Source organism: Solanum dulcamara, chromosome 6 (assembly GCF_947179165.1).
Source record: "Solanum dulcamara chromosome 6, daSolDulc1.2, whole genome shotgun sequence".
NCBI lineage: Eukaryota > Viridiplantae > Streptophyta > Magnoliopsida > Solanales > Solanaceae > Solanum > Solanum dulcamara.
Window position 1 is genome coordinate 60,060,710 of NC_077242.1, and position 144,179 is coordinate 60,204,888.

Consider the following 144,179-nt stretch of genomic DNA (forward strand, 5'->3'; position numbering starts at 1 on the left):
TAATATAGTCCCTCCACCACTACTTGCCGTTCTAGTCATTTAAAATGCTATGTAGTCAACTCCATGAACTCCACTAATCCAAGGTTGTGCAACCTCTCATGACAACTGACTATAAATTCATATGCATCCTCATTCAAGTCACTATTATAGATCAAAGGATTCATCATTCTGAACCTCCTAAACATATTTTGCTCATCGGTGGTCATGGCAGGCCTATTAGCCAAATGTGATGTAACTCCTGGTAATACCATACTATCTAAATGGGGAGTTGTAGAAGCAGCTAGTTGAGTGCCTAGAGTTTGAGAACTTGGAGCAACCGTCTGATCTGGAGTCTGACCTCCAACACAAGTTTGTTAGCCATCAGAGGTGACAGACAATATTCCCGCCTGAGCCATCCCCTCTAAGAGTCCTAACATACAAACCAAGGTATCCTAAAGTACGGGAGTGACAATAAAACCAGGTGAATCCTGAGCTGATCCATACCCCTCAACATGATCTTGCACATCCTCATGAATCACATATGCATCTGGAGATACTCCTCCAGCATCTCCCTGAGTGGATGTCGGTACTTAGCCTCCCACATATGCTGCAGCACAGCCTCAACTCCGACCTCGACCTCCCTCCTGCCTCTTCCTCGTGTAGTGACCCCAAAAGCAGGTGCGGGAATAGGCTCTTGATCACCACTCACAGATGCATGAGTCCTTACCATATGTGAGAGAATAAGACGACAATATTAGAATTCCAACAAAGTCAAATGTACATGACAAGGAATAATAGAATAGAAGTTTCCTAAATATCTTATAGCCTCTCAAAGATAAGTATGGACATCATCATGCCGATCAATAAGACTCTACCAGACATTGCTCTTGTACCCATGAGATCGATGAACCTAGGGCTATGATACCAAAATTATCAGTTCAAGAAGCTCACCACAATTCCAAGAGAGCCCAAGCTCGGACTCAAAAAGCTCTACGAGATTTGTTCGTATTCGAAATTGAATCTTTACCACAAAAAAGTGCAACAAGTGTAGTATGAGTACAAAACCACGTGTATCCAGTATATATCATTGACCGACAACGAAGAAGTAGTGGCAGGAGTATATAAAAACTATTCTCAAATTCTGTAATTCTACCTTATAAATATCAGTCAAGTCTCACCAAAATTAGGATAATCAATATCACAAAATATTCAACCATCAATTTAACACATAATCATGTAAAATGAAGAAGATAATGAGATATATATAACACCATGAAATGATATGCCTCAAATACAAAGTAACCTCACAACCGTATATACATAATACTTCTCGAGAATTCTTTGAGAGTTTATGACCCATGGGGGAATCGCGAGGTCCATATAACGACACAAATGATATTCATGTGTCTGTGCGGACGATCTCAATACATTATTATAAAATCCAACCATCCCCAATACGGGCGATCTCCACGTGCCTAACATATAACCAAAAAATGATCTCTCACAAATGATCTTCACGTGTCAGATCTTTACTCATACTCAATCTCATATCAATGTATGTGCACAGTATAATATCAATAACATAAGGGATGATGATGCATCTCAATAAATCAAATATCAGTATGACATATAATCACCTGAACTATCATAATTGTAAGGGTTCAAATAAGAAGCACCCTTACACAAAAGAAACCAAATCAACAATACATCAGTTAATGCTCATATGCTTTGGCATTCTCAGATTATAATCCTTCATTCTATAGTAATAAACTTTCCCTTTATAATATTGGTATTCGTTCCAATGCCCGTCACACCATTGGTAAAAGACCTCCATCTTTCGCCCTTACCCGTTATCTATTTCAATTTTTATTCTTTAATTAGACAAACATCCTTCTACGAAGTCTGAATGTCTTAACATACCTCGAATGCCGAACATGTGTCATAAATCCTCAAGATTTTGTATTTTCTTTTCGTAGAGCTTTAGAACGTTCTTAATCTACCAGATATGCATTATTCATAAGTAAATGAATCTATAAACATCCATATTACTACTATTTAATTACATAAATCAATATGTCAAAATTTAAATCATAATATGATACTTAAAAGAATATAATTTAAGGTGGAACTAGCTGGTTACAAAACCAGTCTGCACTACGAAAACAAAATTCAGGAGTAATTTAATGCTAATACTTCCATCTTATACAAAGATCCACCCAAAGTTTGCCGTAATCATTGTCCAATGATTTTCATATTTATTCATAATATACTAGCCCCCAATTCCCAAGAATACTACATATGTAAACTTTGCAAATTTCAGATTTCCTTAATTATCCAACTTTTTGAATAAATTTTTTTAATTACCTCACATAGGCAGCAACCAGATTTCAAAGAATGCAAACAAAATTTTGAAACGAAATTGAAATATGTTTACCTGAAGGTTGTCGCCACAACTAGGTCACATTCTTCGGCAGTTATACTTTTCTTTCTTTAATGAAATAATAATTATGAATTAAAGGTGCTAAATTTCACCATTTGTCTTTATACATGGTTAAGTGACATAAGATATTAAATAAATTATCAATTTAGCCCATTAGCCATCAACTAAATTAATTCTCTGAAATTATCCATCAACTAATTAATCGTAGTTAAATTAATAGTTCACAATTTTCATTTAAAATTTTATGGGAAGCGTCATAATAATTCTAATGCTCAAAATGACCTAACGGGTCATTACACTAGGCGTGACTGACACTCAGAGACTATTGCTTGTCCCTAAGTGAGCCACTTGGCCTAATCACACATCCATTCATTCATTCAATTAGGAAAGAGTTAAAATAAAAAGATAATTTAGTGGGCAATTCCAATCAACAATCTAACTCAAGGAAGAAAGGCACAGGCCAACAAATCAAACTCCAATCTATGTCATGAGAATAGTCTGACAAAAACAATTCAAGGAACAAAAATACTCAATCAACCCATCCTTATCTAGTCTATAAAGCCTCTATCACTACTATCTAAATGATGCCAATAACAGGTTCATGGCTACCTCAAACCAGAATGAAAAGACTAAACTCAAAGTGAGAATAACATAAGTGGTATCCTTCGAATGTAGGGGAGGATGCACCAATAAGATGAGTGTGAACAGATCCTCAACAGTGCGCCTGTTGATGATCTATAAAACTTATCTCTGCATCAATGATACAGGACCAAATGGACGTTAGTACGTGGAATGTACAAGTATGTAAAATAGCAGAATGAAACATGCATAAGGTAGAATAACATCAATCCAAGTAACTCAATCAAGAGTAAGGAACTCAATCAGGATGTCCTAAGTCTAAATCAAGAGTAAGATTTAGACAGAGACCAATCATATATAATCCAATCCAATCCAAATCAGAGCACTATCAAAACCTATATGAGAGTTTCTCTTATCCGACAACAATCACTTATGAGTAGTGATAGTACAACAAGCTCGTTGTTGTTGCCACAACCATTCAATACTTTTCTAGGGTAAAGGACAAATCATCCAATCATGGATCCAGTCAATCAATCAAGTCCTATCTTTTCAAGACGGTAAAGAAAAGAGAAAATATCTGACTTTAATAGTTCAATTCTCTCCTGTGCTGGCTACGTAGTTATTGAGTTTGAGTTATTACTTACTCTTACCCAATTTGGTGCTCGATACTCCTCCCAAGACTCAATGCTCATAAGAAAATCAATTTCAATCATCCAATCATCTAATCAACAAGTCTCATATGGAGTCTTATCAATTCATTAGTTCTATCCAATCATTCCTTTCAACCAATCAATCTTCCAATCATTCCCAATCATTCATTTAAGAGTAATTGGAACAATCATTTATGACAAAATTTAGTTGATACCATTTAATTAGGTTCAATAATGAAGATACAAATACTATCAAATTTTATCAAGACCATAATTATACTCACATCTCAATCACAATCATGCATTCACAAGTTCAAGTCTCTAGACTCAATCGTTAGGCATATACATTTAATATTAGTCAAAATATTATGAGGGTTTATGAAGTAAATTGTTTAAACTCATTTGTTCAAGAAACAAGTTCATAGAAAAACATCAATTACGCAATATTATGTAAAATATGTAAATTTAAGGAAATTCTCTTGAAACACAATCATGGGGATTCAAATTATTCACAAATCAACCTATCAAAATTATGGGCACATAAAAAAATAAAGTCCATGCTTTAGTTTAGCCTTACATAACTGGGATGAAGACAAGACAATCAATCTGGCAAGAACTATCTTGAATCTTTTGAACCCTAGCCTTTTATCCACTCCTTAGCCCTAGCTCTTAAGTTAATTTAGCATAAAAAGAATTAAGAATGCATTTAGAAACTCTTTTAAGGTCGCAAATGACCTATATTAGTCGTGGGTAAAGTATAGGAGGGGTGAGGAAAAAATCAGAATGCCCCTCCTTAAGAATAACCTTGAGCAGGAAAAATTGACCAGCGGGGGAACAAGTGCGCGACTCGGACTTGTTCTCTCATAGTTCAATTTCTCTCAAAAATCTTCTGTTGTGATTTTTTAACCAAGATTGACCAGGTCCATGACGCAAACTGGTCACGTACTCTTCTGGAATCTCAATTTTCCCCTGATTGATATTCCGGCCTCATATTGGCCAAAAATGTTAAGGATGATGCATTATGGGATCGTTCTATCGTCTAGGAGTATTTTGATAATTTTATCGTGTGTAACAGGTCAATATTCACGTTTTTATTTAAAAAATTTAACTAATTATAATTTTATCTTTTGTTCATATTATTTGTCTTTGCATAAAAAAACCATAGTAACATACTCTAAATACTAATTTAACAAGACAAATTGTGGGCCTTAATAACTAAATGAAAAAGAGAAAAAATAACTTAGTATCAAACTAATACTAAATTAATAGTACTTAGTGAAAAAAATAAAAGAATTTTATGAACTTTATTTTTAGTATCAAACTTTAAAAATTTCAAAAACAACCAAAGAGGACACAATAACATATTCTAAGTTGGTGTTTGGAGATGTGATTTCATACCACGATATAAAATCATGAGATGAAATTCGAGTAAATTCACATTTGGACATGCGATTTCACGCTGATTTCATCTCATGATACTCTAAGTTGGTGTTTGGACATGCGATTTCATATCGCGATATGAAATCATTAGACAAAATTTGAGTAAATTTACTTTTGGACATGCAATTTCACGCTGATTTCATCTCATGATTTTATATCATGAGATAAAATCTCAAATTCTCCAAAAATCATGATTTGAGAATTTCAAACAAGATTTGGAATTTTTTTAAATACAAAAATTGACCCACAAGTTTATATTTTATAGAAACAATCCCAAATTTATATCTACAAATCATTTATTTCATATGTAAATAAAATTTATTATTCATATCATTACTTATTAAACTAGTTATATCTCATATAACGATTATTCATACAAACATAGAATTTATTATTACTTCAAATCAATTTTTACTTTACTATTTATATTCATCAAATTCATTTTTTTGTTCAAATTTATTTATCAACCTAATTGACCAATAAATGATTCAAAGTAACAATGTTGGCTCGTCTTCTCGATAATATAATCGAGAAATGCAAGTTCAACGTGAGAAGATTGCATGTACTATGTGAGAGGATTATATTAAAGACTAGTACACTACAACTTATGTTCAATTTTTTTGATTGAATTAAAGTTTGATCAATAAACGTTGTATATTTTTAGAATAGCTTTTTGATAGTGCATTATGTGATTTTATAAACTTTTGCTTATTTGATAAGATTATATAGAAAATTAGGACAAATTTAATAGTTTTATACTTACGGAATTTTTATGTTTATGAGAAAACATACAATATAAAAGTCCAAATTGCATTTAAAAATAAAAAACTTCAATTTTATCTCATGATTTCATATCACATGTGGGCTTTAACAACAAAATGAAAAGATGACTACAAAACTTAGTATCAAATTAAAATTAAATTAATAATACTTAGAGAAAAAATGAAAAAGAATTTTATGACCTATATTTTTAGTATCAGACTTTAAAATTTTAAAAATTTATACGGGACGGATCTATGCTGGATGGAGCATGTTGAAAATAGAAATGCTATTTTGATAAGATAACTAGAAATATTCTTGTTATTGCTTCGACTCATATTCCCCAAAAAGTTATGGGCTTTAATAGCAAAATAAAAAGGTGAAAAGAAATTAGTATCAAATTAAAACTAAATTAATAGTACTTAGCGGAAAATATGAAAAAGAATTTTATGTTTTTAGTACCAAAGTTTAAAATTTTAAAAAATTATTGTCACGACCCAAATCATCGAGTCGTACGGCACCTACTATAACACCTAGGTAGGAGAACCATTAATCCCCAATCGGTTATAACTTGCGAAAAATAAATAAATAGGAAGATAACAACCTGAAAAAGCACTGAAATTACCATATATTGATCTAAAACTCCAAGTTAATTACAAGAAAACTTACGGACATCCTAAGGAACTAGTCTAAATAGGTATAATAATTTCTAAGAATACAATTTAGACAATAAATAGAGACACAACTCCCACCATAAGAAAAGAAAGAGTGAAAGCTCTTGGTGATCGTCGTCTTCTTCACTTACGAAACTTCACTGATCCTACAATCAAACTATGCCAAGTGACATAGCAAGAGTAGTGTCATTAGAAATAACACATACCATTAGGCATCATTGGTCGATCTGAAATTTACTACATAATATAACGTAAACATTCAAAAGGAAACATGAAAGAAGACAATGCACCACCCCAACTATACTAATCACCACCAACACTATCTAAATTCAACCCTTATGTCACATAAAGGAATATTTCATATACAGGCTACCACTATCTTTGTCTAATCAGTCTACCACTCTTGTTTATATTCTCTCTCTAACAATCTATCCCTTGACTATTTAGTAAACCATAGCCAGACCTATCACTTAATATACACACAATACATTACCTTATCATGAATATAGACAACTCAAACCTCCAGTCCTGCCCTCATTTTTTATAAACACATGAGCATAATCAATCAAAATACAGTAGTATCAGTTAATAATCTTCTCATGGAACCCATAACCAAACTGTTAGTGTACCAGTGTGATACCCAATCCATAGTTAGTGTACCAACATGATATCCGATCCAATTATATGTTAGCGTGACACCCATTTCAATTGTATCGACATGGTAACTGATCCAACTATGTATCGGCGTGACACTCAATTCATAGAAATTCACACATAACAATCAAAACTCACAACGCAGTAACCACACTTTTGAGACCACAAGTAAATTAGACAAGTGCATTGCAAGAAAGTATTAGCATAAAGATATTTCCATTCATCAATCACTCCTTGAGTATATGTTCTACAAGTAATTCACATGGAAGGTCACACAAAATCACACACATATGTACATATCCTATGTCTAATATAGCCATAGGCTAGTAATTGTCGTGATCTGAGTCTAGGCCCTTGCCGTGACACGGTACTTGGAACCATGATTGGTACCAAGCTAATCCATGACATAACACATAAAAGCTATCATAAAAAAAGTAAGCGGAAGCTGGAATATATGCATAAAAGGTCTTATTAAAAAGGTAATGTATCCATGAAGACTGAAATCTAATATCTAAAATAAGCCTCTAACATCTGAATCAAATGAATTAAGTGTGCCGGGACATGTCCCCCGACTACCATTACCTAGTAAAAAAATTAACTAAAATGACTCCATGAAGTCCCTGAATAAGGAGGACTCACTAACTATTGACTGGGAAATGTTGCTACTTCACTAACCACGTGTTTGATAACGAGCGCCAAAATCTCCATCATAAAAGGATGCAGCAGGGAGAAAATATGCATCAATACGTGGAATGTACTGAGTATGGAAGGATCACCAACATACTAGTATAACATATCATAAAGAGAACAGTGAAACAAGGTTTTCAAAAATCACATACATAGTGAGGGTGCTTGAAGAGAAAATAGTTGGAGTTCATGTCTAAATGTCATTTAAAATCTTCTTTCCAAAACATATATATGGATGAGTCTATTTCATTAATCTCGTATAGGCATATACATAAAATAACATACTTAAAATGACTATAATAAGTGAAGATCATATCATAAAAAGTGGTAAAAGTGGGGAGTTTCTTATAATCGACATACACCATGTGAGCTCATGATGTCCAACAACTAATCCAGTTGGGAGGGCTATCTTATACTTTGCTAGAGTATAGAACCAACCATATCATATCTGTCTGGATCCACTAGTTTGTGTCTCTCAGGTCCATATGGAGTTGTGCGACAAAGCCATATACTCAATTTCTATGGTGGCACATAGTTATGGGGACTTAGGGATTACTACTAAAGGTCCACAGATGCTAAACAGAAACCTGCATCTCTAAAATCCACTCGGTTCTAATACTCACATGTGTACATGTGACTATTGTTACTCAAGTTAAAGTTTAACTACATGTTCTCACAATGTTCAGGCCTAACCTAAAGTCACAAGATACTACACGTAATATGAATGTTCTAATCCTATATTTCTATAGGGATTCCATCTCAAGAACACTACTTCTTAGTACACTATTCAACTAACCTCGAGTTCAAATCAAGAAACTACTTGTGCATAATTGTCATGACCCGAGTCTACACCCTAGATGAGATATGGTATTTAGAACCACGAGTGTCCCAAGATAACCCTTGGCATAATACATCAAAGCATATCATAATAAAAGTAAGTAGAAGCTAGTACATATGTATAAAAGGTCTTATTGGAAAGATAATATATCCATGAAAATTGAAAACTCATGCTTGAAACAAGCCTCTAATATCTAATTTGAAAGAAATAAGTTTGCTGGGACATGGCCTCCGGCCACCATAACTTAATTAAAGAGATAACTAAAACTACTCTATGAAGTCCCCAAATAAGGAGGACTAACTATCTGCTGACTGAAAACTGTTGCAATCTCACTAGCCATGAGTCTGAGAATGAGTGCCAGAATCTACATCATAAAAGGATACAGTGCAGAGAAAGTATGTGTCAGTATGTGGAATGTACTGAGTATGTAAGGGAACACTATCATAATTATATAAAAAACATATAGAGGAACAATGAAATAAAATATCTAAAATCATAATCATAATAAAAGAACTGGAAGAAATAGTTGGAGTCTATGCATAAATATCAGTTTAAAAAGACCTTCTTTCAAAAACATATACATCAAGGTAAGTCCAAATCAGTAGCCTTGCATAATCATATTCATAATACAACATGTTTAAAATGAACCATATAAATAATATTAAGAACATATAGTAAAAATATGCATAAACTGGGGAGTTTCTTATAACTGACATACACCATGTGAGATTATGATGTCCAACAGCTTACCCAGTTGGGAGGGTTGCCCCATACTTTGTCAGGGTATAGGACCATATCATATCTATATGGATCCATTAGTCTATATCTATCAGGGACATATGGAGTTGTCCGACAAAGAGGTATACTCAAGTCCTATGGTGGTGCGTAGTTATAAGACTTAGGGATTGCTACTAAAGGTCCATGAACACTAATGGAAAACTTTATCCCTAAAGTCCACTCGGTACTAAATAGTCCTCCCAAAATTACATAAATACATATTAATGCTCATAAGTATAAAATTGTCCATATATCTGAATCATATGTGAGACTAAGCTCAAAAGTCATGTCTTAAATTATAAGTGAGACTAAGCTCAAGAATCATATCTTGAATCATAAGTGTTGTGTGACAGTGCTAGAATATCTGTTTCATAACCATATCTTTACTTATGTGCATATGACTTTAAACATGAGACAACTTAAAATCATGCATAACCTGTAAATACTCAAAAGTAGCTTTCATGACTTCATAAATAATCTTGACATATGCCTGGAGAATCGTAATCATATAATAAAACGTATAGTTCATAGTAATTCAGTGAGATGCATGAGAAATCTTTCATATAATCTCTTATAACTTTGCATAAAAATCATAGATTGAAGAAGATTGGGTAAAACCCTAAATTTAAACATAATTTATCATATAACCAAAATATTTTAGGTATGAGAATGGAAGGAACACTCTCATTTAAGCCTTACATACCTGGAAGGAAAATACTAACTTGAAACCTTGAACTAAGGCTTGAAGGTGAAGAGCCTTCTTCTTCCTCCTTGAGAGAATTTAGAATGTGTAAATTTGATTTTTTAAGGGTTGGGCAAGAATAGGAGGTTATTAGGCTATAAGCTAGAGTTAGAGAAGTTAATTGTGGGTAAAAGGTAAAGAATGCCTTCTAGGAATGTAAGAAAACCATAAACATCAAAGAAATAGCCTTTTGATAAATCCCGTCGGCCAAATCGATGAACTGGAGGTCTCCTTGACAACCTATTTGGCGGGTCGCCTAAAGGAAGATTTAGATCACCAAAATACTAAGAGTTTGAAGGTTTTCATACCTATTTGGCAAGCTAGTTCGTATATTTGCCGAGCCATTTGGCGAGTCAGCAAATTGGCAGGTGAGCTCACCTAATAGGACTGTTTGTACATGCTTTAGTAAAATAACCCTAACTTTCTTTTTCGAACTCTAAATGAGCAAACATGGAAGCGTTGGAAAGAAGACTCGTAGATCTATAGTTGTATAGGTCATGGGCTACCTAATTCTTATATGATTAGAGATATGGTCATTTGAATTTGATCCTTATATGAACTCACCCAAAAACTTAATCGATAGAAATGTTTTTAACTTTACTTGGAGTTTGAGGTTCCTTATGGCCCAAAAACATATCAAATATAATTAAAGTACTTAAAAAGGACCTTAAATATATTTACAACTTAGAAGTCATTAGGTTTCGAACCTATATGCATACGGAGGATGGTTCAAATCTTTGCTTAGAAGTTGCAGGGCATTACAATATTCCCTCCTTGAGATCATTTTTCCTCGAATGAAGATTAAAGTTAGAATAGACATGTGAATAGAGTAAGCTGGGATTTCTTTGGGCTATTTATGCTGAATATAATAGCATAAGATGAATTCTACAAATAATAAAGGTCTAGTAATCAACAATAAGAATGTAAAAGCACGAGCTAAGAGAACGAATACTAGCCTAGGCATGAAGAACATAAATAGGGACATAAACTTGGCCTCCATTAGCCTCTGTAAGACTTGAAAATGAAACTTTTATATCATTTCAAGGGAAGGAATCATAGGCATAATTCATGCGTGGAACTGCCAAAGCATACTTTTTCGGATCCGAACTTCTTTGTCCGATATGGGTTCATGAAGTAAGAATGACATAAATTTGAATATGGTTCACACACCACTTGAAGCTACTTGATATAAAACGTAGGTACCATGGGCATGAGGTAAGAATAGTTGTAATATGCCTTAAGCAATACGACTGATGACTCTTAAGCTTAGCACCACTTTTAAATTACGCTTGTTCTTTTGAATAATACCCTTCATCTACTATAATTTATAACCCCACAAGGGTACATGTGACTACTTCTACTCAAGTCTGAGTCTAACTACATTCTCTCATTATGTTCAATCCTAACCTGAATTCATAAGGTGCTAAACATAATATGAATGTTCTAATCCTATATTTCTGGAGGGATTCTATCTTAAGATTACTACTTCTTCTTACCACTCCATTCAACTAACCTCGAATTCAAATCAAGAAGCTACTTATGCATAATGCATTCTTCCATGTTATCAATGCGATATTCAAGCCTATCACTATAACTACTTTATGGACTTCAAGATAACCAACCCATCTAACAATCTTTAGCCTTACTAATGTATTTATAAGCTAAAATTTTCAATGACTATACCAAAAGACATACCAAGACTTTTCTTTTAATTTAATACAATAGATCTTTGATCCCCCTCCACTAGGTAGAATAGACATACCTCGATATCCCCAATAAGAGACAATTATCTACTCATCTAAAACCATCATTCAGCTGCTATAACACCATTATCGTAACATAGGAATATTCACTGGAGGACTAGAATATAAGGATATGGAATAAGAGAGATAATAAAAAGTCATAGCTTATACTTATCATGACTTTGACACTCATAAATAAGGGTCTCAAGAGAAAAGTGCAATAGGCACGAGTACATCATGTACTCGAAGCATAAATCAAACATAGAGAGGTATTCTAGGCATAGAACATGTCATAATTATGCATCACCATCATGGGTGAATGAAGGTAAGGTTTAGAGCACAAAATCATAGGCACGAGTTGTTTAAGAAATCTAATCTGAAAATATACATAACATATTATGATTTCACCTATCATCAAGAAAGTATTTATGAGTACATAGGACCAAGCATGCTGAGAAATCATGGGTACATATATTGTGAGTCTTATATCATGGAGGTAGAAGTCATAGATTCATAGAGTAATATGAGGGTCGTTGTTTTGAAGTTATTGCTTTATATTCTAGAATCTGAGCATGAGCATGAATCTGTATGAGGTGCATGAGTATGGACCATGGGCACGATGCTAATGCATAAGAGATGAGTAAGGTGTCATAATAACTAAAATCTGAGAAATACTCTAGAGTAGAAATGAATTGCTATGTTATCATAACTTCTTATGAAATATATCACAATCTGATTTGCAAGACTTGATTTAATTCTACTCCCTATCATCTCCCCCTTAGATCAAGGCCGACATTTCAAGAACACGAGCCTATGTCATATACTCTAAACTCAGTGATAATATACACATAAATGCTTAACTTACCCGGAAAAACTATATTTGTAAGATACTAGACTCATTATAGTTTTTTAAGAGATACCACTCTTACTTCTTCTAGCTTTTATAATCATCATCACATAAATTAAACTCTTAGTAGAAAATATAACCATTTCTCATACCATCTCATAATCTAATATTTCTTGTTATGCTACTAACATCACACCTCTAAGTTCATATTCCTCTAAATCAATTGAGAATAAAGCTTCACTAAAAGAAATAACATCGTCTATCTATAAATCCTTAATTCAAATCTTAAGAACACCCAATAAGATATACTATACTTAACTTTGTCCACACCTAGATACTCAAATGTACTAATTAGGAACAAATAACACTTAATAATCTTAGAATATCATGCAACCACATATTACCTTGGGTTTATTTCTAACTTCCTAATGCTCAAGGATCTCCTTTATCCAATGACTTAGTCACCACTCATTGTCTCACCTACGGATCATATCTATATCATACTTGAACCATGACACTTGTTAAAAGTTAATAACTCAAATTCTTACATACGCTATTTCAATCCTACCAGATCAATTTCATAAAGCTAACATCACTAACCCAAAACTATCATTTATTTTCACCTTGGTGATCATTCACATTTCAAACTTAGAATTTAGCATCAAACATGCATAACGACCCAACTTCACATACTATTCTAGCATAGTAGCTACTAGATAAAATTTGAGGAACACTAGTTGTAAGACCCCGAAAGTCAGAAAGTTAGAACCAAGGAGAAATTTCTAAAATGTTGACTGGATCCAAGTTTATGGCCCACTCTAAAATCGTAGAGGTTTCTACGACTCATAGAAACGAGTAGTAGAAAGAGCCTTTGCACTTGTTCAGGACCAAACCTCAGGAGAGTTCTATGACTCAACAGGATGAGTTATTGTTCTATTAATGAGTTGTAAGAATGAATCATTTCAAAATTTTAGAGACCCTTACACCCGCAGGTTCTCAGACCTGCAGAACGATTGAGATTGACAATTCATAGGAATGATAATGAGTCATAAACATGACTCGTATAGAAATTTCATAGACCAAAATTCCAGGTCTTCTTTGGGACCTGCAGGATGAGTCATCCTGATGACTCATCATTATTTCTACAACTTGTAGGAGTCAATACCTAGAATTAAAATTCTGATTTAATGAGGGATAATTTTTTCTTTTTTTAATCTCAATTCAATTATAGCTAATTTCAAGCCTATAACTAACCATTCCTTTAAAATTTTCCTTATTCTAAATCATTCATCTAAATTTTCCTAAGGCCAAAACACAAATTCTCTCAAGGTTCTTCTTCAAGTTTCAAGCTAGGGTCTCAGATTTTCATTAAGGTTTCTCTTCAATTCTAAGTGATTTCAATAAAGGTATGTGGGGATTGATCCATGGGTTCCTTTCACCCATGGAGTCCCAAGGTTTCCTCAAAGTTATTATTTAAATTTAAATTGTTTATGAACCCTAGTTTTTAATGAATTGCATTGGGCTGTTTTAATTTCGTATTAAATTGTTATAAATGACTAATCTAAGCATGTTTCTATATGAAATGCATGAATTTAAGTTGAATTATGAATCCCCATGCATAAAGCCATTTCCAATTATGATTATAAAGTTAAAAATGATTTTCAGTAGTTGATTATGAGTTCAATGATTTTTTAAAAAAGTTTTCATGAATGAAGTTGAGATTATGATTTAATGATGAAAGTTATGATGATGATTAATTATGATCCAAGATAGCTATTATGGTGTGATAAGTACAATTCTAACACAATTATGTTTAAAGATGATGATAAGGATAATTCTTACCTAAGTTATGGATTCTTATGAATCACTAAAGTTAATAGTTACTCCTAATATGGTTTATATAGATGGATTGATAGGTAGCTACTATATTTACCTATAATGTTTGTGATCATGTTTTAATGAATTCCATTGGGATATTGACTAAGCACCAAGAGGACATCTAGGTAGGGGTTCGGTCCAGTAACGCAGTTAGTTACCCAAGGAAATCTTAGTAGCAACCTAAAGTCTCAAACTACGTTGCCCACGTAGGTTGCCTTTATAGCCTAGCTAGTGGATCCACATATAGCTCACAAAGTTAAAGTTTTTTTCTCATGGAGTCTACCTTGGCAAGTAGCCTCACTCTTCTCGATGTGGCCGTTAAATTAGATTTCATGTTATAGCTCGCATGGTCTTAAAATTTTAGTTAAAGGTCTTATCCCACGCAAGTTGAATGTTAACCTATGAGATATACTATGAAGTTTTATGATGCATTAATCATAAGTTTTCATATGTTTTAAAATGTTTTTAAGCTTTGCTCATGTTCATTATGGTGGTCATGCATCCTATGTCATATTGCTCACGTTCTTTTACTTTTTCATGCATGTTTCACATACTTAGTACATTTTATATACTAAAATATATTTTACCTACATTGTCTCATAATGTAGGACAGGACGTCAACCATCCTATTCGTGGCTAGAATTGCTTTAGTTATCAAAGAGTTGATGAGTCTCATTCAATCGAGGACAAGAATTTATTTTTCACATTTCTACTTTGACTTTATTCTTATGATACGGGTGAGCTAGGATCTGTTCCTAAGACCCCTCCAAGTATGGACTTAGAGGCATATTTAGACGTCACTTTGATGTAGTCTATTTTGGGCATTTCTATCTCTTAGACTTCACTTTTGAGTTGTTACTTTCACTTATCTTGTTAAGTTTTTTTACCTTATATATACGATGTATGCTAAGATGGCTTGGTTGGGATCCTTCATAATCTTGATCATTGTTTCATGTCTAGGCCCTAGGCTAGGGTCATGATAAACTTGATATCAGAGCACAAGGTTTAGGAGTGTCCTAAGGATTCTAACATGCCATGTTAAGTAGAGTCTTGTTTATTGGTGTAAAGTAAACCATATCCATGAATAAGAGGCTATGAAATATTTTATGAAAATATCACTTCTTTCATGATTCATGTCATGAGGCAGAGTAGAACATTAAGTCTTTCCCTCTAATGCTTGTTCTTTGTAATTTTTAGAAAATGCCTCCATGAAGATACCCTACTAGAAGGAATGTAGTTGAAGAGGTGAGACAAGCTCCGAATGATCCCTTGAATAACCAAGTCTCTAATGTCGAGTTTCAAGTGACCTTTCAAGTACATGCTCAAGTCATTACGATTGAACCAAATCATGATGTGGTTGATCCCGTGAACCTAAATATGGGTACAATGGCAACAAGAGTTTGAGATTTCATGAAGATGAATCCTCCAGAGTTTTTGGGTTCTAAGGTGGAAGAGGATCCACAAGAGTTTATTGATAGCATTCACAAGATAGTATCAATTGAAGGGTGTTTCTCAAATTTTGTTTGATCAATGGAAAAGCGAGAGGCCTAGAGAGGCGGATCCCTTGACTTAAGAGGAGTTTAGAGTGTTTGTTGATCACTTTTTTCCATTGGAGTTGAGGGAGGAAAAGATATAAGAATTCATCAACCTTAATCAAGGTGGTATGAGTGTAAATGAGTATCAAGTTCACCCAATTGTCAAAATATGCTCTATTTAAGGGACCCAAAAGCTCGAATAAGCAAGTTTGTGTCGGGGGTATTAGATGTGGTTTCTAATGAGTGTAAGACGACCATACTGATTTGTGAAATAGAAATCTCTAGACTCATGACTTATGCGGAGCAAATAGAGGGTAAAAATATTAAGGAGAGAAGTGCTAGGAAGTCCAAGAGGGCAAGGACCGATGGTGGTGATTCCTCTCACGCTAGGTCCAAAAGTGGTGGGCATCCTTATTTTCACCAAAGGTATTCTAGATAAGGATATTCAAATGTTACTACTCAAAGGTTTGACAAAGATAGGATGCCCAACCCTAAGCCTCAAGGAGGTGCTCCTATTGGCCAAGCTACCCCCGCATGAAAGAAATGTGGAAGGAATCACAAGAGGGAATATCTAGTGGGCTTAAATATGTGTTATAGATGTGGCAAGCCAGGTCATCATGCTAAGGATTGTAAGGTTAAAGATGTCCATCCTTAAGGACAAGTTGCTCATGGTGTCCAAGCTCAACCAAAGAACAGTTAATGCAATAATCGGTTTTATGTTCTTCATGCTAGGCAAGAGGTGAAGGAGACTCCCGATGTTGTTATTGATATGTTACGGGACATTAATTATTATGCCTTACTTGATCTTGGTGCAAATTTGTCTTTTATTACTCCCTATGTGGCCATGAGATTTAATGTAAGCTCCGAAATATTGTTAGAGCCTTTTTCTATTTATACTCCCTTAGGTGAGTCGGTAGTGGCTAAAAGAGTCTATAGAAGTTGTCCGAATTTGGTTTTCTATAAAGTTACTCTATGTGATCTAGTTGAGCTTGAGATGGCTGATTTTGATTTTATCCTTGGCATGGATTGTCTATATACATGTTATGCTTTTATTGATTATAGAATCTGAGTGGTTAAGTGTCAATTTCCAAATGAGGAGGGCCTAGAATGGAAGAGTAGTAATTTTGTATTCAAAGGTCAATTCATTTCGTGCCTTAAAGCTCAAAATATGAGTTTCAAGGGTTGCATTTACCATTTTGTGAGGGTTAGGGATACAAATTTTGAATTGTACACTAGAGTCAGTCTCTATTGTTAATAAGTTTTCGGATATGTTTCCTGAATGATCTTCCCTGTGTTCCTCACAAAAGTGGAATTGACTTTGGCATAAACCTTTTTCCCGATACTCAACCCATTTTTATTCCTCCTTACCAAATGACTCTGGTGGAACTAAAGGAGTGAAAAGATCAATTTAAAGATTTGTTGGACAAAGGATTTATTAGGTCAAGTATATCCTCATGGGGTGCTCCCATTTTGTTTGTTAGAAAGAAGGATCGTCGCTACATATGTGTATTGACTACCGGTAATTGAACAAAGTAACCATCAAGAATAAATACCCAATTCTGAGGGTAGATGATTTGTTTGACTAATTATAACGGGCAAGTTATTTCTGTAAGATTGATCTCTATTTCGGTTATCACCAACTGAGGGTGAGGGAGTGTGATGTTCCCAAAATGACATTTTGAACAAGTTGTGGCCAAAGTTCTTAGTTATGTTGTTTAATTGACTAATGCCCCCGCGACATTCATGGACTTGATGAATAGGGTGTTCAAACAAAACTTGAATATGTTTTTAATTGTGTTTATTGATGATATTTTGATTTATTCTCGGAATAAGGAGGAGCACGTTAATCACTTAAGGAATGTGTTGCAAACTCTAAGGGAAAAGCAATTATTTTCCAAATTCAATAAGTGTGAGCTTTGTTTAAGGAAAGTGGATTTTCTTGGCCATACTGTATTCGGTGAAGGGATTATGGTTGATCCTAAGATAATCGAGGCGGTTAAAATTTGTCCTAGATCATTATCCCTTTCGGATATTAGAAGTTTCTTGGGCCTATCAGGATATTATAGAATATTTGTAGAAGGATTTTCATCGATCTCATCTCCTTTGACTAAGTTGACTCAAAAGAAGGTGAAGTTTTAATAATCAGAAGCTTGTGAGAAGAGGTTCCAGTAGTTGAAAGATCGTTTCACTACTGCCCATATTTTGACCTTGTCGGAAGGGTCCAATGGTTTTGTTGTGTATGCTGATGCTTCAAGATTTGGTCTTGGTTGTATTTTGATGTAGCATGGTAAGGTGATAGCCTATGCTTCTAGGCAACTTAAGATACATGAAAGAATTATCCCACTCATGACTTGGAACTAGAAGCGATTGTGTTTGCCTTAAATATTTAGAGACACTATCCTTATGATGTCCATGTGGATGTGTTACCAACCATAAGAGTTTACAATATGTATTTAAACAAAAGGACTTGAACCTTTGGCAAAAAAGATAGATTGAATTATTGAAGAACTATAATATGAGTGTATTGTACCATCTAGACAAAGTTAATGTGGTTGCAAATGCAGTAAGTACATTGTCTATGAGTAGTGTTGCACATATTGAAGAAGATAAGAAAGAATTGGTTAAGGATGTTCATACATTGAAACATTTGGGTGTGCGTTTGGTTGATTCTAATAATGGAGGCATTCTTTTGCATAATGGTTTGGAATCATCTCTTGTGGTGGATGTTAAGTCCAAACAAGACTATGATCCGGTATTGGTTGAACTAAATAAGTCAGCTATCGAAAAAGCCATTGAGGCTTTCTTCTAAGGGGGAGATGGTGTACTCCATTATCAAGGTCGGTTATATATGCCTAATGTTAATGGTTTAAGAGAGTTGATATTTAATAAGGCTCATAGCTCTTGGTATTCAATTCATTAGGGTTCCACCAAGATGTATCTTGATTTGAGAGAAATGTATTGGTGGAATAACATGAAGAAGGACATAGCGAAATTTGTGGCTAAATGTCCTAATTGCCAACAAGTTAAAGTTGAGCATAAAAAATTTGGAGGCTTAGCTTAAGACATTGAAAATTCCTACTTGGAAGTGGAAGATGTGAATATGGACTTTGTAGCGGGTTAGCCTCGTACTAACAAGCAACATGATTCCATTTGGGTTGTTGTTGATCGGATGACTAAGTCGGCTTATTTTCTATCGGTTAAAACTTCTTACGGTGCCAAAGATTATGCTAAGTTGTATGTTCGTGAGCTGGTAAGACTTCATGGAGTTCCCTTATCCATTATGTTGGATTGAAGTACTCAATTCACTTCACACTTTTGGAAGTTGTTTCAAAAGGGTCTGGTATAAGGGTTAAGTTAAGTACCGCTTTCCATCCTTGAATCGATGGTCAAGCCGAAAGAATGATTCAAAAATTAAAGGATATGCTAAGGGCAAGTGTGATTGATTTTAAAGGGAGTTGGGCTAAGCATTTTTTATTGATTGAATTTGCCTAAAATAATAGTTATCACTCTAGCATCCTAATGACTCTTTTTGAAGCATTGTATGGGAGAAGATGTAGGTCCCCGATAGAGGGGTTTGAAGTAGGTGAGGTGGCCTTGATTGGTCCAGATTTGGTAATAGATTCTATGAAAAAGGTGAGACTTATAAGAGAAAGTTTGAAGATGGTTCAAAGTCATCAAAAGTCCTATTCGTATGTTACGAAAAAAGAGCTTGAATTTGAAGTCGGTGATTGGGTCTATTTGAAGGTTTCAACCATGAAGGGTGTAATGCATTTTGGTGAGAAAGGAAAATTGAGTCCTACATATGTTTGACCTTATAAAATCTTGAAATGTATTGGCATGGTTTCTTATGAGTTAGAGTTTCCATTTGAATTAGCTATGGTTCATCTAGTATTTCATGTGTCGATGCTGAGAAAGTATGTGGGTGATCCGAATTCAATTGTACCATTAGAAGATATGAGTGTTGAAGTGAATTTGACATATGAGGAGGTTCTTGTGGAAATATTAGATCGGCAAGTTAAGAACATAAGAAATAAAGAAGTTGCATCTGTCAAAATATTGTACAGAAATCAACAAGTAGAAAGTGCTACTTGGGAAGCGGTGGCGGATATGATAAGACGATACTCGTACCTCTTTCCCTCTACTCAAACCTAATGTAGTAATTTGTTCTTATTTAAGTCAATTGAACTCTTATGTATTCAGTTCCTGCCATTCATATGCATGCATGTTCATGAAAGATGATTTTTAAAGCCATGTTTTATGTTAAAGTTAAAATTTTCATATTCTATACATTTTAAGGTGTCATTATGTTCATGTTGGGTTGCTAGTCCTCTTTTCGTGTCCTTCTTATGTCAGCTGAATCTCATTCAAGGATGAATTTTTTAAAAGGAGAGATATTTTAAAACCCCAGAAGTCAAAAAGTTAGAACCAAGGAGAAATTTCAAATGTTGACTAGATCCAAGTTTTCGACCCACTCTATGATTCGTAGAGGTTTCTACGACTCGTAGAAACGAGTCATAGAAGGAGCCTTTGCATTTGTTTAGGACCAAACCTCAAGAGAATTCTATGACTCAATAAGATGAGTCTTCGTCCTGTTGATGAGTTCTAAGAGCGACTAGTTTCAAAACTTTAGAGACCTTTACACCTGTAGGTGAACCTGCTGAACGACTGAGATTGACGATTTATATGAATGAGAATGAGTCATAGACACGACTTATATAGAAAATTCAGAACCCAAAATTTTAGGTCTTCTCAAGGACCTGCAGGATGAGTTGTCTTGATGACTCGTCACTATTTCTACAACTCGTAGTAGTCAATATGTAGAATCAAAATCCTGATTTAATGAGGGGTAATTCCATCTTTCCCTAAGCTCAATTCAATGTACCTAGGAACAATTATGGATAATTTCAAGCCTATAACTACCCATTTCTTTAATATTTCCCTCATTCTAAATCATTCATCTAAATTCTCCTAAGGCAAGAACACAAATTATCTCAAGGTTCTTTTTTGATTTTCAAGCTAGGGTTTAAGATTTTCATCAAGGTTTCTCTTCAATTCTAAGTGATTTCAATCAAGATATGTGGGGATTCATCCATGGTTTCCTTTCACTCATGGAGTTCCAAGGTTTCCTTAAAGTTATTCTTCAAATTCAAATTGTTTATGAACCCTAGTTTTTAATGAATTGCATTAGGTTGTTTCAATTTCATTTTGAATTGTTATCAATGACTACTTTAAGCATGTTTCTACATGAATTGCATGATTTTAAGTTGAATTATGAATGACATACATAAAGCTATTTTCAATTATGATTATGAAGTTAAAGATGATTTTCAGGAGTTGATTATAAGTTCAATGATTTTCTAAGGAAGTTTTCATGAATGAAGTTGAGATTATGATTTAATGATGAAAGTTATGATGATGGCCAATTATGATCCAAGATAGCTATTATGGTGTGATAAGTACAATTCTCACACAATAATTTTTAAATTTGTGATAAGGACAATTCCCACAGAAGTTATGAATTCTTATGAATCATTAAAGTTAATGAGCAACTCATAATATGTTTTATAAAGATGGATTGATAGGTAATTACTATCTTTTTCTATAATGTTTATGATCATGTTTTAATGAATTCCATTGGGATTTAAGCACCAGAGGACTTCTAGGTGGGGTTCCATCCGGTAACGTAGTAAGTTACCCAAGGAAATCCTAGTAGCAACCTAAGGTCCCAAACTATGTTGCCCATGTAGGTTGCCTTTATGGCCTAGATAGTGGATCCACATATAGCTCACAAAGTTAAAGTTTTTCTTCACAAATTCCATGTTATAACTCATATGTTCTTAAGATTTTGGTTAAAGGTCTTATTCCGTACAAGTTGAATGTTAAGCTACGAGATTTACTACGAAGTTTTATGATGCATTGACCATAAGTTTTCATATATTTTCAAATGTTTTTAAGCTTTGCTCATGTTCATTATGTTGGTCATGCATCTTATGTCATATTTCTCACATTCCTTTGCTTGTTCATGTATGTCTCACATACTTAGTACCTTCTATATACTAACACATATTTTGCCTACATTGTCTCATAATGTAGGAGCGGATGTCAACCATCTTATTCGTGGCTAGAGTTGCTTTAGTTATCAAAGAGTTGGTGAGTCCTCATTCCGTTAAGAACATGACTTTCTTTTTCTCTTCTTATGATTGAGTAAGCTAGGAGCTTTTCCTAAGCCCCCATCAAGCATAGACTTAGAGGCTTCTTTAGACGTTACTTTGATGTAGTCCATTTTGGGCACTTATTGAGAAGGTTGCCCTTTACCTTGCAGGGGTATAGAACCATATCATATCTATATAGATCCACTAGTTTATACCTCTCAGGGACATATGGAGTTGTCCGACAAAGCGATATACTCAAGTCCTATAGTGGTGCGTAGTTATGAGACTTAGTGATTGCTACTAAAGGTCCATGAACGCTAATGGAAATCTTTATCCCTAAAGTCTACTCGGTGCTAAATAGTCCTCCCAAAATTACATAAATACATATTAATGCTCATAAGTATAAAAATTGTCCACATATCTGAATTGTATGTGAGACTAAGCTTAAAAGTCATGTCTTAAATCATAAGTGAGACTAATGTCACGGACTTAGACTTCAACTAAGACCTCCGTGAGGCACTTGACAACTTACTCACGAATCTTTCACAATCTTACAAGCTCAACTAAGCCTTTTAGACTAGATCACTAAGGGAATGCTAGATTGTAAAAAATAAAAGAGAGCTTATATGAAGAAGGCTTTGTAATGCTTTGGAAGAATGCTTGATTTCTTGATGGTTGTTACAAATGAATGCCTCCTTTATTTATACTACTCCTAAGGAACTTGAGTGTAAATAATAATTTCTATACAAGTCCTTCCATATTTATAAAGAAGCCCTTTCTCTAGAATCCTCTACACACTCTAGAGAATTCTAAGTCTTTCAAGACTTTTCTACAATATTCTACAAGAATCTAGTGTCTTCCACTAACCTCTCCATGACTCTAGATTCTTCTGCCTTCATCATGATCAAGTGGCGGGTCATAACATTCTCCCCCACCTAATATGGCGATGACCGCAGTGCACTGCTGCTACAAGAACTCTTAGACTTTGTCTTTAAACTACTATAAGTCTTTGTATCTCTCCCATGTTGCCTCCTCCGAAGATTGTCCCTTCCAATGGATAAAGAACATAGCAGTGGCCTGTTGTCCCCATTTTCGCTTGGCTTTGTATTCTACAATGACCTCATTGTCTCGATTATGAGAAGCGATAATTGTGAGTGGCGACCGACTTGATTCTCCTCTACTAGGATCATCCTTGTCCCCATGGTATGGCTTAAGGACACTAGCATGGAAAATAGGATGAACCTTAAGATGCGGTGGTTTCTCCAATCTATATGAGATCTTGCCAACCTTGGCAATGATCCTGAATGGGCCCTCATACTTTTGCATTAAGTTTTGATGCATGCCTAGTAATGCTTTGAATTTTCTTGGGTTGAACTTGACCAAGACCATGTCTCCAACTTTGTAGTTCATAGGATGACGCCTGTGTTCAGCAAACTTCTTCATCTTTTTAGCTGCCTTGTCCAAAAAAGACTTTGTAGTGTCGATCTGCTCTTCAAAGACCTTGGCCATGTGATAAGCCCCTAAACTCTTGGCCTCGAACATGGTTGGTAGTGAATATGGAGTTTTTGGATGTTGTCTTATGTCTAACTCAAATGATTTCCGCTCTGTGGCCTCACTTCACTATAAGTTGTATGAGAATTGGGCTATGTACAATAGCCTCGCCCAATCCTTGTAATAGTAGCTCACAAACTGCCTCAAGTAGCACTCCAGTAAGGCATTGACTTGCTTCATTTGGCCGTCCTTCTATAGGTGGAATCTAATGGAGATGTGCAACTTCATGCCAAGAATCTCGAACAACTCCCTTCAAAAGTTCCATGTGAAGCGTGGGTATCTATCACTAATGATGTGCCTTGGCAACCCCCAATACATCATTACGTTCTTGAAAAATAACTTGACAGACTTCTTAGTAGTGCAACCTATTGTGGCAGGCATGAAGCTAACATACTTGGAGAACCTGTACACCACGACCATAATTATCCCATACCCATCAAACTTTGGCAGAAAAGTGATGAAGTTCATGGTCAAACTTTCCCATGGACGCTCTACTACGGGGCAGGGGCTCCAAGAGTCCCCCTGGTTAACCCTGATCCACCTTGTCTTGCTGGCATATAAGACAATTTTGCACATAGCATTCAATATCCCCCTGTATGGGTGGCCAATAGTAAATCTCCTCAATAAATGCCCTTGTGTGATGCTACCCCAGATGCCCAGCCCACAATGTGTCTTGGCTCTCCTTTATGATTCACCGCCAGATGGTTCCGAATTTTAGCACAAAGATCCTTTGTTCTATGGTAAGCAGAAGTGCGTCTTCTATCTAGAAGCGCCTTGTCTTTCCTTGAGCGGCTAGCTCTATAAGCCTCTTTGCCTCTAGATCGTGCTGCAAGCCATCCTTGATTGCATCTTGAATGTAACAGCGTGCTATGGTGATGGCAACAAGCTCAAACTTTCTTCTCAAGGCATTGGCCACAACATTCCCATTGCCTGGCTTGTACGCTATCTCATAGTCGAAAACGGCCAAGAAGTCTTGCAATCTAGCTTTTGTTTAGCATGAGCTTCTTCTGTCACTGGAAGTATCTAGTTGCCACATTATCATTCTTGACCATGAACATAGATCCAAGTAGGTAATGTCTCCATGTTCATAGGCAATGAACAATGACCGTCATCTCCTTCTCTTATATGGTGTACCACCACTCTATCACGTTCAGCTAGTGGCTCTTAAAGGCAATTGGATGCCTCTCTTGCATCAATACTGCTCTAATGGCATAGTCAGAAGCATTTGTGTGCATCTCGAATGTCTTGGTGAAGTCAAGCAGCGCTAGGACTGTCTCCTTTGTCACGGCGGCCTTGAGGTCTTCAAAGGCCTTTTTGTACTCCTCACTCCAAACTCATAGCTTGTTTTTCTTTAGTATCTTGGTCAGTGGAGCAGCTTTAGTGGAGTAGCCACTTATGAACCTTCGGTAATAATTAGCAAGTCCAAGAAAAGATCTAAGTTTGGTTACTTTTGTGGTCGTCTCCCACTCTTTGATAGCCCAAACTTTAGCCTCATCCATCCGTAGCTCACCTTGGCTTATGACATGTTCCAAGAAGTGCACTTTATGCTAGGCAAAATCGCACTTCTCCCGCTTGATGTAGAGCTTATTTTATCGTAGGACTTGGAAGACTTTCTTTAAATGCTCCACATGTTCCTCTAAGGTTTTGTTGTAGATGATTATGTCATCCAAGTAGACTACCATAAACTAATCCAAGTAGGGGTGGAAGATCTTGTTCATTAGTATGCAAAAAGTAGCGGGTGCGTTGGTTAAGCTGAAGGGCATCACCAACCACTCGTAAGCCCCATATCTTGTCACACATGTTGTCTTCAGCTCATCTCCTTTTGCTATGCTAACTTAGTAGTAGCCCTTCCTTAAATCCACCTTGGTAAAGTACTTGGCCTGTCCAATCTATCAAATAAGTTGGCAATGAGCGGTATGGGATACTTTTTCATCAAGGTCACTTTGTTGAGCGCCTGGTAGTCTATGGAAAGGCACAATGAGCCATTCTTCTTCTTTTGAAATAAGACCGGCGTATCATAAGGTGCTTTGGATGGACGGATATGACCGACCTCGAGGAGCTCCTTCAGCTGCTTTCTTAGCTCCTCTAGCTTAGGTGAAGCTATGAAGCATGGTGGGTATACGGGCGGCCTGGCTCCTAGATCCAGCTCGATCCTGTAGTCTACCTTGCACTTTGAGGTAGGTGTCTCAACAACACTTCAGGCATCATGTCCTTGTTCTCCTCAAAAACCTTCTCTATGCAAGGTGACAATGCCTCTTTAACACCATTGTCTTCATCCAAGCTTGAAAAGGTAATTATAAACATCGGAGCCCCCTTCTTTAGGCCCTTCATAAGATGCATGGTCGATAGATGGGCTTGTTCTTCCATCCTTGGCACCTTGACTAGAGGTATCATGTAGGGTCCCACTCGCTCCATCACCAAGAGTTGTTAGAGGTAGGGATCAATCATCGTGTGGCATCGTTCGAAGAAATCCTGCCCAAGGATGATATCAAAGATATCTAAGGAAGCGATAGTAAAGTTTGTCTTACCTTGCAACTTGCCCAATGTGATGTCTATTCCATGAGCGACTCCGCACACAGGAGTTAGTGGGGCATTGGCTGTCTTCAAGAGAGTGTTTCTTGGCCCATAACTTAGACCCAACTTGGATGCCGCCAACTTGGTCATGATGTTGTCTTCTGCTCCGGAGTCCACCATAGCACGAGTTGTCCGACCATTGATGGATATGTTAATATATTACGTGGAGTAATCCTCTACCTTCTCAGCTTGCTTCGCAATGGCTCTGCATAGCCCAATCATGCCCAGCTATGTTGTGCCAGAACTTTCCCCTTGGTCTTACACCTCCTTGAAATTTCATTTACGCAGAATGACACCAAGCTTCTTCATATCCGAGCACCTATCATAGCCGTAAGGACCTCCACATATATAGCAGTCATTTTCCTTCGTGGTCTGCTTCTTTTTCTCAGCATAGACCTGTCATCTGAACTTCCTGCCATCAGACTTGTAGGCATCATGGCTCTTGGTAGAAGGGTATTGCTCATTTCTCTTGCTACGATCTCCCTCACCTTCGGCATGACTACTCCTTGTTTCTTTGCCTTTGCTCTTGTTATGCCTAAAGTCCATCAAGGCTTCGACTTGTGTGATGGCTTCATCGATGGTGCTAACTTGACGATGCTGTAACTCTGTCTTGGCCCAACTTTGCATCCATCCATGAAGTGGAAGAGCATGTCTTCATCCATGAGGTTAGGGATTTGAAGCTTAAGGGTAGTGAACTCCTTTACATAGGCCCGTATGCTACTCGTTTTCTTCATTTCCGTGAACTTGCATTTGGCCTCATAGATGACGTTGTTAGGGAAGAAGGCCTTCTTAAACTCATCCTGGAACTACTCCCAGGTGTTGATAGTGCATAGCACCTTCCCTATCTTGGACTCCTTGCACTTTCACCATAGCATGGCCATCTCTGAGAGGTCTACCACGGTTGTGTTGCTCATCATCTCATCATTCTTCACTTTATTACACTTGAAGTAGTTCTCCAAGTGCCTAAGGAAGTTCTCCACCTCTTGTGTATCATGGCCACCTTTAAATATAGGTGGCTTAGCAGCTTAATCCTGGCCTCCTTGTTCGCACCAGACGTCACGCATCTTCCAGCTTCCACGTCTCCCATGAGTGCTTTAATCTCGGCCTTTATGGTCTTTATCATGCTTAGCGCTTCCATGAGCGACACTCCAAGGAAGTGATAGTCTCATTTATCTCATACTCGAAAGCCTTTCGTACCTCCAACTCCTTGCGGATGTTGTAATTCTCCTCAAGGGTGAAGTCCTCCAAGGTCTTGAATTTGCCATCAAACTTGTTCAAGCGCTTGTCCAGTATATGTACGGCTTATCGAGCAGCATCCATCCTTGAAATCCACTCCATACCGGGTGTAACATCCACGGGCTCCTTACCTCATTCATTGTTACTCATCTTTGTGGCCGAGGGTGAGTAGGATGTTATGGCCTCACTTGGTGTAGGCTTGAGCAGCACTTCCTTATTCCTCTTAGAGTTCTTCTTTCCCTTAAGGGACTTTTTGACAACATCTTGCTTGATATTGCTGGCTGTAGTGGCGTTGATGTCTCCCTCACTTTCTATTTCCTTTAGTAGAAACCTTGCTCTAATACCATATTTTCATGGACTTAAACTTCAACCAAGACCTCTGTGCGGCATTTGACAACTTACTCACGAATCTTTCATGATATTGCAAGTTCAAGTAAGCCTTTTAGATTAGATCACTAAGGGAACACTAGATTGTAAGAAAGACAAGAGAGCTTTTATGAAAAAGGCTTTGTATTGCTTTGGAAGAAAGCTTGATTTTTTTATGGTTGTTACAAATGAATGCTCCATCTATTTATACTACTCCTAAGGGGCTTGAGTGTAAATAATAATTTCTATACAAGTCCTTTCATATTTACAAAGAAGCCCTTTCTCTAGAATCATCTACACACTTTAGAGAATTCTAAGTCTTTCAAGACTCTACAACATTCTACAAGGATCTAAAGTCTTCCACTAACCTCTCCAAAACTCTAGATTATTCTCCCTTCTTCATGATCAACTGGCGGGTCATAACACTAAGTCAAGAATCATATCTTAAATCATAAGTGTTGTGTGGCAGTGCTCAAATATCTCTTTCATAAACATAACTTTACTTATGTGCATATGACTTTAAACATGAGAAAACTTACTTAAAATCATGCAAAACCTGTAACTACTCAAAAGTTGCTTTCATGACTTCATAAATTATCTTGACACATGCTTGGAGATCATAATCATATAATAAAACATATAGTTTATAGTAATTCAGTGAGATGCATGAGAAACTTTTCATAAAAACTCTTACAACTTTGCATAAAAATCATAGCTTGAAGAAGATTGGGTAAAACCCTAGATTTAAACATAATTTATCATATAATCAAAATATTTTAGGCATGAGAGTGAAAGGAATACTCTCATTGAAGCCTTACATACCTGGAAGAAAAATACTAACTTGAAACCTTGAACTAAGGCTTGAAGGTGAAGAGCCCTTCTTCTTCTTCCTTGAGAGAATTTAGAACGTGCGAATTTGATTTTTTTTAAGGGTTGGCATGAATAGGGAGGTTAGTAGGATATAAGATAGAGTTAGGGAAGTTAATTGAGGGTAAAAAGTTAAGAATGCCTTCTAGGAATGTAAAAAAACCATAAACATCAAAGAAAAAAGCCTTTTGATGAATCCCCTCGGCCAAATCGACCAACTGGAACTCTCCTTGACGACCTATTTGGAAGGTCACCAAAATGGAGATTTAGATCACTAAAATACTAAGAGTTTGAAGGTTTCAGACCTATTTGGTGATCTAGATCGTCTATTCGCCGAACCATTTGGCGAGTCGCCAAATTGGTAGGTGAGCTCACCTAATAGGACTGTTCATACATGCTTTAGTAAAACAACCATAAATTTCTACTCTAAACTCCAAATGATGCAAACATGGCGGCATTGGAAAGAAGATTCATAGACCTATTGTTTTATAGGTCATGGGCCACCTAACTTCTTATATGATTAGAGATATGGTCATTTGAAGTTTATCCTAATATGAACTCACCCAAAAACTTAACCGATAAAAATATTTTGAACTTAACTTGGAGTTTGAGGCTCCTTATGACCCCAAAACACATCAAATACAATTCAAATATTTATAAAAGGACATTAACACATATGTACAACTCATAAGTCATCGGATTCAGACCTATATACATATGGAGAATAGTTCAAATCTTTTCTTATAAGTTGTGGGGTGTTACAATAATGCCTTCATCCATGTTATCAACACAATATTCAAGCCTACCACTATAACTACTTTATGGAATTCAAGGTAACCAAATCATCTAACAGTCTTTAGATTTCCTAATAAGAGATAACTATCTTCTCATCTAAACCATCATTCAGCTGCTATAAACACTACTATTGTAACATAGAGAGGGTCACAAAAGAAAACTAGAGTATGACGATCTAGAATAAGAGAGATACTGTTAAATCACAACTTATACTTATCATGACTTTGACACTCATAAATGGGGTTTGAAGAGAAAAATGTAATAGGCACGAGTACATTATGTACTTGAATCATAAAACATACATAGAGATGCATTTTAGGCATAGAACATGTCATAATCATCCATCACCACCATAGATGAATAAAAGTAGGGTTTAGAACAACGAAATCGTAGGCATAAGTTATTCAAGAAACCTGGTGTGAAAATATGAATAATGTATTATGATTTCCTTCACCGAGAATGTATTTATGAGTACATAAGACTGAGCATGCTGAGAAATCATGGGTACATACATCACGAGTCACATATCATGGAGCTAGAATTCATAAACTTGTGGAGTAATATAGGGGCCATTGTTTTGAAGCTATTACTTTTTATTCTAGAATCTGAGCATGGATGTGAATCTGTTTGAGGTGCATGAGTATGAGTCATGGGCACGATGCTAATGCGTAAGAGATGAGTAGAGTGTCTTAATGACTGAGATCTGAGGAATACTCTAGAGTAGAAATGAATTGGTATCTCATCATAACCTTTTTTGAAATGCATCACGATTTGTTTCACTATACTTGATTTGGTTCTTCTCCCTATCATCTCCCCCTTAGATTAAGTACGATATTCCAAGTCTGTGGGCCTATTTCATATTCTCTATACTCAGCGATAATATATCCATGAACTCATAACTTACTCGGACAAACTATATTTGGAAGATACTAGCCTCATTATAGGATATTCTTTTAAGATATACCATTCTTAACTTCTTCTAGCTTCTATAACCATCATCATATAACATACACTCTTACTAGCAAACATAACTATTTCTCATAACACGTAATAATCTAATCCTTCTGGTTATTCTTCAAACATCACACCTCTAAGTTCATATTCCAATAAAGCTTCGGTAAAATACACAACATCGTCTATCTCTAAATCCCCAATTCAATTATTAAGAACACCCAATAAGACATACTATACTTAACTTTCTCCACACCTAGCTACTCAAACATACTATCTAGGAGCATGTAACACTTAATAATCTTAGAATATCATGCAACCACATATTTACCTTGGGTTCATTTCTATCTTCTTAATGCTCAAGGATCTCTTTTATCCAATGACTTAGTCACCATTCATTGCCTCGCCTATGGATCACATCTATATCATACTGTCACCATCAAATTTATTGAAAATTGATAAACTTAAATCCTTACATACGCTATTTCAAGTCTACCAGACCATTCCATAAAACTAGTATCACTAACCCCAAACTATCATTTAATTTGACCTTGGGGATCATTCACATGTCAAACTTGGTGTTTAACACCAAGAATGCATAATAACCCAACTTCATATACTACTCTAGCTTAACAGCTACTAGATAAAATTTGAGGAACACTAGTCCAATTAAACCTCATACGAATGATAGTTGATCTTAATTATACCAACTATCTAATTATAATGTACAAGCATATCCTTTTTTCCCACATCAATACTACTAATCCATCCATACGTCTAAACTAAATTCATAGCTCTATAAGCATCAGTCGTTTCCTTTTCATAATCATAAAGCAAAGTGTCACGACCCAACCCCGTGGACCGCGACTGGGTGTCCGAGCTGGACACCCACCTATACTCCTGGTAACCGCAAGTAAACTTATCTCCTGTTTGAGTCACAATGTCTTAATAGGTAACATAACTTATAAGCCAGCGAGGCTATCGTAGCTTGTAGGGTCGTCCTATTATAAACACACATGCGAGCCGACAAGGCTACTTCAACAAAGGTCTCCCCAAAATATAAGTCATACAGGCACAATTGAACACACATATATATACATACACCACACACATATCTACAGACCTCTAAGAGTATTAGTGATAACATATGGCTGGATAGGGCCCTCGTCGTACCCCTGAATAAACAAAAACATACAGCAGAGGTTTAGTACCCAAAAGCTAGGCTCCGACACAATGGAGCTTTTCCTGAACTTGCTAGGTGGAACCCTAGGCTGGCGGATCCTCAAAGCGTGCGTCTGTACCTGCGGGCATGAACGCAGCCCCCCAAGAAGAGGGGGTCAGTACGATATGTGTACTGAGTATGTAAAGCATAAAATACCACAAGAAAAGTATAGTTGACACGGGGATGCAGAGAACAAGTACAACAACTAATAAATCACATTACCTGCACCTTCTAAAATGAGGTCATGTAACTCAGTATGATATTCCACACCTGGCCCGTTATGGGACTCGGTGTTACAAATTTATCTTTATGTCATCATATGCATAAATATACCATAACTGGCCCTTTAATGAGACTCGGTCTGCAATCATATTGTCTTATCATTGCATTTACATAGCATACTCGGCCCTTGGTGGGGCTCGGTCATACCCGGCCCTTTTTAGGACTCGGTGAATATTTATATCATCTTATATCGTACTCGGCCTCTTTTTGGGACTTCGGTCGTACCCGGACCTCTATGGGACTCGGTAAAGATATGTAAACCATATGCACAAGCAGAGTAGTAATAACCATATGAAAGCTAGATCATTACCTCAGAGATCGTATTATGTTTAACTTATAGCTAAGGTATGTCAAAAGAAGAAAGAGAATGAACTCTACACAGTCTATACTTTTCTTTATGTGGTCATCATAGTCACATTTCGTACTCGGACCATCATGGGGATCGGTGAACAACCATGGCATCATAACCTCATTCCCATGCCAAATACGTCTCAAGAGAAAGGAAGGATAGCTTTACCTACCCATCACTTCCTAACGTAAGGAAGCTTGAGAAGCCTTAGTTCAATTACTATAGGAGTGCTTTCATCAAGAAGTAAATAAGGGCCGTGAATTACACTTGGCATCTATGAGTGGATTTACCCTCAAGCTCATACCATTCATTACTTAACTTGAATACATGCCAAAAGAAGAGAAAGAGTAGGCTCTACATACTTATTCCAAAAATATGCCAAAAGAAAGCTTCACATACCTTGTCTGAATTATTCCTTATCCTGCTTGTCTCGCCGTCCTTTGAACCTATTCAACATGAAAGTAGTATGAATATCAACCCCTTTTACTTTCCACCCTAGGTTACATCTTAGTATTAATGGAATCTATTTCCTTAGTCATTTCCCCGACTAGTTCTGTTATTTGCTAAAGCGTCAATGAAAATTGGGCAGTACCTCCCCTATAATGTGCCCTATCCAAATTTCCAATTAGGTCCCTAAGACCTACAGCCAACCAACAACAATAACCTGCAACTCATATATACATAAAACATGGCAACATTACACAACATAGGCTCCAAACAACTTACTTAACATTATGATATCAAAATAGGGTCTTTAGCCTTTATTTCGTAAAACCTTTAATCGTGCAGAACGGAGGGTCGTGTGGCTGCAACCAGAAGCTCCCACACCTTTTTTAAAATGCCTTTAGGACCTGCAACACACCATCACACACCTGCAACATCCCTCACACGCACAACACCTCATTTCGACTACAATTTAATTATAGTGATTCCAATTTAGTTTATTTCGGATGTCAAGCATATTTATCATACTTTCACATTTCCAGCCACTTACACAACGTATAATACCCTCTATAACAACACCATAAACTACAATTTAAAAGGAAAGGCCTTACCTTATGTTAAACTTGTCAAACTCGCCAAAACTATCAAAATGTGAAATCTGGACAGCCCACTGTCTTATATTGTCGCTTAATTTCGGAGGGGAAATTGAGGGAAACAGGATTTGTGGCCTTAATGAAAGTTATAGAAATGTATATCAAGGTCGCAAACAATTTTGAATTACCCCTACAGCAATTTTGTACGAAATTATATGACCAAAATACTCACAGCTGTCCGTGTAGGATTTCCAAAACACAATCTGGGCAGCACCTCCCCCATACTTCATCACCCTTTTTCGAGCAGAGTAAAGCAAAACTGGGTTTTAGAGGCTAAATGAAAGTTGTATCCCTATGAAATAGCTTTCCAAAACATCTTGAATCACTCAAAAAGAAGCCTTACACAAGGAGTTATACTCCTATTACCAACTTAGTGTTTCTCCAAACCATGGCTGCCTTTGCTTTCTTCTCCACGTTTTTCTCTCTATTTTTGTTCAAGTTTTTGGCTAAAAATGACTTAATAGTCATCCATACATAGATATATATCTTTTTGGAGAGTGACACATGTCATCCCCTAAGGGTGACACGTATCACACCCTTAGGCAGCCACCTCAATTATGCAACCAATCCATGGTTGCCACATGGCAGGTAGGGTCCACCCCATGGTGTGTCACCTGCTGCCACGTGTCACTTTCATAAGCTGCCATGTGTACCTATCACGTGCTGCCATGTGTCAAGTAGGTGCGTCATTCCTTTATTTCTCTTACGTGGGTTCGTAATTTCGTCGCACTTTAAGAGCCTATGTATTCCTTGCTACTTAGTCTCAACACGCACTCGAGTAGCTTAAGTACGTAAGACCTCCAAGTTGGTAGCTTACGCGAGTCAATCGAGTCCTACGACTCACTTCTCGGCCTCCAACTCCTTTCGAATTTTTATAACCCGATTTCCAATCTTCCTTATTATGAAGCATTTCGTTCTCCTTTCCTTGGAGTTATCTGATAGCATTATTAACTATCTGACTCACATAACGACTTTTAAAAAACTTAAGAGCCTTCCCAGAAACTTGAGAAGCTTAAGAAGTATTCTAAGGTACCAAAGTACGGAGTGTAACACAAAGCCTAGATCTATCAATCTCTAACCACTGACTTCTTCTCTAACTTCTACCACACAAACTACATCTACTTACTACCTCTTAGTTACCACCTAAAGACATATCACCTTAATTCTAACATAATGGATATATAACCCCTTTCTCTCTCTATCTCTCTCGCTCTCTCTATATATATATATATATCATTATCCCCACCTTCTGGCTACTACAATTCTAGACTCAAACTTCTACTCTTGGATCATTCTACTACTCATAAACCATAAAATCTCAAATCACACTATTTTTCGAATGCCAATACTACCCAAGAATCTGGGCATATGCTTTCTCCTTTCATGGATGTTCTATGTAATAAAGAATTACAGAGGAAACTGAATGCATATCATATTTTGGCTAAACAACACGATTCACATAAATAAGGACATAAGATTTCAAACTAAAGGGTTAAAGCACATTAGTGGGCTCAGCTCAAGCTCTTTGTGCGATATTTGAAATGCTGATAGTTCTATTTGAGAATATCTTATTAGTACGAATTGAGCTTTACTACTTCTATCACCTCGAAGATGAGGAATAGTTAGAGGAATTAGAACAATGCGCAAATATGCATATATTTATAAAGGATGGCTCTGTTGCATGATCTTAAATATGAAAGAAGGTAAAGTATTTCCTAAACATCCTGCAGCCTCTTCCTTATAAGTGTGGTGCGATTCACACCCATAAAAGGACTCTACTAGATATAGCTTTTCAGACATCCTAGGACACTTGAACCTAGTGCTCTGATACCAAGTTTGTCATGACCCGAGTCTACATCCTAGCCGTGACACAGTACATAGAACCATGAGTGGTCTCAAGCTAAACCTTGTCATAACACATCAAAGCATATCATAAGAAAACTAAGCGGAAGCTGGAATATATACATAAAAGGTCTTATTAAAAGGGTCACATATCCATGAAGACTGAAAACTAATATCTGAAATAAGCCTCTCATATCTGAATCAAAAGAAATAAGTTTGCCAGGACATGCCCCCAACTACCATTACCTAGTAAAAGAACTAACTAAAACTACTCCATGAAATCCCTGAATAAGAAGGACTCACCAATTGCTGCCTGAGAAATGCTGCTACCTCACTAGCCACATGTATGATAATGAGCACCGAAATCTCCATCATAAAAGGATGCAGTGCAAAGAAAGTATGTGTCAGTACGTGGAATGTACTGAGTATGAAATGACCACTAACATACTAGTATAATTTATCATACAGAGAATAGTGGAACAAGGTTTTCAAAAATCATATATTTAGTGAGAGTGCTTGAAGAGAAAATAGTTGGAGTGCATGTCTAAATATCATTCAAAATCTTCTTTGAAAAGCATACACATAGATGAGTCTATTTCATTAATCTTTCACAAACATATACATAAAATAACATACTAAAAATGATCATAATAAGTGAAGATCATATCATAAAAAGTGGTAAAACTGGGGAGTTTCCTATAACTGTCATACACCATGTAAGCTCATGATGTCTAACAGCTAATCTAGTTGGGAGGGTTGTCCTATACTTTGCGAGAGTATATAACTATATCATACCTATATGGATCCACTAGTCTGGGCCTCTCAGGGACTATATAGAGTTGTCCGACAAAGAGGTATACTCAAATATTACGGTGGCACGTAGTTATGGGACTTAGGAATTACTACTAAAGGTCCACAGATGCTAAACAGAAATCTTCATCCCTAAAGTTCACTCGGTGCTAAATAGTCCTCCCAAAATAACATAAATACATATTAATGCTCATAAGAATAAAAATTGTCCATATATTTGAATTACATGTGAGACTAAGCTCAAAAGTCATATCTTAAATCATAAGAAGGACTAAGCTCAAAAATCATATCTTGAATCATAAGTGTTGTGAGGCAGTGCTTAAATATCTCTTTCATAAACATATATTTACTTCTATGCATATGACTTTAAACACGAGATAGCTTACTTGAAATCATGTACAACCTGTAAATGCTCAAAAGTAGTTTTTATAACTTCATAAATAATCTTGACACGTGCTTGGAGAATCATAATCATATAATAAAACATATAGTTCTGTAAGGACCCTCCATGTCATTATTGTCCTTTTCAATTTTTTTAGCGTTTAGAGCTTTTTTGTAGAAACTCCAAGTCATTTATGACTTGCTGGCACTGACAGTTCGATAGCCTGGTCGTTCATTTGGGTTTTATGCCCGATTCTCTATTTTGGAGCTCTTGGAGTTTGAACAGTTGACTTCGGTCAAAAATCCAACAAAATGACCCATCAGCTATGGAATGGACAAATTAGGCTAGTAGCATGTTTAGGTCGAGTCCTGAGCCTTTCGGTGCGACTTTGAGCCATTAAATGTTTTAGTCTTTAAACTTTGGCCTAAGGTTGTCTTTACTCAACATTCTTGAAAAATGTGCTCGAATTGAAATTCCATCAATTTGATTAGCTCTGGGATGTCGATTTTGGTCTAAACAACCTTTTGTGCATGTCCCAAAACTTTCGGTCTCATTCTAAGCCCTTTTGTGGATTTTGGTTTAATATGACGCTTAGGTGGGATCCACTTTTTGTCAAGATGACATCGGATGGGAACTTTAACTACGCCGTTGAGTCCAGAACGTCGAATTTAGTGGGTTAGCATATCTCGTTTGCACGCACGAGGTTTTGAATGAATCTCAAGCACCCTCTCTGAGATTTTGGACTTTTCCAAAAAGCGGTGTTACAACAGTGCTGGTGCAACCAGTATTTGGTCTTTTTCTTCAATTTCAAAACTCCATAACTTGAGTTCTGGAGCTCCATTTTTTGTGATTCGAAGCCCAACATTTTTAGAAAGTTTGTGGCTACACATTAGAGTGATTAAAGACTGCTAAGTACTCTCCATTTGAGGTAATTTTGCAACTTTAGCTTCTGCCTAGGGCCATTTTCGAAATGGAATTGTGGTGAATTTTGGAAAATTAGTTTTTGATCACTTTAGGTCCTTTTTTGAGTGATTCAAAGCTCTAAATTGTGTGGTTTTTCCATGGGAAGACAATTGTGTGATCAAAAAGTGTTGGGAAAGTTCGTTTGAGGAAAAATTCGTAAAATAGTTGCTTCTTTAGCTTAGTTTTAAGCTTTAATGGTGATTTAATTTGTTGAGCTAATTTCTCTCATGTTGAGCATTAATTTGTGCCCCATTTTATGGTACAATCTCAATAATGCATTTAAAATCTTTTTACGAAGTCGATTTTGGGATTCGAATTGTGAGTCCCAAAATCCCTTTTTGACCTAATTTTGGGTCCGTCTTCGAAAATGCAATTTTGGTGTCAAAATATTCGTATTGATGAGGTGATGAACATTTTGATAGCGTGGAGGCAGTTGGAGTTATTTTTGGAGCAAAAGCTACTAGAAAGTGGACTTGGAGTACTCATGTTCGGCTTCGATATAGGCTATAGTCTCCTTTATTTTGATTGAGATTTATAAGGTATTGTTTAGTATAAATTATTTTTAGTTTGGAGTGTATGTGATGGGTTAGGCTCGATTCATAGTTTCATTAGTTTTTTGTTTCGGTTTGAACTGTAGGCTAGGTTGCCTTTATGAGACTTTCAGCCTACTTGGTAAGATTATTGATTATGCCTTAGTTTAGCCTTGATTAGCCTATTTTAGGTGGCCTGTATGAGGTTTATGGTGGCTGGAAAATTTATGCCTTAGAATTGAGTTTGGATTGATCCTTAGTTGATGTAGCCGTTGTTGGCTGGAATTTATGAGACTTTGTGTTCTTCATTAGTGTAGCACCTATTTTGGAGCCCTAGTGTAGTGGTTTTCACCCAGTTAAGCCTATGAATTACTGTTAGATCCCATTTCTAAATTTAGAGCTAGAATCCCCTATGCTTTCTTTTTGTCATTGGAGGGGCTAGCTATGTTTGTAATCTTGAGGTTGTATTCCCAGTTGGATCTGGAGGTATTGATTGACTAGTTGAGTACTTGTTTTGTCATTTCCTCTTCCTTGTTACCTAGTTAAGTTTGAGTTCTATTTTGGGCCTTTTTGTTGAGTTAGAGGAGTAGATTTAAGCGTTAGGCCTTAGTTAGAGGTTGGTTGTATGTGCTAGGCATGTTTTTCATGCTCTAGAGGGTAAGGTGCTTGTGACGTCATTATTGTATGTGATTGTGCGAGTTGTTTGGGTGCTAGTGATGGCATGCACTACATTGGATCATTATTTTCTCATGGTTGTAGTCGACCCCGATGCATGCATTGATTCTTGGCATTGATTTGAGAAAGCTGGGTTGTAACCCAAATTATTTTATATTGATTTTCTGAATGAGAGGTTGTACTACCTTTATTACTATTATTTTCAGTAGACTAGAGGCATCGAGGATGTGTTTATTTTATGATATTAGTTTGAGGCATCGAGGATGTGCTCATTTTATGATTTTAGTTCAGTCGGAGATAGTTCTCGACCCTTTTTATACTGATTTGACTTTCTATTCTTGATCACTATAACGGAGCAGATTTTTGATGATCAGATATATAGATTGATATATATATAAGACTTGGATCAGGACCAGACAGGTATATAGAGGCACTCCCCGAGCCCCTCATGGCGATCCTAAAGAGGCGCATGGGTCCTACTTCCTGGCTGAGACTAAAGTTGGTATATATATCTTGGTATGAAGCACTTGGTATTGATGGTACTATTGATTTTACTGAATGAATTTCATTCATTTATGCATTGCCTATCACTAGCATAATTGTTTATACTTATCGGTAGTATGTGATGTCGTACAGGTTTACCTATTTGTGAGTGAACCTCCTGGGCACATAGAGGCTCGGGAAGTATTGTCTTACTATTTTTGAACTCATAGCAGTATAAAGGTGGTCTCTTGTTTGAAGGTAGTTACTGCTCTTGTTCTTATTTAGCTAACCTTTTGTGCAGGGATTTAGTTGATGCGGTCCTTTGGGCCTTTATGTGATATTTGTGTTTACTTATGTTAATAGGTTGTCTCTTAGTTGTCTCCTTTTTAGTGTGTTGTTGTAATTAGGTTCTGGGTTGGCGCCCCAGGTATGTCCTTTGTTTTCTTGCTTATTTCCTATCTTCTACCTTCCTTATATCAGATGTTTCTTATTGCAGGCTTCTGTATTATTCTTATTAGTTACTTGTGATATATACTTCTTCCTTACATGTTCTTTATACTTGATTTATCTTTGGAGCTCAGTTGGTCGATGCCTACTAAGTTTTACTTGTTAGGACTCATACTACATTTCTGCACCCTGCAGATTATAGTATGGGTTTTCACTACTAATTTGAATATCGTGCGGAGCACCTCTTAGATTTTGGAGACTTGGGATATGTTCTTGGCATTCAGAGTTGCCTATCTCTTTCTATTTTGGGCTTGGACTAGTCTTTATTTTGTATTCAGAGACAGTTTGTATTACTATTACTATTTTTGTATGCGTATAAACTTTGTACTTTCTTATTTGGTTTAGTAGCTCGACTACCGACTGATTCTAGGTCTTGGGGGTTATCTTGTTGTATAGATGTCATTCTTCTTTTCTTCGTATTATTATTATTATTCATCTCTTTTTTCACTTGTGATGGTATGTTGCCTATGGTTCTGGACTATGGGGTTAGTCTTACCTACTATTGGATTGATAGTAGATGCCATCATAACCTGAGAAATCGGGTCGTGAGAAGTTTATAGTAATTCGGCGAGATACATGAGAAATCTATCATAAAAACTCTAAATTTGCATAAAAATCATAGCTTAAAGAAGATTGGGTAAAACCCTAGATTTAAACATAATTCATCATATAATCAAAATACTTTAGGCATGAGAGAAGAGGAAATACTCTCACTAAAGCCTTACATACCTGAGAGAACGAAGCTTGAAAGAAAAACTTGTTTGCAAACCTTGAAACCCTAGCTTTTGCTTTTCTTGCGGTAGTTTCTGAGTTGAGGGAGTTGAGAGCATAGAAATTTAGGAGTGAATAAGAGGTTTTAGTAATGAAAACTGATTTCCTACATGTTTAGGGTCATTTAGATAACTCTCCAATGGTTTTAGGATAAAAATACCCTCAAAAAGATAAAAATAGATGAAATTCGGTTGTCTAACGTCATCTGGGTGACAGACAATCGCTTGGGTGATGAGCTGTCACTCAGGCCATCAAAAATGGCCCAAAATGGGTATTCTGCCTAAGTGTGACGGACAAGTCTGACTGGCCATCACAGGTCTGAAGGGATGTCACATTTCCCATTGGACACTGGCAGCTTGCAGCGTCTTTGATAAAATGGTCATAACTTTTTACTCCAAAGTCGGATTGATGCAAACTTTGTGGAATTAGAAAGCAAACTCAAAAACCTTTAATTTGATAGATATGATCAACCTAATTCTTTATATTTTAGGAGATATAGTCGTTTGAAGTTGACCTTTATATGAACTCATGCGAAAACTTAGTCGATAGAAAAACTTTCCACTTGGCTTGTATTTGACATTTCTTATGACTGTGACTCACATCTAATACACTTTAAATACTTAAGAATGTACCTTAACATACATATAAAACTTAGAAATCCTCAAGTTCAGGCATATACACATACGGAGGATAGTTTGAATCTTCTCTTGGAAGTTGCAGGACATTATAATAATGGATTCTCTTATAGACATGCTCGTGTTCTCAGGAATTGCCAATCATCTCAACAGGAGTTATTAGGATCAATCAGGAACTAGCCACCTACTTCTAGTTACAAGAAGGTCATACCTACATAACACACTTCCACCCTAGGCAACAATAATTAACAACCTTTAATCATCCAAACTTCGTGTCCGAATGCCTAGACATGAAATCTCTCATCAATCTAAGATAAGTTATGCAATGAGAAGCAGGTCTATAACTACTCAATTAAGAAAACTTAGCCTACCTAGATGCCAAGCACCTGCTAAAGAATTCCAGCACAATTTCTGACTTTCGAAAGGCAAAACATTAGAGGTAGGCCTGAAATCTGTGGGTTGTATCCCTCTTTACTCTAAGATCCCTTCTACCCCTTCTTCCCAAGCCTTGAGCAGCTTTTTGAGGGTTTTTAGGGTAACCCCCATCTATTTTACCACTGAAGGGAAGAAGGAGAGTAAAAGAATTCGCTCTTTAAAGTTTCTGCCCCTGGCGACCCCGTTATATATAGCGGTCCAGATTCCACTATAGCAGCTTCCATCGTAGCGGGACTAAGCCCGCTGTGGCAGGACAACCTTAACTCGGGATATGCCTAATTTATGAGTTTCCCACCATGTCATCCCATTGCTTTGACATGAAGTGCCTTTTTACATAATAACGGTTCGAGTCATTTCATATATGCCGGCCTATGTGGGTTGGCACTTTGAAAATAGAAATATTTGCTATGCGAGACAGGGGAGTTGAAGTGTTCATGCAGATTTGCCCCTGCACGCCCCATTGTTATTCCTATTCAATCATTATTGTCAGTCGCTATCACACCTATCAAGTCTATTTTAATTATATCCATTGTCACTATCATCATCACCTTCGTCGTTACTGTTAGTCATTATCACTACTATGATCAATCCCTACTACTAACTACCTCCACCATTACGACTAGTATCGTCATCAATTAACATCAACACGTCGTCAACCACTACCACCAATTACTGATATCAACCAACTCCACCATCACAATCATTAACACCGCTACCAGATATCATTATCGTGTCAGTCACTACAACACCAACCATCTCTACCATCATAACTACCACCACCTCCATTACTAGTTACTAACATAACCATCATCCTCACCACCATCACTAATGAATATAAATATTTTATTTTTTATTAAATAATAATCTTATTTTATTAAATTTATATTTTTAATATTTTATTAATTTTTGTTAGAATTATATATTTATTAATCATATAAATAAATAAAATATACACATTTATATATTGAAAATTAATAGTATCATTCAGTGTTGAGATATATTGATAAATATTTTAATCATTCACATTGAAACTTCTTAATGAAAATAAATTAGTTATCAGTTTAATTTGAGAATTTGCCTTTCGGCTTCAAATTCGAACCAAAATTAATAATTCAAATCGAAAAAAATTATTGATCTATTGATAATGGATTATTGATCTAGCAATTTCGGTTAAATTTTTTTATACCAAATTATTGATTCATAATAGTTTGATATTTTTTTTTACAAGTTAATCCATAAGTCAATAGTAAATTAGCAAATTATATTTATACCATTCCGTATATAAAGTGAGGATTTGATTTTATATTTTTATTTTTTATTGTCTCAAACTCTCGACTATTCTACAAGTTATCAGTGCTTACTTTGAAGTAAGATTCAACCTGTGAACTCATGTAAATAGTTCATTTTGATTTGCTACCTTTGTGATTCTAACAATTAAACCAATAACAATCAATAATAAATAAATCGATATCTTATGATTTAATAACAATTTATCATAAATACAAATCAATAACCAATAACCAATAAAAATAAAAAAATACTAAGGTTTTTGCTGTGACCGGAGGAGAGTGGTTTGTTTTTCTCGCAGTGCGTGTTACAAACGACTCCCAAACTCTACTCATCCCGAATCTAGGCAGAGAAAGAGAGATGGGTATGGAGGGTGCACAATCTTTTCCGACTTGGGAAGAAATTGAACTTTCAGAAAGGTACTCTTTCTTCTTTTTGGGGGTTTATTTATCCACCAAAGACTTTTCTTTTTTTGGGGGTTTGTTCTTGATTCACTAAGCAGCAATTGTTTTTCAATTGTCATATCGAATTTTGCAGTTATCTTGTGTGTTGTATGTTCCAAGAAGCAGCAGCTTTGTCTTCCTCAATTATTGAGCAATTAGTTGACAAAAATGCTAAAACTAATCAAGACAATTGCGAATTGGGTGATATGTTGGAATCAGCTGCAATGATTTTGGTGCAGTCCTCAAAAGAGCTGGGGAGGTATTCCTTTATGCCACTTACATTCATTCATCTATTACCTGCATTTTCTTATTCTATTACAACGACTTTTAAGACTATCGTTGGCCTGAGTTTTAGGGTTAAATGACAATCTTACTTGAGCATTGAGAGTTGACAGTTGCTTCATTATTAGCCATTACAAACAGTACTGGCAGAGGAATTTGTTGGTCTCCATATGGGTTGAATTGATAAGAGTCTCGGTGTATTCAGTAGGAAGGAAAATAAGGGGGTTTCTTACTTGTTTTCTTGCGTTCGGTACGTAAGCAAGAAATATTATACTAAAAGCATTTGTATATAACACTATGGGAGGTGGGGTGGTGGGGTTGCGGGGTGAATATGAGGTGTGTTGGGGTGGGAGCACACAACTAATGTGGAATGTCACTTGTGAACTTGTTTTCTTCCCTTCTTCTACTAGGGAAGTCATTTTTTCCTCATTTTTAAGGAACTTGTTTTCCTCGAGAAATGCTTTCCAAAAGTTTTGACCAACTGAACATGGGAAAACTAGAAAATAAATGTTTTCCTCCTTACAGAACACACTTATTGAATGTTGCTGATACATGGATATTGATTTTCTGTATTCTGATGTTGCTTGTATGAATGAGTACCTCTGAAATGTCTTATATAGAGTGGCTCTTATGCATGTGGATTATTGGTCAGACTCGTGAACTGCTTTCTCATCTTTTACTGTTTCTCGATGTGTTAATCCTGCTGCTTTCTTCATTGAAAAAAATGCTTCGAGTGTCCTTTAATTATTCCACTAATATGTTTTTTATGTTTGACAGGACATCAGAAATACTGAAGCAGCTGAAAGTGCTATTTGGTTCTGTCACTGCTATTCCTGCCCAAGTTTTCCTTACTGGGTACCTCATTTCTTGGGCATGCTATTTCCCTAATAATTGCACATCTTCATTTAGCACAGATAATCAGCCACGTGAATTTGATGTTTTCACCTTTGTGGTCGAGTGAGATGATTTCATTTCCTTTTAGTAAGGTTGGGTGTCGGGTGTTAGAATGCAACTTTAATTACCATTCTCAATTTTATGCTGCAATTCCTTTATCATTCACTTTTTTCATAGTGGTTTCTATAACTTGAATTGTTTTAATGGCATAAAGACACACTCTTTGCTTTGACATGTTTCTTTTGGTATTGAAATCCTGAATCTGAAATCATGTACTCACCAATATCCCATGTATCCAAAGTAAACAGAAAAAAGTTCATGATCTCTCTCTCGAGCTTGAAATGTTCTTATCATTGCAAGGTTGCTCCTCATAACTTCCTTTTCCTTCAACATTTTTAGAAAAGCTCCCTTCTTTGATATGGAAATGACTCTAAACTTCTTCTCCAGGGTGTGTCTCCAGATACCAGATGGCCCTTCTGCTGAAGTTCAAGAACTTCTAGAGGAATTCCTTATGAAGTGGAGATATGTTGATGGAAAGTATTATACTGTTGCAAGTATGGAAGCTGATGTACCTTACATGGAAGAATTTAGCAATCAGATTTCCCTTGGAGTTGATAAGTATCTGGAAATTATTGAGCTCTATGTGATAACCTTTTTGGGGAGGATTCTAGGAAATTTGGATCTTGCTATATCTTGGGTTGAGAAATCCCCTCTACCAGAGGAGAAGAGGCAGGTACACTATAATCTTTCTTGCTTCATTTAATTAAATGATGGTGTCATGTGATTTTTTTTCTTTTGTGCCCTCCACTCGTCCAATTTTTGCTTGTGCAGGGCATCAATTGGAATAATTGTGTTGTTTTCCTTGTAAAAGTATGTTGTTGGAATCTATATTCTTGAGGTTCTTAGCATTATGAGTTGAAGTTCCTTGGTGATTTATGGTCGAATATATAGTCTAATAAGCCCTAATTTTGCCAGATTAAACTTTGTTGAAGGAGAAATATGCTTATAGATATTGTGCAATGCAGGCCGACTGAGACACCTTTCATGTGTTTTGCTATGCGGTTGATGGTTTAGCTATTTTATGACCGAGTAACTTATAGCTTGGGAGTATTTTAATTCTTTCTCTGTATTCCAGGATCTTTTGAGGCAGTTGCACTCCATGAATACTTTAAAGCTTGGCAGCTCTTCGCAGTCCTCTGCATTACCGCTCCAAATAGATAAATGTCCAACTGATTCCACTTCCCTGATTGAAGAAAAATCATGCAATGGGACAGAAAATATTTTGGAACACAAAGACCAGTCTAAGGGAGAGAACACCACAAAACAATCAATTCTGGAGTTTTCTAGACGGAGAACTCCATTTTGGTGGTTTCGTACAATCACTTTGAAGTTCGGAAGCAGTCGCTTGGTCTTATCAAATGGAAGCATCTTTCTTGGTTTTCTGGCAGCACTTGTTTACTATATTCTGCGGAAAAAACAAGCCTCTTTATGGAGGTAATATAGTCTTTCTGCCACTTATCTTCTAGATAAAGAATAATTTTTCTCTTTTTGTCATTTTCTTCCATCTTATAGTTGTGGTAGACACATATTATTGTGTAAAATCTACCAACTTTTCTCATGACCCATGGACAGTGTATAGGATAAACTATAAAGCGAATTAGTGCACAGCTTCTGCATCGAAGGATGTTTTTTCCTTATCAACTTAACTTGCATAGTATTAGCACAGGATTTAGTGGACATATCAAATTCCCTCCATTATCTTGAAACAACTGAAATTGATTCTTGATCTTTCATTTATTGTTTATGCTGGATCAAAGTCAAATTCAACTTGCTGTAGACAGTGGATGGAAATGCACATTATATTCGTTTACTGCGGCTGTGTGGCACTTATGTGAAGCTGCGTATAAAGATACATGCCTATAGGCTGGTTATCTGTATAAACATGTACAGGTTAACATTTATGTATTGGATGTTTGAAACTAGACCTTTTAACAGAAAACATCCCTAAAGTATAACCTAAAGTTCAAGTACATCTTTAATGTATCTCAATTAACAAGAAACATCCTTGATGTATCAGAAAATAAACAACTTTGATCCAAAGTTAACTTTCCATCCAAACACTAACGGGAAAAAAATAAAAAATGCTATGCTCGTGATTCACTTTTGAAAAAGAAAAAATAGAATATGCCCTCTCCTCACCATTTGAGTAACTACTCTATCTTCTTCCTCAAATTTGATAAAAACATTAGAGAAGAATCACATGCTCAACTTTATTAATCATTCATTCTATCCCGATCAACCTTACAGATCTAAAAATTTGCTTCCTGTGAGAAGTCCCCAATATAAAAATGTATTACCATCTGTTAACTCGCTTAGCATTCTTATGTTGACTTGCCTGCAAAAAATAGCAGTACAAAGTGCATAAAAGAAAAACTTATTTCTGTTCATCTGGTTCAACTGAAAAACTCATTTGGAATTATTACTCTAGTAATGCTGCCAAATTATTAATAAAATCTGTCAGCTCTTTTCAAACTTTAATTTCCTGATACTCCTTTGTCTTTTTTTTTTTGTTGCCTAGAGAAATCTTCTACTGTAATAGTCCACTTGACTGAAAGTTTTTATTAATGCTCGATGTTTTTTCAAATATTTGCACATTAATGTTATCTTCTTCCTGGAGTCAAAACTATATAACTAATCTGATAAGCATAAAATATCACAGAGAACATTTAGCAGATGCAATCCCACACAAAAAATACACACATATAAGTGCCTTTTTGAAGCAAAAATATTTTTGGTTTTCAAAAAGCTTGACCAAATAGACTACAAGCTAGCTTCCAGCGATCACACCTTTTTAGACTTTATACTGCTCGAAATCTTATTGACCGTGTGAGAAAATAGAAAGACTTGAGAAGCATGGGCTTCTGCCCTTGCTTATTTTTTCTCAGATTTAGGTATGAAGATAGAACTACACTCAAATGGGGAGGAAACAACTTTCGATTTTCAGTTTCCATAAGTGAATCATGTGCTATGCATGTGTTTTTGAGATTTCCGTTAGTTTTTGGATGAAAAGTTAACTCTGGACTAAATTTCTTCATTTTTTGGTACATCAGGGATGTTTCTTGTTAATTGAGAAACATTAAGGATGTGCATGAACTTAAGGACTTGTTTGGTTGGGAACAGGTTATCCTGGGATTAATTATCCCAAAATTGTTATCCCATCCTCAATGTGGGATAAAAATAACACTACAATTCCGGGATATATTATCCCGCCGATTTTATTCCAACCAAACATAGGATAAACTCATCCTAAAATTAATACCGGGATTAGTTATCCCTTATCTCTCCTACCGAACGAGCCCTTAGTGTATACTTTAAGGATGTTTTCCGTTAAAAACTCTTTGGAACTAACTTGTCAGGAAATGGAATCACGTTTAGAAGTTATAAAACATTGTTTAGCATGTGAGATACGACTATTAATCCATTGGGTTGGCTCTATAATTGTAGCTCTTTGTATTGCACTTTTCATGAGAAACCTTTGTTGTTAAAGGCTTAATCTCTCTTGTACTAGTTACATCAGTTAAGAGTCACCTGGTTTTGTTGCCGTATGCACATAGGTAGCAAGTAAACCTCATTCAAGCATATGATGCAACTACGCCTCTCTTGCAGTGTTACATGTTATAGCTGTGGGTCTATGAGAATCTCATACCATAGTCAGAACTCACCTCTATCCGTCTTTTAAGTTTACTATCAATCAAAAACTTTAATGAAATTATAGAATGCTGTGGAGATGTTGAGTTGGGCATACTGTATTTGTATCGGTTCTTTCTGCCATCTTTTCTGGCATATGTAAGTTTGCAAATGCTAGGTTACTATGTGCTTGAATTCTTTGTCAATTAAGTGATATCTGGGCATATTGTTTCAACGACATTTTCCCCATCTTGTATTACAGCGTTCTTAAGAGACAAGCTTCATCTACGAAGAAAGCTTTCATTGACTTCTGGCAACTTGCATTCTCGTATCAAGTGAACCCTCTTGCTGCTGTTCAACCACTCCCGCCTGCGACACGTGGAAGCCGGTGATGCACAATTTTGTTCCTCATAGTTGCTCAAAACCAGAGCTGTTACTTGTAGATAAATAAAAGATTACTGAAGATATTGCTACTATCATCTTAAGTTGGAGAGGAACATCCAGAAATATAGTAATAAAGTTTGCTTCAAGATCACATTCTTTGCCAATAGAGTACTGCATCATACCATAACTTTGTCTTGCCTTTTCTCTGTGGCATTGATTTATTCTCTTAGCAAAGATGGGGTCTCAGATTTCTCAATTTTATGCAGTAGTAGTGTGGTACCATTCATTTTATGTCGAGCTTTTAACTATTGAACTCCGATCCTTACTTTTTTTTCCGTTTATAGAATGAAAATTTAAGAAAGATTTTGAGTGTGTATATAGTGCCTTTTGTATTGCTTAGGTCTGTTTAACCCTCCCAAGATGTGGAGATGACATAATAAAGGGTTGAGCTGTGATGAAATTGATTTTGATAATTGACAAAGACTGTCGGAAGAACCAGGTCCCTTGACACATCGCTCGTGGTATCATACTAAGATACGGTTGGTCAGAGTCGGCAAGCATTGCAGGTAAGTAGTGAAAAATGAGTAGGAGATGTCTATCAAGTTTGAAATTAAAAAAGGTGACAACTTTGATTAACCAAGGTCAAAACTTTTACTAATTAAGAATTAAGTTAAGTGGGGTAAAATGTATTTTAAAAAAATATTTAAACTTTAATAAAATACAAAATAATCCACCCTCTTAACCTTCCCCCAAGGAAACGGTTTCAATTTCAAATTTACTTTTTTCTTTTTCCTCCTAGGATTCAAATTCAGAGAAAAAAACTTCTCAACTTTGATTAGCTTCATCTTCTTCTGCTTTATTTTATTTTCTTCTCTGTGTTCGCCATTGTTGTCGTCGTCCTTATTATCGTCATTTCGTCGTTGGTTACTGCTCTCATTGTTAGGGTTTCAACACTTTTTAAGGTAAAGTTTTTTTTCTTTTTCTCATAGTTAGGGTTTCAATTTTTCTTGTGAAAGGTAAAAGAAGATGGAGAAATATATGAATTTCATAAATTTTGTTGTTGTTGCAAGCCCTAATAAATATGTTCTTGGGTTGTTCTTGTTGTAGTGTATTCTTAAGTATGTTGTTGTTCTTTGATTGTTATTATACTCTTTATGAGAAAACATGTTGTTCTTGAAGTTGTACTCTTTGTGAGAAAAAAAAATATGTTCTTGTAGTTGATGGTGAATTGGTGTTATGATTGTTCCTCAAATTTTGTTGTGAATAAATGAAGAAGTTACTAAAGTACTTACAACAAATGTCGAAGTACCTACAACAACTGAACTTTCTGAAACAATCAAGTGAAGCAGTTGCTGAAATTTCTACAGCAGCTCCTTTGTAGAAACTTCAGCGGTTGCTTCAATCAACTGTAGTAAGAACATATTTTCTTGGGTTGTTCATGTAGTAATGTGTTCTTAAATATGTTGTTTTTGTACTTTTTGTAAGGAAAAAGGTATGTTCTTGTGGTTGGTGTTGGTGTCTGGTTGTTATTCTGATATTGATCTTGAAAAATATGCATTTGCTGCAACAATTTCAGAGCTTGCTATGAATTACTTGCTATGAATAGATGAAGCAGTTGCTAAAGTTGATATAGCAAGTTTGATTAATTTGTTGCAGCAATTGTTGAAGCATGTACAAGAATTGCTTAAGTCTATGGTGCAATTGCTAGAGTTTTATAGCAATTTCAGCATTTGTTGCAACAATTACTTCATCTTGTCTCCAGCGATTAATCTATTCCAGAGCAGTCTGGTGATTAGCCTATCCCGCACAACTTTAGCAATTGCTTCACTTTCCTCTTTATTTAGAATAAGTGATTAAATTAATAAATTATTTCTATTTTATTTTAGTTGTGTAGATTAAATGGATCGAAGTAAAAAAATTCTTCAAATTATGTTCCTACTAAAAGTTAAAAAAGAAAGTAAATTAGCACACAAAGAGAGAATGAAAAACAACAAAATAAGGACATCGATTAAACATAATTGGCAAATCTTGTTGAGCATGCCGTTGTTGAGAGTGAGACACTGTCAAGTCCTAAACAACTTAATGGGAGTTAGGAGCAGTCTATAAAAGAAGAAGAAGAAGAATTTGAAAGAAGAAATAATTCTTTCAAAGATGTAGATGATTCTGGTTCTACTGACAATTAAAAAAATAGTAAAGATAATGGTAAGACTACACAAAATGAGGATAAACAAGACGAGATTAGATCAAAAGTTGTCATAATACACCTGTAGCAGAGTCCCTACCGATCAGTCCTTCTGTTGCTAGTCCTTTTGTTGTCAATCCTTCAATTAAATTTGTCAAGCTTATCGGGTATTCATCTTACGGCTTTGAGATATTTATGGAAATATAATGAGTAATGTTGTGGTAAGATGGGGAATGGAAAAGTCGTTTAATAAATTTAGAATAATATTAAAAAACAAAATTTGAAAAAATTATTTAGATCTATGATTATTGAAAAACATCTAGACCTAGATGAAAGTGTGAATGTTTGATTTCAAATGAAATTGGTACATCAACTTCTTCGATACATAATTAAAAGTAAGAGAATAAATGAGTGTTGGATAAATTATTGCGGTATGTCTGTTTATTTTAACATGAATGAGTTCATCATTGTAACTAATTTGAACTGTCATTTACCTAATCATTATGTCGCCCAATCAACTAAGGTAGACAGGAGATATCAACAAATTGTTGATGCAATGAAAAAGAAGCATTGCAAAGGAAAACTGCTACTTGAGCTTTGGAAGTCTTAAGATGATTTGAAGAAGTGTAAAGAAGTCATTATGTTCAATATTTTTTGTGCATAGTATTTTTTGTGGTAAATATTCGGGGACAATTGCTCCTGATGATTGATTTAGCTCTCACCTGATCGAGAAGCATTTTGTGCCTATTCATGGGATCGAAAAAATTATCCTCTCACATTAAGGTATCTAAGAATAGTTGTGAGTCCAACTGTTAAGACCAACAACCTTCATGATTTTTCGTGGGCTTTTATGGTAAATTTTATATATTATTTTGTATTATTAATATATTATATTTTATTTATTATTTTTCTGATTATTTATGACATGTGGCTTGGATATTTGAAGCCATTTTTTATATTTAGAAATAATTTAAGGAGTTTGATGTCATCTCCAAAGATTCTTAGATGACTGGTGAAGATGAATAACAATAAAATTGAGATTCATGAGCTATTTGATTCTCTTGAGAACTTGATAAGCCTCATTTTATTGTTGTTGTTGTTATTTTTCGAAGTTGCTGCAATTATTTAAAATCTGCTAAAATATGTGCAGTAATTGCTTAACAATTTTTGAAGCAAACTGTTAAAACTTATATAAAGGTGCAGTTGTTTGCAGCAATTATTGCATATACTTCAGTAGTTACTGCAACTATACAAAAACTGTTGAAACATATGTAACAACTGTTGCAAACTAACTTCTGAAATATATTAACAATTGCAGATGTTTGCAATGGTTGTTGCATACGTTTTGGCAAATGTTAAATAATTGCAACAACTTCTATAAACAACAACAGTAATAAAATGAAGCGGGGCATTACAACATTTTACCTGTTTTCAAGAAAAAATGCTTCACTCCATCTTTGAAATCCAACATGTTCCAAATGTGCGACGGCCCCCTGAACCATATCCCTTATTTGATTAAAGTGATCTTTGAATTCATCTACACTATATGCTTTTGCCGCTTTATAAAAATGATAGACGACTTTTCCATTGTGAATGTTATTTAGGATGTTTTCTCCGAGGTGCCTTATGCAACAATCATAATGACCCAAGAAACACAATTTCAACGATTTTTTTAATACTTGGATATCTGTCAGAAATTACGCACAATTCTGGGGTATCATCCACAAAGCTGCTCATTTGTTCAAAAAAGTATCGATAGAAGGCATCACACTCAGTGTCCGCTACACAAAATGTCACCGGAAAAATATGATTCTCTCCATCTTGTGCTACGGCAGACAATAACACTCCTCGTATTTACTATTCAAGAATGTCTCATTGTAATACCCATAATTATTATAAGGGTAGATACGTCTTTTAGTTTTAAAAATAAGGAGACAACTTTTAATTGGTGATTTTGTTTTAAAAAAAGAAGGAAAAATTACTTGATTGAGTGCTTTTTAAAAATTAATTACTGATTTTAACGATATTTTTTATTTATTATCATTTATAGCAATATATAGCAATATTATGATAAATCTACACTTGTATTAAAAGTGAATTATGCATATAATATAAATGTATTATAAGTGTTTTAAAATATATATTATGTTTGTGTAGTAAGAAACTAACATAATGTATTATAAGTCTATTAAAATATGTGATAAATGTATTATCCATTTATAAAACTTGTATTATATATGTTTTATAAATAGTTTTCTGCAATATGTATTATAAGTGTTTAGTAAAATTATTTTTTTATTGCTATAAATGGTAAATATTTTCTTAATATTGTATATTTATGTAAGTTAAAAAGAGAGCAGGACCACTTCCTTTTCAGGAAGGGTTCCTTGCTGGCCCTTTTTACCCTTTCTTCCCTTCGTTTTTTTAAAAACCAAAAGAAAATTGAAGTTGTTGCCTCTGTTCCTTTCTGCCGAAGAATGAAGAAGAGAAGAAATTCTTTTTAAAAGTTTTGATTCGAAACTAAGGAGAGAAATAGAAGAAGGTAAGTTTCCAAACTTAGTTATAGCTTCGATTTTTATGATTCCATAGCTATAGAATTGAGGTGGAGAGTTTAAGAAAATAAAGACTAAAGAGATAGAGAAATTGTTAAATTCTCAGGATTCCATGTAAATCTTTGTTCTACTGTTCATCCACGGCCTTGCCAAGACTCTTAGTCTAGGAAATTTACTTTGTGTATTGAAATTTAGTGACAAGAGACGAGTAACTGGATAATAAGAATAGCTTTGGATTACCTAATTAGATGAATAAGGTGGGTAAATTAGCCTAAATTATGAGATTATTGCACTGATTAAACTACTCAAAGGCCTGGATTTATATAATCCATCAAATTAATAGGCAACAGAAAGTCTAAAAAGGATCGGGTATTTTAATTTAGTATGAATTAGCCCTAAATGAAGGAAGTTAACACGAAATTGATATGAATGTGATTCTAGATTGACTGAAGTAACGTACGAATTACTCGAGTGACGAGCTTGGTATTTCGACACGAGTACTGTGAGTAGTAATCTTACCACAATTTGTGTTTTTATAACTTTCATGATTTATACATGATTCATAAAGTGAATGTGTTATCGAATGTTTTGAACTTGTATATGGGACAAGTCTTTTACTTAATATGATATTGAAACGATTATGATAGATGCTCTCACTTATATAAGACTTGTTTATTGTTAATTGAAATATGATTTACCGTTATAGAAAAAGGTTTGCTACTTACTTGAAAGTAAGTATCTTGATATATTTTTTTATGGTTTAAGTTTTATAAGGTGATTTGATAAGAACTTGAATGTCTTGTAATAATTGAGAAAAATGTTTCTACTAGTTATAAAGAAAAGAATAAGTGGGAGTAGACCTTGATGGATACCGTAGCTAACGAAGGATTCGTTAGACCTGGTGCACCTTGTATTTACAGTTTACCGATATAGCCCTCGTTAGTGGGAAGATAGAACTAGCATACCATTATCGATATCCTTCGAGAAGGGATCTACCGATATGAATATTTGACTCCTTTATGAGGGGCCACACCAATTACATGATTCATCCTTGGAAACCTCCCAAATATAAGATCTGATATGAAAGTGCTTACCGAGTTTATTTCTAATTAAACTGAAATTTTGCTTATATGACACATAAAGGACTATTTATTATTACTGTTTTTCTGATAAGGCATTTATTACATGATTTTAATTATCATATTTTCTAACTTGTCCCTCATTAAAATGGTTGTGGTTAAGTGTTATTAATCACCGATCTAGCGTCTCATCCCCCCCTCTAAATGTTTTATAGAGAATTCAGGTGGCATTGGTGAAGATTCCATAAACTAGAGAGCGCGAATTGGTGAGCCCCGCATTGCTTCACGTGGCGAGAAACTTATTGAGCTGTTTTGGTTTCTTTTCTTTTAAAACTCTTAGAGTCGCTCCATTTGTCCTTTATCTATTAGAGTCATGATTATTCATTCATATTGAAGTCATGTGATTAGTTTTAAACTTCTTTTTCGTATTTGGAGATGAATTGGTATTAGTGTGTAGCGATTGACTTATTGATGGATATGGTGCCTTGTTTTAGAGTTTTTGTTAGTTGTGTTGTTGATTTCTGAGACAGAAAAATATGAATAGGTCCAAAAATAGAGGAAACTTTGCCCAATTTTCTGTAAAATTCTAGAAGGCTTGCTTTGGGACTCTTTCCTCCTTAGCGCCGGTCACGATCTTAAACTGGGTCGTGGCACTCATCCACCGCGATGACTTTTCGAATATGTTAAAAACCACGAGTCAAAGCTCCATAGGCAATAAAAAAAATTTGAACATACCATTTTCATCAAGCATCAAATTTGTCTTACTTTTTAGATTTAATGTTGTAAGCATATAATGGTAAGCTTCAAGCACTGCATAACCATGCTCATATGTCCCCCTTACTAAAACCTTTACAATTTCAGTTCCCCTCCAAACCTTCCAATAACTAACCTTGCAGCCCAATTCAATACAGATTGAATTTTGAATATCCTTTGTGGAAGGGCCTTTACCTTTGGGAAACCTATCCTTGAACTATTCACCAATGACTTTTGCTGTGGCATGTGGGTTATGATTCATGAGGTGTTTTTAATCACATGTATGCATTTTTTTCATACTTTCTGATATAAAATCTATCAAAACTATCAAGCTTTACAGCTCTCAGCCACAACTTACATTCGGAATGTACACATTTGACACAATACACGATACACAAGTTGATTACCTTTTTCATTCTAAAATCTCTTTTCACACAAGCAATTTTAAAGGTAGTATCTAGCTCTTGCTTATTCTTGAATGGCATACCGATGCAAAAACTAGTTTCATCAGATTGAGCATGATTAGATGAATGTGCAGTTTTCGATGTATTATGGTCAAATTCAGGAGCAGGAGTAGGAATAGTAATAGGAATAGAAGGAGTATGTTCATCGATACTTTATTTTTCTCGAAGATCATTTAACATTTTTTGATCTTGACGTTTCTCAATCTATGTTTCACGCACATATACCCTTAAAATGGGTCTACCTTCATCTTCTAAATAAGTATGAAAACTGCTTTGAAGTCATAACTAGATCTTTCAACTCACAATTCAGATCATAGCAAGAAATGATTTTGTTCGAAAAAACATCATACATGATATCTCGATCCACAATCATCGTCACCGCCTCTATCATTTCTTTATTTTTCCAATGCCAAATATAATAATTGTTGGACTCAACCCGTTCACCATTACAATCCATTCCAATATAGATTTTGTTCTTCATTGATGGAGTTAAATGTAGGTACCTATATTATGATTTTAAAAAAATTGGTCATAATTTTCTTCTGATTGTGACTGCAGTTTATTCAGCAAGTGTTGAAAAATTTCAACAATTATTGTATCTGTTTAGAAATTAATGCAGCAATTATTGAAAAGTTCAATAATTTTTGTAGCACCTGAAGCATCTAAAATAACAGTTGCAGAACATGTTTTAGTTTGCAGTATTTATTTTAGTAATTGATGCAACAATTGCAAAAATATATTTCGCAACTGTTGCAGCACCTACAACAACAATTGTTGAATGTGTTTTAGTAACTGATAAAATATAAGCAGCAATTAGTACAATAACTGCTAAAATACATGCAACAATTGTTGTAACATATACAATAGTTATATTTGTTTCATCATTTGTTGCATTTGATTCAGCTGCTGATGAAGTAATTGCCGAAACATATGCAACAGTTGTTGAAATGAATGCAACAGTAATCGGAATAATAGAAAAACCCAAATGTCATGACCCAAATCCGGGTGTGATGGCACTCATCTTAACCCACCGAGATAAGTCAGTCTAATACCCAACGGAAAGTAGATGCGAAAGAAAAAGAAATGAATCAAAATTTAACTTAACCGAAACCACGTAAAAAAAACTCAAAATCCCCCAAAATTGGTTGTCACGTGTAAAAGCCACTAATACATTATCGAAGTACGAAAGAGAATACAATCACAATGTCTTTGTCTCTAGAATATGACTAAAACATAATAAAAGAGTAAGAGGTGTCCGCTAGAAGGATGTAACAACTACCTCAACACTCGAAATGACAGCCGCGGATGTGGTAGAAAATGCGAGGAGATCAAGCAAGTCCGGGCTCACAACCTACACAAGTGTAAAAGCAAGGGGTGAGTACGAAACAACACGGTACTCAGCAAGTGGTGAACTAAATCTAAACAAAGCTCGATAGATACAAGTACTCATGTCATCCTAATCGAACCTCCTCAACTACAACCTGCATAAAACCAATCCAACTCTACACTCTACACAATAATAACAATACAGTCCACGAATATTCATCGGTAGTCTTATCAAGTGAATCATATCAAGTCAAATTCAACATATACAGAGCAATAAGTGATAAACACGAATTCACAAATATCAACAAAATGCGATGTAATGCAATGAGATGATGCATGTCTGTCCTATCAGTACACATCCGCTGAATTACAGTCTGGAATCCATGGAGGACATTTTTGTCCATGTAACATGCCACGGAGCGTATGGACCATCCTCTCAATATACATATTCTACCACGGAGCGTGTGGCTCGACCCCTTTGTTTCATAATACCTGCCACGGAGGGTGTGGCCTGACCCCTTTGTTTCATAATACCTGCCACAGAGCGTGTGGCCCGACCTCTTTGTTTCATATCATTTTCAGTCTCAGCACAGTATGTCAGAACCAATGCAATTAATTCATGTTCATATGATTCACGATAATAACATGACAACAACAATAATTTTTCCTATCTCACATCAACATAGTCATTTCACATGTCCAAAATAAATCCATAATCACAATATATCAATTCCACCAATACATGTCATTAGATCACCATTTTATACCTCTCATCTCCATTTTTAAGGTCAATCATACAGTCAATAACTCAGTTCAATTCTCATTACTCTACAGTACACATAACACGGAAATACAAGCATCTACAATCTTAAACTGAGGTTTAGAAATTCACTTACCTCAATTAAATTGAATAATCACTTTAAAATTTGAGCCTTTCATAACGTTTCCGAATGATCAAAATCTGTTCAAATACATAATCTTCATAAGAATACGAATCCATTGACACCTATATTGCTATATTTATTTTTGGATTAAAAATTGGGTCAAAAAGTCATCCCGAGTCATTGAAGTCAAATCTGAAATTTTCTTTCCCGATTATGTTCATTCATGATAAAATAAACTCACATGTCAAATTTCAGCTAAAACGGATCGTTATTCGACCCCCAAATCAAGATTTTATGTGAAGAACCCTAGGGTCATATTTTCTTATTTCAGCGTTATTCCTCCATCAATATACCCTAAAAATATGTTCATAATCACATAAAAATTTAATGAAAAGGATGAGAATAATTACCTTGACGCTTTGGAATGAAAATCTTTATTTTTCTCTTCTCCTTTATTTTTCTTTTCCCCTTTCTTTTCTTTCTTCCTCCGATTTTTTTTCTGTTTCTGCATTCAGCGGCGCTGTTCACTTTTTTTTTAAAAAAACTAATTATGTATTAAAATTTACAAACCCTACTTACCTATTTTAATAAATATAAGAAAATTGGTATAGGATATTAAATAAATTAACACTTTAGCCCATCAATTAAATTAATTATTTAAAATCACCCATCAATTAATTAACTGAAGTTATCGAATAGTCTAAAATTCTCAATTTAAATATACGGAAGGAGTCTTTTATGAAGGGAAGAAGACTCGTTCTCAAAATGACCTAACGGGTCGTTACACCAAATGAGCAATAGACAGAAAACATCAATATTAACTTATCAAAATTGTCAAAAATCATCTCTCAAGCAATGCTCAATACCACACCAACGCAATTTAGTTCCAAATTGAAGAATTTTTAAAATAATTTCCAAATTTAAAAAGAAGAGAAAAAGAAAAAAAGTGCTCTGCTCTCTCTTCTTTCAGGCATAGTAATACCAACAATACAATACAAGGAGAAAGAAGTAGTAGTAGTAGTAGTAGTAGAAGAAGACGAAGAAGAAGAAGAAGAGGATGAGGAGGAAGAGGAGGAGAAAAATGCGAAATTGGATATGGGAAGCCGCGACACTTTTTTTAGGCTAGAGTTTTATGGGAACGAGTCAATGTGTAAAAAAAACTTGAAGACTTGTTGAAAAAAAGTCAAAGTTCATTAATTACTAACCATAAAATTGTCACCAACTCACAATTTTTAAAACTCTTGTCACTCATTTTAAATTATAACATCTTTTTGTCACCCTTAATTAATTATCCCAAACTACTCGGGGACAAACACTTACTAAATATATGGTTGATTGGTCCCATAGAAAGGACACTTGCGGGATCAATTCTCATTGGTTGCATATATTTAAGTCAAATTCATATGTACAAAATACAAAGGACACTTTATAATATGAGTTATTTCTTTTGGTTCAACTCAGGACTAGCCTATTTATTGATGAAAAATAGGAAAATTTACCTAAATAGGCAACTTATATTACCATATTTTCTAAAATTTTCTACCATTTGGAAAATTACAAAAATCCCTACTCTCTTCTATTCTCAGATACATCACTTTACGCGATGTATTAGTCGGATACATCAGTTTACATGGTGTATCGGTCGGATACATCACTTTACGCTATGTATCGATCGGATACATCACTTTACGCTATGTATCGATCGGATACATCACTTTTCGTGATGTATCAAGATGTCAATTACATTACTTTATGCGATATATCGATCGAATACATTACTTTATGTGATGTATCAGGATGTTTTGACATGTATCCGGATTCCACCAAATTTAAGGGTTTTTTATAATTTAAAAAAGAGTAGAGATGTGATGTAATTAGCTCTTAACACTATGAGATTTGTGTAATCCTTCCTAAAAAGGGAAAATTACCAAACTACACACCTTTTATTATTATATTTGCTAAAAGTCCCAACTCTTTAAAAAAAATTACCAAAATTCCTTATTTTTAGTTTTTCCCTTCATCTTTCGGATACATCACTCAAAAAACATTCTCTCTCCTCTAAATTCTTTTCTCTCGTTCTCTCTCCATTTTCAAGATCCAAAAATTTAAGAAATTTACAGAGCATATCCCTAATATCTCGCCTAAAATCACTCACACGAGTTAGAGGTTACAATCTATCATCTCATTTTAATTCTCAACTGCATTCTCTCTCTATTTTCATAGCTTTTACTGAGCATATCCCTAATTTCTCACTCATGATTCTGATTCTTCTAGTAGTGATGGTTTTGATGAAAATAGATTCAAACACCGTAATAAGGCCTTTAATTATGAAGAAATTGCGAAAGGATGCTTGTTCAAGTTCGAAATCTCTAGTTCTAATAGTCTGAAGTTCAAAATCTCTGGTTCCAACAATAGTCTATTTTCTATGTATCATGTTATTGTATTTTTTATGGCTGGGTGAATGTCTTATTTTGAATTGAGGTTAATCTATCACATTTCATGATACATAAACTTGTTGTTATGTGTCATATCAATTGTTTTTCTGTTTGATACAGAAGTTCACAAAATCTTTCTCTTTTTATCATATTCATAGTTACATATTTGATACATAATTATGTCAAGCTGTGTTCTATTTTTTTTTTAAATCTAGATTTTTTTGATACATTTCATTGTACCTTTCTTAATGTTCCTATTTTGATACTTAAGCTTCTGATATGGTTTTGTTATTGTTGTTCTGATACATAAGGTATAATATTTTTTTTATAATTTTCTGATACATCAAGTACTAATCAAGATACATAAGGCGTTTCTGACTTTTGCATTATTTATGATATATTAATTTCTGCTTTTTCTATTGTTTTTGAAACCTAAAGGCAAAACAAAGTGTCTCATATCAATATACATAAGCTCTATATGTATAATGATTAGCCATGCATCTAATTCATAAGGTCACTTTTGTATCATCTATTCTAATGTATCATATCAGATGTACAATGTATCAAGTTCAAGTTGTATTTAATCATTTTTTCTGTCAATGCAGGGACTGAAGTATGTTATCCTGGTCAAGGAGAACCGATGGACGTCGAGTAGCTTTTTTTTGAATTTTCTAGTAGTAGAATAGATGATACAAAGCAACTAACGTTGAAAGGACCATATATATATATATATGCGAAAATAAAGACGACGAGGGTATGAGTAAGCTAAACTACAAATAAAAAATATATCTAGACATTTTCACAAAATCGAGGGGCATATTTGACCCTTTACCCTTATTTAAAAGGAAAACAAAACAAAATTAACACGTCCAATATTGAAATGAAAATAGTCAAAGAAAAAAATGAATATTTTGGCTTAATCGTAATAACCAAAAAGTGTTGGATTTAAGAAGAAGAAGAACAAAACATTTAGAAAGCCCGCACTCCAACTCCATTGCATCCTGCCGCCAGTTTTTCTCTCCGGCGACCGCCGCAATTTCTCTCCGACGAGTTGGAGAGGAAGTGATGCTAAGGTACCCAACGACAGTAAGGACTCTCAGAAATCTGATGGAAAATCAGTCTCAGACTGCTGCCCAGCAGAAGGTGCATTTTCACTATAACCACACTGATTCGTGCAAGTTCTCCAGATGGACTGCCAGGTAAATTTACCATAACACTTCATTTTTTCAGTTTTTCTTGTGGGGTGTCTTAAAATTATAGTTTGGTTCTGAAATGAAAATTTAATTGCTATTGTTAACAGCAAGCGTAGAATTTCGAGCTGAATATCTTTTTTGGTTTCTCTGCTTCCAATTGTATTCAATATTGATTTTTTAAAGTTCCATAGTGGATTTAATTTTGCATTCAACCATGTGGGTTATGTTTGATTCTTTGAGTGGATTTATTTGATTGCTGCTTCAACTGTACTGCTGCCTTTCCAAGAGGATTTTGTCATGCTGGTTACTGGGATGTGGTTTTAACTGTATAATGTTGTATTTATATAAAAAGAATGTAATATGCTGGGTATGCCATATATAGTGGCATACACAGATTTTTTTGTATGCGGTATCCACATTTAATTATAAAAGTGAACAAATGAACAAACCTTAGAACAGCGTTATATTAATGGAAAAGACTTTTCTTGTATTAATAAAATATAAGTCACATAGATTACACGTCTTGTATTATTTGTTATCTAAGTTGTGATGAAAATGCATGTTGGATTGGCTGGTGTGTTTGATATCGTTTAAGTAGGTAAGCCTCGCTCGCAACCTAACTTTTTAGAAGATAAAATGGTGAGACACTTAACTAAAATTAGATGAACGTTCCAGATCCCATATCGAGATTCAAACTCTCGACTCAAAGTAGAAAGCGAAGTGCTTTATCAGCTAGGCAGGGAGCTGTTTGTGACAAGCAATGTCATGTATTATTTCTGGTATTCTGTTTTGCATATATATATATACACACACTAAATGGTGAAGTGGTGTTGAATGATAGCTCTTAGCATTACGTGCGTCCGCCCCTTTGCATATAGCTAGGATTCTACGATTTATATGCACTTTAGCTAGTGGCTTATATTTGATTCGACAGGGAATGTTACGAGTTCATGTATGCAAGGCCGTGGCACAAAGTTGTTGACTTTTATGCAGACATGGTGAAAGGCCATACTTCATTGTCAGGATTATTTAGAAAAGAGGTAAACATTGGCAAGCTTTGCAGTTGAGCATAAACTGGTTATTTGTTACTCTTTTGCTTTTGTATTTGTTTATTGATATACTTCTAAGTTTTTTGGAACGGGTATACTGGGAAGTACTTTGTCAAGAGAAGCTAACAACAACATTTCCATTGTAATCTCACAAGTGGGGTCTGGGGAGGGTAGGATGTATGCGTACCTTACCTTTATATTTGTCGGGTAGAGATTCTGTTTTCGATAGACCCTCGACCCAAAAAGAATGTCATCGAAGCAGGATTGCAAGAAAAATCTAACAACCAAATAGCACGGTACAAAGACAATAAAGAAACAAATACTACCACACATAGATTAATAAGAGTGTTAGAATAGGAGTAAGAACAAAAATATTATATAGAATCCTACTTGGAAAAGAATTGTAATTTAGTGTCCTAGTTGGAAAAAGAGTCTAATGTAGTGTCTATAAATAGGATCTCAATGTCATAATGCGATACACAATTCAATCATATTCTTTTTCAATATTTATCACATGGTATCAGAGCCTTTATGAACTTGGTAGAGAATAAAAAGAACAGCTTCCGTAGTTGGCGGGCAATTATAACTCATATAGCCGCTGTCTGGCCAATGTTAATTTTAGCAAAAGTTGGGGCAATACTATATGCATGAAAAATAATCATGCTGAGAAGAATTGATTTGAGAAGCATCAGGGACAAACAAAGTAGTCACCGTGCTTCTTTCCGGTGGCTTCTTAGATCTGAAGACCGAGCTACCCACTAACCTTATATCTAATCCTCGACTTCCATACATTCCTTTCTAGGGTCATGTCCTCAGTAAGCTGGAGCTGTTGATATGCTTAAAGTACACCTTCAATTTTGATGTATGTGGTACTATGCATTAATAGTAACCCAACTAGATTGGGGTCGAATACCACAGCGAATATGGACTTTTTAAGTTTACGTATTGGTATGGCTACTCAACTTATAGTCAGTTTCTAATCCATAATTGTTGTAGTGAAAGATTGTGACTGTACTAATAAAACAGAAAGTAAATTTGGTGAACATAAATATGATTGTAACACTTGTAAGAGTAAAATACTAAGATTGTGTCCTCACAATGGATTGCTTTGTTCTTTGATAATCATGCAACTGCATGTAATTTGAGTTATAGATATACAGTCAGTCTCCTGCACGACCATTCAATCTCTTCCGATTTCATGAATGGTTTATCTACATATGATGCTTCCACAATGATATGAGTTACTGACAACAAGACCGACCAAATATGCCAAGTAGATTCAATTATGTTTAATCTAAATCTATCAAACAAGGGTTAACGCCTCGAGTTCATGCAAATCTTCACCAAATCCTAGCTCGCTCTTCCGAGTCTCTAAATTAAGATATTATGATGTAGGTAAATGTTTGCAACCACTAAGCCTTTTAATTAAGAATGAAAAAAAGTTTGATATCTTACAACCCTAGTAGCATGCGATCACACGAAAACCTTATGAACTTTGCAATCTTATTGGGTTTCACAACCTCAGTAGAGGATTTAGCTATTCATACTTATAGTGAAAAACAAGAATATAAATTAAAAGAATGCATTAACTTACTACAAGTGTTGAAAACTTGAACAACGTTGAAGATGTTATTCAAGAATTAAGGAAACTATAACTTGGACGACAAAAACTACAACTATGCTTAACCTAAGGAAAATTGTCGACTCTTTCAATAGAAGTTCAACATATCTATTTATAATGGTCCAAGAAGTTAGATTCCTAAAATAATAAGACAGGTACGCCGACAAGCTTTGCGATGCACTTTATGGTCGTCAACTGCTTTACGGTCCATGGAATCTTCCTTGCACTACCATCGATTGCCTTTTAGTTTTTTTAGAGCTGCTTTGTGGAATACTTCTGTGGGCGTGAGTTTATTTCATGGCCCGTCTTCTTTAATTCTCAGGTTCCTTTGCAGTGGTGGTTTCCTTCTTCAAGTCTTGGTCGTCAAACAAGTCTGTGACTGTATTCTGCTTCGTCTTTCAACCTTCCTCTGTAGGATCATGGATACAAGTCCTCTGATTCTTTCCACGCTCTAATATGTGCTCTGTTAATTGATTTGCAGTCAAGAACATGACCGTAAATCACCCAAATCCTGCAAATTGTTGTGTTTTCTAACTTTTGGCCATTTAGACATCAATTTCCTTCAAAACAATAAACTAACATAAAAATGCAAGAAAGTATAGTAAAACAAGTCTAAGAACATTCAAACCACTAAGGAAAGGATCGAGAATATGTGCTTATTTCTAGGCACATCAGCTGTGCTAAGTCATGTCTAATCACCTCGGCTAGTTCTTTTTTGGCCTACCTCTACCTCTCCCAACTCCTACTACATCCAACCTCTTACATGACACCTCCCCACCTAACTGGTGCATCCTTACACCTCTTCTTCACATGCCCAAACCACCTCAGCCTCGCTTTCCTCATCTTGTCCGCTACGGAGGACACTCCGACCTTGTCCTAAAAAACTTCATTCCTAATCATATCTATGCTAGTGTCCCTACACATCCATGTAAGCATCCTCATCTCTGCTACCTTTATCTTCTAGACATAGGCTTTCTTGGCTGGCCAATACTCTGCCCCATAAAACAATGTTGGTCTAACCACCACTCTGTAGATCTTACCTTTAAGCCTTGGCGACATTCTTATCGCAAAGTACTCCGAAGGAAAGCCTCCATTTCACCCACCCCTTACTGATATGGTGTGCAACATCATTATCAAACTCCCATTTCATTGGATTATAGACCCAAGGTACTTAAAACTCCCACTCAAGAAGAGCTAAACTAAGAATAATTGTCATAAAAATCTGCTCGAGATAAATTCAAATACTTTATGGGCGTGGTACTATCAAATCAAGTGTTTCTTGAAATCTTAAAAGCCTCTACTAATTTGGTTCAAAATGTTTATCTTTCCTATGCAATTTTGTTCTTTCTCTTAATTACTCCCTCTGTTTCAAAAAAAATGACCTAGTTTGACTTTGCACGGAGTTTAAGAAAATAAAAAAGATTTTTCCATCTTGTGGTCCTAAATTAAAGTTACGTCCAACGTACCAAAATTTCCTTTAATCTTGTAACCTTAAACATGTCATGTGGAAAGTTGAAATTATAGTTTTGCCAAGAAAGGAAATGGGTCATTCTTTTTGAAACGGATTAAAAAGGAAAGATGGTCATTCTTTTTGAAACGGAGGGAGTTATAAAATTAAGCGCCATATTATAAATTTTTACCTTGTCATTTATCTCATTTTATGTACTTCTAATGCAAGTTTTTTTTTGGAATAATATTTAACAGGTCGTTTGGTAGGATGCATTAGAAAAAATATTGCATGCATTAACTATATATATTACTATTACTTTGTTTGGTAAACCTTTTCAACCTATTTATAACTAATGCATTAGTTATACACTCTATTTGATATTATGCTATGTATAACTAATACGTGACAAACCATGGTATTAGCAATGCAACGGTTCTTAATGCATGCATTAGCATGGTTAAATACACAATTGCCCCTCAAAACCAGACTCTTTTCCGCATCTTTTCTACCATATTTGTGGAGGGTAATTTTGTAACATTTGTTTAGAAATTATGCTATGCATGTTATTTTTAATCCACTAAACCAAACAGTGCATAAGAAATAATCTCAGCATAATTAATACCACGTTACTAATGCTAGCATTACTTATACACCTTATTCAACACCATTCTTATACAACCTATCAAACGTCCACTTATTGTTTTTATACTTACCTTGAAAATTTCCACCACAGACGCCTGCTGACCATGAAGATGCTGAAATTCGAGAGGACTATGAGAAGTCTGAGTTAGTGAGTTTTCCGGTTAAAGATAAAAGCGGCAGATGGGCGAGAGCAAATTTTAAGATTGTCCTTTCTTATCATGGAGGTTCTTTTGATGGATGGCAGAAGCAACCTGACTTGAATACCGTCCAAGGGTAAGTATTTTCTAACATATCCATACATATCATGAATGGAGTGACATATGCTCTATCGCCTTTCATGTGGAAACTATCTTGAGTTGATGATAGTTTTCGACATGACATTCTTTTAGCAGCATGTATGCTCTCAATTGCTTTTTAGTTGTGCATGATAGTCTCAATGGTTAAGTTTAAGTTGATGGATTCTTATGACATCTTGAATGAGCAATTCTATATCTTCAGTAGTTGACTTCATTTTGCAGTGTTTGGTTATCTTACGGAGACATGGATATGCTATACTCAACTTTGAGAATTGTTTCTTAAACTATAATCTTTTGGCAGATCCCGGCTGAGTTATAAAGAAGGAATTATTTAATGATATAAAAAGAAAGAATGTAAAAACCATAGATCCTCATAGAAGACATCCATTGCAAGAATTCCAGAAATAAGGTCACCCAGAAGCATACAGAGGTGGTGCTGGACTTCTGGCTGCTTGATTTGAAGCTTAGTTCATCTAATTGGATCATTGATACTAGGTCCAAAGGGATCTTCTGCAAAATTATCATGCATGTCTATTTCTCTTTCTAACGTGATAAGAGCTGATTTTATTTGAGGCTAATCCAACTGATAACTTCTGTTGGATATGGTATTCATGTGTATTGTACTCGGTATTATTCAGATTAGTTGAAAGATCTCTTGGTGAGTTTGTTGATGAGAAGAAGGCTCAATTATTAAAAGATAAGAACTTACCATTAGAAGGATGCGCTTTAGTTGCTGGACGTACAGACAAGGGCGTTTCAGCCTCTCAACAAGTTTGTTCTTTCTGTAAGTCACCTATCTGCATCCTTTCAGTTATATGAATCAGTTTCCAATATTCACCTTTTAATGATCACTGTTGTTAAAGGACGATTAAGCACTTAAATTAGGTGCAGTGTGCGCTGGGCGCTTCTACTCGCTTCAGTTGTGCTTTTGTGTAGACACCAAGGCACTTTAGCGAGAGTGTCAGCGCCCCATGAACTCCTCGTGAACGGGGTAGTCTAAACAATAAATATAGCTCACGAATCGACATATCAATAGTTAAAGAAACGTAATAGTTGAATATGATATAGTGATTTGGTCATTCAATCGGAATTGGAAACTTAAAACTTCATCATTGCCTTTTAAATTTCTTGTGTATGTTTATTCTTTTGTTCTTCTTGCATTGCAGATATACTTTTTAATATTTCTTCATTTTTCCTACCATCACTAAAGCAGCTCTAGCATATCTCGGCTCTAAGAGTGGCGGTTTTCGCTTTTCTGGTTTTCCAACCAATTCCTTAGATCCCTAGTCTTAGAGGTAAAGGAAGTCTTATAATTAATCTAATTCTTTGAAGGCGAAGGCGGAGTTAGCTTTCCTCTGCTATCAATAATAAGGAACACCAGGCTGCCGTTAAGGTAGTTCACCCAGCTCAACAATAGAAATCACTGTAGTTCAGTCACCTGCAGCTAATTCGACTCAGTCTTCTTGAAGCTCTTGTGAAATGGTCTCTGTCCTTAGCTTTCCTTCTTTCTTATGGTAATTAGGCCAGACAACATCTTTGCTAGTCCCGTCGGACTAGGAGCTCTACTAGCCTTGACCATGGGAAATTGCTTTATTTATGAAAGAAAGAATGACCTAGGGAGATAAAGGTAGTAGGAAATCCCTTCAAAGGGAAAATGATTCATTTAGAAAAGATTTGATACCAAGTAAGAGTGCACTAGCTGTTCGGTGTGAATGATAAAGGCTAAGTCGCATTTCTATACTCTTCGTCTTTGAAAACACTATTTCTTGATGTCTGTATGCTTTGTGCTTCATTTTTTATGCATCTTGTTTTTAGTTTGCTCTATCAAGGATATGATATTGACTTTAATTTAGCAGTTAAGTAGTTTTAAACTTTAAAAGAATGCAGTTTACTGTCTTGTGAAGTTTGGATGTTGCAAGCCCTCAATTTGTTAAGGGTATAATTTAGTGTTTCACATTACTTTTTTCTCCTACTTCCAATAAAGAAGGCCACTTGCCCGTATATATGTTTTTCTAAATCATGAAAAGTCGTGTAATTGATGATTCAGCAACTAGAAGGTGCTGTAGAATATGTACAAAGGAGCAACACTACAGTCTATGTAAAGAACTCAAAAATCTACCATGCCTTTTGTGTCATGCTGTCATTTGAAATAGTCATGTTAGTTGTTACACAAAAAATAAAATAAAATATAGAGATGCATTTGTACTGAATATTAATTACAGATTCACTTTATTTCAGAAAACCCTGGCATTCTTTTTACCCCTCCCTAGGAGTTCCCCCATTTTGCCCCTTTGGTGACGAAAAACCATAATCTCAAGGTTGGAGGTGGAGGATTCTTACCACTTGAGCAACCTCTCTTGTCAAAACTTAGTGTTCTTTTCCTTCCAAATGGTCCACCAGACAACTAAGGAGATTGCATTCCAATTTTTGATTTTTTTTCTTTCCCATCCCTTTGAGATACCAACCTTGCAACAAGTCCTTTGTTGTTCTCGGCATAGTCTAGTTGACACCAACAATGTTCAGGTCCCAAATTTTCTTGGTAAATGAGCAATGGATGAAGAGGTGATTTATGTCCTCATTTTGACTTGAACACAGAGAACATCTGCTACAAATGCTGACTCCCCTCTTTTGAAGATTCATGAGTTAGGCATGCTCCATGAGTGACTTACCAAGTGAAGCAATTCATCTTCAATGATGGCTTACTCCTCCAAATACACTTCCAAAGCCAATGGGGAATGATGGCAATTGACCACTTAGAAATTTGTAGCAATTTGTGATTTTAAAGTTGCCTTTTGTGTGTCCTTTCTACCTAAGAGACTCTTGTCTATGAAGTTTCCTGGTCATATGATTTTGGGATGGAGTGGAGGTCGCATATTAGGGTCAATGGTTAGTAGGGGTGGAGTGTTGTCTTGCCATGCGTAGATTTAGGCTTGTTAGTGCCTGTCCTAGTACTAGCCGTACACTTGTAGTTCCTTTCACATGTTGTTTATTGTGTTTCGATTATCACACTATTTTGCTATTGTTATTGTTTCTGTCTTGTAGACTTTACACTGCTTTTCTTATTAACAATTATGCTTTCTTCATTGCTTTCTTCTTCTTTTGCTTGGATTTGATGCACTTGAGCCAAGGGTCTTCGAAAATAGCCTCTCTACCTCCACGAGATAGTGGTAAGGTCTGCGTACACTATATCCTCCCTAGACCCTACTTGGTGAGATTTCACTGGGTATGTTGTTGTACATCTCATGCTGCTGCTAGTACTACTATACTAAAAATACCCTCTTACTATATATGTTGGAATCTTTTTTAACTCTAAAATAACCCTCAGACCCAAATATTCTTATTGTATTTTGATCACACATCGACAGGTGATCCGTCCTTTCTTGCGTTGCTTTCATATTGCGTGGTCTGACTTTGAGAAAAAGAAGTTCATGTGTTTAGGTCCATGCTAAACAAAATTCATAAACTATGGAAAGGCCCTCTAAAATACTTCTTCAAAAGTTCTTAAAAAAATGCGTACAATCCAACATGAGGTGCCATGTGTATGTTATTTGTGGATGACATAGTTCTGATTGATGAGACTTGTGCTGGAGTTGATGTTAAGCTGGAGGTTTGGAGATAGACCCTGAAGTTTAAAGGTCAGGTTGAGTATGACCAAGATAAAATATTTGGAGTGCATGTTCAATTACGTAATACCTGAGGCTAGCATGGAAGTGAGGTTTGATGCACAAGTCATCTTAAAGAAAGGAAGTTTCAAGTATCATGTGTCTATTATCCTAGGAAATGGGGAGATTGATGATGATGTCACACATTGTGTGATAAAAAAAGTGCCACCTAAACTTAAAGGCAAGTTCTACCGAGTGGTGGTTAGACTAACTATGTTGTATGGGACGGAGTGTTAGCCAGTCAAGAACTCTCACGTTTAAAAGATGAAAGTTTAGAAATGAGGATGCTGTGGTGGATGTGTGTGCATACTAAGAGTGATAGGATTAGAAATGAAGAGATTTGAGACAAGGTAGGAGTGGTTGCGGTGGAGAACAAGATGCGTGAGGTGAGACTGAGATGGTTCAGACATGTGAAGAGGAGAGGTACAAATGACCTTGTACAGAGGTGTGAGAGGTTGGCTATGAATGGTTTTAGGAGAGGTAGAGGTAGACCGAAGAAGTATTGAGGAGAGATGATTAAATAGGACATGACACAGTTGCAACTTACCATGGACATGACCTTAGATAGAAGGTTGTAAAGGATACGAATTAGGGTAGAAGGTTAGTAGGTAGTGAAGTGTTGTCTTGCTTATCCTTTCATATCAGTAGTAGTAGTATTTACCGTCTAGCTTCTTGTCCTTAGATTTCTGTCACTATCTATTGTCTCTTGTACTTCGATTATCACACCTTTTGTTACAATTATTATTCCTTTTTTCCTCTGGTATGGTTTGTCATGCTTCCTATAGTATTTTGTCATTATTTCTTCACTTTCGATATTTCTTTTTTGATATACTTTTCCTTGAGTCGATGGTCTATTGGAAACAACCTCTCTATCTCCCAAAGTAGGGGTAATGTCTGCATACACTCTACCCTCCCCAGACTCCACTTGTGGGATTACACTGGGTTTTGTTGTTGTTGTCTTTTTTTTATTTAAAAAAACAGTTCTCAATGCCCTTATGTGGTAATAATGAGTTAAACTACTCGTTTGGCACCCAGTAAACTTATTTCATTTTGCTACTAGGGTTCCAAAGCTTTTCTTGAGATCTAGAATCTATCAATACCTTTTTCAACTCAAGGAATGCTTAAGCTATTTAGAGTTGGTATTTATAACTAAGTAGCCAAAGGAGGGCTTTGTGCAAGAGCAACTCGAAAGTACTTTACTTTGGTCTCAGTATTCAAAGATGCGAGTTTAATGCTGGTTCTGGAAAGGGATCGAAGAGACTGTAGTTCATTCAAGGCTCAGACCCAATTACTTAGAAGCATCTCGATCTGTTGATATTGACTTGATGTGATGTTCACTTTTTTTGTCTGTAAAGCATAGGAAACATCCGTCAAGGAGTCACGAAGAGCTAACAAAGAGTCTTTCTATTTGACTGTCCGAAATCAAGTGGGAGATTCAATTGAAAAGGCCCCTTACAGCATACATCTTCATTTCTTATGCTCCCTGCCCCATTGCGAGTTTGGGAAAATTCAGTATCTTTCAGCTCATTGAGGACGATGCCGGAAATTCCTCTTTTTAAGGGGTAGTTCTATAAAACATATGTGTGGATGGTTTATTCAAATGCCTACCGAAATTAGAACAACAATAAGTTTGAGTAAATGACTAAAGTGGATTGACTCTTCATCGTTTCTCCTAAATTATATGTTGGACACAATAGCTAAAGATCTGAAGATATTCATGCCTAAAGATTTATCCAAGATTGAAGGACACTGAAACCGAGTAGAATGCTGATCATTCATTCTCTGGGGTCAATCTACAAAAAATGTGGCTTAAATGCAGAATCCTACTAATTTAAAATGGCTAAAAGGTTTTAACATTTTTAACCAATAATACATTATTGTTCTATAAACAGTATCTTAGACTCGATTAAGAATAAGTTTCTAATCTAATTTTTCCCCATTGAAATACTTATATACAGTTGACTATGGATGTCATGGGTATATAGCCTATCATTAAACCATGAGTACATTCATATCCAAAACGCTTAATGTTCAACTTGTGAATTTTTCCCCCTTTTTCTGAGATAAGAATATTGGTTCACTTCTATGTCTAGACACTTGGCGAAAGGATGTTAAGATTGAAGATGTAAAAGCTGCACTTGATAAGGCAGCACCAGGAAAGATCAGGGTAATTTCTCTCACCAAGGTAACTGATTATTTGGTTTATTGATTTTTCGAGCGTGAAGACGCAACTTGCTTTCTTGTCATCTGTTGGGGAAAATCTATTTCAATGTTTTCTGGTTAAATACAGCGGTTACCATTTGGGTTTTCTTTTATTTGGTGAATGCCCACTAAAGTTTAAAAGTTGCTTTAAACCATTTATGGTTCAAAGTCATGTGAAAAGCCTGTTCTAGCTATAAAACTGTCTAAATCCAGTGGTAACTGATTGAGCATCATGTAATCTCGGGGAAAAAAGTGAGAACAGAAGTACTTTTGCCATTTATGCATGCACGGACAAAAGGCTGATCAACAAGATGAGAAACCTTCAATTGCCACTGATGAAGTGGAGTTGAAGGAATATTCCTGTTTTCAACTTTTGTCACCCACTCACCCTTGTCACATTGTTATTTCCATCCATGAAGAACAGAGGAAAGCTGGGAAGAATGGTCATTATTTAGGTTCTGACGTTTTGTTGTGGGACAATTCTCAGAATCTGCTGTGCTGGACTTACCAGATCCTTTTTCCAAAGTGTCACGACCCTACCTAGGGCATAGTCGCAACATGGCGATTAGAATCCCGAAGGACCCCAACCAAGCCTCTTAGCATAACATTCATGAGCATTCATAAGGTAAATGAAGTAAATAAACAAGATCAAGAGTACGGAAGCATAGACTCAATAGAAGCATAAGTCTCAAAATGAGAAAACATCAACATAGATTCTTTACTATCTAACATGCCTCTACTACTAGATGGGGGCGTAAGACAATCTCCTAGCTCACTCAATATAAAAGGTAAAAGAAGTCATAAGCTTATAAGAGATAAAGTGTCTCGTCCTCGGAACATGAGGACTCACCAACAGCACAATAGTGCTAACTCTAGCCACGCGCGGGAGGAGGATGAACGTGATCGTCGGTCCCTACATTATGATACAATGTAGGCAAAAATATGCGTTAGTACATGGAATGCACTAAGTATGTGAGAAGATGCATGAATAATAAAAATACGACATAATCAATATGAATCATGGGATGCAAGACCAATATCTTTAAAACATGAATGAAGTCATGAAAACATTAAAACATTTATCTCATTGGTCAATACATCAAAATCTCATAACTATCATAGGAACTCATAACTCAACTGAAACTGGTGCGGGATAGGGCCTTTAACCGACATATAAGACCATGCGAGCTAATACATGGAATCCGATGACTCCTGTATTGAGATAGGAGAGGCTACCTTGCCAGGGCATACTCCAATAGTAACTCATCTAACTGTGCTATGTGGATCCACTAGCTTCGCCATATAGGCATATGTAAACCTACGCTTGGCAACGTAGTTATTGGACAATGGGATCTTACTACTGGTCTCTTGTTCTAATTGCAGGAGAGAATGCTTATCCCAAGGTCCACTCGGTGCTTAGTCAATACCCCAACGGAACTTCCATAAAACATGATCATAAACATCATAGGGAAAGATGATAATAAATATCAATCCATCTTTAGAAGATAACATAAGAATAGCTCATCTATCAACATCATAGTAAAATCACAGGATTAGCTCATCTATCATATAACTCATATAATGTGGGTGTAGGCCTTCCATCATTACATAACTGTAACTCATGAAAATATCTTTAGGGTCTAAATTGCCCTATCATTAACTTGCTTGAAACATCATAGAAACTTCTTTGCATAAAACATCTTTAAACTTATTCATAAGCTTTCATAGAATATAACTTGAAAATCATGATCATATCTCATAAATCATACTTGAACTAGAATATAGCATGGGTCATTGAATTTTCAACTTGAAATCATGCAATATGATGTGAATTATGCATAATTAGGCTAATAGCATTGAAGTATATCATAATTGAGAAGACTCAGCATAAATCATGAAATTAGGGCTTTTAATTTAAGAAATCATAAGAGAATTTGAGAAGAAATCTTTGGGATTCAATGGGTGAAAGGTAACCATGGATGAAGTCCCACATACCTTGACCTTTAGGAGCCCTAGACTGAAGTGAATTAAAGCTTGACCTTGAAGAAATCCTTTGAACTTGCTTGGAGAAGAAGAAGACTCTTGAGAGGAAACTTGGGAGAGAAGGTTTTGTGATTTTGGGAATTATGGTGAGAATAGAAGAGTTAGGAGAATTTAGGTTAGTTAATAAGTGGAATCTAACCTCAAAAACCATCCACATTCATTAATGAAATATGGGGAATTAACCAAAATAACCCCAACTTAAACTGAATCCGGAATTCAGGACGGACCATCACCACGGGCCGTTAAGGGCACCACGGTCCGTGGTCCCCTTTGTGGTGAGGGACTTAGGCTTCAAGTTTGAGGGTCTATGGGGAGGTGTCCACCACGAAGGGCACTACGGCTCGTGGTGTCCACCAGTGGCGGAGCCAGGATTTTGACCAAGGGGGTTCAAAATCTGAAGAAGTAGACACACGAACTAGTCGAAGGAGGTTCGACATCTACTATATATACATAAAAAATTATTTTAACCATGTATAAATAGTATAATATTTTGTCGAAGGGGGTTCGGATGAACCTCCTAATTACAAGGTGGCTCCGCCACTGGTGACCACCATGACCCGTAGTCCCTCTTGTGGTCCTTTCCCTGCAGGTTTGAGTTTCTGAACTTCCACCACAGCGGCACACCACGAGCCGTGGTGAGGAGTACTGCCCGTGATGGCCTTCGTGGTCATCTCCTTAGGAACCCCTCTGTCAGGGCATGGACCACGGTGGCCCTTCACGGCCCGTAGTGGGTCTCGTGAAGACCACCTGGTGCCAAAAGCTGTATTTTTCTGGAATTTCATCTTTAGATCCTCGTTTTAAGACTTTCCAACTTCCGGGATCTTACACAAAGATACCCATGGTTGTTCTACTAGTCTTTATGCTTTCTGAAATGAATATTTTACTTGTTGAAAGAGTGGCTTTTGGAAATCATGCTGATAGCAATTTCGGGTTGTTAGACTCCCTGCATAGTTAAAGGGATTCAGTCCGTCTTTTTGTACACAAAATATTTCTACTTGTTGCTACAGAAATTGATAGAAATTTTTCTTTACTTATCAAAGAAGGCGTGTTCCCATCTGCATATTGTTGGTTTCTCCTTTTTTCTTTTTTATCTGCGAATTGTATGTAACAACAAATAGTTTTTTCTTGCAATAGGTATCCCGGGAATTTCATCCCAACTTCTCTGCAAAATGGAGACACTATTTGTATATATTCCCTATTGATGATGTATTAGGCGAAAAGCAAGGGAGTCAAATCTGGATCGACGGTTGCTCTGATGTTCATCAACAGAATGAATGTGGTAAAAGTGCTGTTGACAAAAGAAATGGAAATGAAATCGATGATGAAAATGATGAGCTGGTGCATGGAAATAAACCAACCAAGTTTGAAGTAAGCAAGGTTAACCAGCTTTTAGGTCAGCTTGAAGGAAAGCTTTTATCTTACAAAATGTTTGCACGAGATACTAAAGCTTCAAGGAACATGTAAGAATTTGTTTTCTATCATGGTTCTTTTAGTATTACTAAGATTTTTGTGGATGGACTGCACAAGCTTTTGATCTTTTGAGTAGGTACCTTACCATTGCTAACTCCTGTTTGAGTATATTTATGTACGATACACTCTTGATTTTTATTCCTATCTTAGCTTGTTGGGGACTCCATGTTCATTCCCTAAGAATATTCCATGTAGGCAGCTTTGTGATTTCTTTAGTCATCAATATTTCATGTTTATTTTCACGATGTTGAATGGCGCATATCCTTTTGGTTTTTTAGTTCTTTTACAATACTATTTCATGGATATATGTCCTAATTTTAAGTCGAAAAGGATTTTGCTATTCTACAATAGGTTAATAATAATTGCGTTTCTTTCTTGATACAGTTGAAACAAAGAGAACAATGCAAATATTATCATGCACTTAGGCATTGTAGTATTATTGTTCTGGTTGTCATCATCTTCATCTTAATTATTGTTAATAATACCGTCAACAATATTTGAAATTTTTACTACTACTATTAGTAACACTAATGTTATTGTTATTGGAGTAGTTATTATGATTTTGTTTACAATTCGTGATGATAATCTTTCATGGAGAAGAAATAGTAACTTAATAAAAATGACCCAAATGGTGTCATAAGAAGATTATGATGACCTTTTTCATTAAAAAGTGCAGAAGAGAACTACAACTGATCTTACTTAATCAAAAAAAGAAAAAAAGATCTACGGCTTATCTTTGTTACTTTTGGTTGAGTATGGATAATGGATACAGATACAGTTACTTGTTCTTGTAATTTGCTATTACATCTATTTTGTCAATATTCCTTGTATTACAGATTACTTTGCTTTTTTTGAGAGAAATATCACAGATTACATTACTTAAATGAAGTTCGTTCTGTTCAAATATGATAAAGGATCTCACTTAATTACAAAAAGAAATGATAAAGGATCTCCATTGAATCATTCAGACAAGAGGTATCATCTAAGTTATCATTTTAGCTTTGGATCATTGATTATGTCCCTAGAAAAGTAAATGAACTCACTGAAGAAAGAAAAGAAAAATGTACTTTTGTGATTTTCCAACACCAAGCCATAGAGTTAGCATATTCAGCTATAAAGTTAGATTTCACTGTATTCAACCTTGATGGTAGAATGATCACCAGATTTTTGTATCTTTATGAATGTTGCAGAGGTCCACCAACAGAGTGTTTTGTCTTCCATGCTAGAGCTATTGAAACTTCAATACCGTGTACAAAGGTATCAAACTGTTACTTCTAAGCTTTTTGGTTTTGCTGTTTCAAATTGTGGATTTTCACATGCTTCATGTTGAGAACACGCGTCTTCATATGCCTGAAGATCCATGTTCTTTCTTCTGAATAACTTCTAGAAATCTCCTTTATCGTAGTGTGGTTGTTTAGGATGCAGTTAATAATTTTTTTTTGACAAGGTAAAGTTCTATTAATAAAAGTACCAAGAAGGTACAGTTACAGCAGACCAACAATGGCCAAAAGCATAACAACTAATCATCACCTATCTCCTCTACAAAATCTAAATACTGTTCCAAGTATTCCGTAACACTCCTTTTACACCAAAAAAACAAATTCAAAGAACATCTGTTTTTAATCGTGGATGCATGCTGTCTTATCCCTTCAAACCAAATCTTGTTTCTCTCAAACCATATTGTCCGTAAAACACCTAGGGGGATTGTTCTTCACACTGCCTGCTGATTTTTTGATGTTGCCATGTCTCCAGTAAACTCTTTACATTTGTGGCAAAACCCACATAATACTATACATATTAAGAAATAGCTAGAGAGGTACTGGGGGTCTCACGAGGCCGCCATGGTGGGCACCGAGGGGATTGGTGGTGGAATGGAGAAGTCCAGGGAAAGATAGAAGCAAAGAAGCAGGCATATGTAAAGTTGGTAGATAGCAAGGATGATGAAGAGAAGCGAACGAACAAGGAAAAGTATAAGATGGCGAATAAGGAGGCGAAGATGGCAGTTTCGGCGGCTAAAACGGCAACCTTTGAACGCCTTTATGTAGAACTAGAGGACAGAGGTGGGGATAAGAAGCTATTTAAGCTTGCCAAGGCGAGAGAGAGGAAGGCACGCGACTTGGATCAAGTGAAGTACATCAAGGACGAGGATGGTCAAGTGCTGGTACAGGAATCCCGCATTAGACAGAGATGACAGTTATACTTTCACGAACTCTTGAACGAAGGAGGGGACAGAGACTTTGTGTTGGGAGACTTGGAGCACTTGGATAGGCGTCGCGACTTTGGGTATTGTAGGAGAATAAAGGTTGAGGAGGTTAAGGGAGCTGTTCGTAGGATGTGCAGGGGAAGAGTGACCGAACCTGACGAGATCCCTGGGGAATTTTGGAAGAATGCAGGTAGGGTAGGATTGGAGTGGCTGACTACGTTGTTTAATGTCATTTTCAAGACATCAAAGATGCCAGAAGAATGGAGGTGGAGTACAATCATCCCCGTGTACAAGAACAAGGGAGACATTCAAAGCTGCAACAACTATAGAGGTATCAAGCTGCTGAGACACACTATGAAAGTGTGGGAAAGGGTGATGGAAATGAGGGTGAGGAGAAGTGTGTCTATTTCAGAGAACCAGTTTGGATTCATGCTGGGGCGCTCGACTACAGAAGCCATTCATATTGTAAGGAGATTGGTGGAGCAGTATAGGGAGCGAAAGAGGGACTTACACATGATATTCATTTACCTAGAAAAGGCCTATGACAAAGTACCAAGAGAGGTCCTAAGGAGATGCTTGGAGGCGAAATATATACCTGTGGCGTACATTAGAGCGATTAAAGACATGTATGATGGAGCTAAGACCAGGGTAAGGACGGTAGGAGGTGACTCGGAGCACTTTCCTATTACAATGGGATTGCACCAGGGTTCAGCTCTTAGCCCGTTTCTATTCGCCCTGGTGATGGATCAATTGACAAGACAAATACAAGGTGAGGTGCCTTGGTGTATGTTGTTCGCGGATGACATAGTCCTGATTGACGAGACTCACAACGGAGTTAACGACAAGCTGGAGGGCTGGAGACAGACGTTGGAGTCTAAAGAATTTAAATTGAGTAGGACCAAGACAGAATACTTGGAGTGCAGGTTCAGTGGCCTGCCGCGTAAGGCTGATGGGGAAGTGAGGCTTGGTACCCAGGCCATTCAAAAGAAAAAAAGCTTCAAGTATCTTGAGTCTATTATACAGGAAGATGGGGATATCGACAACGATGTTTCACACCGTATTGGTGCAGGGTGGATGAAATGGAGGCTCGCCTCCGGAGTGCTGTGCGACAAGAAAGTGCCACCAAAACTCAAAGGCAAGTTCTACAAAGTGATAGTTAGACCGACTCTATTGTATGGGGTGGAGTGTTGTCCAATCAAGAAACTTCATGTTCAGAAGATGAAAGTCGCGGAAATGCGAATGCTGCGGTGGATGTGTGGGCACACTAGGATGGATAGAATTAGGAATGAAGATATTCGAGACAAGGTGGGAGTGACATCGGTGGAGGACAAGATGCGGGAAGCGAGACTGAGATGGTTTGGGCATGTGAAGAGGAGAGACACAGATGCTCCAGTGTGGAGGTGCGAGAGGTTGGCTATGGACGGTTTCAGGAGGGGCAAAGGGAGGCCGAAGAAGTATTGAGAAGAGGTGATTAGACATGATATGACACAGTTGCAGCTCACCGAGGACATGACCTTAGATAGGAGGCTGTGGAGGACTCAAACTAAGATAGTGGGCTAGGTGGCTTATCTTTTCTCCATAGTAGTCGTAGTTTTGCTCATTTGTTTATTAACATTTGATTTCTGCATTTGATTACTGCTTATATTTGTTGGTCCGATTTACTTTGGGTATCCTATTTATCTATAGTAGTTAATACTCCTTTCTTTCTGGTCTTTCCACCCTGACTTTCTCGCTCTCATTATTCATATTTTTATATTGTTTTCGATATGCTTGGCTCTAGTGACCTATGTCTTGTTTTCCTTGTTTTTCCTCTCTTGTTCTTCTCTCTTAAGCCGAGGGTCTTTCAGAAACAGCCGCCCTACCTTTCAAGGTGGGGGTTAGATCAGCGTACACTCTACCCTCCCCAGACCCCACATGGTGGGATTATACTGGGCTTGTTGTTGTTGTTGTTGTATTAAGAAATAGCTCTCAACACTGTCTTGCCACTTTGCAATGAATGAGGAGATGATAGACCGTTTCTAACTCTTCTTCACACATATCATCTATTACTTGAAATTATACCTCTCTTGTGTAGATTATCCTGGGTTAAAAAGCTTTCTTTTCTACTACCCACCAAAAACATGCTACTTTGACTTCCATATTACTTTCTGTGGCCAATCTAATTTATACATCCCTTGTTGTTTCTGTAACAGAGTATAACATAAGTTAACTGTGCATCACCCAATCAAATTCATCTACTTCCCTGTCATTGAGGTCCCTACTAAAGATCAGCTACCAACCATATCTTGAGTAAAAATCCCTTACCCTCCCATTCTAATTTGTGGAACATCTATATAAAGTCAGAAGTTTTGGTTTGAAACTTCCATTTTCCAGCCATAATCAGACCCGAATTGGATATTATTACCATTTGCAGCTTCAACTTTACAAACTGACTATATTCACTTCGTAGACTACTAATAGTGCTCCAAACTCTCCCCATTGGAAGAGAATTAGACTGTACAGGGAGTCCAAAAATCTTGCCTGCCATATTTGACATCTCTTAGTTGTTTTCATAACCTCTGCTTTCATCATCATACCTCCAAAGCCATTTAAATAATAGGCTTTTGTTATGCAACCTTCAATTTTTTACTCCCTGATCCCCTCCTTTTTTCCTTTCATCACCTCCTGCCATTTAACCAATTGGACCTCCTACTGTCAGTGACTCAGCATTACCTTACCAAAGGAATTTATTTCTCATAGCATTAATTTTTTCTCCACTATTGCTGTTAATCTTATTAGAGACATCAAATAAGCAGGCATACCATCTAAAACATTGTAAAATAGTGTAAGTTTCCCCCCGAATAATACGTATTATTTTTTCCATGGAACCAATTTACTGCTACATTCATCCTAGACTCCCTGCTACATATTCTAATCATACTTTTTAGCTCCTAAGGTAGGTGTAAATAAGTAGGAAGCTGCTCAACCTTACAACCCGTAATGTCTACCAGATCACCAATGTTATGGTCTACATTAATACTGAACAGTGTACACTTAGCCAGGTTCACTTTTAATCCTGACACAACTTCAAAAGCTAGTAGAACTCTTCTCAGATGTAAAAGTTGCATCTTTCGCAGCTTCACAGAAAATCAGAGTATCATTGCATAAAGTAGTATATGTGAGACTGTAAGTTCTTCTCCCTCACTTTTTCTACATTTTAGCCCTCTAATCCATTCCAAATATTCTGCTTTTTGAAGCATTCTGCTTAGTATTTCCGTCATCAACAAGAACATATTAAAAGACAAAGGGATGCCCTGCCTTAATCCCCAGTGAGACTTGAAGTATCCCTGAGGACTTGCATTGATCAGAACTGAGTAGTCTATGAATATATGATATTTTTTCCACCTAATCCATCTATCACCAAAATTCATTTGTTTCATGAGATATAGTGAACATGACTAATTAACATGGTCAAATGCCTTCTCAAAATCTAATTTGTAAGGACACCTTTAAGCTCCCTGTTTAATAGGTATTCCAAGTATTCATCATCTACCATAGCAACATCAACAATTTGCCAGTCTTTTACAAAGACATTCTGATTATCTGATACCAGCTTTTGAATAACCATTTTCAGTCTTTCAGCCATCAACTTTGTAATTATTTCGTAAATACTATCCAATAAGCTAATTGGCCTGAAGTCTTTGACATCCACTGCCCCTTTCTTCTTAGGGATAAGAGCAGTGAAAGTTGAAATCGTGCTCCTGATGAAAGTGGTATTCTGGTTGAACCAGTCCACTACCCTCCAAACATCTTCTATACTCCAGCATTTCTAGAAAGAACACGTTAAAGTCATCTGGTCCAGGTGTGTTGTCTCCCTTGAATAATTTGATAACCCTTTCCACCTCCTCTATTGAAAAATGTCCCTGCATCCATTCTTTTCCTCATCTGATAATTTTTCAGGCACCTCTTCCTCCCACAGTAATATCTAGCTTTCAAATTATGAGAGCAGTTTCTCCTAGAAGCTAACTATGTTCTTTTATGAACTTCTCGCCAGTTCTCCCTCTATCAACATTTTATCAATACTATTAAATTTCTACTGTGCATTAGCCTGTCTGTGGAAAAACTTGATATTCCTGTTACCTTGATCTACCCATAACCATAAGCACCTACATTTTTGTCTCCAGCTAATCTCCTCAACAATATAAATCTCTTCCAGTTCCCTTATGACAACAACTCTATCAGAACCATTATGAATATTGTCCTGACCTTGTGTTCTTTCTTGGTATATTCTCTGAAGCCTAACATGGCCGTAGCTTTCCTGTCTTCCAGATTTCTAATAACTTCTATTTTCCACATCCTTAAGTCAGACTTTAGCAACTTCAGTTCTTATGCTAAAATCACATCAGGACTGCCTTGGATGCAGTATGAACTCTGTGAGAAATATAGGAGAAAAATATTATTGCATTGTGTAAGAACAATATTACATAAAGACCCTATTTATAGACACTATAAACCAATCCTTTTCCAAGTAGGATACTATAAACTATTCCTATTTCTATTCCTATTCTAAGTAGGATTGTGTACATCTATTCCTATTCTAACACTCCCCCTCAAGCTGGTGCATACAAATCATTTATACCTAGCTTGTTACAAATATAATTAATATGAAGACCGGAGAGGGACTTGGTGAGTTGACCATTTGACTTCACAAACTTTGTAACATCTCCTGAGAGTATCTTTTCTCTGACAAAGTGACAATCAATCTCAATGTGCTTAGTCCTTTCATGAAACACTGGATTTGATGCAATATGAAGAGCCGCTTGATTATCACACACAAGTTCCATATGACCGGTTTCTCCAAATTTTAGTTTTGTTAGCAACTGTTTGATCCAAACTAGCTCACAAGTTGCCATAGCCATTGCTCGATATTCTGCTTCTGCACTAGATCGAGCAACCACACTTTGTTTCTTACTCTTCCACGACACCAAATTACCTCCTACTAAAACACAATACTTGGATGTAGAACGTATATCAGAGGGTGATCCTGCCTAATCAGCATCTGTATATCCGGTGATATGCTCATGGCCGTGATCCTCAAAGAGTAGTCTTTTACCGGGAGCTGACTTTATATATCGCAGAATATGAATAACTACATCCCAATGACTATCACAAGGAGAAGTCATAAACTGGCTTACAACCCTCACAGGAAAAGAGATGTCAGGTCTAGTCACTGTGAGATAATTTAACTTTCCAACCAGCCGTCTATACCTTTCAGGATTACTGAGTGGCTCCCCCTGTCCTGGAAGGAGTTTAGCATTCGGATCCATAGGAGTGTCAATGGGTCTACATCCCGTCATTCCTGTCTCCTCAAGAATGTCTAAGGCATACTTGCGTTGAGAAATAACAATACTTGATCTAGACTGAGCAACCTCAATACCAAAAAAATACTATAGTTTGCCGAGGTCTTTAGTCTAGAAATGTTGAAAGAGACGTTGCTTCAAATTAGTGATACCATCTTGATCATTGCCGGTGATAACGATATCATCAATGTGAACAACTAAATAAATACACAGATTTGGTGCATAATACCGATAAAAGACTGAGTGATCAGCTCCACTACGAGTCATGCCAAACTGCTGAATTACTGTGATGAACTCCCCAAACCAGGCTTGATGAGACTGTTTCAGACCATAGAGTGACCTACGCAATCGACAAACAAGGGTACTAGACTCCCGCTGAGCAACAAAACCAGGTGGTTGCTCCATATAGACTTCTTCCTCAAGATCACCATGCAAAAAAGCATTCTTAATGTCCAACTGATGAAGAGGCCAATGAAGAACAACATCCATAGATAGAAAAAGATAGATAGATGCTATTTTAGCCACGGGAGCAAAAGTGTCACTATAATCTAGCCCAAAAATCTGAGTATACCCTTTGGCAACAAGGCGAGCCTTCAGTCGATCCACCTGACCGTCTGGGCCAATTTTGACTACATAAATCCAACGACAACCAACAATTGATTTACCTGCAGGAAGGGAAACAAGCTCCCAAGTACCACTCATAAAGCAGACATCTCATCAATCATAGCCTGCCTCCATCCAAAATGAGAAAGCGCTTCACCTGTAGTCTTAGGAATGGAAATAGAAGACAAAGATGATACAAAGGCATAATGTGGCGAGGATAGACGATGATAACTCAAGAAAGTATAATGTGGGTTAGAATTTTGCGTGGATCGTATACCTTTTTGAAGTACAATCGGTTGGCTAGGAGGAGGCAAGTCTGCAGTAGGAGCAAGGTCTGACAAATGACATGAATCATCTGGGACTACAACTGGATGCGAACGACGATGATAAGTCAGGAGTGGTGGCACTACAATTGGAGATGTAGGAGAGACCGTAGATTCCTCAAAAGTTGGTACAGGTAAGACCTGAGGTATGGGTAAGACCTCAGATACATCAGGATGATCAGAAGATGTATAGTAAGATTGAGACTCAAAGAATGTGACATCGGCGGACATAAGGTATCGATGAAGTTTAGGTGAATAACAACGATACCGTTTTTGAACTTAGGAGTAATCAAGGAAGACATATTTGAGAGCACGAGGTGCTAATTTATCTTTCCTTAGGGCTAAGTTATGAACAAAAGAATGTGCTTTTAAAGACACGAGGGGGGATAGAGTAAAGGCGTGACTGAGGAAATAGTATGGAATGTGGAACCTGATTCTGAATAGAGGATGTGGGCATTCTATTAATTAAATAACAAGATGCAAGGACTGCATCTCCCTAAAAGCGCAACGAAACATGAGATTCAATGAGAAGAGTGTGAGCGGTTTCAATGAGATGCCTATTCTTCCTTTCTGCTACACCATTTTGTTGATGGGTGTACGGACAAGATGTTTGGTGAATAATTCCATCGTAAGCAGTGTTTTGAGAAGCGAGAAGCGGAAAAAAGCGACGGGGGCTTGCTTCACAGAAGCGAGAAGCGTGAAGCAAAGCGCATGCTTTTTTCAGAAAAAGCGTTATTTAGTCTAAAAATATAAAATATAAAATATAAAATATGCATAGATAAATAATCAAGAACTCAAAAGAATTAGATTAAAAAGTAACTAGATAGTCAATAATACTCATAAGTAACAACATATAAAGCAAATGCATAACCAAATCACAAAGAGAGCAAAATCCTATTCTTCAACAAGATCCTCAAACTCTTGAAGTGCCATCAACAAGGGTTCTACTTCTACTTGGTCCTCATCTTCTTCCTCATCGGAGGACTCATCAACAAGAGTTCTACTTCTATTTGAACATGAACTTGAACAGAGCATATGCTTTATCTTAAAAAAAAGGCCAAACTGCTGAATAAAAGTTGAAAAAAATAATTCTTCGCAGACAGCAGTTGCGCAGAAATAGAAAAAGAAGAAGAGAAGAAGAAAAGAAGAGAAGAAGATCGCAGCAGTTGAGAGCAGTGCTGCGCTGAATGAAAATAAAAATAGAAATAGAAAGAGAAGAAGAGAAGAACAGAAGAACAGAAGAAGAGAAGAAGAAAAACTAACTTGGTTGACGTTGAAATGTTGAAGTTGGACTGTCGAATTGAAGAAGTCACACTGAAAGAGCAGCTTGGAGAAGTCACAGAAGTTATACAGTTTTTTTTTAAAAAAAAAAACCTAGCGCCGCTTTTTTCCAAAAAAGCTTGCTTTTTTCTCGCTTTTAGATGAAGCGCGCTTCTCGCTTCTCCCGTGAAGCGCTCGCTTTTTCGAAATCGCTTCGCTTCACGATGTTGAAGCGCTAGTACCTCGCCTCGCTTCGCTTCACGCTTAAAGCGAGCGCTTCAGCGCTTTTTCACAACATTGATCGTAAGTCATAAACTCCTGAAATTTGGAGGATAAGTATTCTAAGGCATTATCACTACAAAAAGTACGAATTGAAACTCCAAATTGATTTTGTATTTCAGCAAAGAAACTTTTGAGTATAGAAAATAACTAAGAATGATCTTTCATTAAGAAAACCCAAGTGCATCTTGAATAATCATCAATGAAACTAACAAAATAACGAAATCCTAAGGGTGAACTAACTCTACTAGGACCCCAAATATCAGAATGAACTAATGAAAAAATAGACTCGGAATGACCCTTAGTACTACGTGAAAATGTAGCACGAGTGTGTTTCCCAAGTTGACACGACTCACAGTCTAAACTAGATAAACTAGGCACCATCTTTTGCTGCTTGGATAGACTCGAATGTCCTAAACGTTTGTGAATTAGGTCTGGAGGATTTGTAACGGAGCATGCTGTAAAGGAGTTTGAAGAGGTAAGATAGTAAAGGCCTTGTGATTCATGCCCTGTGCCAATCGTTTGTCTCGTACTGCGGTCCTGCATGAGAGAAAAATCATCAAAAAAGAATATACCACAATGTAAGGCACGCGTCAAACGACTAACGGATGCCAGATTAAAAGAAGAGCCAGGGACATAAAGAACAGAGTCTAGAGTGACAAATAATAAGGGTTTGGCTTTGCCAACCCCTTTTGGTTTTGTTTGGATCCCATTAGCTAAAGTAGTAGCTGGAAGAGATTGTGAATAAACAATATAAGACAAAAGTGATTTATTACCAGAGATATGATCGGAAGCGCCTGAGTTCATGACCTATGAACCAAGAGTACTAGATTGTGAAACACAAGCGAAAGAATTACCCGTAACAGAAACATCAGGTTGTGCAATCGAAGCTACTTGTGGTGATTTTTGCTTGCTCAATAGTAGGTGAACTCATCATATTTTGTATGAGCAATATGAGCATTGAGCAATATGAGCATTATCGGATGATTGATTAGGCTGAGCCACAGATGTTACTTGTGGAGATGTTTGCTTACTTGCACAATTTCGAAGGAACTCCTTATATTCCTTTAGAGCAATAGGATCATAACTAGGTGGTGGACCATGCAAAATATAACATATGTCACGAGTGTGTCCAAGTTTATGACAATGACCACTTGGATTGAGGTTTTCCAAAACGCCCCGCTCCTCGCCGATTCACCATAGATTAATATGTTCGTTTTTCTATGGTTTGAGATGCAAGAACAGAGGAGTCAATGGTGGGGATGAGGCTACTTTGTGATTGGGAGGCCCGGCAAGGCGAAGTAGACGAGAGAATAATTTATCAATTGTAGGAACTACAGGACTAGCTAGAATCTGATCATGCACTGAATCATGGTTAGTAGGAAGTCCAGCAAGTGTAAGAACTAAAAACAACGTTTGTTTGTGCTCTTGTTGTTTTTCCACATTCCTAGTAACTGGCATCGACATTTCAAATTCCTCCATGACTGCTTATACCTGTCCCAAGTAAGTAGACATATCGGAATCTTATTTGTTTAAGTTGGTCATTCGAGATATCACATCATAGAATCGAGATATGTCATTAGTGTATAAAGCACGAGCCTTTTCCCAAACTGAATAACATGTCTGGGATGGGCGAAACAAGGGCATCAACTTGGAATCGATAGATCGCCATATAAAACTACATGATTGAGCATTAATCTTCACCCATTGTGCTTTGACTTTTGCATCTTCCTCACTAGCCTTGGCCTTTTCATCTACCACACAAACATTATTGGTTAAGTGATCTTGGACACCTTGACTCTTACACTACAACTCAACCGAGGAAGCCCAAGCTAAATAGTTTGAGCTTCCCATTAATGGTTCTGAAGTAATCATAGGGCTTGAACTTCCTATATTTTTGGAGCCAAAAATATCAATCCCAAAAGACATTATGAAATATATATATATAGGAATCTGTAAAAAAAAAATTGGAGAAAGTTCAGTCGCCGAAAATCGGAAAGACAGATCTGAGTGTCGAAATCTGGTCTGGAAACCCTGATTTTGCCAGAAACTCGTCGAAAACTGGCTGAAAATTGCCAGAACCCTAATTTCAGGGCTCGGATCTAGACATAACTGGCTGGGGTTTGGTCGGAATGACTGGACGACCCCAACTAAGAAAAAAAACTCAAAAAATAATTGATCGAAGAAGCCTCACGCACTGGTGCGTAAACCAGATCTCGCTGGAAAATTTCACCTTTGAACGGCGTGTGACAGCGCGTGAGGTGTTGTTTTCCGATGGTTCTGGCTGGGGTTTTGTCGCCTGAGCTTTCCGAGCTTTGTAATGGTGCTGGTTTTCTCACAACATCCACAGAACAAAAAACTGACAAAATTCAGCCCCCAAAAGTCGCCGGAAAAATAATTGACACACGGTGACTTGAAGTTTTTCACCAATGCTCTAATACCATGTGAGAAATATAGGAGAAAAATATTATTGAATTGTGTAAGAACAATATTACATAAAGACCCTATTTATAGACACTATAAACCCATCCTTTTCCAAGTAGGATACTATAAAGTATTCCTATTTCTATTCCTATTCTAAGTAGGATTGTGTACATCTACTCCTATTCTAACAAACTCCACTAATTTTCCATCAGTCCATTAAAATTCTTATACTCACACAACATTTCAAACTTGAAGTAATCTTTACCTTTATTCCAGTCTCCACACTCCAACATGATGGGACAATGGTATAATCATAATGTCACCTTAGGCAATATCCTCTGCTTAATAAACTTGAACTGCTCAACGGACCTCTCTGAAATGAGAAATTTGTGTATCCTTACAGCACATTGATTGTCATTACTTCTGAACCATGTAAATTCATCACTTGTGAAGCGTGCAAATGAAATAGATTTACAGATGTATACCCAAAAATTTTAATAAAAAAATGTTCTTCATGAAACCTTGTTCTAAAGATATGGTAGTTTACCTTCAAAGTCCATTAGTTAAGAACTTGCTCATATTTGATCAATAAATTACTGTATATAAGGATATGGTAATTTATTGATCAAATGTGAGCATGTTCTTAGGCCTTTGAAGATAAACTAATATATCTTTAGAATACGGTTTGATGAAGAACATTAATGATTAAAAGTTTTGGGTATATATCTTTAAAGCCATTCCATTTGATCTTTTTTTCTGCGGAGGTCTTTTGTGTTTGCTGTCTACTTCTGTCTTCTGTTTGGTTTGGAGGAAGATATTTGTGGCTTATTATTGGATTCTTGTAGTTAGGACAAGAGAATAGATCATCACGATCCAAATTAGAAACTAAAAAGGCAGCTAGAACATTTGGGATGCCCTTTGCTTGTGTGAGAGTGAGGCCAGAGGATTCTAGGATTTAGTTGTAAACATTTTTTTAGGAATATGCATTTCCTACTGACCTTTAGAATTTCAAGCATAGGAAGGAGGAACAAAGGATATCAAACATTGGAATGAGGAATGAATGAACCTAATATTGCATTGCTGTTTAAGAAAGAGTCACTTTGAATAGAGGTATACTTTGACTTTACCCTGCAAAACAAGAAGGTAATATGAATTGAGGCACTAAGTACCCTTTTTTTGGATGAAGTAAGTTGATTGTATTAATAACAAAAGCATCAAGCAGTTGCAGAGATTAAAAAATAGAGGATTAAACGGCTCCAAGCCAAGAGGCAAGAAAGAAAGATTTGGACCAACAAAAGAGAGAAACCAAACATCAGGCTTTGAGCAAATGACTGACAGTTGAGATGCCATCAAAGCACCTTGTATTCCTTTCAATCCATAGGCACCACAAAATAGAGGCAGAAACCATAGACCAGATTCTCCTGATGGGCTCCTCAACTTTCCAAAGATTCCAGCTGAGAAAGGCTTCCCTAACACAGGTTGGCATAGTCCAACGTAGTCCAAACAGAGAAAAAAACATTGCCCATAAATCTACTGCAATAGGGCAGTGAAGAAATAAGTGCTTGACTGTTTCAGCACTACAGAGACGCATATAACATCTGTTAGCTAGCTGAAACTTCTTCCTCATGAGATTGTCTTGTGTTAAACAAGCATTATTGAGAACTATTCAGCTGAAAACACGAGCTTTTGGGGGAAGGTTGGTCTTCTATGTAAGTTCCCTCAGGCAGTTATCAATTAAGAGCCCGTTTGGATTGACTTATAAGCTGTTTTCAGCTTTTTTGAATGTTTGGCTGGCCAACTTAAGTCATTTTGTGCTTAAAATAAGCCCCAATAAATAATTCGGTTTGTTTGGATGGACTTATTTTAAGCAGCTTATAAGTTGAAAATAGCTTATAAGTCAAAAAAATAAGTTGGGGTGCACCTACTTATTTTTTTTAACTTATAAGCAGTTTTCAACTTATAAGTTACTTAAAATAAGTCCATCCAAACAGGCTCTAAGTCTTTGTTGGAGCTTAAAACCTTGTAATTATCCTAACGTAGTATGTTCCTCCCGTGCTGCTTCCCCAATTGAGTCTGTCCCTATTTTGATCATTTAGTGGTCTATTTTGTATACAACCAAGAAGAGAAACAAGGTCTTCAATCTCCCCGTCATTCAGGTTCCTTCTTAATCTGGGATTCCATTTGTTGTCGTCCCTATTCTGGGCATAGTTGAAGCTAGATAAGTAGCGCTGGAGTACAGTCTTGGATAAGCATCCTTCAGGGTGGTTTGGCCTATATATTGGTCTTTCTAGAATAGGATGTGATCCCCATTCCCCACCAGTGTTATCAAAGGCGAAAAGCGCAAAAAAGCTCTAAGGTCTGTTGGGGCTTTAAGCGCAAATAAAGCGTGGGCGTTAATGAAAAAAGGCGCAAAGGGACGAAAAATACAAATATATATGTTTAGTCCAAGACTAATAATTATAAACATGAATGACAAATATATGACCAAAGAAATTGAAAAACAACTATGGTAAAGTGAAATATATGTTAGAATAGGAATAGGTGTACACAATTCAAAAATATTTTTCTCCTATATTTCTCACATGGCATCAGAGCCTCTACGATCTTGGCAAAGAATTAAAGAGTTTCCGCTGCTGGTGGGCGACTATTACTTATATATGCCGCCTGTCTGGCTAATGATTATGTTAGCAAAAGTTTGGGTCACCGTATATCTTTTCGGTGACTATTTTCTCATATCTAATTTGCGTAGCACCTTGCATCTTTTCGGTGACTCCTTTTTCATATTTAATTTGCATCGTACCGTGCATTTTTTTGGACTACTTTCTCATATCTATTTGTGTAGCACCGTGCATCATTTCGGTGATTACTTTCTCATATTCTATTTGTGTAGCACCGTGCCATCTTTCCGGTGACTACTTTTTCTTATCTGATTTGCATAGCACCGTGCCATCTTGTCGGTGACTACTTTCTTATTTGTGTAGGGTCGTGCCATCATTCCGACCCTACCCATATAATTTCTGTTTTCCAATAGGGTCGTGCCATTATTCCGACCCTACCCATATCATTCTCTTTCTCAGTAGGGTCATGCCATCTGACCCTACCCACATAGTTTTATTTCTTAGATTGTGACCATTTTCAGCCATCAAATCTAATAATCTAGGGCATGAGCATGTTCCGGCCAGTTTTACGGTGACTTTCTTGTTTAAGATATACTCATCTCTTGATTTCGAGACGTTCCATATATTTTATACCAGATTTCGAGCATTTTTCAGCGGCTTTGCATTGTTTCTAAAAGATCTGAGTTTTCCTGCAGCGTTTTCTTTCTGTTTCAGATTTACTTTCGCAAAAAAAAAGGCATACTCAGATATTTGGACTAGATTACAGTGATATTTTCTCTCTCGTGGCTAAAATAGCATATGTCTGCCTTTTTCTATCTATAGTTGTCATTCTCCATTAGCCTTTTAATCAGTTGGATGTTAAGAATGTTTTTCTCCACGATGGATGATCTCTAAAAAGAAGTCTATATGGAGCAACCACCTGATTTTGTTGCTCAAGGGGAGTCTGATAGCCTTTGTATGTCGATTGTGTAAGTCACTCTATGGTCTGAAACAGTCTTCTCAAGTCAATCTATGGTCTGAAACAGTCTTCTCAAGTCAATTTATGGTCTGAAACAGTCTTCTCAAGCTTGGTTTGGGAAGTTCAACATTGCAATTCAAGAATTTATCACTCTGTGTTTTATCAACATATCGCATCAAATCCAGTGTTTCATGAAAGGACTAAGCACATTGAGATTGATTGTCACTTTGTCAGAGAAAAGATACTCTCAGGAGATATTGTTACAAAGTTTGTGAAGTCAAGTGATCAACTTGCAGATATCTTCACCAAGTCCCTCACCGGTCCTCGTATTAATTATATTTTTAACAAACTAGGTACATATGATTTGTATGCACCAGCTTGAGGGGGAGTGTTAGAATAGGAATAGGAGTACACAATTCAAAAATATTTTTCTCCTATATTTCTCACAAATATCAATTGTTTAGTGTCACTTCTTCAGAAGAGGTTCATTGGCAAGGAAAAGTTTGCCTTAGAACCTTGATGACGACACTGAAGCACACATAAAGCGAGGCGAAGCGCTCAACACTTTTTGAGCTTCGCTTTAGGGCTTAAGCGCGCCTTTGAGTACACTGTTCCCCACTTGGAATGAGATATTGGAATTGAACTCGTCCTACAATTTCCTGATGTCTTTCCTTCGCCCACAACCATAAGTATCTCTAGTCACATTTGTACACCCGTGACTGTCACAACCATACTTAGCTTGAACTACGTCTTTTCGCATACCAATACCTTCCAGATTACCTCCAGTGCTACTTCAATAACATACTTTTGCAATGTAGGGCCAAATCCTTCATTCCTTAACCTCTGAGAGCTTTTGGTAGAATTATTTTGTCCCATTTGACAAGGTGGAATGTATGAGTTTCACTATTACCTTCCCACAAAAATGCGCACCTGAGGCTATCCAACTGCTTTTGTACCTTGCAGGGTATTGGGAAAAGGGACATAAAGTATGTTGGAATACTCCAACACACTGTTTATGAGGGTTAGTCGGCCCCCTAGTGATAGATATTGGCCCTGCCATGATGCTAGCCTTTTCTCAAACTTTTCAATTGCCACATTCCATGTATGACTTGATTTGTTTCTAGCACCCAAAGAGAGACAAAGGTAAGTGGTTGGAAAAGAGCCAGTGTTGCAACACATAATATCAGCCAAAACTTCAGCTCAGGGACCATATTAATAGGGTAGATGACACTTTTAGACATGTTAATGTGCAATCCAGACGGCTACAAAAATTATAAGAGTGAGATTCAGATATTGAACTTGAACTTCTCAGCACCACAAAAAATCAGGGTATTGTCTGTGAAAAGCAGGTGAGACAAAAACTGATGGACCAGGGCTTCTGCCTACATTAAATCCCTCTAACCAGTGCAACTGCTTAGCTTGTTCCAGCATCCTACTAAGCCCCTCCATAGCCAAACTGAATAGAAAAGGGGATATAGGATCCCCTTGTCTAAACCCTCTCTTTGGAGAGAAGAAATCCACCGGACTCCTGTTAACAAGGACAAGAGTATTTGACAATAGAGAAGGAGTATCTGATCCATTTCTCCTCAAAACCCATCTGTCTTTGAATTGATATAAGGTACTGTCAGTTGATATCATCAAAGGCTTTCTCAATATCAAGCTTGAAGAGTAGGCCAGATTCATCATTTTTCTGTTCCCAGTCTAGTACCTCATTAGCAATGAGTGCAGCATCTGTGATTAGTACTAAGTACCTTCTGCAAAGATAAGTTTGGCATTCTGGAGTTCTTCAAGGAACATGTCGTATGCTGGGATAGCTATAGCTTTTGCTGAACTGGCGACTTGGTTCATCTTGATGAGGAGGATTTTTTTATGAATATTATGAATACATGTTTTTCATTTTATTTTTATTTCACTTTGTTGAATGAGCTAAGGGGATAAATGAATGCACTGTCTGTATGCCCGTGGGGGATGGAAAATATGGTGTGGAGCGTGCTTGGAATTAAACGGGTGATTCACATCATATATGCCCCTGATATGGGAATCCAAAAGGAAGAGGTAGAGAAGGAGAGCAAGTGCAGTAGCTCTTTTGGCACTTATGTAGACATTATAGAAAGAGGAGGAGAAGAGGTTCTGGAGTAGTATAAATTAGAAAACACCCATTTTAAGATAGTAGTAACTTTTTTGTCTCTCTGTATATTAGAGGGCCACATCTTTTTTAGATTGTTTAATGTGTTGAAGTCCCATATTGGTGGGAGAAGAAGTCCTTGGTGTCCTTATATTTTCTTGGGCAATCTTCCCCTCATGAACTAGTTTTTGGGGTTGTGTTAGGCCCAAGATACATTTCTTTATCATGGTGTTAAAGCTAGGCCATCCGAATTCATTGTTTCTGTTGTTGGACCCCCCGGTCTAATATTCTCCACGCTCTAGATGTCCAGTCCTGGGCGTGTGGGGGTGTTGGAGTCTCACATCAGTGGGATAAGAGGTCCTTGGTCTCCTTATATGGTATTGACTCTTGGTAAATTCTCCCCTCATGACCTTGCTTTTGGGGTTGAGTTACACCTAAGATCCATTTCTTTATCATATTGTTTTATACATCTTGTATGCGGGGATTCCCCATTTATATCAACAAACTATTAATTTCATCAATACATTCTAACTCTCTAGTGTCCAAGAGTATGACAATCTAAAATGTTTTCAATTCTACATCATAAAAATGTCTTAACTGGTTTCCACGTGATATTAGTAATTACATGTTGATTAGAGATGGAAATTAGTTTAAGAATAACTTCTTTTAGATAATCTTTTTCTTCATTTCTGATCCTGTTCTTTTTTATTCCTGTTGCCATCATAGACCCTGTATGTGATTGCTGAAGATGTTGGATTCAAAGTGCTTTATCTGATCTGATAGTTGTGGAGTTAAATTACCATTAAATCTATTCATTCACTTAGAATCCTTTTCTTTTCTTGAATTCAAATTGTAGGACGGCAGTAATATGAAGACGATGTGCATTGAGTTAGTTGCTAACCGTTTCTTGCGGAAGGTATGGTCGTATTCCATAAATTTTGTATATGCCCCTCACACTCGCAATTCACATTAACGATACATGTAAACTCCAAAGTCAAGGTTACACTTACAATAGAGTGTTGGGAATTCCAGAAGGGGTTTGTCCCATATGGATTGTATTAAGAATTCCAGAAGGGGTTTACAAAGCTTTTCTCTTCATCTGTTGTGTTGTTTTAGATGCTTAGATTCTTTAACAATTATCTACTCACACCCTAGTCTATGTAACATAGCAGGTACTTTTTAGTTGTTTTTTTTTCTTTGGAGTGATTGAAAAAGTTTATGCAATAGGATTAATATCCCTCTACTTTTACTCCATCCAAAGAATGAAGAATGTCATTGTCTATATCTAATACTTCCTTCCTATTATGGCTGGATATGGTATTTGGGTAGAACCACACACAAAACTGAGTCTGAGCGATATATATATATATTATATTATACGTACATATGTATGTAATGTATCACAAAATATTGGTGGATGCAGGTTGTATTTTGCATCTACTGACTTATATTTTTAGATCAGCCTCTACTTCCTATAACACTTGTTAGAATAGGAATAGGAATAGGATTGTATAGTCTTCTACAAGAAAAGGATTATAATATAGTGTCTATAAATAGGGATCAGTGTTATAACGTAGAAAACCCAATTCAATAGTACTTTTATCCTTTATTCCTCATATGATATTCGAGAATTGGTGAGAAAATATAGTTGTACAAAATATCAGCTTCTTCCAGGAAAGAATATTTCAGTCCCTGTGCTATTTTTCGGTGGCCTAAGGGCTAACTCCGTCCATATCCCTTTCCGGAGGTGTTTCCCAAAATCCAACTCCACAAGGTAGATCAGCCTCAGGTGACCAAACCTTGGGTAAAAATCTCTGGCGGAAGACCTGTCATGCTTCGCTGACAATAAGTTTCCCCACATGCTTTTCGACCCATGTGCAATTTTCAGCCACTTTTTTGGGCAGTCAAAGTTGGTCCAGATGGCCAAGTTGATCGGCTTAAGGCTCGCCTTGTTGCCAAGGGCTATACTCAAAAAATTGGGCTTAATTACAGTGACACTTTTTCTGCCACGGCTAAAATAGCATGTCCATCTTTTTCTGTCCATCGCTATTGTCCGTGATTGTCCTCTTTATAAGTTGGACATTAAGAATGCTTTTCTCTATGGTGACTTTGAGGATGATGTTTATATAGAGTAACCACTTGGTTTTGTTGTTCAAGGGAAGTCTAGTAGCCTGGTACGTTGATTGCTCTGAGCATTCTATGGTCTGAAACAGCCTCCTCAAACCTAATTTGGGAAGCTCGACATAGTAATTCAACAGTATGGCATGATTCAAAGTGAAGCTGATCACTCTCTGTTTTACCAACATGCTACTCCAAATTTGTGTATTTATTTGGTGATTTATGTTGACAGTATCACCGACAGTGATTAGGATGGTATCACTAATTTAAAGCAACACGTCTTTCAACATTTCCAGACTAAAGACCTTGGTACACTGAAATATTTTCCAAGTGTTGAGGTTGCTTAGTCTAGATCAGATATTTATTATTTCACAGTGAAAGTACATCCTAGACATTCTTGAGGAGACATGAATGGTGGGATGTAGACCAATTGATACCCCTATGGATCCGAATGCTTAACTCCTGCCAAGACAGTGGGAGCCGCTCAGTGATCCTTGAAGATATAGGTGGTTGGTTGGTAAATTGAATTATTTAAGGTGTCTAGACTTGGCATTTCTTTTCCTGTGATTGTTGTAAGTCAGTTTAAGGATCCCCCCTGGATAGTCATTGGGATGCATTTGTCTGAATTCTACGATATATAAAGTCAGCTCCAGGCAAAGGACCATTCTTCGAGGATCGAGGCCATGAGCAGATCATTGGATATACAGATGCTAATTGAGCATACTTTCTGATAGACATTCTACATCTCGCTATTGTATTTTAGTATGAGGTAATTTGATGTCCTGAAAGAGTAAAAAACAGAATATGGTTGCTCGATCTTGTGCAAAAGCAGAGTATCTAGCATTGGTTTGGATCAAACAGTTGCTTAGAGAATAAAAAATTTGGAGAAATCAGATGGAACTTGTATGTGATAATCAAGCACCCTTCATATTGCATCAAAATTCGGTATTTCACGAGAGGACTAAGCCCATTGAAATTGATTGTCCCTTTGTTAGAGAAATGATACTCTCAGGAGATGTTATTATAAAATTTGTAAAGTCAAATGTTAAACCTGCAAATGTTTTCATCAAGTCCCTCACTAATGCTTGTATAAGTTACATATGTAACAAGTTTTGTACATGACTTATATGCATCAGCTTGAGGGGGAAGGTTAGAATAGGAATAGGAGTAGGATTGCATTTAGTCTCCTACATGGAAAAAGATTATATGTAGTGTCTATAAATTGTACTCAGTGTAATAATGTAAAACCGGACCCCATGTTGTGGGATTTCACTGGGTGGTTGTTGTTGTAATAATGTAAAAAGACACAATTTAATAATACTTTTCTCCTTTATTTCTCATAACACTTCCTTTTTGCACTACAAGTTTACACAACTAACAATAGAGTCTAAGATTCATTCATAGAAGCACAATACACGAAGAGTGAAATAGTATATGCATTATCAAATAGGTGCCCCAAGTTAAAAAGTAAAACAATTCTAGACAAAGAAAGGATGTGAACATCTACCTACGTTACTTGTTTCTAAAAAGGATGTGAACATCTACCCAAAACCTTAAGAGAATGAGTAGAGTTGCTCAAGACCTTTATAAACTCCTCTGAATGTCCTTACACAACCAATATGGGACAACACTATAACTCATCACTCTCCAGCTTGTGTTATTCAATTTTTGGGTTCATACTTGAACTTTAATGTGAATTTACGGGTGCAAGCATGGGCTTGCCAAAGATTAGCTCTTATACCCTATGAAAGAATTTAAACATCCAACTAGAACTATAATGCAATGAAATCCTCGCACAATCGATGTGGCACATCAATATAACTTAACTGAGACAATTATTTGAAACAAGATGTAAAATAAAGAAAGGTGTTTGCCATTTCAGTTACTCTTATGAAGAAGCTGCCAGATATATCATGCTTTAATCTTCTCTCTTTCTTTTCCACACCCGATGTTAGTTTATATGTAGATGGATAATGGTATAACAGCAGTGGGTGTCGGGTAATAACACAAATCGCCCATGTAATGATGATTTATAACTAATGCAAAACAGTCCTTTAAGACAAGCGTCTGACCAATTTGTTCAATAGTAAAACTCAAAAAGGAAAATGGGTCCTTTTTGTGTTGCCATTCCGCTGATTGTGTTCTCATCTGTGCCCTTGGACAAGGCCTATAGTCCTCATTTTTAATATCAGATACATGATACAATGAAATAAGTTAAATAAAGTGTTTCCTATTTTTGAAGCATGATGTTTATGGTTTTTATTCTATCATTTGTGTATGTAGTTTTAAAAAGTTTAAAAACAAAGATACATCAACTTGTTTTTCACCTTTTTTCGTTTATAATTTCTAAAGGCATTAATCTCAGGCCAATGAATAATAAGGAAACTACTGAATGACAGAAACAGAAGAAGAAAGCTATACATCACTTGAACTTGCCTTAAGAAACATCTGAGCCCGCTTTCTCCCTCAGTAACTGCCTTACCCAATTTCAGCCAAGAGCAGCATATAACCCCCACTAATATGTAAATAATTGACATAATAAAGATGGTCCTTCAGTTTTACAAGTCGCTGCCTGTTAGATATCAACTCTGAAGGACCAACAGAGAAAAGTATCGTGAGGTCAAATTATATTATGCCTTGCATGTAAAATTCTCTTGCTCACTGTTTGGACAACTTAACTTTGTTAAATTTGGAAACTGCGCATACTGTTTTATCATGACCAATGGTGCGGCCATTAAAGTTTCTTGCGATCAGAGTGAAAATATAAGGTTAAGATCTTCAAGTCACTTCCAGACATTTCAGATCTTTGGTAGTGTGGTTCCTGCTGTCTGACTTGTTCTCACGAGGTATTAGTAATGATCAACTATTGCATGACAGTTCATTGAAAACACAAGAGTTCGATTTTATTTAGATCTACAAAGGGAGAGAGAGAGGGAGAACAAACCTGATTCCATAGGAACTTTGGGTTCATCTCCTTTAAACTGTTGCAACATGCATAATTACTTGCTATGCTATGCAGATGGTTCGCGTTCTTGTGGCAACTGCAATTAGAGAAGCAGCTGCTGGAGCCGATGATGATGCCTTGCTGAAGCTGATGGATGCCACCTGCAGGCGTGCCACTGCTCCACCTGCTCCACCTGATGGTCTTTGCCTGGTCGATGTGGGTTATACAGATTATGATAGAAGACACTGCCTAATTCCTTAAAGTGACAAGGCAGACGAATTGTCAGATTACAAGCAGTTATCTTTCTCAAAGGGAATGAGATGAGGAGCGCGCTAACAAATAGCATCTTTCTTCTTTATCTAGTCTCCCTTCTGATTGTAATGTAGCAGTTTTAGCTTGGAACTTGGGATAGTTGCATCAAGCTTCTCAACCAGAACAGAGACCATCATTCACTTTATATTACATTTCTGAGTTCCTGTAGTTTATGCTTTTACACTGTTGTCTCTATAAGCTGGGTTGATCTCCACTTCAGTGTTTTGAATATCATTTGATTTCGTTTCAATGGTTTGTTTCATAGTGCAAAATTAACTGCAATTTTTACTGAGGAATTCATCAATTGCTTCTCAAATGGGTTACTGCATTCTCCAATAGAATTCTTAATTTTGATCTAAGACCAGATGCATTGTTTGGTAAATTCATCTATGTAGAAGGTGAAATTTCATCAACCCAAGAGGCGAACCTCGAACCTTTTTTTGAAATTGGATTGAAAATTCTACCAGATTCTAAGATACGAATATTTGAAGGATTATATTTGAAGATTGTATTAAAGTTGTATCAAAATTGGATATAAACGACAGTTATAATACATTTTGAATTCAATATTATATATTGTTATGAATTTGATATACATTTTACTTGAATGTTTGATATTCATGTATAATATTTTTTAAAATATTGATATACTTACATTACATTTATAATACATATTGCAGACATCACTCGCTTCATAGTGGTACCGACCACAACAATTTATAAGATATATATAATACATATTTATTTATGAACAACACATTTATAATCAAGATAATTACACTCTAATTCAGCCAATAAAGTTACTTTACAGTATTTAGCCAAGTTTTTTAGTGTTTACCTGAATTGGCGTAGAGGAGGAACTTAAGGGCCCTAGAGAGCAGTCATGGGGCCACAAACCCCTCATGACCTCCAAAAAATTTAAGGGAAACTTACAGAAATTCCACTAGTTTATAAGCTAATTACTTAGATACACTCTAGTTTGCAATATTACAAATCTTATCAGATTTTGGTGTGTCCAGATATATATATCTCGGGATACATGGGGTCAAAATTAAATGTAATTTGTTCTAGATACACTATATCCAAGTGGATTCACATGTATCTGGGATACATAGAAAAGTCTCGCTCGCCTCCTCTCATCTTGCTCGCCACTCTCTTATGTATCTGGTATCCTAGATACATGCGAATCACACCAGATACATACATATACATGTATCTAGTATGATTCATATGTATCGAGGATACATGACTATCTTGTTCGCCTTCTTTCTCATCTCGCTCGCCTCTCTCCCTATTTTAGTGTATTCGGTAGCAAAAATACATGTATCTAGGTGTATATTCTTCAATATATGTAGAAAACTCTTAATTAGTTGTAAGATACTTAATTATTTAAAAGTCTAGGTTGAATTAGTATATATGGTATGGATGTATGTCTAATAAGATAGTTTCTCCAAAATTCAAACTAAGAGTTAAATGATAGATCTTGATGAGATGAATTCAGTGCGACAATAATCATCTTAAAATTCCATCCACTACTCCGAGAAATCGCAAATTACAGACGCGATCATTGTAGCAAAATTTCAAAAGCAAATTGCCAATAATTTTCAAAATATTTTCCAACCAAATTATATTTTGATTCATGATGTCTTACCTATTGAGGATGATAGGCCATCGCTAGACTTCAAGATCTCTTGTACTTCTATGCTTCATCAGAATTCTTCTTTCTTATGTAGTTCTGCCTTGAGTAGATTCCAGATTAGACCAAGTCACTGACTTACATGGTTCATTCACTTGCTTGATGCTCCTATTTAGTACAATTCATTTAGTTGTCCCAATTTATTTTGTCTATCATCAAAACTCATTAAGTGCAATAATCCTTTTTTCTTTCACTAACAATTTCAAAAAAAAATTCTTCTTCATTGTTTCACCTCGACGCGAAAAATTTAAGATTTTGTATCCAAAATATTTTCTAACTTTAGCGTTCAAAACTTAAATAGAAATCGAAAAAATAACCAAAACAATCCAAGCAAACAAAACCAATAAAACAAAATTTTGAATTATCATTGGTTTGATTTTGTTTAAACATTTACTTGAATGCAAAAAAATATGGTTTTCTTCCAAGATAGGAGAAGGTTGAGTTTCTAGTGTAGACAAACATCGACAAACAAAATGAAGCAAAGTAAAGTACTATTTTTTAAATTATCTTTGTTTGCTAGAAGATATACATCTTTAGTTTTTCTTTAGATCTTATCAATGCATAAATACTTGAGTGCAAAAAACATATGGTTTCCTTCCAAGATAGGATAACGTTGTATACACTATTATTCTATTTGTAGGATTATATTGTGAAACAACACGTTAAATAAAATTGTGTCAAATTTAAAAGTGAAGTGTTCAACTTTTGTGCACTCATAATTATTTATATTAGTACTAAAAAACTCCATCTAAGTGAGCTTGCTCACGATGTCGGTTCCAAGTCCGAATATATAGAAGGTAGGTTGAAGTTGGTAATAACAAGTGTAAAACTATCTAATTTCATGATTAATCTTTTATAATACAACTTTAATCTTTTTGAGACTGAGTAGTAGTAATAATAATTCTTGTCGTCACGTAAAAGATAACAAGTAATTAATCAATTCAAAACTATGTCAGCTAATCTATTAAAACATGTAAAAAAAAAAAATACCATAATGTAAAAGTTGTTAGTGTATATAATTTATTAATTATAAAAGCAGTGAAACTCAAAGGGTAAAGCGTAGTTTTCTGAGGAATTTAGGAAAAAAAGAGAGGACTGTGTCAACTTGACATTCCCCTCTTCACATTTGTCTATTTCTCCAACTAACTCTCAAAATTTGTTGTTTTGTCTCTCTCTGCTTTCCCCTGCATTCAACACAGAAAAACATTCTTTCTCCCACCTTTCTTTTGTCCTCAAAACTACATAAAGGTAGCATTCTTTCATTTGTAGGAGCCCTTAGAGAGGGCGCGCACCTGCAAGTGCGCGCACCAGAAAAAAGTTCAAAAAAAAATAAAAATAAGAAGAATTAAATAAGCCTAACTCTCTTCTCTATGCAATCATGGCGCAAGCTACAGAAAAAAACTACAAAAACAAAAATAAACATGTCATCCTCCTTCTTATCATGTCTTTATTAGCATTTGTGACAACCCCATCAGAGGGGAAACTATCAGAGCCTGAGGTTCTTCTCAAGTTTCGTCAATCTTTGAAGTTCGATGGTGATCCCTTCTCGACATGGGATGTCAATGTACCACCTTGTGTCAAAGAGAACAATAAGCCAAAATGGAACAACCTTTTTTGTGAAAGTGGAAAGGTTTATGGTTTGAATCTTGAAAATCTTGGGTTAAGTGGTACCATTGATTTGGACATACTTAAGGATTTGCCTAATTTGAGAACCATAAGTGTGTTCAAAAATAAATTTGAAGGATCTTTACCAACATTAAATAAATTGCCTGCATTAAAGAGTGCTTATTTCTCAAATAACAAGTTCTCTGGGACAATTGATGAAAAGATTTTTGAAGGGATGAATTCATTAAAGAAACTTCACCTAGCAAATAATGAATTTACAGGACCACTCCCTCCCATATTTGGTGACATGCCAAATCTCAGGGAGTTGAATATTCAAAACAATAAGTTTGAGGGTCCAATTCCTCCTTCCTATTCACATCTATATTTTCCTGCTTATGATGGTATGCTACCTACTCACTCTCCTCCCTCTTTTTGCTTTTTCTATTTATTACTTACATTTCCTTTTTTCTCTAAGTATTTTTTTCAGAAAAATGATCATAAAAACTTGTGTGTTCATCCTGTTTGTTGTGAAAATGCATGAATATTGGCATCTAATATACATGAAATACAATGTTTGTCTTTCAATCCTAGATCATCATCATGTCCTTTGAATTTCGCAACCAATCAATTATTCTTAATGTTTTCAACAAGATTAAAAAAAAAACAAGATATTATTATTCGTAATAAACAAAAGATATTGGATCTGAAGGAATAATTGAACAAGTAGACATATGTGTCCTATGTGGTGTCCTAACAATTCACATCCTACAGGCAATGATGGTCTTTGTGGTCCACCTTTAGCAAAACCATGCAACAATGAAGAGGGACAAAAAAAGAAAGAATCATCACCATCATCAGGTTGGAAGATTGCCCTTATTGTGGTTGTAATAGTTGTAGTGATAGGCATTATTGTGTTTATACTCATCAACCGTCGCAAGAAAAATCTCCAACAAGAAGTAGTACTAGGAGGATCATCACTAAGTTCCTCACCAACAAGTCAAGACCAAAAACTAATCCCTCCATCTGATCATCTAAACAAAATGGAACAAGGACAATCTTCTGCTGCATCTACTCCTGATCGCGTGTCTCATGATGGCGGAAAAAGAGCTGAAGTTGCTGGACAAAAACTTCTCTTCTTGAAAGATGACATTGAGAAATTTGACTTGCCTGATTTGTTGAAAGCCTCTGCTGAAGTTTTAGGAAGTGGAGTGTTTGGTTCAACTTACAAAGCTGCACTTAGTACTGGTCCTGTCATGGTTGTCAAGAGGTTTAGACATATGAACAAAGTTGGCAGAGAAGATTTCCATGAACATATGAGAAGGCTTGGAAGATTGAGCCATAAGAACTTGCTTCCTGTTATTGCTTTCTATTATAGGAAAGAAGAGAAGCTTCTTGTCTTTGAGTATGTCAACAATGTCAGCCTTGCTGTTTATCTTCATGGTACGTATCTACTCTCTTCATTTTTATAGATATCACTCCGTTTCAATATGTTTGTCTCGTTTTAACTTCACATGCTATTTTAAGAAAATACAAAGAGACCTTTGAAATTAAAGATATGTAAAATGATACCATTTAATTTAATTTTATGATATGAAATATGTTATGTGCAAAGTTAGAATTTAAAAGTTGCCAAGAAAAGAAAGAGACATCCTTTTTGAAACCAACTAAACAAATGGAGCATTAGTTATTCCCTCCATCCCAACGTAAGTGTCTAATTTAGGTGTTTTACTTTTCCTCTTGGCCTGTTTAAAACACAGTGTCTCTTTTTATATTAAGTTTTTCTATTCTGACATTCTACATGTCAAGTTTAAGACCACAAGATTAACAAATTTCTCTTTATTTCGTCTACTTTGTAGTTAGTTAAGTTAAAACCCTTAAAATTGAAACAAAGAAAGGTAATATATATATTTTTCATAGGTTTCACCACCTTTCCTAATTGTGATTTTTCAGGTAATAGCAAATCACGTGGTAACCAAAGTCTTGATTGGCCAACTCGTTTGAAAATTGTTAAAGGAGTAAGCAAAGGAATTTTGTACCTTTATAATGAGCTACCAAGCTTGACATCACCTCATGGTCACCTCAAGTCCTCAAATGTTCTTCTAACTGAAAACTTTGAGGCAGTTCTCACAGACTATGCTTTACTACCAGTTGTGAATGCAGAACATGCTCATGAACACATGATCTCATACAAAGCACCAGAGTTGAAACAATCAGGCAAAATCAACAGAAAAACTGATGTTTGGACACTTGGTATGTTAATCTTAGAGATCTTAACTGGAAAATTCCCTTCAAATCTTTTAGGAAAAGGAACTCAAGATAGCGATGATTTGGCGAGTTGGGTGAACTATGTTCTTGAAAAGGAATCATCATCATCATCAGAAGAAGAGGTGTTTGATAAAGAGATGAAAGGAACAAAAGATTGTGAGAGTGAAATGATGAAGCTATTGAAGATTGGGCTAAGTTGTTGTGAGGTTGATGTGGAGAAGAGATGGGATATAAAAGAGGCAGTTGAGAGGATTGAGCAAGTAAAAGAGAAAGCTGATTTCTTCTCTAATGTTGCAACTAATGAAGCTGACAATATGCATACTTCAAGATGAAAATATTCAAATTTTTGATCAACTCATCATTAATATGGATTTTTTTTGATTTTCTTGCATGACTACTTGGGTATATGGTTACTTTTTTTTGGTCATGGTGGAGGATCACCATGTGGGGTTACTACAAGAAAAAAATGAAAAAAAAAATAAGAAAGAAAAAAGAAAAATAAGAGAGAAAATGAAGTTACTTAATTTTTGTTTGCATGTAAATTTGTCCTTCATGAATCTATAGTCTAGGTGTGTTTCTTTTATATTTTTTTAATTCTTCATCAATCTTATTTGGGACTATTACTTTGCAAAATTGCTATCTATAAATAAAAATAAACTATATTATGTTGTATATAAGAAATTGGGATGACTTGTCATTCGTCTTGTTATTTATTTAGGCAACCTAATTAAGCACCTCAGATTATTAGCATTAGGTTGCTTAGCTCATTGAAGATTTTTTCATCTGCTTTGGTTTAATTGGTCCAATTAATGTAAAAAGTCATTATATAAATCTAGTTAAATTAGACCAAATATTTGTAGGATAAGAGGAAATAAATGAGCAGTTCTTTTTGAAGTTGCCAAATCACTCTCAACTACGTTTCTAATAAAAGAAACAAAGCGACGCTACGAACATTACCAAAAATTAGGCCTACGACAACGATATCTATTAAAAACGACTTTGCAGTAGATGTTTAATTTCAAAAGATCTCTACTTCCGTTTTAGATTTTTTTTTACAGTATTGATGATATTAAAGAAAAAGATGACCTGCTAGCTCTACTTTGTATTGATAACGGAGCAAGGAATTAACTTCCTAGTATTATATTCACATTTTGCCATTATATTACTGGACTGTGGCTGAGGTCTAGAGTATATTCTTCCTTTATACAAAGAGAGAGAAAACACAAAGCACTTATAATTCTCATGAAGCCTTTGTTTGTTTAACTGATCTAGATTTTATATATGTCGTATGAACTTTCTTGTAACTTTTGATTCCTGAAACTATCAAGAACTATAAACCTGTAACCCATACGTTCTATGATAATCAACTCATGAAAACCTGTATTTTACTTTCTTTATCAATAGCATCAAGATTGTAACGTTCTCGAGCCTACACCCTGGACGTGGTCGGCACTCAGAATTATTGCTGGTCCAAAGCGACCCCTCAGCCTAACTTACTGTTATTCTAGGAACTATAATAACTTATGCGGAAACTTTTAAAAGATTAGCATACAACCACCGAAGAAAATGTAACTCAAATAACTTTATGAATAGTAAGTCACAAGTAAGAGATGTTTGTAAAACAATTGAAAGTATGACTCAACTAACTCGTTTATGAAACCTTTATTAGTGAAGATAGGTGTCAGGACAAACTCACATCTACTTGAATACTCTACTAGCAATGTCTAATACACTCTAAATAAACTAACTAAACTGAAGACCTCTGAAAACAAGGAGGTCTCACCAATATTGTAAGAAAGAGATCCTAATGAAGAATCTGCTGTCGATTCTGAATACCTGAATCGGCATCATTTAAAAATGTAGTGCCAGATGACGTCAGTACATGAAATATACGGTATGTAAAATGGCTGAATGATATACTGGCTATAACTGAAAGTACGGAGCTGAAAGAATACATCTGAAGATAGATTATAAAATAGCCAACTGAATTGTCGAACATGCATATGTACTTTAGCAACAAAGCTTTACATCTGAATACATGCTATAATAGTAAATAATTTAAATAATATAACTTTACTTTTCTTGGAAAGTTTATCTAACCGACAACCATTACGTGCGTGTTACATCCCAAAATATTTCTTAGACGTGATTGGCACCCTCTAACACCACCTGTCGGACGAAACAAATATCCATACACTTATTCAAATTATCTAAACACTAAGATAAAAATATGTCCAACTCCAAAACTCATCAATAACCATCAAAATGAAATAATTATCAAACCAAAATCATATATCAATTTATGAAAAGAAATAGTTACTTAAATAATATATATATATAGCCCAAATCCTACAATAAGACCATAGAGCATCTAATAAAGTTACATGAGTTCAACTGTCGGGCATGCAAACTCTAAGAAAAGAAATTATAAGCTATAAATAGATAGAGCTGAAACAGTAACCTCCACCAACAATGTGAAGGCTCATCTCAGCAACAGAATCCACGCGAACGAACTCATCAGTCACTAGACTCACCCTCTGCAACAATATCTACATAGATATGTAGGTTAGGGGTGAGTTGTATATGAATATAACTCGGTAAGATCCTCGACCCACTACTTTAATACCTCTATAAGAAGTGTTAGAAAATACAACTACACAACGAATACGTAAATGATATGCACAAGAATATATTTCATAATATAATGCTCAGCAAGTCCAAACAAATGTTTAAAAGGGACACCACATGTATCAACTCAATCCACACTCAAAGCTTGTCATAAACGGCAATGAAGGAGATCAAACCATTACCCCGACAAGTCCACGATAGCAAATGTAATGCTCCAAAATATACTACGACAGCATGTGCAAAGCCCTAATATATTATAGCAACATAGATATGTCCCTAACATATTATGACAGCTATGTATGCCCCTAGTAACTATATCACGATAATGAATAAAGATATTAAACGTCATACCTCATATCACTTATAAAATATATTCGGTATTCTTCACAAAATAGCAGATCTACTATTAATCAAACACAGTGATTTTGTCAAGCACATGCTTGTCCCAACTCATGACCCAGGCAGAGAAAACACATTTTCAAAAGCATATTTGAAAAGCAAGCATCAAAACTTAAAGTCTCACTTGCCTTGCTAAAAACAAGTCTCACAAACTTACACGCGTAGAACACCAATCAAGCAGCCCCCAATAGTCTCAATCTAGGCAAAAATATTGATCAAAGATATCAATTATGCTATTCGAGGTCAAGTTTCAATATCCCTAACTTTCAAGTTTAAAGCTAAGCCTTAATATCTTCACGCCTTAAATCATAAATTAGAAGAGAAAGATTATCAACTTTCTACCTAAATTTGCACTTATAATCCGTATAGATTGATAGTCATACTCAAGAAACTTAAATTAAAATAAGCATTAAAAGAACCTCCAACCAGCAGCCCAAAAGAGCAAGTATGAAGCTTATATATATGGATTCTTTCTATGGTTTTAACTACTACATTCAGCTATAAAAGTTCACCAGTTATTACTGAATCCATTTTATTTGATTCCATAACTATCATCAACGTACTACATCTCTGTCATTTCAATTATACTTCACTGAAAGATTTAAAATTGGTGTTGCCTCCCCCCTCCCCCCCCCCCCCATACTTTCATTATTAATTTTTTTTTTAAAAAAAGCAGATAACTATTATATCTTTAAAAACATAAAAATCAAATTGTATCAGTATGATGAAAAGGAAGATTTCTACAATGGCTTCTTACTTCTTTTCAGAAAGATTTTCTTCTTCTTAAGATTCCTCTCGCCCAGCCTTCGCCTTCTTCAGTGGCCAAGTTGAAGCGTTCAACGTCTACAACAATAATTTTCATTATCTTCTCATTATATGTACTAATATCACTATATCATCGCTTCCTTATTGAGCCAAAATTACAGTACTTCATATACAAAAGGTTATCCAACAACGTATAGATGGTTTTTAAGCTAACGAGAGCACACAACAACAAAAAAGTTCAATACCTGCAATTTATCACCCAAAATACTGGTACAAGGATTCAGTTAATTCTTTCTATGAACTTCTCCCAATTTTCCTTGATGAACTGTGTGTTTTCTTCCAAAACGAAAGGAATAAAAATCTGTCCTAATATTCTATTCCTTCGAAGCGCGGCTGATCAGAAAAACAATAGGCTTGGCTCACTCTTTTTAATTCTCTTTATTAATAGGGAAAAAGGTTAAAAATAACTCATCAACTTTAATTTATTAGTTAACTTTATCCTTTGTTATACTATCGAGTCAAACATCCCATTACAAAACTTAACAAAAATATCCCGCATTTTAACAGATTTCCACATGACAATTTAAAATCCAGATGGCTTGCCACTTAGAGTGACAGCACTAAATTTTTATCCTTTTAGTTTTTCACTTAAGATCTTTATTCTTTTTTCTTTTCTGTTTATCCATTAACAAAATTCCTAACACACGCACGAACTGCGCCTCCAAATTCGAGCAGATTCCGGCCATGTTCGTGATGGCGCAGTAGCAGGGGTTTGCTCTCCATGCCAAGATGAATCTTTGGGTATAAGTTTCGCCGGAGGAACCATTGCCGGCGAACATAGTGATGGCGGCGCCGGAGCTCCGGTGACCCAAATCGAACAAGATGAATGCCAATATGTTCTACAAGATGTTGCGCATCTTCCCACCCATGAGCGCCATCTCAGTTCCTCACCAAAAGCTTCGAATATCTCCAGGAACACTGACAGTACATTTCTCGCCGGAGCTCCGATGAATTTTCCGGCACAATATCAACCCCAAAAGAAGCACAATGGGGGTGCGCATCATCCTATCCAGGTAGGGAACTTCGAATCTTCCCCAAATTGTTCAAACTCAAAAAGTCGTCAAGACGACTGTGGTGGTGTCGGAGCTCCGGCGATCCAATTGACTGGCGACCAATGCCAAAAGGTTCATCAACGTGTTATACAGCTTCCAAGCTATCAAGGGTGCCTCGAATCATTGCCGAAAAGCTCAAATTCAAAATGTCGTCGAGACACTCCTCAAGCTGAAGAACACTGTAACATGTATGTTCAAGCTGAAACTGTGGATGGTGTGTTGGTTCATGACCAATACCAACAGAAAAGGGGTAAAGTGCACACATTGGAATGCATTGAGGATCATGATCATGTTCCAAAAGGAGGTGCTGATCAGCAATGCAACAATAGTCCTACAGTGGCTCCTCCAGGTAAGTCTTCTAACCATACTAATCAAAATGTGGTTCAAAAGTATATTGACACTACTAAACCAAATGAAACTAACTTACTTGATAATACTTTGCAAAATGATACTATAGCTAAGGTCTCTACTGTTAGAACTTCTGATATGCAACTCTCTATGTCCAAGAACTCTGAGGAAATGCAGGCTCCAGTTCAATATGTTGGTCTTGTGAATAAACACAATGCACAGGGGAATACTTCCACTGGATATGTGCAAAAACAACCTGCACAGTTGAGTGAGGGACCCAATGTGAATCTGCAACCAGTTCAATATGTTATAAATGATCAACCCCCTAGTACTCAGACAGTTGCTGCAGAGATAAATAAACAAAAGAGTAAGGGCCAAGTCTAAGAAGACCATGCTACTGTTCAGCAGCAGACCCATAAACAAACCAAACATACTCCTTACATTCCCAATAACCAACCTTTGATAATTTCTAACAACTTTGAACCTGTAAAAAATAAGTCTGTTAGAACTGAACCTAGTAGACCCCATATGAATAGAACTAGCCTTGCTGTCCCTAATCATATTAATCATGTGGTGCCTCAGGCCTGGGCTATTGGAAATAATCCTGCCACCAAAACCACCACCCAAATAAGAAATCCCAATCCTAATAATCCCATTCCACCAAATCCTGTGGTCACACATACTCTAGCAACTAGGCTTAGAGCCCAAGAACATGTTCAGAATGCTCCAATACATATCTCACCTCCTGAAATCACAACCAAACAAGGATACCCTGCAGTGTTGTTTACAGAGGAAGACTTCATGGTTAACCTAGCAGGTAGATGTAAATACACTCTAGTTGGAAAATTTACACATACCATGCCTAGAATGGAAGTAATTAGAAAAGAGTTTATCCTCCAAACAGAGCTTAAAGGAGGAGTGAAACTGACTCATTTCAACTCTAGACATTTATACATTGATTTGGAAAATGAGTTTGATCACTCCACAGTTTGGTCAAAAGGTAAAATGTATATCCAAGGCCAACTTATGAGATTGCAACTGTGGACTCCAACATTTAAACCAGAAGAGGAAACTCCTTTGGTTCCAGTATGGGCAATCATACCTGAACTGCCTTGGCACTGCTACTGTATGGAAGTGGTCACACCTCTGTTATCTCCAGTTGGGAAAGCGTTGTTCTTAGACTTGGCAACATATAAGAAAACCAGAGGTAGTGTGGCTAAGGTAAAGGTTCAAGTTGACCTTACCAAGCAAAGACCCCAACATGTCTGGATGGGTTATGAAAAAGATGTGAATGGCAAGGGAAGATGGCAACCTATTCAATATGAAGAAGTGCCTGAGTATTGCCAGCACTGCAAGCACCAGGGTCACAACCATAATGCCTGTACTGTGAAGAGAAGAGAAGAGGAAAATAGACAAAAGAATTCTCAAGCAGGAACTGCAGCAGCCAAGTCTAAAGACCATGAACATCCACAAGCTGACAGGATTCAAGTCCAGAACAACCATTCAGCAGCTAATATACCACCTCAACCACAAAATGCCAATGCTAATAGGGAGGAAAATGGTTGGCAAATTCAAAAAAGAAAGCAAAATAAAGGACTCAATACTGTTCAGCAGAACCAGGGCATCAAAACCACAGCAGCACAAGCCAAAGGTAAATATGTGCCAGTGCAACAGAACAACACAAGCTCAGGTAAGTTTTCTAACCCTAAAGCTAATTCCATTATCTCCAATACTTATACTGATCTTGTTCCACAAGATCAACCCACTAACTCAAATGCAGGACCACAAAGTACTCAAAAAGGTAATGTTATCTCTGAAGTTCAGAGACAACCCCATAGAAATGATGCTACCACCTCCCAACATCCAAAGAATCAAGGAACTCATGGTAATGAGATCACCAGGCATGCTACTAATTCAATTATCAATGTGGAAGCCAATGAAATCAATGCTACAAACCCAGGTATTGACTTAATACTCCCACACCCCCATGGCTCCCCCACTACTTTATTGAATGTTTTATCTGTTGATGTTGCTGAAGTAGTTGAAGGAGGTAAGGAAGGGGGAAGTCAGGAGATCCCTACTGAACTGCAGGAAGGGGGTACCAAGGGGAGGGAATCTAATTTGATTGACCATAGGCAAGACTATGAAACCCCTGCAACCACTCTTTAAGCTACTCTATTGCTCAGTCAACAAACAGATGTGCAACATACTACAGAGCAAAGTTTGCAAGTCAATGTACCAGATAAAGGGGATACTGAACAAAATCAGTGTGCAACACCTCATTCATTGAATAAAAAATCTACTCTATCACTGAGTAAAAAGAAAAGGGAGGCACTGAAAAAAAGAAAGACTATACAACCACAGCTTGAGACTCAGCCAAGAGTAAACTATGCCCTGGTTGAAAACCAAGCAGGGATTCAGGTGCCTTCTATAGAGCATTGTGAACTTAATCAGAAAACCATATCAGATGATTCTGAAGAAGAGTACTCAGTTACTGATCATGCCACACCTCTGCAAATTCATGATATATCCAATGAGAGGCAGATGCTGAGTAAAGAAGGCAGTTCAGAAGACTTATCTGATGAATATAGGGTCACTCACTCTGAAGATGAGGAAGACCCTGACCAGCGGGAGGATGAACAACAAGAAAACCAATTGGAGGCATTCAGATCCACTATGACAGCCTCATTGCATAAGGAAAATCAGCAAGAAAAGGAGAAGAATGTGCCACCATCCAAAAGTAAGCAAGAAAAGAAGAAGAGTAAACAAAGTTCCATCAGCAGTTCAGATAATGTTGCTGTCAAAAGCAACATCAACACAAGGTCTAAATCCCACAAGTTATTATGATTAGTACACTTTGTTGGAATGCAAGGAGTATTGATACTCAAGGTGCCTTAGACAGACTTCAAAGGTTGAAAGACTACCACAAGCTCTCTATGATTGCAGTGCTGGAACCTTTCTCCAACAAATCACAACTCCACTTCTACAGAATTCAATTGGGAATGGATAATGCCATGTCCAACTCCAACAACAAAATATGGCTATTTTGAAACAAAGATTGTGTGTGCAATCTTGTGGATCAGGATGAACAGCAGCTTACCTATAAGATCAGCCATGCAGCTTGGCCTAAACAATATCTCATTACCTTTGTATATGCCAAATGCAAAGACTACATGAGAAGAGAACTATGAGACAAGATGATTCAATTCTCTGATAGGGAAGAACCTTGGTGCACCATTGGAGACTTCAATGTAATTACTCATGTTGAAGAGAAGATGGGGGGTCAACCTTACAACATGAACAAGAGCTTTGAGTTCATTAGTGTCATAGAAGCTTGTGGACTCACTGATCTTGGTTTTCATGGACAATAATTCACATGGTGCAACAAGAGAGATGCAGATGCCAGAATATGGAAGAGACTTGACAGGGCCATGGTCAATGATGCTTGGTTGGAGGTCATGCCAGTGAGCACTCTTAATCACCTGGCCTCTACAGGTTCTGATCACTGCCCTCTCCTGCTGGAATGTACTGAAAGACAAAGTCATCCTATCAAATATTTCAAGTTCTTACACTGTTGGGTTAATAATGAAAACTTCCTTGATACTGTAAGATCTTGCTGGGAAAGACCTGTGGATGGAAATCCAATGAGGATCTTCCATCAAAAACTGAAAAGAGTGTCTAATACCCTTAGCCACTGGTCTAGAAATCAATATGGAGATATATTTGCTTCAGTCAAACAGTTTGAGGAACAGGTGATACAAGCTGAAGAGAATATCATCAATGACAATTCTGAGGATAACAGAGCCAAGCTAAATCAGATAAATGCCCAGTACATCAGGTATTTGAAGATAGAGCAGTCCATCTTGAAACAGAAAACTCAATTGCACTGGTTTAAAGATGGAGATGCCAATACCAATTATTTCCATGCCATCATCAGAGGGAGAAGAACAAGGTTGTTCATCCATCAGATTAGTGATGAACAAGGAAACTCTATCCAGGTTGATGACAATATTGCAAGTGCAGCTTGTACACACTTTGAGAAACTCCTTACTGCTGAGGAGAAACATATCAATGAAGATGTGATTAAATGTATCCCAAAGATAGTTACTGATCAGCAGAATGATTTACTACATTCCATACCTACAAAGGAAGAGTTAAAGGAGGTAGTATTCTCTATGAGTCCTACTTTAGCTGCAGGGCCAGATGGCATGAGTGGAAAGTTCTTTCACTCATGCTGGGATATCATTTGTGATGATTTGCTGAAGCTAGTGCAACACTTCTTCAATGGTCACTATATTCCCAGATACATATCACATGCTTGTTTGGTTCTACTCCCTAAAAATGAACACCCAAACAAACTGTCAGAGTACAGGCCCATCTCCCTCAGCAATTTCACTAGCAAGATCATATCCAAACTACTTTGTCTCAGACTTGCTCCCATTCTACCTCAGCTCATTTCAGACAACCAGTCAGGATTTGTTAAAGGTAGGAGCATATCAGAGAATATAATGCTGGCTCAGGAAATTATTCACAACATTAAGAGGCCCAATGTAGGGGACAATGTAGTGATCAAGTTGGATATGGCTAAGGCATATGACAGGGTCTCTTGGTCCTTCACTTGTATGGTCATGAGAAGGATGGGATTTGGAGAAATCTTTATTAATATGGTGTGGAGGGTCATGTCCAACAACTGGTACTCAGTCATCATCAATGGGGTAAGGCATGGCTTTTTTCATTCCACAAGAGGTCTCAAGCAAGGAGACCCCTTGTCACCTGCATTATTCATTATAGGAGCTGAAGGTTTATCCAGGATGCTGAATAATCTTCACCAACATTACCTATATACTGGATTCCATATGGAAAGAAAAGCCCCCCAAGTGAACTACTTGAGCTTTGCAGATGATGTGATCATCTTCACAGCTACCAACAACTTTTCCATGAATCTTATTACCAAGACTTTGAAGGCTTATGAAACTACTTTAGGACAGCTAATCAACAAGGACAAGAGCCAGTTCATGCTTCCTCTTAATACCAATCCAGATGTTATTGAAAGGATAGGTAGTATCACAGGCTTTAAGTGTACACATGGTCCCATTACTTACCTGGGCTGTCCACTCTACATTGGAAGGCAGAGAATCATTTACTATACAAGTATGGTGTTCAAAGTTCTAAGCAAAATCAGAGGATGGCAGACTAAAGTGTTGAGCTATGGAGGCAGAGTAACATTGGTGAAATCAGTGCTGCAATCACTACCAATCCACTTGTTGTCTGCAATCAGACCTACTGCTACCACTATGAATCAGATCAGAGGCCTCATAGCTGACTTTTTCTGGGGGTGGGACAAGGAGAAGAAGAAATATCACTGGGCATCATGGGAGACCCTCAGCTATCCTGTGGAGGAAGGGGGTATTGGTATGAAGAAAATACAAGATATGTGCTTAGCTTTGTAATACAAACAATGGTGGACCTTCAGGTCTAAGAAGACTTTATGGGGAGAATTTCTGAAGGCTAAGTACTGCCAGAGGGCTCATCTTGTGATAAAAAAATGGGACACAAGTCAGTCTATTATGTGGAAGCACATGATGGCTAATAAAATTGATATTGAGCCACATATACACTGGCACATCAACTCAGGTATAAGTAGTTTCTGGTAGGATGATTGGCTGGGTAGTGGCCCCCTAGCTTATCATAACAACCATCTACCTAGACTTAACAATACTAGAGTATCTGAATATATTAAGAACGGGGAGTGGAATGTGCAGAAAATCAGAAAATATGCCCCTCCTCAGCTAGTGCAGCAGATACTAGACACTGAGATAGACTATCACCCTAACACAGCTGATCAAGCCTGCTGGAAGTTGACTTCACATGGAAACTTCACTTCTAAATCAGCCTGGGAACTAGTTAGGAAGAAAAGAGCCAAGACCCTGACTGATGGGTGCACTTGGCACACTAACATTCCCTTCAAAGTGTCTTTTCTACTATGGAGAGCTCTGAGATAGAAACTCCCTACTAATGATAAACTTGTCCAATTTGGAGTAGTACCAGCAGCATGTTCTTGTTGTTACAGACCATGATTGGACAATGTAGATCACATATTTGCTTCAGGAAATTTTGCCAAGCATATTTGGCAACACTTCTCTAGCTCATAGGGGATAATACAAGGGACCTGCTCACTGAGAAGCATACTGATGAAGTGGTGGACTGCCAAGTCTAGTAATGAGGCTCAGAAGCTCATGTTGCAAGCCACTCCTATCTTTGTATGTTGGCATATATGGAAGAATAGATGTGCAAGTAAGTATGGACGAAATAAATCTAGTACTAATAGAGTTAAATTCTCCATAGTCAAGGACCTTTACATGCTGATACACACTGCTTTCCCCTATATTAAGTGGCCACAGAGCTGGAAGGAACTGGTTTCTATGATAGAACAGTGTCAACAAGACATGAGAGTGACCAAAGTTATGTGGATCAGACCTCCATCTTCCATTGTGAAATTGAATACTGATGGGAGTGCATTAGACAACCCTGGGAAAATTGGAGCAGGGGGAATATTAAGAGACCACAATGGTAACTTAATATATGCCTTTGTAACTCCATTGGGAATGGGTACTAATAACCAAGCAGAGGTGCAAGCAGCAACTATTGGCCTCACTTGGTGTCTTCAACATGGACATAATAGAGTGATATTGGAAGTTGACTCTGAATTATTGACTAAGTGGCTAAAATAAGACCTTAAGCCACCTTGGAGCATTCACAGATATGTTACAAAGTTACAATCCCTGGTCCAATAATTGGAATTCTTTCAGTGCAAACATATATTCAGAGAAGCAAACCATCCTGCAGATACCTTATCAAAATGCAGCCACATGTTCAATGATACACAACACTTCTACAACCTCCAGCAGCTACCACAGGAAACAAAAGGTTACATCAAGATGGACAAGCTAGGAATGGCAAGTTTCAGAAGGAAAACTCTAAAAAGAATCAAACTATCCTCTTGACTGATCTCATTCCCAATGTGTAATAGACTATTTACCTGTATTTTGTTTTACTTCTTCTTATTCCACCTAGTTATTTCCTATTGTAAGGGGAAAGTCTCCTTTGTTTATTGCTTCAGTAGAAATAATAACACAATGCTAGAAGTAAAAGATAGAGTAGGAGTGCCCTCTTGTGTGGAAGCCTTGTGCAGGTACTCTACACATCTGCACCCTCCAAGAACAAGAACTTCCACCTATCACAACACTCAATAGCATACAGCAACAACAACCCAGACCAGCAATACAACATCACACACATGGATCCACACTCAACAGCCATCAAAAAGGAAGCTTAAGTTCCAATCCTGTTTACTGTTGGGTGTCTCATTGTTCAGGTATCATGCAACTTTGAGCCATGTGGTGGTGGTGTAGCAGCTGAGTCTGGAATTCATGCAACACCTACCATCTACATACATACAACAACTCCACAACAGCACATGGAGCAACTACAGTACATCAACAGCAGGTGGAGGCTCATTCAACTCTAGGAGTTCCCTTCTTGTTGGTTTTAATTTTACAGGAACAATGTTTAAGGACCAATAACCCACCATAGACCTACATCAACTCAACAACATCAATTGCAAAAGCTCCATTACATCAGCAGAAGTGAATGCCACTAATCATCATCAGCAGTAACCTAACAACAACAGCAGAAGCTAGAGGCAACCACCAACACTCAACAAATACATCATGCAACACCAAAAGAACTCCAAATTGGGCAATATTACAGCAAATACACCTCATGTAGAGCCCAAGAAGTTTCAACACAAATGGATAAGTAGAGACGTTAGTCGAGCGACCTTGAAAAAGTTGGCCGACTTAAGTCTCATGATGGAGCAAGTCTCAATTTGGAACTTCCAACTTATGGAAAAGGCCTCCAAAAGTTGCAGGACAACAGAAAATACAGTAATTGAAAAGCTCAAGAAGTTTCAACTCCAATGAACAATCGAAGACGTTAGTCGAGCGACCTTGAAAAAGTTAGCCGATTTAAGGTTTGTGCATGTTTGTTTTTGGTCTTGCTGGCTTGGTTCTATGCATTTACAGATAGCTGGAGGTACACTAAGGCATGTAACACTTGGAGACATGTTCACAAGCCACAACACACAACAACTCCAACAACATGCAGCATACAAGGAGAAACTACATGCCCACAATGGACATTCAGAACTACAACACAGTTTTTGCTGTGCAGAAGTCTTGGAGGTACAACTGCTTCAACACCAGTAAGAACATGAGGAGCTACAGTCTCAACAATTGGTCCATCCACAGCAACTATACCTTAACCACAACAACTTGGGGATTTCCATTTCTGTTTGTGCCTATTGGTTTTTTGTTTGGTTGGCTTGGTTTTATGCATTTGCAGGTAGCTGGAGATACATTAAATCAAGTAACATTTGTGGATACAAGACACATTACACAACACCTCCAACAACATGCAACACCCAAGGAGATTGCAGACTTGCAGGAATCAGCAGAATTACAACTCTTATTGGGGCTCTCTATTGCAGGATACCTCCTACAATGCATGCAAGTAATAAAGAAACCAAATAGAGCTCCATTACAAACTGTCTTCTGCTGGCTACTACAATCACAGCAACACTGGAGTACAACAACCTGGAAGCCCTCAAGATCATGCACACTGCTACTGCAAGCTGCTACTTACTTGCTGAGATGCAATCTAGGGACACAAAATGCAGCCAAGCACTTGGATATCCCAGCTGCATCTCCAACATTGTGGATGCACTGCTTCAGCATTTGTGCCTCATTAGTTTTTGATTGCAGTTGGATCTCCAAGCAACAGTTCAGCCACAGCTGCACCACTTACATCCGCTACATACAGCAATCCAGGACCATATCATCCTCAACAACAACTCCAAAGATGCTGATTGATACAGCTCCAAAGCTGCTGACTGTTACACTTCTTTCCATTTTTCATCCTCCATAGCTGCTATAATCATGATCTTGAAGTTGATGCATCCTTCCATCTGGACTAACTTGGTACGACAAGACGAGAAAGGGCAAAGATAAAAAGAGCTTCTTCACCCCATGCGAGATAGAAGGTTCATATACTTGTTCTTCTTCAATTTAGCTATGTATGGTATGTATCATAGTTGAATAGGACTAGTGTAGGTTACTTTCTTGTCTTCTCATGAAAGGGGAGAGTCTCCCTCATTTATGCTTTCTTAGTCGACTTGTATCGGGAGAAGTCCTCTCATAGGTTTACTGCTTTCTAGTTATAGATAGCTCTTTTTGCTACGGGGATGAGTTAGCCGACCTTAATAGGTTAGCCGACTTATGAACCAACATAGGATCGGAGGTAAGGTTTATGTCCCCCTCCTTGTATTTTTTCTGTTTTATTTTTATGTTAAGGCTTGGGGGTGATGTTCAACCCCTGACTGTGCACGAGAGGTGGGAGCCTCGTGTAGGGTCTGTTCCCATAAAAAAAAATCCCAAATATAAATTCATTATCTTTACCAACGAAAGCAATTCAAATTTGTAAAGTAGAACTCCATTTTTGAATCCCATCAACATTGCCTTCAAGAACAACAACCAAATTCTGAACAAGAAGAAATTCAAAAAGCTTATAAATCCACCTTCAGATCTTAAAAGACGGGTCTCCAATTCCTCGTTGGCTGAAATCGTCAAAGGAATTCTAGATGTCTAGGTCTTAAGAGAATTGAGTTGTGAATTTTAATTTTAGGGTAAATTACTTTGGACTTGTTCCTAAGTGTTCTATGTGAACGGCAAGTTTGTTTCCTAATTCTCCTCTGTTTAAGTATGAAGAATTTTATTAAGACAGATCAACAGAAAAATAAAAATAAAGCACCATCTTTATACTTTTATCTTTTTCATCATCTTTGCTCCTTTCTGAACTATCATTTCCATCATCTCCCCCCTCTGTGCACCATACCCAAAATCAAGTTAAAGTTTGTGTCCAAAATAGCTCCTTTTAGCCTAAATCAATGGCAAATGAAAGATAAAACTTGACCCCACTTTGACTATAAAACACAACAGATCTCTGTAGCACATAGTAGATCCCCCGGTCCGAATTCTTGCTGATTATTCTACTGATAACTACATTTTTTCTTCTTAGTGTTTATAGTTTTTTCGACTCTCTATATGTTTAGACCAAACAATGTAAAGGAAAGCTGATATTCTGATAATGTGGGTTGATTTTAGTTGAAGTAATCTTTGATTTTCCTAGCAGCAACAAGAATGAAGCCAAACTCTCAATATATATCAACAAATTGCTTTTTCCATTTAACATAAATGAAGTTTAGAAGAAAGTGTAAAAAGAATAAAATAAATTTTTGGTGTTGAGGTGGCATGCCACGTGGCGTCCACCTCACTCCAAGTGGCAATCCATGTGGGATTTTAAATTGCCATGTGAAAATTTGTTAAAATGAGAGATATTTTTGTTAAGTTTTTTAACGGAAGGGTATGTTTGACCCTATAGTATAACGAATGATAACGTTAACTATAAATGAAAGCTTAGGGGTATTTTAATCCTTTTCCCTTATTATTATTATTATTATTATTATTGATTAAAATTACCAATTAACCCCTTCATAAAAAAAGTTATTACATTCTCCCTAACTTAAAATGATGTTCGTCCTCGAACGGTCTAGAATCGTACCTGAAGTGCCAAATAGGTGAGGATATCTATCTCGCATGTCCACCTTAGACTCCTAAGTAGCCTCCTCAGTTGGATGATTGCGCCATAACACTTTGACTGAGGCTATCATTCGACCTAAGTTGTCGCATTTGTCTATCAAGAATAATTATCAAGTTCTTATCATAAGTTAAGTTCTTATCAAGCTCCATATCTTCTGGTTGAATTTTATGGCTATCATCAAGAACATATTGTCTGAGCATGGACACGTGAAATACAAGATAAATAGTGGATAATTTCAAAGGTAAAGAAAGTCGGTACGCTACCAACCAAGTCCGATCTAACATATCATAAGGATCAATGTATCTAGGACTTAACTTACTTTTTCAGCCAAATCTCATAACTCATTTCATAGGGGAAACTTCCAAAAAGAAATTTTCACCCTTCACGAAGTCGATCATGTACTTTTTTATTTGCATAGGACTTCTGTCTACTTTGAATCATTCGAAGATGTTCTCGTATCAATGCAACCTTCTTTAAAGCTTGCTGAATCAAATCTAGACTTACCAATTACGTTTCATCAGGTTCAAACCATCCAACTAGTGATTGACGCCTGAGACCATATAGGGCCTCATATGGCGTCATCTGTATACTCAATTGGTAGCTATTATTATAAGCAAATTCGGCTAAATGCAACTGGTCGTCCCACTGACCACCAAAATCGATCGTGCAAGCTCTAAGCATATCCTCTAAGATCTAAATAACCCATTCAAACTGTCTGTTAGTTTGGGGATGAAAAATTGTACTTCACTCAACTTTGAAACCAATGACTTCTGAAAGACTTCCAAAACTCAGTAGTGAATTGTGCACCTCGATTTGATATTATTGAAATAGGCACCCCATAAAGTCGAACTATCTCTTAGTAGAAGTAATCCAAACCTGTATGAAATGGCAGATTTTGTGAGTCTATCCATACTCACCCAAATTGAGTCGTGTTTCTTGAAAGTATTTGGCAACAAAACAATAAAATCCATAATAATCCTTTCACACTTCCACTCTAGATAATTAAGTTTTGCATTACTTCACCTAATTTTTTATGTTCATATTTGACCTGTTGACAGTTCAAACAACTTGTCACATGTTTCAAAATATCAGCCTTTATACCTTTTCACCAGTACAATCCATGCAAGTCATGATACATCTTCGTAGCGCTTGGATGGATGGAGTATCGCGGGTCCCTTCAAGTATTACCTGATTCACATCACCCACCAGGGAACACACAATCTACCATGTTCATGTAGAACACCCTTACCATAAATAGAAAATTACTTCACGCCTCCATTATGTACTTGATCTCATTGTCTAGAAATAGGACCGTCATATTGATAAGTCTTGGCTTCTCCAAGGACGATTGCACCACCAAACCTGCAAACAACCTGCCAGGCAATGTAGGATCATATTTATCAAGAAGGCAAAGTTTTTACCCACTTTCTTCCATGAGAAATTTCCCTATAGTCTTCACGATCCAACCCATCGAGCCATGCAAACACCTACTCTAACACCTAAATAAGAGAACCCTCAACATAAATATCATGTGAAAGTTTAACAAATACCAAAATAACAACCTAAAGAGTTAGGAATACACCATAATTGAATTTTAAAACTCTAAGGTTTATTACAAGAAACATTCTAACACCCTCAAAGATACTAGTCTAAAAAGGTATAGGAGCTTCTAAAGATATAGAGTATAAATAGAGTAATGACACAGCTCCTACCATAAGGAAGGAAGAGTAGAAGCTGTTGGAGAATCATCTTCGTCTTCACCTAAGAAACATCACTGACTCTGGAATTAAACTATGTCAAGTGCATAACAAAAGTAGTATTAATACAAACAACACATACTAGTAGGTACCATCGGTCAATCCGATACCCACAGCATAATATAAAGAAATCTACAAAAAGAAAATATGTTTTAGAGGAAATAGACCACCAAACCTTTATGCACAAACTCTTATCATTCCCATTTACCCTCTTACTGTCATTCAAGCCTAATACTTATCCCTTCTAGTTGGTCCACTTCCAACTGTAATACAGATCAAATCCTAGCCGCTCTGACACATAAATGAGTTTTCGAACTACAAGCCACCACTAACTCTATCTAACCTGTCTACTTCCTTAAGCTTTCATACCAACACTTGCCTCTAGAATAATTAACATGGAAATATTAAGGTTGAATAAGGCTCTTATTCTAACCCTAGTGGCCCGTCATGGTGGGACCTAACCTGCTCTGGTAGCCACGCCACAGCGGGATTCCTCCCGCCAAAGCAGCCTGCCCGGAGATAGAATCTCTGAATTCTCTTCCAATTCCCCTTTTTCACATGTACCAATAAGACACCATCAATATCTGGCTCTAAATTACTAATATTACTAAACCACACATCAAATGCTCTCCAGTTGTTAACCCACAACCTCATACCTATGATACAGATGCATCTAGCAACCATAACATAATCCGAACAAGCAAACATAGAAGCACATTACAAGTTTACCATTCCAAGAGCAATATACAGGTTCATAGTGTAAATCTTAAATACAACAGTCAACATGGTAACCCGCAGACCTTCGATCCTTTTAATATCAATTATTACACAGATGGGCATGCTTAATTTTAATCGGGTCAGTTTTTTTATCATCACACATATAGTCAAAATCAATTCACAAATGATAGGCATACAATGGTTCTTTCATGGAACCCATATCCAAACTGTTAGTGTGTCGGCGTGACAGCCGATCTAATATCACAATCACAAAAATAATCATAGTCCACAATGGATAATTCACATACTTGCACAATCAAGTAACTGGTTCACTGTATACAATTGTTCACAAATAGACATTTCATTAGTTTCCTTCTATATTTTCCTTCATTAACATTATTATATCAAGCCTTCTTTATTCAATGCATCACTTTTGGTAGAGTAAGTTCAAGATTATGGATTTTACGATTTTGAAATTGTAGACCAATCACAATAACAAATCATTTACCCAACCACAATAATTAAATGCATAGAAAGACTTCAAAACATTACTCAATCACTATTAAGAATCTCTCTATGATATAGACTAAACCATAACCTACAGCCATGGGTACTCAAATTGGTTCATGACATGAGATTTATCAATACTAAGTCTTTCAGATTCGCCCTTTATTTCATGATACGCATCACTCAAGTATTTCACTGGGAATAACCAGCATGAAACACACATAATTATTTATAAAAACACATTCCTTTATATACATTAATAACCCGTAACCCACAAGTCTCAATATCTCTTAATAACCCAATAATTGTCTATATTTAATCCCGCAAGGGTCATTGTCCTTCTAAACAGTTTTCACCAATGTCAACATTCAAAGATTGGACCTTTATTACTAATCACATAATAATCATGACCTACATCATACGTTACCACTCTAAACAATAATTGACAATCATTTAACCATCCAGACTCCGTGCCCGGAGGCCAAGACATGAAATTTTCCGTCAATCAACATTATATTAAGTGATGAGAATGAATTTATAACTACTCAATTGAGAAAATCTAGTCTACTTGGGCGCCAAGCAGTTGTAGAAGAATCATAGCACGATCCCTGACTTCCTAAAGGATAAGCTATGGAGATAGGTCTGAAATCTGTGGATTGTAGCTTTTCTTGCGTTAGAATTTCCTTTTTTCCTTCTCTCCAAGCCTAGAGAAGCTTTTGGGGGGTTTCTAAGGTAGCCCTCGTCTATTTTGAAACTTATGGGAAGAAGGAAATAATAAAAATATGCTACGTTTTAATTCTGTCCTGTCAAATCCTGCCACGGCGGCCTCAGCACAGGCAGTGTCCAGTAAAATGGGCATAACTTTTTACTCCAAATTTTAAATGAGGCAAACTCGGTGACATTGAAAAGAAAAATCATAGATCTTTAATTTTATTAGTCATGGCCACCTAATTAATTATAGGATGAGAGGTATGGTCATTTGAAGTTGACCCTGTTTAAATTCGAAACTATATTGGAAAAAATACTTTCAACTTAACTTTGAGATAGGAGCATAGTACGATCTTGATTTACAATTAATGCACTCACATACCAAGGAATTATTCCTAACCTTATTGCAAATGAGATTCGTATACCTTTACCGCATATATTTTTAGTAACGACGGAATAGATCGTTACAACAACATTTTGCATATTCTGGTATAATTTGGATTACACTAAAGAAGATCGTGGAACTGGAGGATAATTGCATGAATGGATTTGCTCTTGGTTGAAGTTGGAATTTGCAATCACGATCACGCTTGAAGAGATAAAGCATTAATTTTATGTTTGATTAAAATTTATAATTGTGTGTTATCTATATTACATTCAAATGATCCTGAGTATTTACTTATGTTGCTTATTTCTATATTCCAACAATTTCTTCATTTATAACAGACGAAATCGAACTACTTTGGAATATATTTTATGTATTTTTCCAAACTACTATATACACCCTCACCCTTTACATAAAGCATAAAGTTAAAGAGGTCATCATCACTCCTTAAGAAAAGGTGAAACACAAACCTTTAGAGATCTCACAATCACAACAATGCGCCTAAAGGTTTTCTGTCTTTTTTCCCCTTTTGAGTTCATAATCATCCAACTTGAGTTTTGATAATTTAAAACTTGAAACCAATACTATAGTACTATGCCTTTTCATTGATTGGTGAACCTAAAGAATATGCTCATCTTTCCCCTCTATTTGTATTAATTTATATCTTTAGTATTCCAAAGTGGAGCACAAGATTAATTGCGTTTGTTTGCTCCACTTTTTAAAATAAAAAATAAAGGAACAGAATAAATCAATACGTAATTAATCAATCAATCAATCATACTGATTAATGAAAGAGAAAACTATTGATTCATGCACTTAATGAACTAATTAAGTCCTTTTGGTGTAATGGTATTTTACGGTAGTGGGTTACTAACCGATCTTGGAGTTGAAACATCACTGCATTTATGAGGACGACATTATGAATATTTCTTTAATCATAATGTACATTGGGAAAAGAATAATGTACCTTGGGAGTGTGTGTATAAATACACTTATTTTATATATTATTCAAAGAACGGAAAAGAGAAAAAAAACGTTCTTAAATGTGAAATTAAACAAAGACGCTCTCAATTATTAATTTGATCCAAAAATTTTCCTATCGTCAATAATTTGATTTAAAAAAATGCTTAATATTACTTAATGGGTCTAACATACCCTTTTCCTAATAAATATATTAGTATTTTTTAAAAAAAACATACTCTATTCTTAATAAAAATATTACTATTAAAGAACTCATTCTTGTTTCTTTTCTTTTAAAATTACTTTAACTAATAAATAAGTAATTTTTTTTCTTCTTAATCTCATTTTTACAATTAAAGTAGCTCCATATATGTATTTAACTGATAATCTAGGTCATATATATATAATCATAGTAGCTCCATTATTAATTTTCATTTAGATAACGATACAAATATTCCTCATAAATAAAAATATGTTTTCTTAATTTATTCAGAATTGAAGTAAGATAAGTATTTTCTAATTAAAAGAATCATCATTAGGAAAACAATGTGTTTTATATACATATATATATTTGAAAAGGGACATTTTTGACCCATTAAATAACAATAGAGACATTATTGGACCAAACTATTGACGATAAATATATTTTTAGACCAAACTTTTTTACTCAATTTCTCATAATTTAAGAACATATTTGACATTTTTCTATTTAAAGAAACAAAAGTCTCTTCGTATTAATTTTCAACTAATTTTGGATTGGACCGATAATAATGACCTCGTACGTCCATAGCTCTTATAAGTACACATTTTGTTCTTTTGACTGGTTATTCTCGAAGGGTTCAATTTCGAGAGGAAATGATTTTTATGACACACTTATTAATTAAATTAAAGTAAATAATTTTTCAGAGTATTTAAACAAAAATAAATGAAGGGGAAAGAAGCGGGAGAGGCGGGCGTGGGGTAGGAATTCATTGACCATGGAGTTTTTTCCTTGAAGGGTACGGAGGTTTACCTACCAAGATCTTTATTACATAATATGGGGAAAAAATTCTCCCACATTTAATTAAAAGTTTTGAATTTAAATATTAAAAATAAAAGTATTTCTAAGAAATAATTCATTCCTCCTTAATGAGCCAGACAAAATGTAACTCTAAATTAGTCGAGTTAATAGATTCTTATACAAGATAGTTAAAAATATATATATTGAAGTGTTTAGAATATGAGGGAGCATAGGAAAAACCTTTGCTTTGCGTACTTGAATGTTACTGTTTGATAGAGTGCTCTCCATTTGTACTTCACTCCTATTGTTTATGAGGAATTTGATAACCCACTTTTTTCCCAACACCAATAAACATGACATATCTATACATCACTCACCTATATGATATAATATAAATAAAGATTTTGTTAATCGTGAAAGTGTATAAGGAATTTGTGGACCAAAATAACATCAAAAAAGTTATTCATGTTTAGTTTTAAAGGGTTAATGTGAATGATTTCAAGAGATTTATCTAAATTAATATAATTATAATAGAACTTACGGAGATTTCTTGTGTGTAATTCTTCTTTTAAGCTATATATATTGATCACGTCACAAGTATGATCGTATGTAATGTAATTATTCAACTATGATTATAGAATATCTAGAAGGAATGGAAATTCTAAATCTCGAGACACCCTTTCATCGATTGGTATTTTATCCCCTCATTTCCCTCCCTATAATAAAGTTCATTTTAAAAGGAATGTGTTTGATCCAAGTGTTTAAATTCATCCAAGTAGCTTGTTTTTTCTGCCTGAGAAGGGTCTATTCATCCAAGTAGATTTTTTATAGAGTTCTCTAGAAGATGTTTTCAAGAATCTAATCAAACACTTAATTTGTAGAATCATTGAATTCATTTTATTAGTCAAAAAGTGTAATTATATAAAGACGAACTATACCATATAAAATCATAGTCTAAAATCATACCTTGTTACAGATTCGTTCTACACTCTTGGAAAAGAAAACTTCAAAGAATCTTCAATGGAACCTTTTACAGGAGTTTAGAGAAAGAAGGAGAATGAAGCAGAAAAGATGCCTTCTTTTTCTTTTTGTTCTTAGGAAAAGTTGTGTTGTTTCTCTTTTCAGAAAAACCTTTTATAAACATAAAGGGACACAACTATTCAAATAGTTGTGTCTTTTTCATTCAAATAGTTGTGTCTTTTCCCTTCATATTTATTAATATATATATATATAATACATAATTATATATTTAATCTCTCATGAATCCGGATTGACTCACGTGGGTGACCCGTCCAATCTCTGTAATGACCTCCAAGGTCATTTTCGTGCTTTTGCGTGCTTTTATTGTTTTACTCTTCCCATAGTTTTTTTATAGCTCTTATGTGATGTTGGGATGAGTGGCACGTTCCCCAAGGTCTTCATGAATCATAACAAATCCATGCGGTATGATCGCATTATGGAAACATAAGTACCATCGTCTAGAAGATTGTTTAAGGCCATAAATCGACTTTTGATGTCGACATACTTTATTTTCTTCGTCTTTTTTCACGAAAATTTATAGGTTGTTCTATATAGATTTCTTCTTCTAGTTCACCATTGAGAAATACCGTTTTCACATTTATTTGATGCAATTCAAGATCCAACTTAGCCACTATAGACAAAATTAATATTATTGAAGTCGTACAACAGGTGAAAAAGTTTCTTCATAATCAATTCCTTCCTGTTGTGTGTATCCCTTAGCTACTAGGCGAGCTTTAAATCTATCAATACTACCATCTGCCTTACGCTTGATTTTGAGAATTCATTTATTTCCAATAGCTTTTCGTCCTATAGGTAGATCAACCAATTTCCACACTTGGTTAGATTTCATTGACTCCATCTCCTCATCCATTACTTTTAACCATTTTTCTTTAGCGGACATGTGAGAGCCTCATTTATATTTCTTGTCTCTTCATCATTCAGAGTAACTATAAATGCTTTTACTTAGATCTCAAATCGACGACGGAGAATTTGTGAACGACTTGTTTGTCGAGGTTGAGATTGACAAATTGATTTATCAATTGGTAAGTTACGCCCACTCAAACCAGCAATATCAAAAGGATTAAATTCAGACGGTGTATCTGTGGAAATAGGAACTGATCCATTATCATTAAAATAACTCCCAGTTAAATCCATTTGAAATTCGACAGCGGAAACGATCTGGTCCGTAGTTTCATAAAGAGATAAGTCTTGACATATCTCGCCCTACTTAGAAAAATTATTTTCTATGAATGTAACATCACGTGATTCAATTTCAGTTACAGTGTCACTATTTTGTTCACCTATGAACACATAACCCTTAGACTTTTCAGAGTATCTTATAAAGATACATTTTCTTCTATAGGCCCAAATTATGATCCGTCCATGGATTTAGGATCCGTAATTGGGTCCGTGAAAATCATATAAAAAAAATTAATTTTTGAAGTTGGTTTTACGAGTTCCAACGACAAGTCGTACTTCAATTTACGACCCGTAAATGGGGCTTGTAGTTAGCAGACTTTGAAAACTCTATTGGGGTAGTCTATGGTAAAACGGTCATAATTGTTTACTTAAAATTCTGATTGATGCAAATGTGATGGCGTAGGAAAGATCATATACCTTTAATTTGATAGGTCATGGGCTACCTAGTTCTTTATATCCTGAAAGTTATGGTCATTTAAAGTTGACCCTTGCGAGAACTAATAAGAAAACTTAGACGGTAGGAATGTTTTGAACTTGGCTTGCTATTAGAGGTCCCTTACAACTCTAAACAACATTTGATACATTTGCTATACTTAGTAAAGGACCTCAACAAGCACGTACAAATTAGAAAACATCAAGTTCAGGCTTAAATACATATGGAGAAGGTTTCGAATCTTTACTTAAAAGTTGTGGGGCGTTACAATATCTCTCCCTTTAGCCTTCGAATTAAGATCATGATAGGGAAATAGTTTTTTGTATTTGCACATTGATTCGTGGTTGCTATTCTAATAGAGTTCATAACGCATAACATTTTAGTTTTTATAAAAACTTTATTGCCACTAGATTGTACTGCCAATAGTATTAATACATGTACATTTGCCACTCCTAAGTGTTACTACCATAGGATAAAATAATTAGAAAGACAAAATGGAAATTAAATATCAGCTAATGAAAAAACCAAAATTGCGAACCTATTAAGTTGGTGTTTGACTATAGGATTTGTAGTTTCAATCTGATGTTGATTTGATATTAATGTTTGTGTGTGAATTTCACTTATAGCTTCAATTTTAATTTCAAAATCTTAAATTCTCTAAAAGTAGGGTTCTAATTATCAAGTTATAATTTATTTATTTTAAAAATGTAAAACTTGTTCTATAAATTTAATTTTATATATATAAAAAAAGATTCACCATTTTAAAATTTGCAAAAGAAAGACTCCTATTCAATGTGAAAAAATTATTCATACAACATGAAAGCGTAAATTAAAGAATAGTTTGCTATTACTATTATTGATTATTAGATCTTTATAAAATTATGTGTTTAAAAATTTGTAATAATATCTAATTGGAAATATTTATTTATAAAAAAAATATGGAAATATGTGATTTATTTATGTGATGACTTAGGATATTCTGATTCTTGTTATGAACTATGATTTGCTCATTTGATAAGATTGTATACGAGTTAGAAATGCTTGAAGGTTTTCACAAATTACGTGGACTTTTATATTTTTGAAAAAAAAAATAACTTAAAAAATTCAGATTATATATTCTAACAAAATTATAATTTCAAGTCAACATGATTTCAAATTACTAATTGAAATCATCTCCAAATGAGCCTACAAGAGGATAACAGATGTGAAGGTATTTATGCTTTTGATTAATTTGTAAATAAATAAAATAATAATTAAATAATGTTAAAAGTTATTGCTAATAACTTTAGACAATAAATTACGCCTATATGTTAGTTTGTTTTTATAGGTATTAACTATTATAACCGGATGCTAATGTTTCCCATGGATGCTTTACAATATGATTGATCAAAGAAGCTAAATCTTAAAATTGTTCAATAAATTTGTATATTGTTTTATTATGTTTATATCAACTGACACCTCCGTATACTAATTGAATTAGAAAGGGAAAAAATATCTATAAAAACAATCTTGATGTTGACAATGGAATATTTATTCACCATATAATTTGTCGACCAAATTAAATTATTTTCCCAGAATAAATATCACATACTTCATCTATTTCACTTTCTTTGTCCTATTTTTTTAGTTTATTTAAAAAAAACTTATTTATTTTTAATAATTTTTAATTTCAACTTTTCACATAACATGTTTAAGACTATAAAATTAAAGAGCGTTTTGATGAACATTTTGATGTATTAACATATGTTTAATTTAATACTAGAAAATTTTAAAAAAATTCTTTACTTTATTAAATTACATGTCAAATTAAAATATGACAAATAAATTGAGATAGAGAGAATACTTATAAAAAATCTAATTACTAGGTCATAAAAATCATTAATTTGATGTTCATAATTGAAGTATTTTTTCGTTGATCGTCGATATTTTTACTCAAAATAGTTACAAAATTTACACAAACAGGCATAGCTAAAATCAATCCCACAATTTTTTAAAAGTTGTACACTAATTATTAAAGTTAAAAAAACATTTTTTTTTAATTTTTAACAATATTTTAATTTCAACCTTTCACATGATATGTTTAAGACTACAAAATTAAAGAACATTTTAATGTATTTAACATATGTTTAATTTAATACTATGAGATTCAAAAAAATTATTTACTTTATTAACGACACGTTAAATTAAAATATGACAAACAAATTAAAAACAGAAAAAATAGTAAAAAAAATCTAATATCTTGATCATAAAAATTATTAATCTGATGTCCATAATTGAAGTACTTTTCTTTCTTGATTGATCATCATTTTTTTACTCAAAATAGTTACAAAATTTATACAAAACATGCGTAGCTAAAATCAATCCCACAAACAAACATTTTTTTATTTGATTAAAAAATACCCCCTATTGACAAAGACCAATATTTGTGGAGGGGTAGAAATGTAAAGTTGCATAAAAAAGAAAATGATTGAAAATGTTGAAGTTTATCTGCTACTACTATTAATTGTGATGTGAAGTGTTTATATTCTCCTCCTCCACTGAAAAACCAGAGTTGTGCTCCTCCTCTTTGCAGTGAGGGAGAACCAGAAAAAGTGTAAGAGAGAAAACTTGTTCTCTGTCTCTCTTCTTTCTCTATCTATACCTATAGATAACTCTATATTTAGTGAAGGATAAAAAGTGGACAGTGAGAAAGAAACAAGGGAAGGAGATTTTAGCAAAAACCCCATAAAGATTCAATAATTTTTCTGTGTTTTGAGAGATTCAGGAAAACCCCATTAAAATTTAATATCTTTCTCTATCTGGGTGTGTCTGGAAATGGCTGAAGGGAAGGGAAACACAAAGAGATTGTCTATAAATCTTTCCCTTTTTGCCCTCACTGATCACAGTAGCAACAACAAATCTCCTAAGAAGTTTGAGGATCCAAATGGTGCTGTTGTTGGACTTGGAATTGTGGCAGCCATGAATAAGAACAGTAACTCTAGTAGTAGAGCTGCAATTATTGCTATATCTCCAAGATCAACTACTTCAAACCCAATCCCAATTTTCACTACGAAAAGTAGTCCTAAGAAGAGGCCCAGTATTGAAAAAATGGAGATGTGTGAGGAGTACACTTGCGTCATTTCTCATGTGGGTACCAATTTGATTAAGAAAAGAGAGTATTTTGATGGTGAATTTATAGGAAACAGCAACTCTAATGCCTACCAGAAAGCTGCTATTGCTGTCAATCATACAGCAAATTTTACAACGGCTGATTTCCTGAATTCTTGCTTTCTTTGCAAGAAGCAGCTTAAGGGGTTGGATATTTTCATGTACAGGTTGGAATTTCAAATTCAATTTCTGATTTTTTTTTTACGTATATTCTAATGATTACATGTTACTGATTTCTTTGTTAATACTTTTTTTGGATCTGATATTTAAAGGCTCCAACTCTTGTTTTGGGGAATCCCTGTTTAAATTCCTTGATAAATTTCCATTTTATGTTTCATATCTAAGTATGTTGCTACTTTTTTCTGCATATTCGGCTTTAAGAGGCTTTATGGTCAATTGAATTGATATCAAAATGTGAATTGATATGCTTTTGTTTTCTGGACTGCAAGTACAGAGTTGGATACACAGTCTAGATGATCTTTTATTCGTTCTTGGTGTTTGAGCAAAATGGTTGAATGAATTTAGTCATGCCATACATTGGCTGGATTTTAAGGAGAAAAATGTTTCTTCAATTGTGGACCCTGCAGAACCTTTATATTTTGATGGCTCCATGAATATCTTATCCAGTTTTACTTTTTTCTGTTGTTATCATGGATCTATGCAAGTTCAAACATGTCGAGGAACTTAATCTTTTGCTTGCGATTTACTTTAAACTGTAGTTTTTCCCTCTTGAATCTGATCTGAAATTTGTGGTCGTCCAAGTTTGATTTCAGCAAGGCTCTGTTGGTTTAAGACAATGTTATTTCTTTATGGAATTGTACAGTTTGAAAAGAAGGTGCTCTGGTATTATTAATGAGTTGATTAGTTATGAGTGTTCTCTTCATTTTGGAGGAGTTAGCTTGGGGTGATGTGCATAATAGTTTCCAAATAGAGATCTTAGGAATGAAAAGATTATCAAACATTTGAGGACTGAGCTTGGGAAATCGAAAGTCTTAATGAACAGAATCTTAAAGCTTTTTGATTGTGTGAGGCGTCTTGTCGAAACTTTAAAGTTTTAAGGCCTGGAATTAGACCCCTTTGGTGAGACCCAAAAGTTATTAGCATGCATTCTTGGAACTTTTGTCATGTTATACTTCCTGACCTGCTCTGTGTTAAGTCGGTATTTTGGATACTTATGGACGCTGAGTAGCTCTGCTCAATGCCCTAAGTTCTTGATATCTCTCTATAACAGGGATATTCAGGATCTGTGTGTGTCTACTGTTTCCCATGGCCACCTTAAGATATGTGTACTTCTTGCAACTGTTTCTTTCTTGATCAATTGTAGATCTTGCTGCTGCTTAGGCATCGGTTGCGAATTCTGTAGAATTGATCACAAATGCCATAGTAAATTGGATCCTTATCTACTTCCCATCTTGCTTTCTGGCTTCTATTTGTATTGTTTATCTTGATTAATTAGCAGTAATCTTGGTCCGTTGGCATCTACTTCCAACTTGCATAACTTAATGTTGTATATCATCCATCCATAATATTATAACAAGAGGAATCTTTCTCATATGTTTTGGATTAGGGCATATTTGCTTGAATTACACACTCAAGTCATGTTTCTCTGATTGTCAGTTGCTTACAATCCACTCTACCGGTGTTTCTATCACTACTGATGTTATTTTAATAGCTTAAATAAGCCAATTGCACCAGGGCCTTTTATTCTATTCAGAAGTCTCCTTTAGGTTGCTTGCTGTGAGGAATTGCAGAGTTTGCAATACTTAATTTGCTGGGAGAAGATGATTCTAAGTTTGAGACATTAGAATATCGTTTCCATAATTTTAAGCAAGTTATCTTGAATTGTGACCACAAGATGGTTTTGCGGCAACATATTGATTATGTTCACGTAATGTAAGCTGAGTATTTTAGTTACCTGTTGCTTTCTTTGCTTGCAATTAATTCTCCATCTTATATTCGTCTTGCTAGTTGTAAACTTGTTGCTGCATTATTAAGTTGGCCTTGCTGGAAATCTTTTAGTTAGCTTTCTTTGTCAACACAATTTTTCAATTTTATAATGTGTGAAGCTTTTAGGTGGGAAAATTTCACATGTTTTTTGTTTGTTCACTAAATTTAGGCAGTTTCCTCCAGGTAATATGTGAGAGGAATCTCCAATACATCTTGTTTCTATATGCATGTGGTCTGTATTACTTTATTCAGGGAATATCTTATAGGTTAAAAATACATCTTTCTCTTCTAATCTGTTAATAGGAAAAATCTTTCTTTTATGAACAAAGATCCATTTTTTTCCCGTCTTTCGACTTGAAAATAACAAGTTCTACCCTTTACTATTTGCAGAGGGGAGAAGGCATTTTGTAGTGCAGAATGTCGTTGCACACAGATATCAATCGATGAACACAGAGAGAAATGTGGTTCTGGAGCCATGAAATCGCTCAGTGACTACTCTGTTTCTCCTTGCTCGGGTCCAATGCAGTTTTTCACTGGTGTAGCCGTGGCATAACTCAAAAATCCCGTATGGTTTACCCCCAACGTTACATAATATATAAATAAATAAAAAGTTATATCGGTTTTGAAAGGTACCTGAATAAGAATTGGTACCGACGGGCTTAAGAGAGATGGTAGATATTTATGTCAAGGACACATCCTGAGCAGGCAATCTCTATAATTCAAAGGAGTATGAAAAAATATTCTGGGAAAGAAAGCATGTAATGAAGTTTGTTATAAGCTGGTAAACAGGTATTACGTTTTAAACATAAGTTGGAAATCAAATAACACACCATTTTGAGTCTTGATTTCTCTTATTTATTTTGGTTTCCATTCAGTGTTCAGTACCCGCATTGGATTTCGACTAATTCGAATTCGCACTGCGTAGGGTTCAGTTGAAGGGGAAACACTTCCTATCAAGGGTTTTTTTATATCTAAAATTTGAATTCGAGATCTCTGATTAAGGGGGGAATAATTTCATTCACTCATATCCTTTGGTGGTTGATTTCTCTTATTTCACGTCTGTGCACTGGCCCTATAATGCTCTTTTCACATGACTGACTAACAACAAACTATTATAAAATAAATTAGTTTAGAAAAATAAAAAGGAGAGAGTAGGAGATAAATATAAAGAGTATATGAGAAAGAGAATTCGTGTGTCTATGCATTTATGTTGTCAAAATTTGACAATTTATAGCAAAGAAAAGAAAGCAAGTTGGACAACTTGTCTAGTGGGCCTTACTTCATCAATTTGCCTAGTGGGTTCCACCAAAATGACATCCACTTCTTTATAACACTCCTCCTTGGATATCCACGTGAAATGTGTCTCATTAAAAATTTTACAAGAAATAATATACATAGTTATCGTAAACATCCATAAATATTGTACCTCGTTAAAATCTTACAAGAAAAAACTAGTGGGAAAAAGCCTAGTGAAGGAAAAAGAGTACACACATCTGGTAATATGTCTTGAGTGCTGTTTCATTAAAAACCTTATCAGGAAAAACTCAGTGGGACAAAATCTTGATTAAGAAAAAAAGAGTACAGTAAGTATTTTACTCCCCCTGATGAAAACTTCATTTGATATTTTGGAGACGATACATTCCAACCTTATATCTTAGCTTCTCAAAAGTTGATGTTAGTAATGCCTTTGTGAATAAATTTGCAAGATTATCACTTAAACAAACTTGTTGTACATCAATATCACAATTCTTTTGGAGATCATGTATGAAGAATAATTTTTGTGAAATATGTTTCGTTCTAACTCCTTTTATAAAGTCACCTTTCAATTGAGCTATACACACAACATTGTCTTCGAATATAACTGTAGGTATTTTGACATCATTTTACAGGCCGCATCTTTCTTTGATGAACTGTATCATCGATCTCAACTACACACATTCTTTACTTGCTTCATGAATTACTATTATTTCAGCATGATTTAAAGAAGTAGCAACAATAGACTGCTTTGTAGATCATCATGATATAGCAGTTCCTTCGTATGTAAATAGATAGCCTGTTTGTAATTGAGCTTTATGTGGGTCTGATAAATAACATGCATCTGCATAACTAATAAGGTTTGCACAACCTTTGTTAGTATAAAACAAATCCATATCAATGGTACCCTTTAGGTATCGCAAAATATGTTTAATACTGTTCTAATGCCTTTGCATTGGGGATGAATTATACCTTGCCAACAAATTAACAGAAAATGTTATACCAGGCCTGATTGCGTTAGCAAGATACATAAGTGCACCAATAGCACTGAGATATGGTACTTCAGGACCAAGAAGTTCTTCATCCTCTTCTGTAGGTCGAAATGGATCTTTTTCCACTTCAAGTGATCGAACAACCATTGGAGTATTTAATGGATGTGTTTTTTCCATGTAAAATCGTTTTAAGATTTTCTTAGTATAGGCATATTGGTGGACAAAGACCACATCTATTAAATGTTTAATTTGCAGATCCAGACAAAGTTTTGTCTTTCCAAGATCTTTCATCTCAAATTCTTTCTTTAGATATTCAATCACCTTTTGGACCTCTTCAGGGGTTCCAATGAGATTTATGTCATCAACATAAACGGCGAGTATAACAAACTCTGATTCTATTTTCTTAATAAAAATACATGGACAAATGACATTATTTATATAACCTTCATTTATCAAGGACTCACTAAGGCGATTATACCACATACACCCTGATTGTTTCAAACCATATAATGATCTTTTCAATTTATTAAGTACATCTCCCGAGACTTATTACATGCTTTAGACAATTTTAATCCTTCTGGGATTTTCATGTAAATTTCATTATCAAGTGAACCATAAAGGTAAGCTGTAACTACATCCATTAGATGTATTTCATGATTTTTATGTATATCTAAACTGATAAGATATCGAAAAGTTATTCCATCCATAACAGGTGAATATGTTTTTTCATAGTTGACCCCGAGTCTTTGAAAGAATTCTTGTGCAACAAGGCGTGCCTTGTATCTTACAATTTCATTTCTCTCATTTCATTTTTGCACAAAAACCCATTTATAGCCAACTGGTTTTACACCTTCAGGGGTTTGGACTACAGGTTCAAAAGCCTCACGTTTAGCAAGTGAGTCTAATTCTGATTGAATTGCCTTTTGCCATTCTGGCCAATCACATCTACGTCGACATTCTTCGACGGATTTAGGCTCAATACTTTCACTATCTTGCATGAGGTTAAGTGCAATATTATATGCAAAAATATTATCCACCGTAATTTTCAATCGATCTAAATTTATTTCATCACCGGTAGAACTTATTGAAAGTTCTTCATTCACTTGAGTCTCGGGTTCACTGATTTCTTCAGGAATATCAGGATTACTCAAATCTTGACCTTCTTCAAGAGGTTCTTTTGTAGTATCATTTTTGTTATTCCTCACGCTTCTCTTTCTAGGATTTTTATCCTTTGAACCCAATGATCTACCACGCTTCAGGAGTGTTTGGAATTCAGAAGCTATGATACTAGTAGATGGTACTTTTGGGACATCAATCCGAACAAGCACATTTACTGCAGGGATATGTGACTTAGTTATCCGTTGCAAATCAGTAAATGCATATGGTATTTGATTTGCTATTTTGTATAAGTAGATGATCTTCTGGACCTCCTACTCACATGTGCGGGTACGTGGATCAAAATGAGATAGTGAAGAAACTTTCCACGCAATTTCTCTTTCGGATTCCTTTTTCTCTCCCCCTAATTGCGGGAATGTTGTTTCATCAAACCTACAATCTACAAATCGAGCAGTAAATAAGTTTTGTGTCAATAGTTAAAGGTATCGAATTATGGAGGGTGAGTCAAACCCAACATAGATGCCCAACCTTCGTTTAGGGGGCCATCTTTATACGTTGTGGTGGTGCTACAAACGCGTGTACCGCACAATAAAAAATTTGTAGAAGGAATATATTTGGCTCATGACCAAATACTAGTTGTGATGGAGAGTATTTATTATAATTTGTCAGTCTGAGACGTACAAGTGCTGCTACATGTAAGATAGCATGATCCCAAACAATAATTGACAATTTTGTTTTCATTAGTAGAGGTCGTGCTATCAATTGTAGGCACTTAATAAATGACTCTGCAAGGTCATTTTGAGTATGAACATAAGCAACATGATGTTCAATTTTTATCCCAATTGATAAGCAATAATCATCAAAAGCTTGGGATGTAAATTCTCCAGCATTATCAAGGCGAATAACCTTAATTGGATAATCTGAAAATTGTCCTTAATTGGATAATCTGAAAATTGTGCCCTTAATTTGATTATTTTTGCTAACAACTTCGCAAAAGCTAGATTGCGAGATGATAAGAGGCATACATGAGACTATCTAGATGATGCATCTATTAGGACCATAAAATATCTAAACAATCCACTAGATGGATGAATAAGTCTACATATATCTCCATGTATACGCTCTAAAATTTAGGATATTCGATGCCAACCTTCATGGTTGATGGTCTGGCAATCAATTCGCCTTGTTAACAAGCAGCACATGGAAATTCATCATTCGTAAGAATCTTTTGGTTCTTTAACGGATGTCCAATTGAATTTTCAAGAATTCGTCTCATCATTATTGATCCAGGATGACTTATTCGATCATGCCATAACACAAATGTATTTAGATCAGTAAACTTCTGGTTTACGATCAAATGTGCTTCAATTGCACTAATTTTTGCATAATATAGGCCAGACGACAAAGTTAATAATTTTTTCAAAATATATTTCTAGCCTGAGACACTCTTGGTTATACCAAGGTATTCAATATTTATTTCATATAGTGTCTCAACATGATATCCATTTATGCGGATATCTTTAAAACTTAACAAGTTTCTTGGGAATTTTGAAGAGAACAATGCATCTTATATAACAATCTTTTTCCCCTTAGGTAGAAATATAGTAGTTCTTTTGGAGCCTTCAATAATTTTTAAATTATCAAAAATTATAGTAACATTTACTTTTCTTCTAAGCAAGTTGAAAAAATATTTTTCTTCTTTAAAAATGACATGAGTTGTTCCACTATCAATTACACAAATATCCTCGTGTTTGATCATTGATCCAAACAAAATTTGAGGCATATCCATATTTTCTTCAAAAATAAATAAAGTAAATAGTATAATTAAAACGTGGTCCATTATACAAATTTTATTTATTTACATGGACTAGAAAAATACAAACATATCATTTAGTACACACAAATAAAAAGAAACTTATTTAAATATTATTAGGCTTATCAATATTCATATTTTCTTCTGAAAAATTAAAGAAATCAGGTACATCCAGATGCATAGGCTCAATATTATGTTCAGAGATAAAGTTTGTCTATGAATTATTTTCTGCCCTTTTCAAGGATGCCTGCTATAGCTGAATCAGACATTTTGATGACCGGCATGTCTGTGACCAGTGCCCCATACCTCCTCATCATGACATATATTTTCTGAATTTTTTTTGGTATAGCTTCTGGCTTTTCACTCTTCTTTTTATACTGCTGATCATTTTATCGGTGCCAGTGGAGCATCATGATTATAATTTCTTCTTCGATCATGACCACGACTGGTGCCATGACCTCTTTCTTGTTGGATATAATTTTTCTGATTCACTCCAAGGAGTGGAAAAGAACCAACGGGCCGACTATCATAATTTTTCATTAGCATTTCGTTGTGGCATTCAACAATAAGAAGGTGAGAAAGTAATTCACAATATTTTTTAAACCCCTTTTCGCGATATTGCTGCAAGAGCATATTCGCGGGTGAAAATGTGGAGTATGTTTTTTCCTGTTTGTCTTGCTCAGTTATTTCTTCTCCGCATGAATTTAACTGAGCTATAATTCTAAACAATGCAGAATTATATTTAGTTATATTTTTAAAATCCATCAATCTTAGATTACGCCAATCATGACGTGCCTGTGGAAGGATGACCAACTTCAAGTGGCCATATCTTTCTTTTAAATTCTTCCACAGTTTAAGGGGTCTTTTAATGTGAGGTATAGTAATTTTAACCCCCCGTCAAGATGGTGGCGGAGAAATATCATGACTTTGGCACGGTCTTGACTAGATATCATATTGTCATCTTTGATGGTGTCTGTCAGATCCATCGATTCTAGATGTATTTCGGTATCTAGTGCCCATGATGAGTAGCTTTTTCCATAAATATCAAGAACAACAAATTCAAGTTTTGAGATATTAGACATTTTAAAAAAATAAAATTCTTACCCTTTTGTTACCTTCTTAAAAATAGTTCAAAGTGATGGAGTCTCGTGCTGATAACGTATTATAAAATAAATTAGCTTAGCAAAATAAGGAAATAGTAGGAGAAAAATATAAAGGAGTAGATGAGAACGAGAATTCGTGTGTCTATATGCATTTGTATTGCCAAAACTTGGCAATTTATAGCAAAGAAAAGGGAGCAAGTTGGACAACTTGCCTAGTAGGCCCCACTTCATCAATTTGCCTAGTGGATCCCACTAAAATGACATCCACTTCTCTATAACACAAACAAATTAATATTTATTTGGTAACCTAATATAGTAGTAAAACATGACTTTACAAAATGTTTGTTGTTATCCTAATTTGGTAACCTAATAATGAAAGTAAGGAGTCGTTTGTTGTGAGGTATAAGATATAATAATTTCAGGGATAAAATGCAGGACTATTTTATCCTGCATTCGGTTTGAGGTATTAGACAGCCGTGATATTATTTATTCCATCATTTATATCTTAGTAATGGATAAATTATCACATATATATGGTGGAATAATTTATTTCAGGATAACTTATCTCGAAATAACTTTTTCCCAACCAAACGACCCCTAATTAACTTGCTATAATTAACTAAAATATTTCGATGAGTAAACGTGTTTATACATAATAGTTTAGGAGTTGTTACCTATTACAAATAATTCAAGATTTAATAAGTATAAATTTAATTAAGCTTAAAGTTTTTAAATATTAAAATAATAATGAAACAAAAATTATTTACGAAAAAATAAGTAAATAATATTTTTTTCTATCATAAATTTTTTGCCTGGTTTTAAAGTAATATAGATATATTCTCCAATAATTGTCGTGTTGCCTTTTATTGTAGAAAAGGACTTGTCATGTAATATAGCTTGGCTTTTGTTGACTATTTTGTGGAGAGTTGAAATAAAGCACAATTTGATAAATAATCAAATTGCGTCATCTTTTGATATCCTATTAAACAAATCTTAATCATGGTTTAACTAGTGAGATTTACTTGTTCATATATAACTAGTGACTATGTTGTTATTATAATAATGTAATTATTTTTTAGTCTAAACAAGAATGACTTTTCTATCAAACTTATGTCTCTTATAAATTAACTGTCACGACCCAATCCCGTAGGCCGCGACTGGGTTCAGACCTGGACCCCCATATACGTACCTATCAGCTGGTATCAAATTGAACCATAAACAAAGTGATACTACTTACCGAAAATCCCAATGAATTAAAATTTTTTTGTGTACGTGTGGCCTCTTTCATTCGTAGCATATCATGAAAGGGCACGCAAGCCAACAAGGCTGCTGTGACATAAAAATATTTAAACATTTAAAATATGCCGTATAGGCACAACCGAAACAAACTTACAACCAACCCACATACATATGTCTACAGACATCTGAGAATGGTAACAACAACATATGGTGGGACAGGGTCCCCGCCGTACCCCTGGACAAATAAATATATACATCTCAAATGACCAGAATCAAAAGTTAGGCTCCGGAATAGTGGAGCGCTCCCAACATCGCTGAGTGGAAACCCTAAGCCGGCAGACTTTCAAAATGAACATCTGTACCTGCGGGCATGAAACGCAGCCCCCCGAAGAAAGGGGGGTCACTACGATATATGTATTGAGTATATAAAGCATGAAGTATAATAAGTAAAGTCATTACTAGAGCAAAATGTGCAAAAATGAGCAAAGTATCCAGAAATATCAAAATGTTTTTCATAACCACAGATAATGTATGCAGAGAAACATATGCCATATTCCGCCCCATTATGGGACTCGGTGAACAAATCGTGGTCGTCGCTCCGTCACTGATGCCACAGCACATCATAACTCTAGAGTAGGGAATATCTCCATAACAAATCATATCATATCAGATCATATTATATCATGTGTGTACATGGCACATCATAACTCCACAATTCCCATGTACAAGTTGTACCTACCCCCTTACATCGGGGCACGACGAACAATGCTGAGAAGTACGCATGATAAAAAAACCTGAACCGAGCTCGGTGAAGAAAGCATTAAGGCATCTACGAGTGGAGTAGTGAGAAACTATATGCAATTTAAATCATATTTGAGACTCGATGGAAAAATCAAAATGAGCTATCATTCAAAATCAAGACAAGAGTCGTATCAAGTACCTTTTGAATATCACGATGAGTTATATCAAAATAGAATTTTGGGAATCATATACACATATCAAGGCATAACAGAATATCTTTTGAAAAATCCAGAAGTTGGCCATCCTAGCAGCTCTACGCATAGGAACTTCCTTGAAATCATATAAAAGTCATATACTTGCTTCATAAAACCCATGTCAACAAGGAAGATTAGCTTTACATATTTTTTCCCAAAACATGCCAAGAGATAGAAAGATAGTTTTACATACTTGTGCCAAAACATGCCAAAACAAGGAAACGTTAGCTTTACATACCTTACCTTCTATCCTATAAAAGCCTTTAATAGGCAATAGCTCAATTACAAGAGTTCTACCATCACGAAGTGGATAAGAATCATGAAATATACTCGGAGATTTACGAATGAAATAACTCCCCAATTTCACATACATAATGCTTACATCTAAGACATGCCAAAAGAGAAGAAAGGGTAGCTTCACATACCTCTTACGAACTTTTCTTAACCACGTTCGCGTCATCGTCCTCCGAACCTATTTAACATGGAAGCAATATGAATATCAACAACTCTTGACTTTCCAGCATCTTAATGTTCACCTTAGTATTCATAGAACTTATTTCCTTGCTCATCTTCTCGACTAGTTCTTTAATTCGCTAAGACGTTAACGAAAATCAGGCAGCACCTCCCCTTTAAAATGCCCTATCCGAATTTCCAATTACATCATCAAGTACTACAGCCAACCAAAAATAATAACCTGTAGCTCATATACACACAAAGCATGGCAACATTACACAACATAAGCTCCAAACAACTTGCTGAAAATTACGACACCAAAATAGGGTTTCTAGTCTTTATTTCGCAAGGCCTTTAATTATACGAAATGAAGGGTCGTGTGGCTGCAATAAGAAGCTTCCACACCTATTTTATAAT

General features: G+C 35.8%; 4 protein-coding genes and 1 pseudogene across 5 annotated transcripts; 4 read left to right on the forward strand and 1 right to left on the reverse strand.

The window, feature by feature from the left end:
* Positions 1-47: 47 nt before the first annotated feature.
* On the reverse strand, positions 48-709 carry LOC129892878 (uncharacterized; annotated as a pseudogene).
* A 42,532-nt stretch (positions 710-43,241) lies between these two features.
* On the forward strand, positions 43,242-49,047 carry LOC129891215 (protein APEM9). Its single transcript, XM_055966510.1, has 6 exons — positions 43,242-43,402; positions 43,521-43,685; positions 44,486-44,563; positions 45,050-45,335; positions 45,738-46,096; positions 48,552-49,047. The coding sequence occupies exons 1-6, from the start codon at positions 43,344-43,346 to the stop codon at positions 48,679-48,681; spliced, it is 1,077 nt and encodes a 358-aa protein (XP_055822485.1). The 5' UTR covers positions 43,242-43,343; the 3' UTR covers positions 48,682-49,047.
* A 12,234-nt stretch (positions 49,048-61,281) lies between these two features.
* LOC129891216 (uncharacterized) lies at positions 61,282-99,770 on the forward strand. 2 transcript variants are annotated; one of them, XM_055966512.1, is made up of 9 exons: positions 61,282-61,547; positions 62,476-62,581; positions 66,395-66,576; positions 67,238-67,383; positions 72,355-72,428; positions 75,641-75,966; positions 77,167-77,233; positions 94,965-95,024; positions 99,246-99,770. In XM_055966512.1, the coding sequence occupies exons 1-9, from the start codon at positions 61,414-61,416 to the stop codon at positions 99,429-99,431; spliced, it is 1,281 nt and encodes a 426-aa protein (XP_055822487.1). In that variant the 5' UTR covers positions 61,282-61,413; the 3' UTR covers positions 99,432-99,770. The 2 variants fall into 2 exon arrangements, with proteins under 2 accessions (XP_055822487.1, XP_055822486.1); XM_055966511.1 differs by having other exon boundaries at positions 61,283-61,547; positions 72,355-72,446.
* Positions 99,771-102,365: 2,595 nt separating this feature from the next.
* Positions 102,366-105,631, forward strand: LOC129892385 (pollen receptor-like kinase 4). Its single transcript, XM_055967956.1, has 3 exons — positions 102,366-103,184; positions 103,555-104,223; positions 104,734-105,631. The coding sequence occupies exons 1-3, from the start codon at positions 102,557-102,559 to the stop codon at positions 105,378-105,380; spliced, it is 1,944 nt and encodes a 647-aa protein (XP_055823931.1). The 5' UTR covers positions 102,366-102,556; the 3' UTR covers positions 105,381-105,631.
* A 26,600-nt stretch (positions 105,632-132,231) lies between these two features.
* Positions 132,232-135,642, forward strand: LOC129891217 (FCS-Like Zinc finger 14-like). The gene is made up of 2 exons (XM_055966513.1): positions 132,232-133,017; positions 135,188-135,642. Exons 1-2 carry the CDS (start codon positions 132,518-132,520, stop codon positions 135,348-135,350), a joined length of 663 nt encoding a protein of 220 aa, XP_055822488.1. The 5' UTR covers positions 132,232-132,517; the 3' UTR covers positions 135,351-135,642.
* Positions 135,643-144,179: the final 8,537 nt, after the last annotated feature.

Coding starts and splice junctions, on each gene's coding strand:
- LOC129891215 (XM_055966510.1), top strand. CDS start 43,344: ATGGGTATGGAGGGTGCACAATCTTTTCCGACTTGGGAAGAAATTGAA. Junction 44,564..45,049: donor GCCCAAGTTTTCCTTACTGG/GTACCTCATTTC, acceptor CTTCTTCTCCAG/GGTGTGTCTCCAGATACCAG. Junction 45,336..45,737: donor TACCAGAGGAGAAGAGGCAG/GTACACTATAAT, acceptor TCTGTATTCCAG/GATCTTTTGAGGCAGTTGCA.
- LOC129892385 (XM_055967956.1), top strand. CDS start 102,557: ATGGCGCAAGCTACAGAAAAAAACTACAAAAACAAAAATAAACATGTC. Junction 103,185..103,554: donor ATATTTTCCTGCTTATGATG/GTATGCTACCTA, acceptor CACATCCTACAG/GCAATGATGGTCTTTGTGGT. Junction 104,224..104,733: donor CCTTGCTGTTTATCTTCATG/GTACGTATCTAC, acceptor GTGATTTTTCAG/GTAATAGCAAATCACGTGGT.
- LOC129891216 (XM_055966511.1), top strand. CDS start 61,414: ATGCTAAGGTACCCAACGACAGTAAGGACTCTCAGAAATCTGATGGAA. Junction 72,447..75,640: donor GGGTAATTTCTCTCACCAAG/GTAACTGATTAT, acceptor TTCTTGCAATAG/GTATCCCGGGAATTTCATCC. Junction 95,025..99,245: donor CTAACCGTTTCTTGCGGAAG/GTATGGTCGTAT, acceptor TATGCTATGCAG/ATGGTTCGCGTTCTTGTGGC.
- LOC129891217 (XM_055966513.1), top strand. CDS start 132,518: ATGGCTGAAGGGAAGGGAAACACAAAGAGATTGTCTATAAATCTTTCC. Junction 133,018..135,187: donor TTGGATATTTTCATGTACAG/GTTGGAATTTCA, acceptor TACTATTTGCAG/AGGGGAGAAGGCATTTTGTA.